The 106,688-nt window shown below is 41.7% G+C and overlaps 3 protein-coding genes and 1 long non-coding RNA gene across 8 annotated transcripts; 2 read left to right on the top strand and 2 right to left on the bottom strand.

The window, feature by feature from the left end:
• Positions 1-14,404: 14,404 nt before the first annotated feature.
• Positions 14,405-52,901, top strand: LOC106542179 (uncharacterized). Of its 3 annotated transcripts, XR_015696460.1 has the most exons (6): positions 14,405-14,540; positions 16,790-16,912; positions 44,960-45,051; positions 46,173-46,308; positions 49,006-49,125; positions 52,043-52,901. XR_015696460.1 is itself a non-coding variant. In XM_014057833.2 (2 exons), exon 2 carries the CDS (start codon positions 17,012-17,014, stop codon positions 17,657-17,659), a length of 648 nt encoding a protein of 215 aa, XP_013913308.1. In that variant the 5' UTR covers positions 14,405-14,540; positions 16,790-17,011; the 3' UTR covers positions 17,660-19,661. The 3 variants fall into 3 exon arrangements, 1 of the variants encoding a protein (XP_013913308.1); XR_001313033.2 differs by lacking the exons at positions 44,960-45,051; positions 46,173-46,308; positions 49,006-49,125; positions 52,043-52,901 and adding an exon at positions 20,793-24,046 and having other exon boundaries at positions 16,790-17,834; XM_014057833.2 differs by lacking the exons at positions 44,960-45,051; positions 46,173-46,308; positions 49,006-49,125; positions 52,043-52,901 and having other exon boundaries at positions 16,790-19,661.
• LOC106542181 (uncharacterized) lies at positions 29,405-32,641 on the top strand. Of its 3 annotated transcripts, none has more exons than XM_087713700.1 (4): positions 29,405-29,741; positions 30,362-30,489; positions 31,073-31,925; positions 32,471-32,641. In XM_087713700.1, exons 2-4 carry the CDS (start codon positions 30,387-30,389, stop codon positions 32,547-32,549), a joined length of 1,035 nt encoding a protein of 344 aa, XP_087569826.1. In that variant the 5' UTR covers positions 29,405-29,741; positions 30,362-30,386; the 3' UTR covers positions 32,550-32,641. The 3 variants fall into 3 exon arrangements, with proteins under 3 accessions (XP_087569826.1, XP_087569825.1, XP_013913310.2); XM_087713699.1 differs by having other exon boundaries at positions 29,407-29,693; XM_014057835.2 differs by having other exon boundaries at positions 29,407-29,693; positions 31,073-32,641.
• An 11,468-nt stretch (positions 52,902-64,369) lies between the features above and the next one.
• LOC148046042 (uncharacterized) lies at positions 64,370-73,271 on the bottom strand. Its single transcript, XR_015696459.1, has 2 exons — positions 69,742-73,271; positions 64,370-65,093 (listed from the first exon to the last, which is right to left on the bottom strand). It is a non-coding gene; the product is annotated as an uncharacterized LOC148046042 (long non-coding RNA).
• A 7-nt stretch (positions 73,272-73,278) lies between these two features.
• On the bottom strand, positions 73,279-90,277 carry ZBTB45 (zinc finger and BTB domain containing 45). Its single transcript, XM_014054620.2, has 4 exons — positions 90,196-90,277; positions 88,594-88,696; positions 85,797-87,436; positions 73,279-82,336 (listed from the first exon to the last, which is right to left on the bottom strand). The coding sequence occupies exons 3-4, from the start codon at positions 87,319-87,321 to the stop codon at positions 81,774-81,776; spliced, it is 2,088 nt and encodes a 695-aa protein (XP_013910095.1). The 5' UTR covers positions 87,322-87,436; positions 88,594-88,696; positions 90,196-90,277; the 3' UTR covers positions 73,279-81,773.
• Between the last annotated feature and the right edge of the window lie 16,411 nt (positions 90,278-106,688).

Genomic DNA, 106,688 nt, shown 5'->3' with positions numbered 1-106,688 from the left:
AAATTTGGACCATCTCAGCATCCTTGGAGAAAAGATAGGGGGAGTAGGACGATCACCAGATAGAATCCCCAATAGAGGTTTGTGATCCGTCACCAGGAGGAAGTGGCGGCCGTATAGGTAGTCATGAAAACGTTTAACCCCTGCTACAGCTGCCAATGCCTCCTTATCAACCTGACTAATTACGTTCAGTAGGCGATAAGGTTTGGGAAAAATAAGCAATAGGGGCTTCCTGACCAGAAGGTAGTACATGAGCCAGAACAGCCACAATCCCATAGTGGGAAGCATCGCACGTTAGTGTCAATGGAAAATCAGCATGGCATTGTACTAGGACAGCTGAGGAAGTGAGGAGACCCTTAACGATCTCGAACACTTCAGCTTCCCTTGGCCCCACTGCCAAGCAGCTGAGTTATCTAGGAGCCTATGCAAGGGCTCTGCTACAGACGCTTTGTACTGCATAGAAATTCAGCAGACCTAAAAAAGCCTGCAAGTCAGCCTTTGACTGGGGCGTTGGAGCCTGATGGATGGCATCAACTTTGCTAGGCATGGGATGGATCCCCTTATCTTTGATCAGAAATCCCAAAAATTTGACAGAGGGAACTCCCAGGTGGCATTTACTACACTTAGGCCTAAGACCTGCTGCTCTAAACCATAATAGAACATTCCACACTTTAACAACGAGATCCGCCCTGTTAGTGGCCCCAATTAACACATCGTCAAAATACGGAACCACCCCGTCCAGACCATGGAGCATTCGCTCCATGAGACTTTGAAATAATCCTGGAGCCACAGAAACTCCAAATTAAAGCCAGTTGCAACAAAAAGCCCCCTTATGAGTAACAATAATTTGGGCATCAGCAGAAATCTGATCCACAGGCAATTGCTGACAAGCCTGGACCAGCCATGTCTAATTTGGCAAAAATACACCCATGCCCCAGTGAGTGCAATAAGTGTTGCACTACCGGAACAGGATATGGGTGCGAATTCAGCGCCTTACTAATGGTTGATTTATAGTCATCACGTATCCGAATAGACCTATCAGCCTTAATAGGGGTAACAATGGGGGTTTCCCATCACGAATAATCAACGGGTTCAAGGATTCCTTGCACTACTAATTTGTCGAGCTCAGCCTCGACCTTGGCTTTCAGAGCAAAAAGAATCTTTTGGGGCTTTAACCTTATTGGGGAACATTAGCATCCAGATTCAAAGAAATAAAGGTGCCCTTGTAGTTACCCAAAGTATTGTCAAATACATCAGCAAATTCAATTGTTAAGTTCTCAAAGTCCTTTGAACTTGAAATAGAGTTCATGCCATCAATGGACAGTCCAAGAGGCAGGAACTAGTTGAGACCAAGCAATATAGCCAGCGGTTTGGCTACTACAACAAGGGGCAGCTTGGTTTTAACAGACTTGTATTCGATGAGGACCGATGCCTAAACTAAGACGGGAATCAAGTTCCCTTGATAGTCCCACAGGCGACAGGTACAGCCTTGGAGCTGATCTCTGGTAATTGAAGACAGTAATTGTTGCGATGAATGCCAGGATATAATTGACTTGGTGCGGCCGGTGTCAATCTCCATTCGGCAAGGTCTCCCCTCAAAACGAACAGTAATGAAGAATCTGGAGGTTTTTTGATCTTGTTCGGATGCTGACTGGACGTTCCACTCATCAATGTCTTGTTCCACAGTCAAAGCAGAACAGTGAGGATTAAAAGTGTTGATGCTTGGCTAGTCTTTTGCCAGGATCCCGGTCCCCTTGATGAACTTGATCTGTCAAGTTTGTGTGGCAAACAGCAGCTATGTGGTCAAGGCAGCCACAACGCCTGCAAACCATCTGTTTAAAATGGCAGGTAGAATGGAGGTGTTTACCTCCACAGCTCAGGCAGTCCTGAGGTAAATTTTTGATTGTATATGGCCAATTTGCTCACAATCATCCAAGTCATCATAGTCCTGGCCAACTTGGTAGATGACTGAGGAAGAATTGAATTGAAGACTAGCGCCATTAAATCTTGTGTGAATTTGAGCGGTAGACTTCTCAGCAAGCTCCGTGACTCTAGTCTCATCCACAGCGGCTTGTAACGTCAACTCTGGTTTAGCCAAGAGCTGGCGCTGCAATCTAATATCCCTAACCCCGCACACAAATTGCTCTAACAGGGCGTCGTCTAGCTCTTTGAAATTGTAAGGAATTGCCTCTTGGCGAAGGGTAGCCATGTATTGGCAGACAGATTCATCTTCTCGCTGCGTACGTTGCCTAAAAGCATGCCTGCGAGCCACTTTAGAAGGTGCGGGGGAGTAATAGTGCTTTAATTTAGTTATTAGCACATCCCATGGAATGGTATTCACAGGCATGGGAACTGATAATGCCCTGGCCATACTGAACATTTCAGGTCCACAGGCACTGAGGAAAATCCTCTCTTCCTATCTTCTGTCACCTCAGCAAAATCGTGGGCCAATAAAAAAACATTTGAACCTTTCCGTTGATGGTAAGATGAATTGATGTAAGTACATCAGTAAGTACTGATGTAAGAATTGATGCTTGACCTCGTATTTCTCTCGGAGCAGTGGATGTGTGATCTTGGTCTGAGGGGTAGTGAGACCATACCCCTGTCGTGGTCAGACCACTGCCTACTGAGGCTTGACTTCCGGAGGCCAAACCCCCACCGTAGGGAGGAGGAACCGACCAGGTGGTTCCGCCCCAGGCGACTGATGGACCCTATGAGGTTCCAGACGGAGCTTGGGGTTATTCCTGATACCCTCGCCCACAGTTCGGCGGAGACTCTGGCTGCTGCCTGGCACTCGGCGGCATCGGAGTCTCTCGACCGGATTGCGCCACTACGGCCCCTCCGGGTCAGCGGATCCCGGAGACCCCCTTGGTTCACCGAGGAACTCCAGGAGATGAAGCGCCGGAGGAGATGCCTAGAGCACCGATGGAGGTCCGATAAGTCCGAATCGAACCGAGCAATGGTAACCACCTGCACCAAGGAATACACCAGGGCACTTAGGGCAGCGAAAAGATCTCATATAGCCACCTTGGTTGCGTCCGCTGAGTCCCGCCCAGCCGCCCTGTTTAAGATAACCCGCTCCCTATTAAGTAAAAGGGAAGCGGGGGAACCCTTGCAGGGCAGAGCTGAGGATTATGCCCAATTCTTAGCGGACAAAATTGCTCGGTTTCGGTCGGACTTGGACTCCATCCCCGCAGTTCCAGCCGAGGCACAAGAGGATCAGGTGGAACATCTCTGGGTTGAGTTTCAGGATGTTACCCCCGGGGATGTGGACAAGGCCATGAGGGCTGTAAGTGCCTCCACCTGCGTACTGGATCCGTGTCCCTCATGGCTGGTCACTAACAGTAGTGAGGTGACACGAGGCTGGATCCAGGCGGTTGTGACCGCCTCTCTTCGGGAGGGGAACTTCCCCGCCGCACTGAAAGCGGCGGTGGTGAGACCCCTCCTAAAGAAGCCATCCTTGGATCCAGCTATTCTTAATAACTATCGCCCAGTCTCCAACCTTCCCTTCCTCGGGAAGGTTGTTGAGAAGGTGGTGGCCTTTCAGCTCCAACGGTCCTTGGAGGAAGCAAACTATCTTGACCCCTTCCAGTCAGGCTTCAGACCCGGTTACAGCACAGAAACCGCTTTGGTCGCATTGACCGATGATCTCTGGAGAGCCAGAGATGGAGGATTCTCCTCCATCCTGGTTCTCCTTGACCTCTCAGCGGCTTTCGATACCATCGACCATGGTATCCTTCTGCGACGACTGCGGGAGGTGGGAGTGGGAGGCACCGTGCTGCGGTGGTTCTCTTCCTACCTCTTGGACAGGTCGCAGTTGGTGTTAGTGGGGGGGCAGAGATCGTCCCCTAGGCCCCTAACATATGGGGTGCCTCAGGGCTCGGTCTTATCCCCCCTACTATTCAATATCTACATGAAACCGCTGGGAGAGATCATCCGCAGGCACGGGATCAGATACCATCAATATGCGGACGATACTCAATTGTATCTGTCCGCCCCGTGCCAACTCAATGAAGCGGCAGACGTGATGAACCGAGGCCTGGAGGCTGTTATGGACTGGATGAGGGCTAACAAGCTTGTGCTCAACCCAGAAAAGACCGAGTGGCTGTTGTGTTTCCCTCCCAAAGATTCCACCAATATTCCATCTCTCAGGCTGGGGGGTCAAATTCTATACCCCTCAGAGAGGGTTCGCAACTTGGGAGTCCTCCTAGATCCACAGCTATCGTTTGACCATCACTTGACGGCTGTGGCTAGGGGGGCATTCGCCCAGGTTCGCCTGGTGCGCCAGTTGCGACCCTACCTGAATCGGGAGGCACTCACAACAGTCACTCGGGCCCTTGTGACCTCTAGGCTGGAATACTGCAATGTGCTCTACATGGGGCTGCCCTTGAAGAGCATCCGGCGTCTTCAGCTGGTACAGAACGCGGCCGCGCGAGTGATTGTGGGTGCACCGCGGTTCACCCACATTACACCTATCCTCCGCGAGCTGCGCTGGCTACCTGTCGATTTCCGGATGCGCTTCAAGGTGCTATTAGTCACCCATAAAGCCCTGCATGGTAGTGGATCTGGATACTTGAGAGACCGCCTTCTGCCAATTACCTCCCTGAGACCAATTAGATCACACAGATTGGGCCTCCTCCGTATTCCATCGGCCAGCCAGTGTCGGCTGGCAACCACAAGGAGGAGGGCCTTCTCAGTAGTAGCCCCGACCCTTTGGAACGAACTCCCCGTGGAGATTCGTACCCTCACCACCGTCCAGGCCTTCCGCACAGCCTTGAAGAACTGGCTAGCCCGTCAGGCCTGGGGATAAAGATAGTTGCCCCTCCCGAATGATGAATGCATGTTGCCTATTGTTTTTATTATATGTGTCAATGTTACTGTTTGCATTTCCCCTTCCCTGATTTTATGTGAGCCGCCCTGAGTCCCCTCAGGGAAAAGGGCGGCCTACAAATTTCAATAAAATCACTAAAAAAAAAAAAAATAATCACTTAATAATACAACATGATATTGACTATGTAATAGTATACATGTGATTATATGTTATGAAAATGGAAAATAAAAACTTTCTATGAATATGGAAGCATAAATACTATCAACATAGATTGGAGTTTGCTCACAAGCGGAAATACACCAATGAGAGGAAGAGTGGAAAACAAGAGAGAAGAAAGATGGGAAGAGAGGGATAGGAGAGAGGATAAGGGGGGAAGATGAGGAGGATAAGGAGGAGTGAAATGTAGAGAGAGGAGAAGGAGAAAGGAAGGGGAAGTAGCCTAGGAAAGGATGATGGAGGGAAGAAAGGAGGTAGGAGAGAGGTAGAAGAAAGAGGTGTATGGAGAGCAGAAGAGCTAGTAATGGGTTTTTATCTTTCTGGGCATTGATGACAAGAGGAACTGATGTAATTACTACTTAATACAATAGGATATTGGCTATGTAATAGTATACATGTGATTGTATGTTATGAAAATGGAAAATAAAAAAGTATATTTGAAAAAAACAACATTTGAACCTTTCCAAAAAAGCGTCCCATGACTCCTTATGAGCGGAGAAAGGAGCGAAACTGGGAATAGCAGACATTTCTTAATCAAGAGCTAATTTTTTAGACAGAATACGAGAACGTGGAGACTTCCCTACTCCTCGTCGCCAGTATTATATACTCAACGTAATGTGAATAGACTGAGGCAATCTTTTCTGGAAAAACACTCTTTATTGACTAACTACAACAATCTAATACGAACAGAACAGAGAACTCCAGTTTGACAGCTATTTATAGTGCGGTTGTCAAACCGGCAACCAATCAGACAACACTAGCTCCTGCTGACTACGCCCACATGAATCAGCCAATCCTGGCACCCACTGGTGCTGATTGACACTGCGTGGTCGCCATGGTTTGGACATAACAATATAAATTAATATTTCCTGTTTAGTCTTCATAGTTACGAATGACAGCCAGCAACAGCCAGGCCGCGCCTGATTGGTTCTGGTGCGGCATGGCTGAGCACGGGCTGTCAAATGCTTGGCTATTGGCCTCCCTGCTTGACAGCTCCATATAAATAGCTGTCAAGCAGAGGGAAGGTCCCTGTCTACCGCTAACTTGTCTGTTGTTCAGTTCTGTTAATAAACTGCTGTTGACTTATCTTAGGCGCCTCCTGCCTCATTCCTTCAGGGAACTTATCACTGGTGACCAGCTAGTGGGATCTACAGGCCCTGAGCAACAGCCTAAACAGAGACAGACAAGTCAATTATTTTGGCTCTCCGTGCTGCCGAGAGATCTAATTGCATCAAACTATGGCTGCTATTCCCTCGTTCGCTCCATTTGGGACCGCCGGTGAGTCATGGGCCAGGTTCCTGGAGTGCTTCGAGTGCTTCTTAATAGCCAACAACAGACAGGGGTACTTGCAAGCACGGAAGTGTAGTTTTTTTCTAAGTGCCTGCAGTCCCGAAATGTTTGGGACAGCCCATTCTTTTGCAGCTCCAAGACCTATCTGTGAATTGAGTTGGGACGAGCTAATGGCTGGACTTAAAAATCATTGTGCCCCAACTCCCTCTAAAATAACGCGCCACTACGCCTTCTGCCAGTGCGTGCAGAAGGAAACTGAATCAGTCAGTCAGTTCCTGCAATCCCTCAGGGTTGCCACCATCCAATGTGAGTTTCTTGACTTGGAAGACAACTTGGTCGAACAATTCGTTTGCGGCGTGAGGGACATTCGCCTCAAGCAGCGGCTGCTCACTAAGGCAGACATCACCCTGCCCCACGTAGTTGACGAGGCTAGGGCGGCGGAGCTGTCAGAGCAGTCGACCGTCAAGATGGCCAGATTCATGCCTCCGCCTCCGCTGCCTTCTCCGCGAGCCTGCCTGATCGACGAGCTAGCCCCGCTGCCTGACCGAGACAACGAAGACCAAGTCAACCGCCTGAGAGCCATTCCTCGGTGGCAACCGCTATCTCAAGTATGAGACGCTGCGGCAGCCGCTGCCTGCCTTGGTTGCAAAGGCAACCATGCCCGGGTGTCCTGCCCATTCAAAGTGTCAGTGTGCTGCTGCTGCAACAAAAAGGGGCACCTGGCGCAAGTCTGCCGGGCCACCCTGCCACTTCCTCCGCAGGCTGAGCCACCTCTACCTTCCTACGGCCCACCTGCCCAACCGAGAAGCCAGCAACCCTGCTGTCAGCAGCGCCGCCACGACGACTGCTTCACCATCGAGAAAGACCTCCCTGCTACCCCTGCAAAGTCAGTCAGCCAGGCAACCACCAGCTCGAAGATTACAGTGACTGTCTGCATTGAGGGGTCGCCGTGCCTGATGGAGGTGGACTTGGGTCCTCCCGGTCCCTGCTCTCTTGGGCCACCTTCAACCGCCTCTTCCCCGGCATCCCCAAGTCGTAGCTGTCACCTCCAGACACTGTGCAAAGAGACTACCAGGAGACTCAAATTCTGACCCTGGGCTGCTGCTGAGTGTGGGTGGACTATGGGGTATGCTTAGCCTCCACACCAACTTTTTTCAGAACAATTCCCTTGGCATGAGAAGCTCCCCCAAAAGGATTGAGTTTCAAAGCAGTAGCCAAATGGGCCTTCTTATATTGCTTGTCATGCCACTTCTGTTCACAACGGTGACTGCGCAGCTTCCTGGCCGTACGATGTCCACCACACTTGCCCATCATGTTGTCCTCGGATCCAGAGGAGGAGTTGTCCTGGCCACCCAGGGGAACTGCAACACGCCGGTAGTAGCGCCTTACCATCTGGCCAGCAATGGCTGGGCGGAGAGGGCGGTCCGATCGGCCAAGGAGACTTTGGGCCAAATGGACCGTGGCGACTGGTGGGCACGGGTGGATACTTACCTTATGGCCCAGCACTCCACTCCTTGCCCCCTCACGTGGAAAAGCGCCGCAGAGCTGTTGATGGGCCGGCGCCTGTGGACTACCTTGGATAGATTGCACCCACTCTATTCAGGGACACAGCCTGGCAACCTGGGGCCCCTTCCCATTCCTTCGGGGTGGGTGATTTAGTGTGGGCCAGGAACTATACAGGGGAGCCTCGGTGGGTGCCTGCCACCGTCACCAAAATAACTGGCCCCTGTTCCTACAGGGTCCATCTATCCGATGGCAGCAAGTGGAGGTACCATGTGGACCAACTGAGGCGCCATCACCCTCCAGAAGCCTCAACTCCATCCGACATGCAGAAGCCAGCTGCTGTCGCCTTGCAGCCAACCCCGGGCCCGCCACAGTTGCATTCCGATGCTCCGCTGATGGCCTTCCCCGAGTCAGGCCTTCCCTACCCAGTTGCCATGTCCCAGCAACCCATTGCACCATTTCAAGCCATTCCCGCAATACCTAGTTCCTCCCAGTTAGGCCTTCCACCGTCAGGCCTCACCAACCCCCTTGCTACCTACCAGCCAGTTCATATTTCCTGCCTGTTCTGGCCATGCCCCCTCCGCCTGGCCTACCTTTTCCAGGGATTTTGCCGCCTGGACTAGGCCTCGGTGATGTCACCCGGAGCTCCACTCCTTCCAGGGAGCTACTATAGGGACGTCTTACCTCTCCAGCACCGCCTCTCGAACTGAGCCATTCTGGCCATGTCCACCGTCCGTCCACCTACTTACACGAGTACGCCTGCGCCACGTCCAGTGCATGTGCCCTCGCTGGGGGGAAAAAGGTGTTTAGTCCTCATAATTACGAATGACAGCCAACAACAGCCAGGCCGTGCCTGATTGGCTCTGGCATGGCATGGCTGAGCGTGGGCTGTCAGACGCGCAGATATTGGCCTCCCTTCTTGACAGCTCTGTATAAATAGCTGTCAAGCAGGGGGGAGGTCCCTGTCTACCGCTAACTTGTCTGTTGTTCAGTTCTGTTAATAAACTGCTGTTGACTTACCTCAGGCGCTTCTGTTAAATCCCCTGGAAGGATGAGGCAGGAGGCATCTGAGGTAAGTTAACAGAACCTTTTATTAACAGAGCAGTAACAAGCCAGAACAGCAGTAGACAGGGACCTCCTCCCTGCTTGACAGCTATTTATACGGAGCTTCAAGCAGGGAGGCCAATAGCCGTGCATTTGACAGCCCGTGCTCAGCCATGGCGCGCCGGAGCCTATCAGGCGCGTCTGGCTGTTGCCGGGCTGTCATTCGTAAGAGCGAGGACTAAACAGCTTCCTGCCTCATTCCTTCAGGAACTTATCATTTCCCAATCTTACTCTTGGAAATCTGATTAACCTAGTCATTCAGCATGTCTGAAAGAGCATACAGGTAGTCCTTGACTTACAATTCATTTAGTGACTGGTACTGGAAAATTGACTTATGATCATTTTTTTATATAACTGCTGCAACATCCCCATGGTTACATTAACGCAGGACATAAAGCGAGATTTTGTCTGAGTGAACATGAAACGGGGTCAGACTAGAGGATCTCCTGGGGGACCATTTATCCCTTCTATCTTGTTATATTTTTACTGTTGAAATAAAACAGGAAGTTTGAACTCAGGAAACTTGAATGTTAAACCACAACATCTGTGTAGATCAGGTCAGTTGGAGGTCTCGCTTGGGAGTCAAACGTTATAGCTTAACCACATGTCAGAATGAAACTGGTGTTTCCTGCATGCCAACTGCAGCCTAGACATGAAAGGGCAGCACAATATAATCTAGCCAATAGAAATGTTTTAAGATATTTCTGTGTTAGCTGTTCTGAGGAAGTTATAAGAACACACTTCTCCATAAAAACCTCGGTCAAACTTCAAATGTGGGTTTACACTGTCTGAGCCATTTGGCCAAATAAAGCTATTTCTTGATCTCAGTCCAAATCTCTTGATTTTCTGCAACAACATAATCAAAACTCAGACACTTAGCAACTATCTCATATTTATGACAGTTAGTGCCCTAGGATCATGTGATCACTTTGTCACCTGACATGCAGTGAATGGGGAAGGCAGATTTACTTAACAACCATGCTATTAACTTAATAACTGCAGTGATTCACTTAATAATTGTGGCAAAAAAAGTCATAAAATGGGGCAAAACTCATTTTAAAATGTCTAACTTTGCAAATAAATTTTGTGATTGTAACTGCATTCTGTTCTCTGTTTCTGGACAGCAACATAATTTCTCCCAGCAGGAAAAAAAAAAAGCAATTTAAATTACTTATTAATGTTGTTACACCAGAATGTCTCTTATGTATGGGACTGCATTTTAAGGGCACAAGACATAACCCATATACATATACGTACATATATACATACACATGCATATATAGGGTGACCAGACGTCCCGTATCTGGCGGGACAGGCACGACTTTTCATCATTTTCCCGCGTCCCACCCGGTTCTCAAAAAAACCCGCTTTATTTTGGCGTTCACTGGCTCCCCCGCCCATCATCAGCTGCCGCTAGCTCGCTCATTTCGTTCCCCCATCTATTCTATCTACACTAAAAATCTAAGCCAGCCCAGCCTGCCGCTCACTGATTCGCCTGGACTCCAGCCAATCAGTGAGCTGGCTGGGATGGAAAACTTTAAGCACGCACGTGGCGTACTTAAAATTTTCCATCCCAGCCAGCTCACTGATTGGCTGGAGTCCGCTTAAGCACGCCGCGTGAGTCGCGACTCTCACGAGTCTCCATTTCATTTCGCCTTCGCCATTTGCTTTTGCTGCACTGCCCTGCTGAGTAACTCCGGCGGTGCCAGTGGGAATCGGGAGGCTTCGCCGCTTCGGATGGGCGGCGGTGGCCTTTAGCAAGGGAAGGCCTTCCCTTGTGAGCTACTCACGAGAGGAACTGGGGGTGGGGGACCGGGCAACCTGAGAGAGGGGAAGAAGATCGTCCCTCCCCGCAACTCCCCAGATTTTGGAAGCTGGGTGTGTGTGGAAGGCGGGGGTGCGGGGGGAGGAAGGAAAATGCAGACACTGGCAGCGGAGAAACATTGGCATTGCTCTAGCGAAAACCCAGTCGCCAGCTCTGTTTGCTACAGCAATGTTGTTTCTCCGCTGCTGGTGTCTGCATTTTCCTTCCTCCCCCCGCACCCCCGCCTTCCACACACACCCAGCTTCCAAAATCTGGGGAGTTGCGGGGAGGGACGGGAGGTCGTGGGAAGTGCCGTTTTTGAGCAAAGCGCTTGGCCACGCCCGTTAGCCACAGCCCCAGACAGAGGAGCGGAGCCTGAGCTTTCATCGCTGTCCCCGCCAGTCGCAGCGGGGTGCGCCGAGTGACTCGCGCTGCGATGCCGGTAACCCCTGCCGTCCCCTCCCGGTTCTGCCGCCTGGCCTAGTGCATAGCCTCCAGCTCCATCTCCCGGCTGCCCAGGTGATGCGAATTCCACATGTGGACGCGGAGACCGACTTCTCTAGGGAGGCCGCGGGCTGGCAGTAACCGCCGCGGGCTGGCTTCCCCCCCTGCCCCGCCTCCTCCACTAGCCTTTGTCCCTCCACAGTAGGGCAGCTGGGGGGAGGAGACGGCCCTCCTCTCCTTCTCCCCCTTTGCGGAGTTGGGCGGGCCGTCCTGAGAAGGACTACCACTTTCTGAACTGTCTGCATCAGATTTAAATCGATTTTACCATCTTCTGCTCCCAAGTCTCTCGGAAATGTAATTTTAAAATGGACGTGAGGAGCTCCCACTGCATGCTGGGAGATATAGTTCTGCAAACGTCAAAGTCTCTGGACGGACGTTTCCCGGCAGCCTTTTCGGTGCGCCCCATTCAAAACGGCGGCAGTTGGTTGAGTGCTCTTGTGCGGTAGCGGGCTAGTTTGCAGGTGTCTTGAGATTTCTCTGGCAGTTTTAGTATGGATTCAAACATTTACAAGTGCCTTCAGCCTGGCTTATCAATTAATATTGAGCGCAGCAATGATGAGTGCCGAGAGGAGAAAGGCGATTTGCTTCGGAGCGTCTTTTGCCTCCTTCCGTAGCCCTGGTGTTCTCTGGAGGCTCCACGAGAATAATGCTCAGTGCGTTATTATCGCTTTCCTGTAATGTAGAAGGATGGTGGCTGGGCTAAATTCCAGACTCTTTTCTCCTGTTCTTCGGGACAGAAGAGTTGTCAAAGAAGCAAGTTAAAGTCGGGCTATTCTGCCCCTTTGCCTAATGTTACTCGCTGGGACTAGCTAGCAGGGCTGAGCGTGTGCTGAGCAGTACCTTCATGTGGTCTCGCTCCTTGATGCTTTTTTAGAACAGGAATGGGGAACTGTAGCCCTTTTAGCAGACTTGTTTTGATGAGCATGGAGCGACTGACGGTAGTTTGTGCCGGCCGCGGACGCTCAAACTAGTGTCAGTCGCCCCCGTGTTCAGCAAAGCAAGCCCGCTGGCGGCGCCTGTGCTGTGGTGAGAAGCGAGATGCAGGTCCCCCCGCTGCCACCGCCGCCGCCTTCTTTACCTCCGCCTCTTCCAGAGCCCGGGGTGGCTGTCAGGGCGCTGACGGTGGAGCGGACGCGCCCAGTTTGTTACTGCTTCCAGGGATCGAGACGGACGAGGGAAGCGGCGGTGGCGGACGTCGGACGTTGGCAGCGACTGTAACGACCGCTTGGGTGAGGTGCGGAGGAAGAACAGAAGGTCCCTCCTGCCCGCGATGACGGCTCCAGCCATGGACGAGCAGGCTGGCCCCAACAACAACAACGCTCTGCTCTTGCTGCCACCTCCGGGTGGGAAGCAACCACGCCTGTGCGGCGCCTGTGCTGCGGTGGGAAGCGAGTCCGCAAGGCGTGGTTGCTTCCCACCCGGAGGTGGCGGCAAGAGCAGCGTGTTGTTGTTGTTGTTGAAGAAGACGCCGGGGCCAGCCTGCTCGTTCATGGCTGGAGCCGTAGTCGCGGGCGGGAGGGACCTTCCGTTCTTCCTCCGCACCTTGCCCGAGCGGTCGTTACAGTCACTGCCGACGTCCGCCACCGCCGCTTCCCTCGTCCGTCTCGATTGCTGGAAGCAGTAACAAACGGCACGTCCGCTCCGCCGTCAGCGCCCTGACAGCCACCCCAGCCGGCGGCTACCGGGCCTCACTGGAGTCAATTGCAAAACCACGTTCAGCGCTTTGAGGACTTGAGGCATCTTGGGAAATGCAGTTCCCTATCGGAAAGAATGGAGTAGCTGCGAATTTGTAACAACAACAGAAGATAATAACTTGGTGCTTCACAGGTTACGAAAATCTCAAGTTTGATTTGCTCACTGTTTTTTAAAAGTTAGATAAAGAAATTATGCTGTGAAAGCAACTAGAAAGCCCCCCCTCCCCTTCCTGTGTGCGAGAAAGGGAAGGAGAGGAAGGAAGGAGGGAGGGGGGAAGGAAAAGAAAAAGGGAGAGGGGGAGAAGATGGAAGGAAAAAAGATGGATGGAAGGAAAAAGAATGGAAGGAGAAGGAGGAAGATGGAAGAAGAAAGAAAAAGAAGAAGGGAGGGAGAAAAGAGGGAAGGAGGTAGGAAGAAAAGGGGAAGAGAGGGAAAGAGCAAAAAGACAAAGAGGATGAAGTTGATAGGCAAGAGGAAGGAGGAAGGAAGGAAAAAAGAAAAAGGGAGGGAGAAGAAAGAAGAAAAGATGGAACTAGAAAGGAAAGAAGGGAGGGAGGGAGGAAAGGGGAAGACAGGGAAAGAGCAGAAAGACAGAGAAGGTGAAGGTAGATAGGCAGAAGGAAGGAAGAAGGAAGAAATAGGAAAGGAGGGAAGGAGGGAGGAACAGAAGCGAAGAGGAAGAGAGAAATGGAAAGAGCAGAAAGACAGAGAAGGTAGATAGGCAAAAGAAATGAAGCTGAAAGAATGGAAGGAGGAAGGAAGAGAAAAGGAGGGAGTGAGTGAGGAAAGAAGAGAGGATGGAAGGAGAAAGGAAGGAAGAGAGGGAAAGAGCAGAAGACGGATAAGGTGAAGGTAGATAAGCAAGAGGAATGAAGGAAGAAGTGAGGTGTCTCGAGGAGGGGGAAAACATTTAGTGACTAAAGTTACAATGGCATTGAAAAAAGTGACTGATGACCATTTTTCACAGTTAGCGACCATTTTTCACACTTAGCGACCATTGCAGCATCCTCATGGTCACGTGATCAAAATTTTGTTTAGCAACAGATTCGTATTTATGCTGGTTTCAGTGTCCTGGGGTGACCTTTTGACAAAAAATAAAAATTTTAATCAAGCCCCCCCCCCCCCCTCAATGGTGTCCCTCTTTACCAATCTGAAAATCTGGTCACCTTATGCATATACACACACAAAAATAATTTCTTTAAGACACGTGTTCGGTTCTTATCTTAAGAAATTGATGTTTTCTCAAAATTAGAATGAGTTTTTTAAAAGTTAGATAAAGGAATAAGCAAATAGGTACTAGCCGCCATTCTTCATTGCGCATGCGCTTTCCAAATCTCTGTTTGTGGCTTCCTCAACGATTTGTAGAGGAAGTTGGCGCGTGGCTTTGTGGTCGGCAGGAAGAGGGTTAAAACCATCGAGCTGGATCTGTCAAGCAAAGCGGAGGCGGGGGACAGGATAGACTCGAGGGGTGCTTTCCTGTGCTTGAACCCGCCACTGCCTACACACACAGGCACGGGAGTGCCTCTTTCGTTCCCGGGCCTGCGGTTGGCGAAGGCGTGCAAAGCCCGCTTGGATCCCTGCAGGGAGAATGAATCGGTGAGATTCCGCGGACAGATCCAGCCGTGTAGAGACCGATTTATGGGGAGAAGGACGGGCAACCCGTAACTCATAAGAACATCCATTTATGGGGGGCGGGGGGAACGCCTGTAAGAAAGGCAGCTTCATCCATTCCACCCACCGCCTCCATTCACTCTTCATCTGTCTCCCAGAGTAGTTCGCAGCGGGGAGGATTTGCTGTGGAAAGTCCTGTCTATATTTCTTTCATGGCTTTTTCTTCTTTATTTTATCTATTTCTGAGACGGGAGCACGATTGATATTGAGCACGATCCATTACTGTACTTGTGTAGTACGATGGGCAGTGTTGGCTATTACCTGTTTCTTCTAGGTTGTAGCTATAACGCATACAAAAAAAATACAAATACTTTATTTCTTTTTAAGGATATCAGTGCTGTTCATAGAAATGTTTGATTTAATTCTTCCAATCTCTTTTCTCATTAGCCATTTAAAAATTAATTTATCTTGGGCCTTTATTTTATATATTTGCATATAAACTTATTAATTTTATAAATAATTCAAGGAGGAGGATACCCCCTCATCCTATTTTCCCCACAATAGCAACCCTGTGAGGTGGATTGGGATAAGACAGGGTGACTGCCTCAATGTCATTCAGCCAGCTTTCATGCCTAAAACAAGACTAAAATTAAGGGTTTCCCAGTTTCTGGTCTGGTGTCTTAACTACTAGATCAAACTTATTGACAAATGCCTCTGTTTGTTTATCTAACTCTTTATAGATTGAAGGAAAGCACTGAAGTCAGGTCAGGACTGTTTGTCTGTCTTAACAAATGCTGAATGCTCCAAGAGCAGAATGATGGAGTATGAATTATATAAATAATAACAGCATTAAATATTAATCTAATGGGGAACAATATTCTGGACGGTCAGACACACATTTTTCTATTTGAAAATTTTGAAATGCAAAAAAAAGTTGAACTTCTAATATCTCTAACAATGCAGTATCATGTCAGAATAAAAAAATATCTGTAGAGATATAACTATCAAACAAAATGGTGCCAAATGAATGGTAACAGTGCAATATTCCAGAGGCTAGAATTGCAGATACTTTAAGAGAACACAATTTTCAATATATTTTCAAAAGAAATCCAAAATATCTTTTTTTTAAAAAAGTACATTTGCTCCAACGCATAATTTAAAAAATTGCTTTTTTAAAATTTTGATTGAAACATTGTGGCAACATAACATATAGGGCAATATCAAAACTTCTTTGAAAGTGATTTCCTGATTTCCTCTACTTAAGTTGCAGAATTTAATTACAGTAAGTACATTTATAATTAATTTAGTATCAGAAAACATATTAATGCAATCAGCTGCTCCTATTAATTACATTTTTATATTCTCAGGCAACAAAGTTAATAAGTAGTTTTTCCCCTTTTTCCGTCCTAGGGAAAACTGCACAGAAACCCTATAGGTTTACTTAAAAAGAAAGCCCATCCAATCATTTAGAGGATTTTATTTTCAGATGGAGTAAAAGCCTATGTGGCATATCAGAATTACAACTTCAAACATCCATCATCATTGATCATGCTGCTGGAAGCACCTTTTTGGCAAAATTGGACCACAAGGACCTTACCCTTGCTGTCAGTCAAGCGAAGGACAGTAGCCTATAGAAATTATCAGGATCCAGAAGAGACTAGCATAGACAAATAAACAAACATATGATTTTTATGCAGCCATAGTTTGTTTATTTTGTGTATATTTAAATGATACAATGATTTTGAAACCTGTAATTTTGAAAGAAGAAAAGTGAGTTGAATGAAGGATGAACCACTTCAGAGTAATACAATTACATTTCACTAGCTTGGCTCCAGACTTAGTCATGCTTAGAATAAATTTATTAGACCCAAGAAAAGACCTCAGTCATGGATCCCACTGATTTTCAGCAAGCCCACTCTAGACACGGCTAAATCTGGATCCAATCAGTAAAAACAATCAGGGCCATTTATATTGATACCAATTATCATGTTTTAATTTAAAGAACTTTCATCCTCAAAAAGAGAATATTTTGAACAAATAGCATCAACATATTTTTAAAAATAAACTATCTAGATTGTGTATATGTGAATTACAGAGAAGATACGAATAAAATACATATTTTAAACTCCATATTACATTATTTCTTTTCCATCCAAATTACTTAGATCTTGGCAGGATTTGTGTCCCTTTTCTTTTTCTTTCTCTTTTTTTTGAAATTCTGTTTTTCTCCCCAGCAGGTTCTGAGGGCAAAGTTATATCCCAGGATATCAGAGATGTTTATCAAGATTTAGAAGAAAGCAAAAATCCAGAAATTTACAACTGCTAACTCAGTTCAGAGGTGGAAAGTGTCTTTTGAGGTAGAGCACTTTAGCCTCCTGCCAGAGGAGTTGGCCTGAAGAGTGTTAAGACAGGGTCTTCTTTTTCCTACCACCACCACTTTCGCAAGACTGGCAACCATGGGGGAAAAGTCACACACTTGCCCTTACTGTGGGAAAGGTTTCCGGCGAAACTCACACCTTACTCGCCATTTAGCTACCCACTCTGGACTGCAGCGCCCTTTAGGTGGGAAACGCCTGGGACAGCAAGTGCCAGAGGAAGACCGTCCCTTCAGCTGCAGCTACTGTGGGAAGACTTTTGCCCGCAGTGCCCACCTGGCCCGGCATCAGGAAACCCATTCTGGGGAACGACCCTACAAGTGTACCTACTGTGGCAAAGCCTTTGGCCGCAATTCCCACTTGACCCGCCACCACAGCACTCACACTGGAGAGCGCCCCTATGAATGTGGTGTCTGCGGTAAAGCTTTCACCCGTAGTGCTCATGTCACTCGCCACCAAGGAACTCACACTGGAGAACGTCCTTTCCGCTGCACACGTTGTGGCAAATGCTTCACCCGTAGTGCCCATCTCCAGCGCCATCAGGGCATCCACAGTGGGGACAAGCCCTTCTCGTGCAGAGACTGTGGAAAGGGGTTCACCCGTTATGCACACCTTGAGCGTCACCGTGCTACACATTCAGGAGAGAAACCCTTCAAATGCGCCAGCTGTGGTAAAGGGTTTGGGGCTGCCTCTCACCTTGTAAGACACCAGAAAACTCATAAAGTTTAATGGCTGGGTTTTGTGCCTGCTGCAATCCAAACAAGTATGAGAATTGGCCAGTATGAAGTACTTGGACTTACCCTTTAACTTTATATCTCTTTTCTCCATTCTAAAATCTACTTTTAGAAGGAAATGAGTTCAACACACTCAACAATATTTACACCTAGTCTGCAGACAAATTGAGGTACTTTGAGCTTTTGCCACTTCAGTTCAGCAGCACCCAAAGCAAAAACAATTTTAGATGGTAAAACAGCAAATTTTCCTATTTTTTTTCCTTTGAGGAAAAAAAACCCTCAAACCTGCCAGTCACTCATGGTTTTATGTGTGCTTTTACTCAGTTATATAAATAAATGCTGTATTTAATTCCACCTTTTCTGGTAAGAAAGATCCCAGACTTATGCATTTATGACTCCCTGGCAGGTATTTCAAAATCCTCGCCTTGTCCTCCAGCATTATCTACGTTGTGCAGTTATGATGTAAATGTGACAATCTGAATCAACAGAAGTATCTTTTTGGCAATTCCCTTGGAATGTAATTGGAGAAATTATTTCATCAGCTTTGGATTTTGAACCTATGGCCTGATCATATTGTTGTTAGAATTATGTGCCATGCTCACCTAAGAGACTAGCATTGGAATAGGGAGTTATTGTGCCTGCATCTTAAGCTCCTCAGTAGCCTGTAGCATCAGAAGGAAATGTTATTGAATCTGAAGCCAATTCTTAAGACTTGTCTATCTCTTCCATGCCTCTCAAGACTTTGAGGCTTGATTTACAATCATCTAACTACAAGTGGTGCCTGCAACATCCTATTGCAGCATAGTTTATTCAAAGACTACATAGCCATATCATCTTTCAGAGATAACGCAACTTATTTTTCCCTTCCTTTGAACTGTTTCATTTAATAGCATGTTGGAGCTCCTATGCATGCTCTGATATTGATTTTCTTTTTAATTTTATTCTTTTGAAGGGAGGAAGTTATTGCCTTTGGATTTTATTTCTAATTATTTTTCTCTGTTTTTGCAAATTTTGGTATTGTGACATGCAGGTAACTTCCCACTTATTTCTCAGTAGCCCCATTTGGGTTACATATCCATCATAAATGTACATGCGTTTACCAGAAATATTGATAGTTATTCATGTCCAGTACTAGATATTTTTTGTGGGAGAAACAAGGAATAGACCAAGACTTTTATCAAGTGAAACTGCAATGTGAAACTGCAAATATTTCAAGTCTTTTCCATTGGGAGTATATGAGTTCTTACATCTTGTCTTGCATCTCCCAATCCTTCAGCTTTAGTGAATTTGAACTATTTTTTTCTTTTTTTATAAATAATAATAGCTAGAAGAGTTATACTGATAAATTTTCTTACCTAACAACAGTGTGTTCTAGTGTAGATAAATAAATTAGACGCAAATTCAACAAATCGTTGAAAATTTTGCTTGAATTTTTTGTTTATTTAAATCTGTTCATATTTTTTAATGGAGAAAGAAGATTTTAAATAATTGCTGTCTCTATAGAAAGGGAACTGCAGAAAAAATGTATGGAGACAGCTGGAACCTTTAGCAGAAATTTAAAGTATAACTTTGAATGTCCTGCTGTTCTGAAGTGCATCAGAAAACCAGCCGAGGCAGCAGGTAATTTTTTTAGCTGGAATTCCAGATAAACTATGATTACCCAAACTTTTTCTGTTTTGATCCTTCTGAGGGAACTTGCTAAGTTATCACAGCAATCTGTTGCTGATTCTCGTCTGCATCCTGATCTGTGATTCTTTGTGGATGTGGGATTCCCAGAATGTTTAGAAGCTCTGATCATACAAGAACCTGATGATTTTCTTACATCAAGGATGCTTGTACAGAGTGCTCACCATGCCAATGATTTAAGTTATATATGACATTTGGACCTGGAAACAGCTATAGGCCACTTGGCTCTGTTGTATGGACTGGTAATAACATGGGCGGTTTGAAACCAGAGAAACTTAGCAGTAAGACTGCAGTTGTGCAGCAAAACTGTCAAAAAGAAATGGACAAATAATAGAAAGGAATAATTTTAAATAAGAACTAATCACAACTTGCAAAACATATATGATTTTACTTGAATGCCAAATAAGCAGGACTTTTAGCCTAAGTGAATTGTATTTGAAGGAGCCTTATACAATATATGGTCAACTATTCTGAATTCATTCTAGTTACCAGATGGAGGAACCATTTCCTGTTTATTCCAGCACTTCTTTGACAATTATCTTGATCCGGCATTTAAAAAAAACATTTTTTGAAAGAATATCAAGAATTAACTGTGATTGCCATTCCTCCATGCTCTTGCAAATCTCGTTATTTTCATCTTAAATTCCATATACACTGCCTGTAATACACCAGTTTTTTTTTCTTCCAGAATATGAAGGACAAGTGGCAGTACGTTTTCTTTGGCTTTCTATGATTTGAAAGCTGCATTAAATTGGACATTCATTTTTCTTTCTCTCAAGATGTTAGAATGCCGTAGAAATGTTGAACCCACAAACACTACTTTATTTGCATAGTATTCTGTGTTGTAAAAATGCGTGATTGTTGGCTGCTTTTTAGCATTTCAGGAGGCAGCACTTGCTGAACTATTCTTGAGATATTCTCCCTTAACTCCACCTAAGACATGGAAAGACTTTGGGGAACACCCCAAAGATGTTTTTTCAAGAGGCAACTGGACTTTCTTGTTTTTCTTTGAAGATGTTCTCATCCAAGAAGCTTCTTTAAATGTGGAGAATTTTATTTTATTTTTGCTAAAGTTGAGGCTGGTCAGTTGGGATTCAAATTATTATTTTTTGTTGATAGCTCCTATTAAGCTACTGTAATATGCCTGGATTTACATATTACAGTAAATCATTTTAGCTCTTTTGTTTATTTGGGGGAGATAAACATGTTGCATGAAGCCAACCATTGTGATTTGTAAACTATGGCTTATAGCGTAATATGTGCAAATCTTGTCAGGTATAGTTCAGTAAAGCATTGTTAAACAACCATGGTGTAATGGAGTCTGTGAGGGAAGCCATTGCCTCCCACTAAACATTGAGCTTATTAATGGAATAGAAAGTTACTTGCGTATAATTCAATGTGATCATAGGAAACTTTTATCCTCTTCCTTTTGTTTTTTCTAGAACTGCATAGAAGAATCCAAACCTCTATCTGTCAAAATGTGATTGTGTCCACTTTATGTTTTAGAACCTTATCATTAGCAGGGCAAGTTTGTCACAACTGTCTCAATTCCCATGGCTTTCGGTGGCCCTAAAATCCCCTTCCCAATCAGATATTCTTCAAATAGTGTTGGCTCATACTCATGTAATCCACCAGCTTGCAACGATTATACAGGCTGGAAGACTCAGCACACCTGGAGAGTATTTACTGAGAATAGCTGAATTGGAAGAACTTTTTAAAAGATCAGTTACTATCATTATTCCATTAAATCCTTTTCCTGATAATGCTTACCCATCTTCCATATTATGGATGCAGATTTCTGCTATTAAAAAAACTAGTTATTAATACTTTAGTCAGCATATTGATGGCACAGAAAAGATTTAACAACAATTTCATTACTACCAGTTATGTGAGGCAGTCAAGTGAGATATTATGCCACTACAATTTGTGATTTTGGTGCCAGCTTCTCCATTGACTCTGTTTATCAGAAGCTCCCTGTGAAGTGTGCAAATGGCGATCACATGACAGCAGATTGCGACGGTTGTAAATGCCAATTGGTAGCAAAGCACCTGGATCTCAATCATGTGACCATGGGGACATTGCAATGGCTATAAGTGCAAGGACTGGTCATAATGCTACTTTTTCATGCCATCATATAGCTAAACAGGAGTCATTAAATGAGATCGGTCTGTACTGTCATGCTATTCCTGAGCATAAATGAAAATGCACCTATAAGGAAGAAAACCAGTGCCACGCTCATCTCTTTGAAGTCAGAAAAAAGCCAAGTTGGAGAGTAAAAGAGCGCCAATGGGAAAAATGACTTTATAAAAAGAAGCAGCCTGTTCATTCCCTAGTCTGCCCTAAAAGATAGACTATCTGTCTTGGAAAAAAAATGTGATGAATTTTTGTTATACAATCAAGTTGTCTAATACCGAAAGGAGAAAGAGATAGGGATGTTTGAACTTGCCTGTTATTGTGGAGATGTTTGAAAAAAAGAAGACATGAAGACTATTGATCTGATGTTTTACTAATCTGTCTTCTTTAAACATTTTTCATGTGTATACTGTGTTTTTCCCGTTCATAGTAGTATAAATGCCATATTTTAGAGAAAACAAAATAGTATTTCAAATAAGGGGTACAGTCTAGAGAAAACAATCAGCCAAGGACCAACTGATGTCAATGGAAATTAAAAACACAGATAAGGAGGTTACAGGGGAGATATAAAAGAAAGGAGTGGGCTGAGTTGGTCATTTGGTGATTTCCTGCCTCCCCAAGATAAAAATAGAAAATGATTGAGGAATGTGGGTAGCAAAAGAAGGTTATAAAATATTTTCTCTTTTGAAATGAAAGAAATAGATGATTTATTTAGAGTGTAGTATGAATATTTTTATGTAAAAGAATACACAAAATTAGAACTTGATTATTCCTATGTACATAATAGACCAGGATAAGCAGCCTGATACTTTCAGATATTATTGGCAGAGGTTGATAGGAATTGATAGTTAAAACATCTGGAAAGTTCTTGTTACCCAAATGCATTTCTGTACTTTGAATGCTGTCATCTTTTTGATAGAAGTCAAGCCTTTTTAGTTAGGAATTGTGAATTGTTTGCTGATATGCAGGGTTTCGGTTTGCAAATAATCAGAAACAAATATTCTGCAATTGTTGATCTTTCGCATTGATTCTTCTGCATGTGAGTTAGGTATTTTGTACAAAAATAAGAAAAGGTTTCAAGACTGTTTTAATGTAAACTCTTGGGTTCCAGTAACTTCATGGAATTAGGCTTCTTGTCTCTGAATACATAACCTTAAAGTTTCTCAGTAACTTTCTTAAGCCAAGCAATACAATTTTCAGTTATAAATGATGTTTTGTGTGGGTATGGGTGTGTGTGTGTGTTAAAAAAAATACATGCATGGATTTCAGGTTTTCACAACATTTCCAATTTTTATCTTGAAAGAAACAACTTTTTTCCCCTTCAATTCTTCCAAACTTTTGGCAATATTACAAAATCCAGTTGTACATATGTCATTCTACACAATATTTATATTTACATAGCATACCAAGATTAGGTATTGGATTATAATCAATTTTCTGGATATGTGTAATATGCCATACTATGAAATAGCCCAATAAGCCTGGGCTTATCCAATACATTAATTTTTTTTAAAAAACCATTCAATGATTTGGTATAGCAGATTGCATTTAGTCTCAGGTTTATCTAATCAGTGACTGATCATAAGATAAATTATAAACCAAATGTGACATTCTAAAAAGCTCCTTATAGATTTTTTTAATAATGTATGACAGTGTTGTAAGACTCATTTTTAGGGTTACATGTTTTTTCCCCTTCTATAATTTTAAACAAGTGAGGTGAGTTTATGCTGCCTTCTAGCAAGATCTAAAAAAAGCAAAGATTAATTCCCACCAGATGGCCATCTGTATTGTATCTGTATCTCTGTATAATGGAGATGTGTTCTTCCCACTATCCTCATTATTTCAATTCTGTGCAGTAGCTCCAGTTAGTTATAGTTCGTGATAACGATTCCCAACTAGAATAGCCAACTACCGGTATATATTGCCAGACAAAATAATGCATCATCAAAAGAAAGACATGGACATAAATGATTAAAATCCAATACTGTAGGAATGCAATGGATTCTCAGTGAAATGAGAGGTGATGGGAAAAGCTGATATGCTTCATCCATTGCACTAAATCACATATAAACACTTTTCAGAGTGAGATGGACAACATATAAACTTAGTAAATTAAAAAAAATGTATCAAGCTTTTCACCCAACAGTTCCTCAAGCTTGAAAGCTGGCAGTAGAGATTCAAGGAGACGGATGTTTGATAAAACATTTTATTACAGACTCTAAAAAGGCAATAATGGAATAATCAGTAACTGCCAGCTGCATAGTACAAGTCATGTGTATTCCCAAAGTCCAAACCCTACATCCACTCTGAGGGTAGGTTTCATATCAACGGAAGGGATGGAATGAGTCTCTTCATTGATGTTCATCCACTGACTTTATGTTCCTGTCTGATGTTGGGGTCTTGACCTCTGATGTTGATGATTCTGGCCCTCACAATTTGCTTAGTTTTAGCTTAGTATATTCAATCAAATTTAGCTTGCAGATTCTGGTTTTTGTAGCTTGATATATCATGTAAAGCTCTAATTGTGATCTGTTCAATAAAATGTGGCTAAGCATACCATGTCTGAGTACAGTGTGTGACTGCAGTCATTGACCAAGTGACTTATGCCTACTCACGATGTTGTCTTGGGAAACAGCATCAGCATCAGCAGCCTACATGCTTAGATTTCTGTTCCTTCTGGGTGGTTGTGATTAACCTGGACTTCTGAATAGAGTTGAGGAGGAAATCTTGTTTACCAATGTTTCTGAACTTAAATTTCCAGTATTGTTCAACTCAATATAGTTTAAGATGCTGGCAGGATCAAGCTTCTGGCCTCCTACAGTGCAGAACTGCCCCTGTAGCTCCACTTTAATTAGATTGTCCATTCTAAAATAACTCTTCCATCTTTCCAATTTGAGATGGTGTTTTTTTTAAGCCATCAAGTTTTGTTACATTTTAATATTAGTGTAGTAACTGGTGTCTTTAAAATAAATATCTATATATATGTTAAGGTTATAGTAATCCATACTTCCTTTCCTGTATTCTTTTCTTTTTAGGAAAGGACAGGATACATAACATCCTCCTGGAAAACATCTATAGACTTGTTTATATGCGGGACCTCAATTAATTGATACCATGCTTGTCTGCTTTTTCTTAGACCTTTCCACTGAAATATTGTCACTTTCACATGAACATTCTGTAGCTTCTTAAAAACTTTAGTTATACCATAACTCAGATATTTAGGATGCAAATAGTTCCAAATGCAGACCTTGACATATAAAAAATGTCTCTGGTAACAGGTAACAATCAGGAATCTGCTTATATTACTAGGAACCCAATGAATGATTACTGTGATAAACAAAATGCATTCCATTAATGTTTTCCAGCATACCTGGTTGGATATATATGTAGCAGTAAGCCAGAATTTGATTTTATCTTCTTTTTTTTTTACAGAATGAACTGTATTTTGCAACTTATAGTTTATTGCTATATGTTGTATATATACCCAGCCATTTTGGCTTATTTAATTTATCATGATTTTAAAAAACTACAGGTTTGCAATGGCTGTACTTTCTATTTCAATAATACACACACACACACACACACACACACAAAATCAATACTTTTCATTGTTGTACAGCTTTAAAGCATTGCACATAATACTTTAGCATTTTCGAACCCAGTGCTTTCTTGATATATTGGAGTGTAATTCTCGCTATTTCCCAACCTGAGCTGTTTTGTCTGTTTTGACAAAGTTGAGAAACATTTAGACTTTTAACTGTCTTAACCCCAAACAGTTAAAAGTCTAAATGTTTCTCAACTTTGGCAAGTCTAAGATGTGTGGACTTCAACTTCCAGAATTCCCCTGCCAGCTGAAGTACAGTATACACATTTTAATGAGAGTTGAAACACTGATCTAAGACATTTAGAAGGTCAATGAAATTAGGCTGTGGTCTCCTCAAATAAGATGAAATAGTTGCCAAAAGATAATGTGTAGTCCAGACCATGTAACTCTTTTTTTGCTAGTAACTAGTGGCCATCTTTGCTGCAGTGAAGAGAGTTTAATCTTATGGGAAAATACAGGCACCTGCACTGCAGGAGAAGCAGTAGTCACAAGGCAAACACTAAAGACAAAACTGATCCCTTCTTCCTCTCTGGCTTGTGAAAATCTGCAGAGATGTATTTAAGGTCCATTCTATAAATGAAATGGAGAAGGATCATAGAATGGATTACATCAGGGATGTCAAGCTCGATTTCATTTGTGGGCCGCAACAGGGTTGGGTTTGACCTCGGGGGTGAGGCAGGCACAGGGGGCACAGTGTTACCCGTGTCAGGGGGTGCCCATGGTGATCGGAGCGCTCTGCCAATGAAAATGGGCTCCCCGGTTCCATTTTTGGTTGTGACGGCCTCCTGAAAACCTCTGCCAGCAAACATGGAACTCGGGAGGGCTGCCTGCAGTCCTCCCAAGCTCCATTTTTGCTGACAGAGGCACTATGGGCCAGTCCTTTGGTATTTTCAGGACAGCCCTGTGGGCCAGATCTAAGCACCCGGTGGGTCAGATTGGGCCCTGTGGGCCTTGAGTTTCACACCCCTGGATTACATCAATTCAAACTGGGTGGCACAATCCAGTTGTGAACATTCTATATTAAAAATAATCATGAACATACTGTATGCAAACCTTTATGCATTTTAAAAGCCCAGAAGGAAAGAATGCTTATCCATTTCTGCTAGATGTTTTTCTATTTGTGTGTATGTGCTTTTGAAACTGATAACACCATTTTCATTTTCTATCCATTCTGTCTTCTCCCTGACCCCATTATTGATATATACTGCTTTAGTGTAAATCAAATTTCATTCTGCAGGCATTGGTTGTGGTGGGTTGCAAATCCCATTCCAATCAGTACGGCTGGAATGGGGACAGCGGTGTCCTCATGGACACATGCAATGTGCACGTCTATGCGCGTAGCACGTGCATGCTTTTAAGCACCTCTGTGATGCTCCAGCTGCTCTGCAGAGCGTTGCACAGGCGCTGTATGTGCCATGCGGAAGCGCAGAAGCCTTTAAACATCAGTAAGGAGTTCAGGCGGCTTGGCGGGCCCTCCGGAGCACCATACCAGAACAGTATCCGGTGCTCCGGGCTGGCTCTGGTATGCCCGTACCGGGGCGTACCGCCTGCAACTCGCTACTGGTTGTGGACCAATATTCTGTTGTCTTTAGTTCTTTGTATATTCTTTCACATTACTGATTCATTTCCCATGGTAATTTTCTTAAACCATGATAGTCAGTAAGGAGCATATAACAGGAAAAACTAAAGCTCACTCTGCGACATTATAGCTTGGGACAACTTTTTGGGCTAGGAAGAAAAGTGTTGTTCATAATGTTTAATCTGAATGCACTCAGCTATGGTACATTTTGAATAATCTTGTTAATAAACCACTTGGCTTTTGTCATGATTGTTCTCATACTAAACATATTTTTCTGAAATATGATTAAGTTTTGATAGCATTGATTTTCAAGCAAGCCTGATTTAAGACTGGCTTTTTTTCAGTTGCAAGCTTATGATTTCATTATAGTATTTGTTCTGTCTGCAAATGAAGTTGTGTTATTTTTTTGACTAAGAAATAGTCATGGAAAATGTGTTTCATTTGACATAAGGTTGTAGCAATGGGGAATGATCATTGAGAGGCACATCTTCCCTCTTCTTAATTTGGAACCAACCTGGGAGTAGCTTCATTAGGCCAAAGTTTCCCAAGGTGGTATCAGTTCATTTAAAGCTGGAGAGCACCAAGCCTGGAAAGATACCCTCTGTGGCTTTCTTCCACATTATAAATTCATTTTGGGCTTCCTGAGGCTTGGTTGCAGTCTAGAGCAATGATGGCTAACCTTTTTGTCATTGCATGCCAAAAGCGCACGCACATGACAGTGCACATGTGCGTACCCACACCCATAATGCAATATGTGTGCGACACCCACTGCATCCCTATGCATGCATGCATGACCGCCCTCCCCCACACATATGCACCGCACCCCACCTCACCATTTTGAGCCTAGCAGCCCTCCCTGAAGCCTCCTAGGATCAAAAATGGTGGGGGGGAGGAAGCATTGCCTCCCTGCATTCCCCCCTGCACATGCGTGCCTGACCTCTTGCCTCCCTGCAACTGCAGACACCTGCATGCACCCCACCCCCACGCATGCGCAGCAAAGATCCTGAGAGCTGAGCTGGGGCGACGGTTCATGTGCCTGCAGAGAGAGCTCCATATGCCACCTGTGGCATACGTGCTATAGGTTCCCCATCACAGTCTAGAGGGTACATTTGTTTTGTTTGTATATTGTTTTGAGGTAGGATTAGACTTGGATTTATTTGGCAGACTGTTTGGATTGTTTGTATTTTCTCTTTGTTTGTAATAATGCCAAGGGATACAATTTGACAACAATTGAAAATGGTGTTGCAATATAGCAAAACTGATATCTGGTTTTCCCAATACTTTAGTTTTCCTGAAATTGCCTTTGGTATCTTTCCTATTATATTAATAATATATGTCTTTTCTCTGTATGAAATAAATAATTTTTAAAGGGGTTCTGAAATGTCTTTTTTTTAAAAACCTAATCCATCTGTGATGGCTGTGACTACTTTTACAGGAATTGGGGACATTTCTAGAATGACAATGAAATATAACACACAGTACTCCTCCTCATAGGTGGGTAAATAAGGAAGTAAAACATTTATATTCTAGAGCTGCTATCCAATTTCTTCAGATTTGGAGTCTTATGCATGGAGCTGGCATTCAAATAGATCCTGACTTGTATCCTAAAAATCTCAATTTTTATTTTTAAATTTATAGTATTTAATAAAAAAATTCCCACAGCCAAAGCTCTCTGGGCAATAAGCAGTTAAAACAATTGCAAATTGCAAATCCAATAAAATATATGAAATCACTACAACTAAAAAAGGACCCAAGGAATTATAATTAAAATTAATAGATTCATAATTGGTCTCATGGTAATAAAATATATTGAATATATTAAAGAATCCCAAACACAACGGAATAAGTGTTCAAGAGATGTTGCCATAGCAAGACTTCCTTGCTAATATTCCATGAAGAATATAGATTATTTTGTAATGGAATATGTCAGTAAAGACAGATCTTGGAAAGCAAAAGAAAACTGAAACATCAGAAAACCCACCTGCCCTTCTCATGTTAATTTTATTTCTCAGAGGAACAAACTGATGAAATAAGTGGAAATGGAATGTGATGTTGCTTGAATTTAATAAAAAGTGATGGTACAGTCATTGTATGGCCTTTTCTCTCTCAGCAACTAGACAATTTATCAAAGAAGTTGGCTAATGCATGCAAGCATATCTTACTCCTATCACATCCGCATTTTAATCAACTTTTGAAACTGCTTCCTGGAACCCCAAGAAAGTAATGCTTTTTGTTGGACTGACGCCACAGCCCTTAAAACTTGGTTAAAGTGTAGGGAATGAATAAATAGCCCAGCCCCAGTCGATTAACAGATGATTGATCGATCACATTCCACCTATGCAACAAATGACTAGATTGCCTCCTTAGCCTCCCCCTCCCCAAACCAACCTTTTTACATCTCGTTTCATTCAAAGTTTGAACAGGCACCGCGCTGTGCAAAATAAGGTTTATCTTTTGTGTGCGCGTGCGTGCGTGTGTGAGAAAGAAAGCAGCAACAATAGTGGCAAAGATTTTTCTTCAACCTTTTCCATGGGATTTCTCTCTCTCTCTCTCTCTCTCTCTCTCTCTCTCTGTTCTTTGGGGGGGGGGGATCCCAAGGCTGGGTGGAAGGCTTCCGGCCGGTTCCCCCCCCCCCCCCTTTTCTGGGCTTGTTCCGCGTGCAAGGCAGAGGCGATGCCGCTAGAGGGCTCTGGCCATTGTCAAAAGCGAGAAAGAGAGAGAGAGCGCGAAGCGGCTGTTCTTTTCTTTGGCTGCCACCACCGTTGCTGCTGCTGCTACTGCGGCGCCCGCTGCCGCTGACGATTTTGGGGGCTGAACTTCCCAGGTCAGAACCAGAGAGAGCGAGTCCTGTTGTTGCTGTTTCTTCTGCTTTCGTAGCAGCCGCCCGGAATCGACCCAGCCCGAGAGCCAGCAAGCCGCTGTACCAAATCGGGAAACGCGTAGTCTCGCCTTTATTTGTTCTTCATTTGATAAGCAAGATTCTCAAGTCGGCAGCTTGGGGAGTCAGAGTCGTCTAGATAACTCGAGGTGATTGGGAGTGGGCACTGGCCAAAGTCCAGCCAGGCAACTTCCTCGGTGAGAGGGAGGGAGGAGGGGGGGGGGAGGAAACCTATCATAAACGAGAGGAGGCAAAACGTGGCACTTTCTTCGGCGCCTCTTTCAAACAACAGTTGTGCCTCTCTTACCCCCCCCCCCCCCCATTACTTGTTGGTGTGAAAACCCGAGGGCTCCCTATAGACTCACAAACAAGAGACCTGGGTTAGGAGGGCAAAGCAGTAAGAGCAACAAAGCTTCCAGGACTGGAGAATGGCAGTTCTTAAGGATGGGTGCATGAGTAGGGAAATTCAGTTGGTGGAGTTTTCATCCTAACAGCTCTTCCTGGGCCAGGAAAAGCTTCACCTGTTGAATTTCCAGACGATCTTAACAGAGTGCTAGGAAGTACAGCAAGACAGGTAAGTAGGACTGTTGTAGGATTGGCACGGACTAAAATTCCCAATACCCCTGGTCATCAGTAATGCTGACTGGGGTTGATTGGCGTTGCAATCCAACAACTAGTGGAGGGCACTTTATAGAGCCGGCAAATCAAAGGCCAACTAGTGTGAAATCAGAATTGTTAGTACTGTGGCTGAAAGGCCCATCATTATAGGCCAACAGACTTAGTTTTGGCTTCTGAGCAGGGAAAATTATTCTTTCAGAGGCCAGAGCCTTCTGCAGAAGTGAATGATGTATTTTGCTGAGATACAGTGGGCCCTTCTGGACCCATGCCAGAGACCTGTCTACAGGGACATTGTGCAGGACAATTTTGGGACTCTTCTGTCACTAGGTAAGGACTTTTATTTTTCTTTCTTTTCTTTTTAAATTAATATATTGAGGCTAATTTGAACTGAGAATCCCAAAACAAATTAGCATACTTGCATTAGTTTTTGTTGCTTTCAGAAAAATGTTAAGCCTTTGAAAAACAGAATTATTCATCGAGTAGGACAGACTCTGTAACATGGAAAATTGCATTATACTATGTCCACAAATGTCTCTGAATATTTATATAATTTCATAGCTTCTGGATCATTTCAAACATTCTGGTAGAATTTAATAGAATTCTGTGAGTTAGCTACCAAATGTCAGGAACTGGCAAAAAGGGTTAGCACCTCCTGTTTGTGTAATCTTCTGTGTCACTGCTCAGATTTGGATATGCCGAGAAGGTGTCTAAGTGATACCATTAGCAGAGGGGAGAGGTATTTTTAAATAATCCTGATCCAGTTCTTCTACAGAGCCTGGGATGGGCAGTACAACTAAAAAATAAACCTGCAGCCTGGTAAAGTATCCACTACCTTCCTTAGAATAACACAGCATGAATGGCTGTTACTTCCCCACCACCACTGCTCGCTTCACTCTCTTTCTTTTGGCAGACGGAGGAACCATGAATACAAATTCACAGCCGGGCGGGCCTGAGGGTATGCAGAAGCAAGTCCAAGGGCGGCCTGAGGGCTCTGCCTATGGGGGACAACCTTCAGCTGGGCAGCCGAGTGAAGAGGCAGGGAAAGGATGGGTGAAGCCACCTCTTCTTCCTCCAGTGACAAAACACAATGCCACCATCCCACCCCATGGAATTCATATGGGGCCTGGTCCCAGCCTGTGCATCCAGTGTGGAGAGAGCCTTGCCCAGACTCAGCATAGCCTTGTCCAGACTCAGCATAGCCTTGTCCAGACTCCGCAGAGCCTTGGCCAGACCCAGCAGAGTCTTTCCCACACTCAGCAGAGCCTTGCCCAGCCTAAGAGATCTCGCCTCTCTTCTGATAAGCAATACCCCTGCTCCGATTGTGGGAAAAGCTTTGGCGTCAGCTCCCACCTTACGATTCATCGGAGAACTCACACTGGTGAAAAGCCCTACGAGTGCAATGACTGTGGAAAAAGTTTTAGCCAGAGCTCCACACTTGTTCTCCACCGCCGCATCCATACAGGAGAGAAGCCGTACAAGTGCACCGATTGTGGAAAGAGCTTTTCTGTTAGTTCCCATCTGGCCAAACACCAACGAATCCACACGGGAGAGAAACCGTATGAGTGCCAGGTGTGTGGGAAAAGGTTCAGCCAGAGCTCCACCCTCATTCTTCACCAGAGGATCCATACAGGGGAGAGGCCTTATAAATGTGATGAATGTGGCAAGACCTTCAGTGTCAGCTCACACCTCACCATCCACCAGAGAATCCACACAGGAGAGAAACCATTCCGTTGCATGGAATGCGGGAAGAGTTTCCGACAAAGGTCTGGTCTTAGCACTCATGAGAAAACTCACATGATGCTTGTGAGACCTTATAAGTGCCCACCTTAGAACGTTAGACCCATAAGCCTATCTGCAAGTATCACCAAAATTCAACACACACACACACACACAGACACACACACACTAACACTAACAGTTGGAAGGGACCTTGGAGGTCTTCTAGTCCAACCCCCTGCTTAGGCAGGAAACCCTACACCACTTCAGACAAATGGTTATCCAATATCTTCTTAAAAACTTCCAGTGTTGGAGCATTTACAACTTCTAGAGGCAAGTTGTTCCCCTGATTAATTGTTCTGTCAGGAAATTTCACCTTAGTTCTAGATTGCTTCTCTCCTTGATTAATTTCCACCCATTACTTCTTGTCCTGCCCTCAGGTGCTTTGGAGAATAGTTAGTCTTCCTCTTCTTTGTGGCAACCCCTGAAATATAGCAACACTAGATATACCCAATTCCAGTAACCATTCTTTATATGTTTTAGCCTCCAATCCCCTAATCATCTTTGTTGCTCTTCTCTGCACTCTTTCTAGAATCTCAACATCTTTTTTACATCGTGGTGACCAAAACTGGATGCAGTATTCCAAGTGTGGCCTTACCAAGGCATTATAAAGTGGTATTAACACTTCTCATGATCTTAACACAGAAAGAGAGTTTAAAAAAATCAATACAGAGAAGCAAATTGACCACATAATTTCGCACTGGGAAGGCAGACTTCAGAAACTCAATTTAGATTTTTATAATTATAATCGGAAGAAGTCTTATACAAATGTGCATATTTTGCCTTAACTTTGCCTTTGCTTTGTGATAGACACACTGCTGGATAGTGTGGAATTTTGATATGACACTTGAACAAGTGAAAAGTAAAGCTGTCAACTGAATAAAGATCCAGAATTTATGTCTAAGAACAAGGATGAATCAGGCCTGCTTGGAAGATATATTACTGGATTAAATCCCTGCTCTCTGATATGCCTCTACAAGTCCAGCTTCCCAGCAGGGATGGTTGATCTTTTCCCTGATACATTCTGCTCCAGGAAGAGACTGTGGTTGGAGAAATAATCTTACTGAAAATTATGGGAAGTTTAGGGAAATTGTGTTGCGAGGATGCTGCCCACAATAAAGTTACAGAGTTACCAGTATGTATCTTCAAAAAAGCACCTCAATTTCCACAATATTGAATATTGAATTTACCAAGTAGAACTACCACCAGTTTATCATTTCTGAGTTCATACTACTCTTTCCAATGTTAGTTTTTTGGAGAATGTCTGAAACGTGATTACACATCCTGATACACCAAACAGACAGTTTTGGTAACATTGTGAAATCAACCTCTCATCATTTGTTCTCCTTTCTTGGACAATGGCTAAATAATTCTTAAAGATTCACAAAGTATTTTAAAAGTGAAAGAACACAAAAAAGAGCGAGAAATGTGAATATCATCAACTCCTGATCTCTTCACATCAGTGCTCTGCTATTTTGTAAACAGTTCCTTTAACCTAGATGTTTCCCATTTCTAATATCATTTTTAAATGGCTGTTACTGTAATTGTTAGCTATTTTCTGTGTTGTATGACTGTGAGCCTCATTTGGGCCTGTGGTGTTAATTAGGAAGTGGGATAGCAATTTAATCAGTCATAATTAATAACTTCTTTCTGAAATGTTTGAAGGAGATACCATCTCCCCGGTTCACTGCCCCCCCCCCCAAAGATACATTTCCTCTGTATTTTAATTTAAAAGAGAAGAAAAGGATGTAGGTTAAAACCTACAGAGCAAGACATTTCCTGAGATCTGGTCTGTCCTTTTGAAAAACCCAGAACTACAGGATATCAAAGCAGTACCTCCTGTGCTTATTCTGTGCTTATTATTATTTATCTTCAGTTTTTTGCTTTAGCTAAGTGGCATTATGAATAGAAAGAATATTGAACATGCCTACATTTGTTTAGGGTTAAATGGGATCTCTGAATCTGTCTGCAAAGCCTGTCTCTTAACTGCATGAACCACATATAAATAATCTTTTCTCAATATCATGCAGACAAAATTATTTCTTCCACGTGTCTCCAAAACAGTGATAGCTGGAAATTACAGCAATCAAAATTCAATATATGTGGAGATCATCTGTTTACATAAGTGCTACTATCAGAACTAGCAAAACTAAAGAATTAAAGAAAGTCCATTCTTGCTTTTTTTTGTGTGTGATAACCTATTGTACCAGCTTTATCAGCCATTTGTATTTCTTCATCAATAAATCTCGCTACAGTCTGACCCTGTGTATAACTTCACTAAAAAAAATAAACTTCAAAGAATTGCATGAAAGCATTTTGTAGGCTTATTTTTAAATGATTGCCGGCAGAAGTATTGCTTTTAAAAAAAATAAGATTTGTATCTGGATTTTCTAGCCAAAGCAGTTAGCAATTGAATATAACAAATAGACCCAACTGAAAAGAGCCAGTAAAAATAGAATATGATTGTAAACATAATTACAGTACTGCATTTAGTTTGATTCCTCATCTGAAACAAAATATTTAGAACAAATAATTAAAAAATGCCTTCTCAAGAAGTTCTCTTTAATGGCAAAACATTGCACTGATTATTCTGTGAGCGATATTTCATAAAGCAGCTCATAACTTAGAGATATTCTTGCTTTTTTGTAGCCATCTAGTAAATCTGGATTTTTGCACATAAGACACAATTGAGATGAGAGCTATAATTGCTGTTTTTCGTTACTTAAAAGTTTTTCCTCCTTGTAATGAAGGAAACAAATCTTGGTATATATTGAATATAACTTCTTATATCTCTTCATAGAATAAAACCCACTCTAATAATGTGGCATGTAGTTTTAATAATTTGTGTGTTGGAACAGCTCCTTTTTCTAATAAATATAATGTGGGTGGGGAGATAAGAACATATGATTGTGTCACTTTAAACTCCCCAAAAGATTAAAAAAAAAATACATGCCTTTTACATTTTTTAATTATAACACAATCACCTTCAGTCATTAAAGGTAAGAGTTGGTCGAAAGTTTAATCCAAACCTTTAGGAATTCACAAAATAACCTCTCCCAATGAAAGTAGAAACATTGTTATTAATTCTAATACAAACAGTAGTTAATATGACCTATTCCAAAGTAATTGTGCATAGGAATACTGGGTGGGGGAGGGGTATTCAACCTGGATGGTTGAGGAATTCTGGGAATTGAAGTCCACAAGTCTTAAAGTGGCCCAGGTTGGATACTTCTGCTGTAGGAGAACAAACTAATCATTGTCAAAGTTCTTGGTTAAGGTGCACCAAATACACACACACACACACACACACATTTTTTTCTCCCTCTTTGGAATAACTTGTTTTTTAAAAAACAGACAAGTTCTCATGTTATCCGTTTTCATGTTATCAGTTGACCATGTCAATTTCCACAATAGTCTGCAGCCCGTGTCCAGGATCTCAGTTTGGGAAATGATAAAATATTTATTACTTGTTGATCTCAGCTTAATTACCAAATTAACCCAAAAGGAAGACTACTCTGAATTTAAGATTACCCATCTCCCTAAAATATAAATTTGCCAGAAAAACAGTGTGTCCCTATCACTGCATTTTCAATGCATCTATGGTGACATTTCATTTTTAAAGGTAAATTATTGCATAAAGATAAAATTTTTGATTCAGATGAATACAAAACTGCAGATAGTTTGTAATTTTCTTTCCCCATGGATGTGGCATTATTACAAATACTATTTTCCTCCCTTTAAAAATAGCACGATGTTCTTTTTGAATTTAATATTGTCTACTCACACAAGTTTCCTGATGAAATTCATGGGTTACATGGGTCATGTAAAAAATTTCAAGCAATAGCAAAAACAAAACCACCACCACCCCCCAAAAAACCCAACAATTTTCAGGAAAAGAAAGGCCAGGAAAGAATAACAGAAAGACAGCTGGTACCATGACTTTTCTGGGAGATCTCATGATGCTCCAAATATTAATTCTACAGCATAGATTAAAAACAATGTTAAACGTCAGGAGGTGGTGAGTTCAATGCTAGGTAGAGGCAGATGTAGGGTCTCCTTCTTGGGCAGAGGGTTGGACTAGATGATCTGCAATGTCCCTTCCAACTCTGTTAATCTGATAACCAAAATTCAAAAACTGTTTTGGCTGAAAGAATGTGAAAGATCTATTTCAACAATATCAGCCAAACAAACAGGAATACTTTAAAGAAAAAGCTGGAGGAGAAAGAATTACCTAAGTTCCATTGAACAAAAAAAGGTAAAATTTCTACGTAGTTTTACATTATATTGTAAAAATTAGAAAGCTATTTTAGTAGCTATAGAAATTGAGCTGTAAAACAATCTAATTTTCTAAGAAATTTTCATTCCTGTTTCTTTGTAGTGCCATGGCCCTAGGTGAAATTCTATAGAAATTAATGTAAATCACATTTTATTTATTGCCAAGTTACACAGAGCCACAATATATCAGATTATAAATAAGTAAAAGTGACTGACTTTTGAAAAAAGACTGGCAATATGCAATTCCTATTTGAAACTTTATTTGAAAGTTTGATAAAATGATAATGATTGTGGAAAATGTTTAGATATATCTAACCATATACTAATCAGACTCACAAAAGGAATGTAATTTGAAAGCAGATGATTTGCCAAAAAGAAATAAGGAATCTACAGGCCTAATGCTTGCAGACTTAGAACTAATTTGAGTTGATTTGACCCCTCTTTGAAGTTCAAGCCTACATTCCTTCACAACATCAAAAATCTGACTGAGTAGACAGGGGATAAATTGCTTTTCTCTATGAAAATTAAAGGAGATTAAGGGATGGATTTATCACATTAAACTGCAAAATAATTTCATCTGGAATTTTGAGGGACCAATTTTGGAAATTGGACCTATTATATTTAACCAGAGAACAATTGATAAGAAATGATATTAAGAAATAAATGTGGATATTTGATCCAGAATGAATCATGTTATCTTCTGGGATGATTTGGGATATATAAATTGCTGCAGTAATTTTTCTACAAATTGAATACAATAACATTTTGTTAACAGATATTTTGAGATTCTAATGTTACAGCTATGTGTTTGTATAACTATGCTAGTATTTCAGAATGCTTAATATTAGTAAAGTATTAGTAAAAACAGATTTTAAGTTCAAATGTTTTATTTGCTTAGCTATTTTCTTAAACAATGTCTTCATCTTGTACTGTGATTGAATGATCTCCTTGGAGGTAAGATTAGGATTTCTTCATCAGTAAGTATCCCAAATAGTCTTCAATGAATGGATTGCTAGGTTCATACAAATATGGCCCACTAGCTGGATACCCGTGCTTTGCAACAAAACTACATGATTGGGCAATGCAGGAGAAATCCGGTTCAATCCGTTGGCTCAGTGGTGGTTGGTGATTAAAACACATAAGGGAATATCACTCCACCTGACTTGTGTCCAGAAACAGTTCTACAGGTGGAAGGTGCAGAAATTTTGGTGAGGTACCAAAGTTTAGTACTGTAAGGAGCCCCAGACCGCTCCTGAGTGAAGGAATGGGATGGCTGCCAGTTTGAACTGAGGTAACAGAATGTGAGACAACTGGCAGTTGGAACAGAGTTCTTTTCAGGTGGGGAGGGGGAGTAGAATTCCTTAGCATCAGGGTGTGTCAATTACTGCATTAAAATATTAATGATCTGATGGTCATTTCAAAAAATCCTTTCTTAGCTACACCTAGAAGCCAAGAGGAACATACATGCCAAATTTCAGGTTTGTCGGCTTTACGGTTCTGAAGATTTTGTGATGAGTGAGTGGTACTTGGCTTGTAGGTAGGGAGGTAGGTAAGATAGATAGGTAGGTAGGTAGGTAGGTAGGCAGGCAGGCAGGCAGGCAGGCAGACAGACAGACAGACAGACAGACAGACAGAATAACAGAGTTGGAAGGGACCATGTAGGTCTTCTAGTCTTACCCCCTACTCAAGCAGGAAACCCTATAACATGACTGTCAAACTCCTGGCCCAGGGGCTAGATGCGTCACACACTAGCCATGCCTATGCCCAGTTTAGCAAGGGGAAGGAAAGTCCAAATACATCACATGACGATGTGACAACGTAAGTTTGACACCCTTGCCCTATAAAATTTCAGACAAATGATTGTCCAACCTCTTCTTAAAAACCTCTAGATTAATTTAGAATTTCAGATTATTTAATGGTCACATATTTGTTTTTTAAAAGTGTAGCTGAGTATATTTCTGATTCCCAAGTATAATCTAGTGAAGATACCATTTGGGGAAAGATGTATTAGCTGCAATAAAGTATCTAAAATAAAATCAGTATTCTACACATGGAGTGGCTGAATCAATATAATTAAGAGAACTACAAGCTGGCCAACAACACCTTAACTTATTCCGCAAGCCAGCCAGAATAGTTAATGATTTGTTGTGTCATATAAGTTTAGACCATTGGATTAAATGAAAAACTATTTGTGAGATTGTGCTAGCAGTTCTTTGAACAAATTAAGAGTTTTTATTCAAGAAGACTAACGGTGGCTCAGTGGCTAAGACACTGAGCTTGTCAATCAGAAAGGTAGGCAGTGGAGAGGAGGAGCTAATGTCATGACGAGATGGTTGTGTGGTCTCAATGCTCTGAGACCACAGCCAACACTTTTGCCACTGGGTGGTCCAAACGGGCCTAACCCGTCCCAAAGAGACGGTGAACAGGAAGAATATGTTTTGCTGATCTCGGGGATATCGCAAAATCCTCGAAAGAAGCAAGAGAAGTTCTTCAAGTCAGTGACAAAAATCCAGCCAAGGCTGACAAAGTTGGGGCAGCTTCAAAACGGGAGGATACGGAAAGAGAAAGTGTTTCCAACTGGTGAGGATTTTTTATTGTTTTAAAAAAGAGACTGTCTATAAAAACTCGAAAACCAATTTGAATTAAAGAATAGAAGAATCAAGCAGTGGAATTGAATCAAATGGTTTTGGACAGTGGTTATCTTACTTTTTAAATGTTATTTACATGGATCGAAAATATACAAACCTTTTGAAATGGATGGATGAAGTTTTCTACTACTTTCTCTTTATGACTCTCTGTAATTTACAGACTAAAGTTTTCCTCTTTTATTGCTGTGGATATTTTTCTAATTCATTTAAAGGTTGGACCTCTTTTTCTAATTTGATATACAACAAAGATACAAAAAGAAACTCTTTAACAGTGTTTCTGCTCCGGAGGCTGGGAGGTATTGTTGATCAGAGTTTTGTGTATTCAAAATGGAATGTTTTTTCTTTCTTTCATGGATTGCTTTGACTTGGCGCCACAAGGCTTTAATGTTTAGTTACAGACTGATAAGAGCGCACAGATGTCCCTTGAAGTATGTTTTCGACCAGAGAGAAGTCAGAGCAGCGTTCTTTGTGAATCTATGCTTTAATTTTGTTGATCTTTCAAGCTAGAGTATTGTGTCAGAATGACACAATCCCAAGGAAAAATAGAGGTCTTGACTTTGCAAAATATATTTTCAGAACTACAGAAATTATCAAATATAGTAGAGAAAAAACTGGAATACCTAGAATACATAACAAGAAAATAAGATGAAAAAATTGAAAATGTTCATCAAATGGAAACAGGGTGATTGAAACTCAAAAAACCCGAAGTGGAAAATGAATATAAAGAGACTAAACCTGCTGATATCTATGGTAATTGGTTTGTTCCTGAAAATGAAAGGAATGGAATACAGAAAGAGGAATTAAATGGATAGGAAATCTATTTCAAAGGTCAAGATATAGAAGAAGATAAAATTAAAGAACCTATGGATTTAAAGAAAGAAATTCCACTAGCAAAAGTTTTGATAACACTGCTGACAATCAAAGACAAACTGAATAAGGAAACAGAAAGAGGGCATATGAGAGATCTTATAAGCAAGGAGTTGCTAAGAGAAGTCCATACAAAGCTAATCAAGAAGATGACTAGAGGATTGGTACCACAAATGGCAGAAGATATGAGATTGTTTTGTTATTGGAAAGATACAGGTTGATATAACTTAAAGCTAGTTAAACTTAGTGAAATTTAGTGATAATAGATATAGTTAAAGAAATAATTGATAATGATAATAATGTATACAATGTGTAGTGTTATGATAAGTAATAATTGGATATGAATATTGAATGGTACCCATGAAAGGAAGATTAGAAATCCTTTTGGATTATATACAAAGGTTAATAAAAAAGAACTAAGTTAGATATAGCTAAGTTTTGATTACTAGGGGGAAAATGTTATGATACAGGATATAGTCAAATAAAGGAGGGATAATGATTTCAACATTATATATATATATATATATATATATATATATATATATATATATGTATGTATGTATGTATGTATGTATGTATGTATGTATGTATGTATATATATATATATATATATATATATATATATATGTATATATATATATATATATATATATATATATATGTATATGTATATGTATATATATATATATATATATGTATATATATATATATATATATATATATATATATATATATATATATATATATATATATATATATATATATATATATATATATATATATATATATATATATATATATATATATATATGGATACAATATAAGGAAACTGGATGAAAATTGCAAACAGTGATCTGGAAAGGAGGATTAGAAAAGTTTATTACTAAATATTATGGATGTTTAGCTAGAATGGGACATAAGCATTCAGTGTTATTGGAGGATTTTAGAAATATTAAATGAAATGCCAGTATGTGGTTATGTATTAAATCTTGGTATATTTTATGATGAAGGACGTTTAAACAATTATAGTCAAATAAAAATAGAGGTATAAGGGTAACGTATAAATATCAGAGTTAAAATACTATGGCAGAAGATATAAGATTGTTTTGTTATTGGAGAGATACAGGTTGATGGATGGAAGAATATAACTTAAAACTAGTTAAACTTAGTGAAATTTAGTGATAATAGATATGATTAAATAAATTAATGATAATCATGTATACAATGTGTAGTGTTATGATAAGTAATAATTGGATATGAATATTGAATGGTACCCATGAAAGGAAGATTAGAAATCCTTTTGGATTTTATACAAAGATTAATAAAAAAAGAATTAAGTTAGATTCAGTTAAGTTTTGATTATTAGGGGGAAATCTGTTATGATACAGGATATACTCAAATAAAGGAGGGATAATGATGACAACCTATATATATATATATGTATGGATACAATATAAGGAAACTAGATGAAAATTGCCAACAGTGATTTGGAAAGGAGGATTAGAAAAGTTTGTTATTAAATATTATGGATGTTTAGCTAGAATAGAACATAAGGATTCAGTGTTATTGGAGGATTTTAGAAATATTAAATGAAATGCCAGTAGGTGGTTATGTATTAAATCTTGGTATATTTTATGATGGATGTTTAAATAATTATAGTCAAATAAAAATGGAGGTATAAGGGTAACATGTATAAATATTTGAGTTAAAATACTTGAATTAATATGAATTATGCTTGATGACTGTGGAAGAGATGCATGAAAACCTTTTGTAACCAACTGATACACTTTCTACAGTATGTAAAGAAGGAAGATTTTATGTGTTGTGTTTATTTTGAAAATAAAAATAAATTCTATTTAAAAAGAAAAGAAAAGAAAGGTGGACAGTTTGGCAGTTCAAATCCCTAGTGCCGCACACTTGTCCCAGTTTCTACCAACCGAGCAGTTCGAAAGCATGTAAAAAATGGAAGTAGAAAAATAGGAACCACTTTGGTGGGAAGGTAACAGTGTTCCGTGCGCCTTTGGCATTTAGTCATGCCAGCCACATGACCACGGAGACATCTTCGGACAGCGCTGGCTCCTCAGCTTTAAAACGGAGATGAGCACTGTCCCTTAGAGTTGGGAACGTCCAGCATATGTATATATGCAAGGGGAACCTTTACCTTTTATTCAAAAAGCAAATGAACAAGCTCAAATTATCCTATTTTGGATACATTATGGCATGACCAGCTCCCTTAAGAAAGTCTTAAGGCTTGGGCAGAGGGAAGAAAAGAGGATGACCAGAAGAGAAAGGATGTACTTGGTTACAATTGGGGGAGGGTGAGAGAGAGAGACTTTGGAAGCCATCACCCTGGAGAGGTAGAGTTGACTGTTAGCAACAATATGACATTTAACAGTCAGAATAGCTATGAGTGTATGTGTGTATCGATATATTAAAGGTGAAGTTTAGAACTTTAATTTTTCAAATGTAACTTGCAGCTTTTTCTATAAAATCATTATTACCTCCGAGTAAATACAAAACGTCCGGGGAAGCGAAAGCAAACTTTATTGTATCTATGGAGATACTAAAACCGCATAGGTCAAGAAACAAATCTGCCATTTGCTTAGGAAATTTATCTTTTAAAAATTCAAGTTTTTTTTAAAATGCTCCCTTTTGCTCTAATGCTTTGGAAATGGGCACACGGGTCGGCGACGCCTTGCAAGGGAAACCACGTCAGTAAATGAATAGAATCCGTTCGCTCGACTGTTCCCAATTTTACAGCTTGAGAAAGGCGACTTGTTCTCTAGTTTCCTGGAAATATATTTATGGAGAGCAGCAAGGGTTAAAACCATGGATCAATTCAGGTTAGCTAGAGCGGTTAGCTTCTTCCGATTCTGGGCTAGAAATGATTCAATTCCTGTCGTTTCTTCTTGCAGTCCCGCCCTAAATAATTTCCAACGCAGATTCTGAGCGTCGCGAAATCCGACCTCTCCTTGTGTATGGAGTTGGGAGGTCTCAAAAGCAAGCCATCTTTGAGCGGAGAAATGAGGTCAGAAGCTGAGCGTTTGGAGGAGTGGCCAGGTGTAAAATAGCAAAGAGGGACGGGAAAGCTTTCCCATCTTGTGCATGGAAGTATACTAGTGCGATACGCTCTGCGCACTCAAGGATGGATAGAAAAATGTTAAGAACAGAGGATGCAGGGCCATCGGATCTATTATAACGGAAAAAAATCACCCTGCATTGAGGACGCTTTAATGCGGGATTTCTCAACTTCAAAAAGTTCAACGCCAACGCTGGTTTGGGGAATTTGGGGGATTCGCTTCATGAGGTCAACACATCATAAAGTTTTTAAAGTCGAGAAACCTTGCTTTAATACAAGAAACTCTTTATCACTCCATCACACCCCAGAAACTTTTGCCATTCATCAGCTACAGTATTTCACTTAAAAATACCAGATCTGTTTTCAGAGCCTTTAAGTCGTGGCCAGGAAATCAAGCTTTTTTTTTTTTTAATAATGTTGAGTGAGTGCAAGAATGTATTTTATCCCATCATTACAAATTTATTGTATTTATTTATTTATAATTGAATTTATATTGCCGCCTATTCACCCTTGGTGACTCAAGATGGCTTACAAAGTATAAAACCCCATTTAAAACAGTAGAATAATAAAAAGACTCCAATAAATTAATATAATAAAATCACCTACCACCCCACAACAGCAGATCACATGAGCCATTTAATGGGCTCCTTCCTGCTCTGGGTTCCCCAGGCCCACTGGCAGAACCAGGTCTTCAATGCCTCCTGAAAGAGAATTAGAGTGGGGGCTATTCTAATCTCTGGGAATGATGTTCCAGAGAGGGAGCCGCCACAGAGAAGGCCCTTCTTCTGGGTCCCAACAGATGTATCTCCCTGGGGGATGGGATCCCCAGCATTCCCTGGCTCCCCACTCTAATGGGTCAGGTAGATGTGACAGGCAAGAGATGGCCCCTCAGATCACCTGGTCCCAAGCCATGAAGGGCTTTAAAGGTGACAACCAGCACCTTGAATTGCACCCAGAAGCAATTTGGCAGCCAATGCAGCTCCTACAGGAGAAGTGATACATGTGCACACCAGGGTCTGCACAAAACCATGTGACCCGCCGCATTTTGCACCAACAGGAACTTCCAGATGCTCTTCAAGGGCAGCCCCATGTATTGAAGGTAAATTGAAGTCCCTTCTCTCAAAGGAAATTAAGGCACAGCTTTGAAGGCAAAGATGAGGCCCAGGGCAGGTTTATGTCCAAATCCTATGACTATCACTAAGTGTTGTATCTTATGATTTATCTATTTTTATGATAACTGATCATGACTTATCACTTACAGCTTTTATATACACTGAGAGTTTATGCACCAAAGACAAGCTCCTTGTGTGTCTAATTTCATTTGGCCAACAAAGAATTATATTCTATTCAGATATCCTCTGGTTAATCTATTAAATGCCACAGCTGTTGGGAACTGCATCATCATGTTCATCCCAGATTGGGACCAGATAAGTTTCTGGATGCAAAGATGTACTGTATGCAACTTCCCTAATGAGGTGGTAGCTTTCCATCAGTTGAGCAGCCAGGAGCCTAAGTTGTTTTGGGGAATACAGGGCTAAATTAAGTACAAGTATTCCTTGACCTACAGCAATTTGGTTAGTGATTATTCAAAGATACAATAGCACTGAAAAAGTGACTTGTGACTATTTTTCACACATGACAATTGGAGCATTCCCATGGTCAACTGACTCATATTTATGATGGTTTCAGTGTTCCAGAGTCATATGATCACCTTTTGCTACCTTCTGACAAGCAAAATCAGTAGGGAAGCCAGATTCACTTTACAACTGTGTTACTAAACAACTGAAGCAGTTCACTTAACAACTGTGGGGAGAAAGGTTATAAAATGGGAGAAACTTACTTAACAACTGTCTAAGAAAATGCTTTAAAAGGTTTACTTCTGATTCCATTTTGGTAAAGTTCAGGGAATGATATGAAACCTTCCGGTCTTGTGGTGCTTTCATCTTGACCCATTTGTGAAACTTTATGTGAGATACTTCATCCATCCTAGCCCTTCAGTGATTTCTTGACACTAATATTTTCTTTTAAAGGTAATCCACAAAGGTTTTTTTTTAAAATGAAATATCCATGAAGTATCCAAATTATAAATCCATTTGTAGGTAACACTTCATCTGTAAATATGTAACTCATCCTTATTCATACCTTCATTTAGGTCCAGCCTTTGATGCCACTGGAAATGCACAGTCTCTGCATGATGGAAGGATATCATGCAGGATGGATATTATGCAACCCTCCTTTTCTTTGGTAAGGTAATTTGAATTCTAAGTTTTTGAACTTGGGAAATATTAAGTGCTATTTTGAGTGATTCTTAATCCATATTGGTTTGGAAGCTTGGCTGTAGTGGAATGTGTTAAAAGGAAATATCTTTAAAAGAAAGACATAACTAAAGCAATCAACTATTTCTGGATTTTCTCCCCTATGTATTCCTCTGGAGAGATAATGTATCTCTGGACAATTTCCTCACCCTCCTTTTATTTAGCTATTTTTGCTTTAAGATCTCCATAAAGTTTTGAAATGACTTTGTTTCATCCTCACAACAGTGGTTGTTAACTGATAATGATCAATTGATGTGCTATGTTGACTAGTTAAAGAAGGAATTATTGCATTACCATTGTCTTTGTCATGTATGTCAAAGGTTCTCAGATGGTATAGCATTGTGACCCCTCTAAAATAATAAATGGTTTTGTGTGGCAAACTCTCTCCACCCCAGCAATTAAAAAAATACTTAATTTCAGACTGCATTCTGATAGATCTGCCTGGACAAGCCACAGTTGTATATTGAGGCAGTGATCCAGAACTAAATATGCCAGCCAGTACATCTAATCTGGATTATTATCCGAATTTATTCTCTGGACATTTAGAGGCTTTTTACCTTCTTTCTGGGATGTGTTATAGCCTGCTGCTGAGTCTGGTCTAGGCAGTTTAAGGGTTGAATCTCTTCTACTTCTTGGACGAAGGTGATACCTGCTCAGGATGCCTGGAATGGGTGCACAGGCTCTGTGGCTAGGAATCAGCATAGTCATCCTCGCCATTTTTAGGCACAAAATGTCCTCAAAACGGCCAAAAAAGGCATGTGCCAGCTGGTCTTCGGATTTCCAGCACTCCGGCATGTGCATGTGCACTCGGTGCCAAAAACGTTTGCCATCACTGTCCTATGGAATGTACAGTTTGGGAACCACTGCAATAAAGGATGATTTTTTTAAAATAAATGGGAAGAGGTAATTGGCTAGAATTACAGAGAGGGTGAGTGGATGGCGGCTGCATGTGTCTGATTTAGTAAGCTACTGGCAACAGACTTTGGTATACATCTAATTTTTATAATTTGAAATTATGATTAATGGGCTTTCCATTCAATCTTATGCCAGGTTTCCAATTTGGATAGCATAGAGAACCAAACCAAACCATTGTCTGCCTTAATAGTGGGTTTCGTGAGTTTTTTAAGCTGGCGGGAATGATTGAACTTTTGAGAATGGGTCACAATGCGCTCAGAAGTTGGCAGATGTGAGTAAATTACCCATTTAGACAAAAGACAAAATAGTAACATTATTTTCTGACAGTCTTCTCCTGGAATATTTCTGCTATTCTCCTCCTAAGACATTTTCAACCCCATTGCCAACTAAAACTTTTGTTTATAGTTTCATAGCATTCATAAGGTGACCAGATTTTCAGATTGGTAAAGAGGGACACCTTTGACCGGGAAGGGGGGGGGGGTGGCTTGATTAAAAATTTTATACGGCGCAACAAAAATTTTCATATAACGCAAAAATAGTATTGTATTGTAATTTTTTTAAATTTCAACATAATTTAATTTCAACATAAATTGTAACAATTGCCAAACATCAAAATTTTGATTGCGTGACCATGAGGATGCTGCAACGGTTGCTAAGTGTGAAAATGGTCGCTAAGTGTGAAAAATGGTCATCAGTCACTTTTTTCAATGCCATTGTAACTTTGGTCACTAAGCCCATTATACCACCTTTCTTGCCACAGTTCTTAAGTGAATAACTGCAGCTGATAAGTTAGTAACATAAGTGAATCTGGTTTCCCCATTTGACTTTGTCAAAAGGCAATTAAAATGATCCCAGGACACTGAAACTATCATAAATACAAATCTGTTGCCAAACATCAAAATTTTGATCGCGTGACCATGAGGATGCTGCAACGGTCGCTAAGTGTGAAAATGGTTGCTAAGTGTGAAAAATGGTCATCAGTTACTTTTTTCAATGCCATTGTAACTTTGGTCACTAAGCCCATTATACCACCTTTCTTGCCACAGTTCTTAAGTGAATAACTGTAGCTGGTATTTTGTGTTTTGGATAGAATCTTTTTTTAAACAGCCTAAGACAATTTAAAAAAAGAATCCACATAGAATAAATTGAAGTAAAATATTTCAAACTATTCTTTCTATGCACAACATATTTCAAAGTATTGTGCATAGAATTTTTAAAAATGGCTTTACTTCAATTTATTTTGGATAGAATCTTTTTTTAAATAGTCTAAGACAATTTAAAAAAAGAATCCACATAGAATAAATTTTAAAAAATCCTATGCACAATAAATAAAATATTATTTTAAAATACATTAAAAAAAATAAAAGAAAAAAACCCAGCTCACTTACCAGCAGGCACAAGTGAGCACTCCAAGTCAATCCAGAATGATGTAGATGTTAATACAAAGAACTGAGCAAATTAAAATTGTGGAAATTAGTCAGGGAAATATTTTTCAAAGAAACTTTGCCACCATTTCTTCCACATGAGCCGACCTCCAACCTCCGTGCCCCTCCCCTCCGGAAAATCCAGGAAGTAACACTCGCTGCTTCTCTAGCCAAGTATTTCCTGCAGCTCTATGGTACTTGGTCATTTTTTCTTATAAAATGAGGTAAAAGGGGCGGGGGGGGGTCTGTTTTCTTGCTTTAATGTTTTAATATCTTCAATGAAAGTACTGAGACAGAGAGAGGGATTAGACAGGGTGTCTTTTGTCTTGCCCCGGTTAGGATTTTTAAGCAAATCCACTGGGCTTTCAACATGAAGCCAGAAAATCGGGACTTTTTAAAAATGCCCCAGGACACGGGACAAATTGTTAGAAATCGTGACTGTCCCACTGAAATCGGGACGTCTGGTCACCTTAAGCATTCACCCCCCCTCCAAAAAAACCCCTATCACTTGGATCTCTATGGGGCCCAGAATTGACACGCATTTTGTACTATTTAATTCAGAAGTGTCAAAATCAAGGCCCGGGGCCCGGATCTGGTTCGCAGGGTGCTTAGATCTGGCCCGCAGGGCTGCCCTGGAAACATAGAAGGACTGGCCCACAATGCCTCTGCCAGTGAAAACGGAGCTCAGGAGGGCTGCATGCGGTCCACCCAAACTGTTTTCGCTGGTAGAGGTTGCAGGAGGCTGTCACAGCCGAAAACGGATCTTGTGAACCCATTTTTCCTGGCAGAGTGCTCATGCCTCCACAGGCACCCCCAACACAAGTGACCACACCCACCCTGGCCATGCTCCCCTCCCCAGCCCCCCCCTAAGATCAAACACAACCCTGATGCAGCCCTCAATGAAATCGAGTTTGACACCCCTGAATTAAATTAATTAAACATATATATTTTTTTAAAAAAAAGAAAAATAGCTGGAGATAAGCTGCAGATATCATCAGGCACATCAGTGTTCACAACAATCATATTGCAGGTTCTCTATGTAAACTGATGATATTTTTCAAGTCCAAAGTACTTTACCACTTCTTGGCAAACAGAACTGTTTTGGTGCCAGCTATTAACGTTGCAAATATGCCACTCTCCCTTTGTCAATAGTCTTCCTTAGTTGTCAGTTACAATGTCTAAAGTTCTACCACCTTTTGGGTACAAGCCGCCATGCACATAATACCAACTATAGCTAGTGGTTTGTTCTTGCTTGAGATAAATTCACTGAAATGCAATACTGTAGCATCTTATTCGTAGCATCTTATTCATGAGTAATAGAAATTGCACTGATTGTGACTAAGCATGATCCAGTCCACTGAATCAGAACATATTTTGAAGGTTAACCCTGTGACTGCATTTATACATTGACCTCGCTATTTAAATAAATCACTATTGTTGGATTTATACACATGGTTAAGCCAAATCTTTTCTGATCTGTGATCTCTTTCCCCTGCCCGGCTCCACTGGTCATTCAAGAAGATAATATTTTTTTTGTTTTTCAGTTCCACCAGTTTGTGAACCAGTGGTTGAGATAATCTGGAAATCGATTCTACATCTGACAGATACTCCAGTTGAGAAAAATATCATTATCTCAGTAATTGGATTAGTAGAAGCTTAATTTGGTGAGTGATTTAATTCATTTTCTTGGTCTGCGCAATGCTGAGAGTCAAACTAACCAAATGACTCTGTCTGCTAGATCAGGTCTGCATTAGAAAGCCCATTCTGTTCAAGCTTATCATATAGGTTATTCTTAATTACCATTCAGCAAGCATTTGAAGTTACAGCAGCGTTAAATGAATAGCACTTATGCCCAATAGCTGAAATTATGGCCCTTGCAACACCTCCACAGCAGAGGTGGGCCGCGCCTGGTTCAGATGAACTGGTAGTGGTATTTTGGCCCAGTGACGTGCAGTCAGGGGAGGCAGAGCCTCACCACTGTCATCATGAAAAGAAAAAAAATGTAAAAGGAAAAAGGCAAGAGCTGAGGTCAGGCTGAGCTAGTTGCTGCCAGAGTTACCATGGATGACTCTGCTTAACTGTTTAAAGAAGCCTCTAGAAAAGCACCCTCTACAGGAGAAGGCAGGAGACGTGCCTCATCTAGTCTGACTTTAGGCGTTTTATGATCACTCGAGCAGAGTTAAGCAAGGGCTAAAAGCCGAAAAATTCCTGACACAGATGAGGCACGTCGTTCTCCTGCCTCCTCCTGTAGAGGGCACTTTTTAGAGGCTTTTTAAAACAGTTAAGCACTAAGCAGAGTCATCCATGATGACTCTGGCAGCAACTAGCTTAGCCTGACCGCAACTCTTGCCTTTTTCATTTTACGTTTTTTTTTTTCTTTTCATGATGGCAGGCAAGAGCAGAGTTAAAATCCTCTCTGAAACAGCTGGAAAAAGTACGTATGGGTCAGAGAGAGGGGGAGGAATTCAAACTTCATCCTCCTGGTGCAGGGCTTTGGGCAAAGGCTGGAGGGAACTTCTCTCCCTCCCCAAGTGTAGTTTGATTGCAGGCAGAGCCACATTGTCTTTTCAAACCTGTAATCAGTGAAGCTGGGCTGGATCCTTCCGGGGCTGGGGGAAAGTGTGTATGCTCCAGTATGGTTCTTTGACTGGCTTCCTGCCTCCTCCTGTGGTCTCCCTGCCGCCCTCCAATCCAACTTCGTGTGTGTGTGTGTGCGTGTGTGCGTGTTTGAGAGGGGGGAGGGAGGAGGGGAAGGGAGAAGAAAAAGAAAAAGGAAGAAGGAAACTTATTTCACAAAGGAGAAAAACAAATGCTGTCATTTTAAATCGGAACTGAGCATGGCTGGCTGTGGAATTCTGGGAGTTGAAGTCCACAAGTCTAAAAAAATTTATGTCAGTGCCTCACCAGCCATAAACCTCACCGCACGTCACTGTTTTGGCCTGGGTCGCAGAACCAGCAGTGACCCAGGCTGGCCACGCCCCTGAACCAGTTTCCCAGTCACCGTTGGTGGCATGTTGTTTAGTAGTGTGCGCGTGTGCACAGTTCATTGTAAATTTTTCTGCACATGCGTGAAGAACTGGGAGCAACTCACCTCTGCTCCACAGTCAATGATCAAAATTTGGTCACCTCGAATCCCACCACACTTGCAACTGCAGGGGCACTTCAACTCACCCCTGCTACTTATTTCCCCCTGATCTCTGTACTATTGGCTCCAGTGTACAGTTGTATTCTTTGACAGCAGGGGCAGTGCAGTAGAGGTCTGAGACTGCTAAAATCCCTTGTCACGTGATAGCAAACCTATGTGCCTGAAGTGGCACATTGAGCCATGTTGCCTGGCACATGCAGCATCGCCCGTTCCTCTTCCGGGTTTTTGGCCCCCATGCTCACGCAATGATCACCTGACTTTCGTGCGTGCGACAGTGCCCGAAACTGGAAGAGCTAGTATTCCGTTTTCCAGCATGGGCATGCGTACCAGCAAGTTGATCGTCACACATGTATGCATGCCAGTTACTGGAAGACTAGCTGGCCACTGCGCATACGCTCATTTGAAACCAGAAATTCATTTTCCCGGCTCATGCATGCCCCCTGGGCAGCTCCTCTTCTGGGTTGGGTCCCAGACGAGCGTGTGTGCGGGCTCCCTTTTCAGCACTTGGTGCAAAAAGGTTTGCCATCCCTGCCCTAGCCTCTACTTTAACACCAGTACCAGTACCACCACTGAGGCCAAGTCATACCAATATGCAAGGTGTCCATAAAGATAGCAATGGGAGGAGAGATGGAGAGGTGTGGGGAGTTCAAAAGGAGGCAGTTTCCTTCTTGCTGAGGGCTGGGAAGGGTTATCCGTGAATGCTTTGGTTCAGGTTGGATCCTTACTTAATGGCTGTTGGCTTTGATTAACAATGGTAATTGATTTCTGTCACTAAGTGATATGGTTATGTAATGTCACACTTTACAGCTACATTGTTTAGCAATGAAAATTGTGGTCCTAATTACTGTTGTTTATCAAGGACTATCTATATTATCTATATTATAGACTATCTGTATTATAGCAAAAGCTGCTCTAAAACCAGTTATGCATATGTACAAATCCAGAACGTAAGTGGCTATTTGCAGGCTATGTTTTCATCTAACATTAGCACTAAGTGAATTTATCTGCCTTTGCTTTCATAAGATTCCTTTTGTTTTACTGTTACTTTTGTAACTTCAGATACCTCAAGTTGGCACACTACGCTGAGTCATGTTTAAGTTTGTTTTGGGTGTAGTGCTGTCTGTAAATCAGGCCAGTTTAGTAACCATGGTTTGTGAATTAATATTATATAGGCCACAAGGTCTGTGCAGTAAATTATGGTTAAAAGTAGGAATATGCAACACTTTTCAAGTCTAATGATTCTGATTGGAAGTGACCTCTTTCACTTATAATTTGAGCTAGTTCTATCACTCTGAAAATATTTCAGCATCTCTGAAATGATCAACTCAACTGCTTCCTACTCAGAAAAAGGATGTTTTGAAATCAAATTTAAATGTTTGCAACTCTCTAGTTAAAATGTTTGGTGCAGTCTCTGAACCACTGTCTTGTTGTAACAGATGCCAGGAGAAAATGTGAGCTACAAGTCTTCTTTGTCAGAATGATGTTAACAAGAGCAGAACTTGAGCAGATGGTGGCCGAGGGACCTCTTCTGAAACTGGAGCACGAGAGTGGGAGCTGGCAACTTCACACTGGTACTTCCTGCCAAACTGAGCCCTGTCTCCTCAAGCAAGGGCCAGCAACTATACAAGTGCATGGAGTGTGGGAAGGGCTTTGGCCAGAGTTCACACTTGATGCACCACCTGGGGACACACTCAGGAGAGAAACCTTACCAGTGTACAGATTGCCCCAAGGCCTTCACACAGTTGTCAAACCTGCAGCAGCATCAGTGAATGCACACAGTGGAACGTCCCTGTGCCTGTGATTTCTGCGGCAAATGCTTCTCCTGGAATTCCAACCTGGCTCAACACTGGTGCCTCCATATGGGCCAAAAGCTTTATGCTTGCATACACAGTGCGGCAAACATTTGTGTCAGACTGCTCAGCTTCTGGAGCACTTAGCACTTGCTCCCAGTATTGGAAATGCTTCGGCTGCAGCTCTCACCTGATCCACCACCAGCGCCTCCCACAATGATCAGCAGCATTCTGTTGGCATCCATTGCGGCAAACGGTTCTGTAACAGCAGTCCGCTCCTGACGCATTAGAGCAGCCGTATGCCAGAAACGCTTCAGCCGCAGCTGTCACTTAGCCTACCGCCGGTGCCTCCACGCTGCCATTATGGAAAGACAGAGAGGAGGAGAGTTGAAGGGCTCCTCTTTCCACTTGCCCCACTCTATTCCCTGCAAGTAGGCTTTACCAATTAGTGGAAAAACCTGGTCAAATTGGGGAAGATGCTTTGTAAGCATTTCCCTTTTATTCCTTAATCACTGGAACTGTGGAACCTGCAGGCAATTTCTAGTTAACCATAAGCTTTACAAGCTTTACCTTGCTTGTTGGATAACAAGCCACCCCCAGGAAGAATAAATTCAGTAGTCCGTTTTTCCCTTTCCAGTTCTGTTTCCTGATGCAAACTATTGCCTGCAAGTAATAGCCCAGGGGGAAAAACTTTCTAGAGGTGGCTGAGCAGCCAGATTATTTGAGTGCTTGCACAGGTTTCCGTACTTTGCAGCTGGCAGCTTTGGAGCCCTGGGAGCAGGTCCTGAGTTAGTGAGGCAGCTAACCCATATTTGTTAAGACACAAGTTGAAAAAAGGGAGAATTCTGATATTACAATGCTTCAGGGAATCTAAAGAACAACCTACTCTGTTAGCAAGCTGAGCCTGTTTGTTGTACAGGGTGGAAGGAGATATACAAATGCACAGAAAGGGGTGAACTATGACATTTGTTAAACTCTGAAAAAGCTGCAGGAGGAAAAATGCCATTGTTGTTGCAAATCCTATAGTGTGGTCTCTGGGCCAAGGTCCTCTTATGTTACATAGGCTAGAGCAGTGATGGCAAACCTTTTCAGCACCAAATGCCCAAAGGGGAGTGCTTCGCATGCATGCGGTGCGCGTGTGCACGTACTTGTCTAGGATGCAACCTGGAAGAGAAGCTTCCCAGGGGGCAAGCGTACACCGGAAAACGGTGCGTGCACGCACCCCAGCCAGCAAATCATCTGGTTACTGCTGTGCATGCGCACATGCCACTCAGCTGGCCAGCACGCATGCACGTGCTGGAAAACAGAAGACCAGCTGTTCCAGTTTCCGGCACTGCTGCGCTCACATAGGTCAACTGATCATCGCAAGCGCATGAGTGCCTGAACATAGAAAAGGAATGGGTGCTGCCACCCATGCCAGGCAATGTGGATCCATGTGCCACTTTGGACACGGATACCATAGGTTTGCCATCATGGGGCTAGAGAGTTGGCAGAGATAGTGGTTTCCATAGTTGTGGTCAAGGCCCTGGGGAAAAAATGAGCACTGGTATGCTTGGAGGAAATACCCAGACAAGCATGGATCTTCTCTGTAAGGCTGGTATTTCCTGTTGACAAAGGACATAACTTGAGATATTTTTGAACATCAACCAGCCATAACACAGTTTTAAACAGTAAGTAAAAGGTACTTAAGATGAAAACAATATGGAATCCTTTTTGACTTTTGATCAAATGTTCTGCATACAGGAGATCTGTAGGGCAGCAACCTGGTCCTCATTGTTCCCATTCATCAGACATTATAAGCTGGATGCATTCGCCTCGGCTGAGGCGGCCTTTAGCAAAAAGGTACTCCAGAAAGTGCATACAAACCTGGGGGTCAGGACCAGAATACGGTTCATCCTTAGGACAAGCCGGCTTTGGTATGTGGATTCTCACATCAACACATCGGAGAAAAGGTGTTTGTCTTACCTGACACGCTCCTCAATGAGTTGACATGATAATCCAACCCCACTCCAGCTACCGTCTGGTCCTGAGTCCAGGGGTGGGACGGGACAACAAGAATAAGGAGTATGAGAAATCATCTGCTACGTTTTCATTAAACTGGGAGTTAGCCAGGAGAGGTGTGATAGAAAAAAGGTTAATAGATTCAGTCTCTAAAAGGAAGAAGGCGGAGTCAAACTCCCAAAACTTTAACCTTAGGCTGTCTACTGTTCACCTCGCCTCTTTCCTAAGAGGTCTGTAAGGGGAATGCATAAGCACACAACCGTGCCTTCCATCCCTGTCCTAATATTCCCTTATATTCGTATTCATTTCATGGATTCATAATCATGTCTATACTTACAGTATATCTGTTATCTAATTCATGTTTGACAAAATAAATAAATATTAAAAGGTAAAAAAAAATATACTGATATAGGCAGCCATGGAGCGGCTGCCTGCTGAAGCAACAATTCTTCCAGTGTGTAGATATGCAGTTGGACCGAATGGGTTTGCTTTGTTCTTGTATAAATCATCCCCAAGTAAAGGAGGATGGGCTGAAAAATGGGAGGAGAGGGTGGGATTATTTTTCACTAGGGCTTCTTTTTGGGGTGGGCTTATATTAGGTTCAACCCCCCAAAAAAGGCTAGGGCTTATTTTCTGGGTAGGTTGTATTTTGGGGGAAACAATATTATTATACAGTAGTATAAGTCAAAAGAGCAATATACATCTGATGTTTGATGATTTTTTAATATTGTTTTAATTATTTGTGATGTTCCATTGGCCGGGGATAATAAGCACTGCAAGCTTAACATTCCTTTGCAGAACTAATATTATTTACAGTTTTCATGTCTGACAAATATACCCTATTTTTCGGAGTATAAGATGCACTGGAGTATAAGACACAACTTAATTTTGGGGGAGCAAAACAAGAAAAAAAAATTCTGCCTCTGCCTACCAGCATCTATCAGTATTAATCTGGCTAGCATCCTTATAACCAACAGCGGGTGGAATATCCCCAGTCAGCTGTTCCAGGCTGCAGGGATTGCCACACATCATCGCCGCCTCTGTGCCTTGCATTTTTGGGTGGTTCCAGGCGGCAGGGATCCTAACTTCCACTTGGATTTTGATAACAAACTTTTCATCCATTTAAAACAAACACTGTCAGAAGGCAGCGGATCAGAACCAAAGGCGTTCCAGGCGATGGAGATCATGGCAAATGCCTTACACCTCCTTTGCAGTGCCTGCTTCGCCAAACGAGTCCCAACCCCCCGCGCTTCCCACGGCCATTTCGGGAAGCAGCAAAGGTGTAGGTGCTGGGAAGCCCGTCAATGTGTTTATGAGATGGTTGTGTCCAGAAGGACTAAAGTGCTGTGTCTCTATCGGGCTTGCTGCAAGAAATCCAGGCTTTCAATGCCTATGGTTATAGGTAGGAAGATGGGGCATCTTGGGAATGGAGCCCTCGGTGCCAAATACCTCTTCTGCCCCCATGAAAATCATACCCCACTCCACCCCAGCCCTCCAGTTAAATGCACATAGGATGATAGGGTTTGTTTTAAATGGATAGCAATAGCAATAGCAGTAGACTTATATACCGCTTCATAGGGCTTTCAGCCCTCTCTAAGCGGTTTACAGAGAGTCAGCATATTGCCCCCAACAATCTGGGTCCTCATTTTACCCACCTCGGAAGGATGGAAGGCTGAGTCAACCCTGAGCCGGTGAGATTTGAACCGCTGAACTGCTGATCTAGCAGTAGCCTGCAGTGCTGCATTTAACCACTGCGCCACCTTGGCTCTTTGATAAAAACCTTATCAAAATCCAAGTGGAAGTGAGGATTCCTGCCTCCTGGAACCACTCGAAAATGCGACGTGTGGATCGGGTGGGTGGGGTCACATTCGGAGTATAAGATACACCCACATTTTCACTCTCTTTTGGAGTAAAAAGATGCGTCTTATACTCCAAAAAATATTGTTTTGGCTAAAAACATTGGAGCTCCCCCAGAGTTGCTGCCAATGTGGTAGTTTTAAATCTAAGAGAAAAACATAATAATAATAGTAATGTATGACATGCTTAATTGGATTGATGGTGGAATGGTGGCGATGATGATGGTTAACGTGGGAACACAAAAGGAGTGAACTTTTAAGACATCTTTAATAATTACCATTACAAATCACAGTATCCCATATTTACGCCTTTTAATATATTTATATTCTAATATAAATTAGAACAAAATGTGCAGTTTGGTAAGCAGAAGGAAAATGAGACTATAACAATAAAGATTTGGACATCAGGGGCAAAGATTTTAGAAGTTAGCTTTGACTGCTGGGGGGTCAAATAATTGCATCACAATTGCAGGGTATCTCTAGTGCAGGCAAACTATCTCAGCATCATATCCTAACTTTTGCTTTTTTATGGCTTTGATAATTTCCCTTGCTTTCCCAGGCAACTTATCACTTCGTCATTTCTGATTTTGTCAACCCAACATAATATGTAACAGCTGTATAGAATTTGGAAAATGCTTTGAGACTGAAATTGTAAAATATGTAATTTAACCACTAGAGGGCACTGGGAATTGGCGTGTATAAACAAACTGCATTTGGAAGGAGAAAATAAACAGTCAAGGCCCTTGTGTTTTAAACTTTGTAACTTTAAAATGTGTGGACTTCAACTCCCAGAAGCCAGCATACCAGCAGAGGAATTCTGGATGTTGAAATCCACTCATCTTGAAGTTGCCAAGTTTGAAAAACAATGGTCAAAACTAAAGCTAGATGGTCCTTAGTTACTACTTACCGTATTTTTCGGAGTATAAGACGCACCTTTCCCCTCCAAAAAAGATGTGAAAATCTGAGTGCATCTTATACACTGAATACAACATTTGTGGCCTCCCTAAACCCCACCCCGCGCATCTAGTTTTTCGCAAAATGGATGCGCAGGGGGTTTGGGAGGCATGCAAAGTGCTCCTGGGGACTGGGGAGGGCAAAAATGAGCGAAAAATTGGCCCGTTTCTCACAAAAAATGGGGCTATTTTTGCCCTCCCAAGCCCCCAGGAGCACTCTGGAGGCCTTCCAAATTCTCTGCAGACCCTGTTTTTTGCACACACACAAAAGGTCCATTTTAATAAAAAATGGGCTGTTTTTTGCTCGGTTTTTGCCCTTCCCAGCCCCCGGGAGCACTCTACACTCTACAGGCCCCCCGCACCCTCTGCATGGCCCCCTTTTTTTTTGCAAAAAGAGGCCCATTTCTCACCTCCCAACCCCCCCCCCTTGCATTTTTGCCCTCCCCTGCCTCCAGGAGCACTTTGCAGGCCTCTCAAAGTCTCTGCACACCCCTTTTTCACAAAAATGGGTGTGCAGAGGATTTGGGAGGCCTGCAGAGTGCTCCTGGGGGCAGGGGAGGGCAAATTTTTTTTTTTCCAATTTATCTCTTTGAAATCTTGATATGTCTTATACTCCAATGTGACTTATAGTCCGAAAAATGGTAAGTACTGATGAGTCCACAGTGGAATAAACCCTGTTCACCTGCTCTACACATAGTGTGCCTCAATCTTTCTCTATCCTACTATATGAAACACTGCTTGTCATGGACCTCATACCTTACCCAATGAAAAGAGTAGCAAATTAAGAGTTCATCAAATCTGGAATACAAGGAGACTAGTGGGTGAGCAGATGCTTCTTGAAAGCTCCTTAAGAAGGTAGAAAACTTTTATCTGTTCCTAAAATTACAGCACAGGTATATGCACTGTCATACCCCCTGTGAACACCAAAGATGCATTTACCTGTTTAATATTCATTGACAAATCCTCCATGAATTTGTTAAAACACAGCAAAAAATAAGTTTACTACATCTGTTCTGCAAAATGAAGACAGCCAGTAGATGGCAGCAAAATTGTAGAACATTGTTCATACATTTGCCCAAAGTACAGTAATCCTCAATTTATGACCAATCACTTAGCAATCATTCAAGATTATGACAACTGCTCCCCCTGTGGTCATATGATTGCATTTTGAGTGATTAGCAAACTACACACTTTTACAACCCTTTGCAGCATTCCATGACTGCCATGTGTACTTCTGCTCCTCTAGTTACAATTTTTTTTTTGCTGGAAATTGACATTTATTCCTGGTTTTCACCCAAAAACTGCCGATTGTGGACAATGGATTTGATTAACCACAGAACTCACTAAAACCATAATGTTTACCATGTGACTGTTGTATCCGCTTAATGACTGCCACAAAAATAATCATAAAATTGGATGTGGTCATATGGTTACTTAATGACCAGAACACCTTACAACTGCAATTCTTGTTTCAATTATGGATGCATATCAAGGACTATCTGTATTTGTTGTCTCAGTGATTGCCTCCTAGGTCTAGAAGCTTTAGTAGTCCTAGAAATGGCTTTTCACTAAATATAATCTCATCAATTGTAGGAAATGAAATATCAGGATGTGCTCAGCTCAGAGTGTACATATGTAACTAGAGATAAGATGCATTCATTCCCATTCCTATTCTTTAGAAGTTAACTTCTAAAGAAAGTATGGAGATTCTTAGTCATCTAGGTCATGGTTGTCCCAAAGGTGGTTTTTCAGTAGGCAACTGGACTTTCTTGTTTTTTTCTTTGAAGACGTTTTGCTTTTCATCCAAGAAGCTTCTTCAGCTCTGCTTGGAAGGTTGAAATGGAAGGATTTATATTCCTTACAGACAGCTGGTCATTTGCATTCTTTTAGAAAAATCATTGAGACCACTTGGAGGTTTATCTGTGTCCTCAGGATCACTGAAGTAGCATCACTACCAGATGGATTCATAACTGGCTGACCAATCGCACTCAATGTTTAATTGTTAATGGAACTGCATCTACATGGAGGGAATTATGCTGTGGGGTACACCAAGGCTATGTTTTAGGCCCAGTACTCTTCAACACTTCAACCACAATTTGGATAAGGGGATAGATGGAGAACTTATCAAATTTGCAATTGACACTAAGCTGGCAGGAATAGCCAACACTCCAGAAGATAGGCTTAAGATACAGACGGATCTTGCCAGACTTGTACATTGGATGCTATCTAACAAAAAGAAATTCAATGGGGAAAAAAGTAAGGTTCTACATTTAGGCAAGAAAAATCAAATGCAGAGATATAGATGGTACCTGGCTCAACAATAGTAATTGTGAGAGAGATCTAGCAGACAATCACTTAAATATGAGCCATCAATGGGCTGCAGCTGCCAAACAAGCCAACACAGTTCTAGACTGCATTAACAGAGGGATAGAATCAAGATCACGTGAAGTGTGAATACCACTTTATAATTACTTAATAAGGCCACACTTGGAATATCACATCTAATTTTGGGCACCATGATGTAAAAAAGATGTTGAGACTCTAGAAAGAGTGCTGAGAACAACAAAGATGATTAGGGGACTAGAGGCAAAAACATGTTAAAGAATGGCAGCTGGAATTGGGCATATCTAGTTTAATGAAAATAAGGACTAAGGTTGACATAATAACAGTGTTCTAATATCTCAGGGGTTGCCTACACATTTTGAATGCCCCAACACTGAAAACATTTTAGAAGAGATTGAACAACCATTTGTCTGAAATGGTATAGAGTTTCCTGCCTGAGCAGGGGGTTGGATTAGAAGCTCTTCAAGGTCCCTTCCAAGCTATTCCATTCCATTCTATTTCTCTTCTCCTTTCCTTTTCCTTTCCTTTCCATTTCACAAGTAGTCCTCAACCTATGACCACAATTGAGCCCAAAACTTCCATTGCTAAGCAAGGAAGTTGTAAAGTAAGTTTTGTCCCATTTTATGATCTTTTTTATCACAGTTGTTAAGTGAATCACTGCTGTTTCTAAATGAATCATGCAGTGATTCATCTTTAAATGAATCTAGCTTCCCCATTGGTTTTGCTTGATGGAAGCCAATGTAGGGGTTCAAATAGTGACCACATGGCCCCAGGACAGAGCAACTGTCACAAATACATGGTAGAATTTTAATCACATCACCATGGGAATACTGCAATGGTCATAAGTGTAAAAACTGATCATAAATCACTTTTTCAGTGTCATTGTAATTTTGAATAGTCATTAGATGAATGTTATTTCCCCCCTCAAATATGCAATATTTGTCTTCATTAGGCAGCTATCCCTGGTTTTGATCATTATCTATTGATTTGCTTCCTGTTTGGCTTAAAGCATACATTAAAAATCCTGTGAGATTTCAGATGGACATAAGAAGTAAGGTATGGTTGCGAGTTTATTTTCTGGTTTTAGTGGCACGATCCTACATATATACATTTCTACTCAAAATTCCCACAGAATTCAATGGAGCTATCAAGTATCAAATGTCAGCTTAAAACTGTCTCTAGTATCTTTTGGCGATGCTTAGCTGATCTCAAAATGCTAAACCGGGTCAAAACAGATTAATATTTGGGTGGGACATTATCAAGAAACCCAAGAAGTGTAGCCTAAGCTGAAAAATTGAAAACTTATTTAAGGAGTCAGTGACAAATACTTTTGTAGAATTTCCCTTTTTTCCAAATAATTTTAATGAAGACTATAATTACAATAATAAAAACTGATACAAACTAAAAGAAAGATTGCAAAATAGAAAGGAGTAAGAGATGGAAAGGAAAAAAAATAGGAATGACATAAAAATAGAAAGAAAAATAAGAACATAATAAAGAAAAAAGAGAAATATATAAATAAATTACTTCCAACCTTCATCACAACAATTATAAACAATTTTATTAACTTATCGTGTTTTCTTAAAATGTAACAAAGGATCTTTTCTTCCCAAATCCCATCTTTTTCTGTAAACAAATCCATAAAGCACCATCAGTTCAGTCCTGGTGTCAGCCAAAGGCTATTAAAAGTTACCAGAAATAAAAACATATCTATGTTAAGCTTGAGCAAATAAACCAACTTTATATTCCTTTTACTTCTTAAATCTTAACCTTTAGTTCAAATAATGTCATAGAATTTGATTTCATTTCTTCTTTGTCCTCTCTAATAAGATTCTTCAAAGCTTTAATGTCTCTTTTGTAAAAACCAATATAAAAAATGCTCAGGTTGCTCTCATGGTTTATTCTTTGCATGTTCTTTTTAATTATTAAAACATCAGTCAGTTTCTTTCATATGTCCAATGTATCATTTTTTCCATTTCATTCATGTAGCATGTCATTTTAAGTCCATTTTCAATTCAGTCTTTGTCTTATCAGATAAAACTTGTTATTCTTTGATAACATCTTTTAGAGACAGTCTAATGATAGAGACATATATCATTGCTGATATTAATAACAACTTTTTTTGCATTTAAATTTGTGTTAGTTTATAAGAATATAAAATAGAAAAGATAAAACTAATGAGAAATTAGGGGAGGAGAAAAGAGAAAAGGAGAAAGTATGAGGTAGAAGGGGAAAGGGGTGGAAGGCATTGATTTCTGACTCTTTAGCACAGTAGAAGATAATATTACACCGTCAGCTTTTTACTTTTACACAGTAATATATACTAGCCATTTCTATAACAACAAGCATATCTAATAAGCAAAACCAAAACCAGTTTCATTTTTCCGATCACAAGCACAAAATTGAGAAGCAGTTTCCAAATAGAAACAATTATGTTCATTTCTTTCAATAAAGAAATGAAATAAACTATCTCTATTTTTTCTTACTGTGGGAAATAATATATATTTCTGTTTACACTTATTAATCCTTATAGATTATTATCATTGACACTAACAGAATTTACTACACTCTTACAGATTCTTTAACTAAAATCAATAAATTCTAATACACCTTTTTTTGCCCCTATTAACATTCATATTTTTGAATTCACTTTCAATAATATTTTACAAGCATTAGAAATTACTCTAGCATCTTATATGAACAAAAGCATTTTCAAACTCATGAACACAAAACTACATTAGAGTTTTCTTTCTTTAATTAAATATATCAAACTGGAAAAATCCATCCTAACTCTGATTAACTCATTAAATTGTTGAATCGCTCTATCTCTAGTGCATTAATAGACAGTGCAGTGTCTCTAGTGCAGTAATAGACAGATCCATTTGGGGGATCCAAAGGGGTTTCCAGCAAGTGTAGGGGAATGCAAATGGTTTTCTAGCTTGGACCAAGGCAAATGGGGGGAGAAACAAACCCCAGAGAGGAAACTCAACATGAACACTTCCTCCCTCCCTCCCTCTCTCTTTCTCCCTTCCTTTCCTCCAATTGGTTGGTGGCCAACTGTCTCCTGAGCCCAAATGCCCAGGGTAGCAATAGCAATAGCAGTTAGACTTATATACCGCTTCATAGGGCTTTCAGCCCTCTCTAAGTGGTTTACAGAGTCAGCATATTGCCCCCAACAATCCGGATCCTCATTTTACCCACCTCAGAAGGATGGAAGGCTGAGTCAACCTTGAGCCGGTGAGATTTGAACAGCTGAACTGCTGAATTGCAGTCAGCTGAAGTAGCCTGCAGTGCTGCACTCTAACCACTGCGCCACCTCGGCTGAGCAGTATTTCGCCGAATGGCCCTTGACAAAAGTTGTGGGGCTGAAGAGGCTGTGGCCCATTTGCCCATTTGAACAGCTAGGGTCATTTCAACAGAGCAGAAATGTTAGGGGTTAATGGCTGTGGGCGGAACCCTGGAAACACATAAGGGGTGGCGAAGGGTATGAGACAAACAGTCCTAGACCACCTCACAAAGAAATTGAGATTTATGGGGGGAATGACTCAGTGGTGGGTTTCAAATTTTCTTAGAACCTATTATGTAGGTGTGGCCTGTTTTGTGGGAGTGGCCAACTTGGAAAATTTGGTGAAACTCACTTAATAACGTCTCGCTTAGCAACCAAAATTTTGGGCTCAATTGTGGTCATAAGTACTCTTTCTTTTTCATTTTTTTCTTTCTTTCTTTCATCTCTTTCTCCCCCTTTCATTTTTTCTTTCTTTTTTGTTCCTTCCTTTCTTTCTCTCTCTCTCTCTATGTCTATCTGTTTCTCTATCTCTCTGTCTCTGTGTGTCTGTTCGTCTCTCTCTGATTTCCTCCCTCCCTCCCTCCCTCCCTCCCTCTCTGTCTCTCTCTCTCTCTCTCTCTCTCTCACACACACACACTTTGGTCATTTTGTTGAGTGTTCCAATCACATTTGAAACACTCAACAACTGGCCTGCATTTATGTTTTTTTGCAGCATTCTGCAGTCATAGGACCAAACTCCTTGCCTCCTGTTCCTTCTTCGGCTGCTGCACAAGCCCACGTGGCAAGCGCTACCCTCTTCTCTCTGACAGCCACCTCATTTCCAATGGAGGGGGTGGGGAATCCATGCATTTTCCTCCCTCTGCATTGATTTCCCATCCCCTATTGGTAATGAGGCAGCTGTTGGCGGAACAAGCCTGGTGCAGACAGGCAGGGCAAGTGAGCGGTGACTGGGGAGGTAGCGGGAGCGAACAAGGGGCAGGCAATGGGAGGGATGTTCCAGTATGTGGCATCTGGAAAATGAGTACCGGAAGGCACACTAAATTTGACCAACAGGTACACACGTACCAGTGCGTACCCCCTGAAACCAACTCCTGGAATGACCAGTGTGTGTGTCTCTCTGTGTGTGTGTGACTAAGTCTTTTTGTGTCCTTAAGGTAATTGCAACTATTAAATGTCTCTGATCCCTAGAGATATGGATTTTAAATTATTAGAAAAGAGTTAAAAGCATTGAAAAGAAAGAAAATGACTTTACTCAGTTTGGTCTGGCCACCTTGTACTTTTAAGAAAAGCCCAAGTTTATGAGGAAACATTTTAAGTTCATTTACAAGAAAAATTTTCATTCTTGCATTTATTGTATATTTAAATGATTTCATCTGTCCATCCCTTTTTTGAAGCATGTGAATCCAGGTTTTTCCCCAATCTGTTCTGCCTCCATATTGTTGAAACCGCATTTTCTGTTTAATAACTGTAGCATTGATGTTTTTCTTTTCAAACTCTGCCCGCAAGCCATCTACCCACCCCTACTCTATTTCCCCATCTCTTATTCCCCTACAATGCCTTTCCTCACCCACAAATGGGGGAGGGGACCCTGTTGTCATGTCTTTCAGCTCTGCGCAGATGACTCTGCAGCTTGTGAAAGCAGAACACATGGATCCAAATGAATTCTTCAGAGGAAATCTTGCATTCATTGAACCAGGAATTGTGTTGGATCCAGTCCTCCACTTAAAAGCCGTCACAGCAACCAGAGTGAAGCAGACCTTCCTAAGCCTAACTGGTTAGCCTTAACACCAAGCATTCCATCTGGCAGACATGAAAGAAAGGACCCTGAGATGGACAAGTAAAGACCGAAAGATTCTTTTCAATCCCCAGAGGAAAGCTGGAAAGACTGTGGGGGAGAGTGGAAATTAATTGTAAAGTTTTCTTTCTGTACTTCATTCATAATTGTAACTGATCAGTTAAATGGATTCTTGGAGTGATTTTATTCAGGAGTGGTTGTCACAGCAAGTTCTGAACACCTTGGACTTCTATCTGGTGGTAGGGAAATTTGTCCAGCATTTTTATATTGCCTGCATTGTCAAAGTAGCTGCATACACATGTACACACAGATCCCCATTCAGAATTAGACTGAGATTATTCACTTACCTCCCCACAAAGTTTCTCCTAGGTTGATTTTTGCTTGTGGCATTAAAGCACCCATTCCTCTCCTAGAAGAATGAAATAGCCTGGGAAATATTACAAAGGCAGAATATTATATTTCCCTGGATGAGAAATGGAGAATCATGTTTTAGGCAGGAAACAGACTCACTCTTAATAGCCCCTCCACCTTTGTCAATGGGCCATTAAGGCCCGAGTCAATCTATTCTACATAACAAAGATCTATCCACTTCAGGCAGAGCCATTTCATTGCCCTTCATTGCACCACCCACCAAGTTTCAATCAAAATCAATAAATTCTAATACACCTTTTTTTGCCCCTATTAACATTCATATTTTCGAATTCACTTTCAATAATATTTTACAAGCATTAGAAATTACTCTAGCATCTTATATGAACAAGCATTTTCAAACTCATGAACACAAAACTACATTAGAGTTTTCTTTCTTTAATTAAATATATCAAACTGGAAAAATCCATCCTAACTCTGATTAACTCATTAAATTGTTGAATCGCTCTATCTCTAGTGCATTAATAGACAGTGCAGTGTCTCTAGTGCAGTAATAGACAGATCCATTTGGGTGATCCAAAGGGGTTTCCAGCAAGTGTAGGGGAATGCAAATGATTTTCTAGCTTGGACCAAGGCAAATGGGGGGAGAAACAAACCCCAGAGAGGAAACTCAACATGAACACTTCCTCCCTCCCTCCCTCCCTCCCTCTCTCTTTCTCCCTTCCTTTCCTCCAATTGGTTGGTGGCCAACTGTCTCCTGAGCCCAAATGCCCAGGGTAGCAATAGCAATAGCAGTTAGACTTATATACCGCTTCATAGGGCTTTCAGCCCTCTCTAAGTGGTTTACAGAGTCAGCATATTGCCCCCAACAATCCGGATCCTCATTTTACCCACCTCAGAAGGATGGAAGGCTGAGTCAACCTTGAGCCAGTGAGATTTGAACAGCCGAACTGCTGAATTGCAGTCAGCTGAAGTAGCCTGCAGTGCTGCACTCTAACCACTGCACCACCTCGGCTGAGCAGTATTTCGCTGAATGGCCCTTGACAAAAGTTGTGGGGCTGAAGAGGCTGTGGCCCATTTGCCCATTTGAACAGCTAGGGTCATTTCAACAGAGCAGAAATGGTAGGGGTTAATGGCTGTGGGCGGAACCCTGGGAACACATAAGGGGTGGCGAAGGGTATGAGACAAACAGTCCTAGACCACCTCACAAAGAACTAGTACAATTACATCCTGTATGGATTCAGAGATAAAGCCTAAAAGGTTAAGAACAACAAGCTAATTCAGAGTACAGAGAGTTTACCATGGGAAAATAGAACATAATGTTTTGCAAAGCAATGCCTTCTCACAAAAGCTATAGCTTTTGACAAAAGCTATAGCTGTTTTTCCTCAAGCACAATATTGAGCTCCATGCACCCCCACTAAAGTTCTTACGGCAGACTTGCTTAGCCCCCCTAAGCAGGATAAGGAAGAGGAAAAAGAGCAAAGAGCCAGGGAAACAGTTAAAGAACCTGCTAAAAAGTGGCAGTCCTCTCAGAAAAACAGTCCTTCCCCAGACAAGGCAATGAATGAGAGGGGGATGTATTAATAAAGAAGTTTCACTGGAAGCCAGTAAAACATCTTCCCTCTAATTTCAACAATCACATCGCTTATTACAAACACAACAGATTGCTCTTTGAATCCATATGAACAGTCTTAATTATGGATGTTGGAATACCAAGAGTGCTATATTAAATTCCCTAAGCCAGCTTCTTTATTGTCAGGGGTCTGACTGATCTCCGTGCTGTGGAGTGGAATTCCTCTTTTTCTGTGGATTTCCTTGATTTTAAGCAGACCTTTGGTTCAATATCCAAGGATACCCTCTGGGAGAAATTAAAATGCACCACTATAGATAAATGCCTCCTTTTTCTCATACAAAAATTGTATTCTACCTTGAAAGTGAGGTGTAATCCTTAAGGGACTTTAATTGGCCCAGTAAGGGTACAAAAAAGGGGTAGGGCAGGGTTGCATCATGTCCCTGTCTCTTTTTAACTTCTGTATCAACCCCCTAATCAATCTCTTACAGAACCCTGATCTGTATCCTCCTAACCTAGCATAACAAAAAATTCCAATTCTCCTATATACCGATGCTGCTGCTATTATTTCACAAACTCCTGTAGGACTGAAGAGAGAAATTAGGGCAACACCTGACTATTGCAGGCAGAACAAGTTGGTCCTTAACTTCGATAAATCAAAAAATTTCGTTTTTGCTAAGAGACCTAGCCAATACTCTTGGAAAATAGAAGAACGTAGTTTAGAACAGGTTAGAACATTTAGATACCTTGGGGTGATTTTCCGCTCACAAAGAACATGGAAGGCGCACCTGGATCATACATTACAAACAGCCAATAGGTCCTCAAATGCAATTAAACATTTCTTTTACACAGGCGGAGGTCAGTTAGTACCTGCTGCCTTAAAACTTTTTGAGGCCAAAACATCGAGGCAAATTCTATATGGGAAACAAACAAGAATCCTTGCAAAGAAAAACTTGCTAGAAACCATACAAACTTAATTCCTGTGAGCGATCATAGCTGCACCCAAATGAACTCCAAATGCCCAATTAAGAATTGAGACAGGTATGCCTCAAATTCAGGTAAGAGCCTGGAAGATGATGATCATTCATTGGCTTAAAATGCATTTCTTTCTAGAGAGACTGTCCTCACTAGTGTTGACTGACAACTTCCCTTCCCCTGGAAACAGGTGATAGATCACAAACTGGGTTCTTATGGGCTCCCACCGGGATTCTTAATGTCCTTAGGTCAGTGATGGCAAACCTTTTTTGGCTCCTATGCTAAAAGTGGGGGGAGCACGGGGGGATTGTGCATGGGCATGCCATATCCATACTATGCACGTGACCCCCCTCCCGTGACAGCGCACATGCATGCCCACCCAGCAACTACCTATCCCCACTTTTGGCACAGTTTTTTCACCCTCCCCAGGCTCCAGAGACTTTCTAAGAACCTAGGGAGGGCGAAAACAGCCTCCCCCGCTCCCCCCCAGATGCCCTCCGGAGGCCTCAGGAGCTTGCCTGAAGGCTCTGGATGGCGAAAAACGGACTTAGAGACAAACTGGAAGTTTGGGGATTGTAACTTCTGATTTGTCTGTAGTGGCGATTTTCGCCCTCCACAGTCTTCAGGGAAGCCTCCTGAAGGCCCCTGAAGGCTCCGGGGGAGGGGGGAGAGAAAAATGGCCCTACGGGCAAACCGAAAGTCAGTTCCCGGATTTTCGGTTTGCCTGTAGGGCCGGTTTTTCGAAGGAGACAAAATGGTCTCAAAAGAAGGCCGAAGTCAGCTGGCCAGTGTGCACATGTGCACTGGCCAGCTGACAGGGCAGCACTTTGCATGCAAGATATCTAAATGATCTGATCTTCCCAAAACAAAGAATAGCTTTCTTCAGAGCCAGATTTAACATTCTCCCCCTCAGCACTCTTCCAGGGCAGGTATAAGAGAACACCAACAGCAGAACATGTATGTATATGTGGCAAAGGAAAAGTTGAAGATACCTCATGTTTTATTGTACATGAGTTATACAGAGTTTATAGGTCAGCATATATTCTCCCCTTATTAGAGAGATTGCCAGGAAGGGCAGACAATTTTTATGTAGGCTTTCTCCTCTAGGACTCAAACCCATCTACCACGCATGCAGTGGCCAACTCCTGGAATGACCAGTGTGTGTGTCTCTGTGTGTGTGTGTGACTAAGTCTTTTTGTGTCCTTAAGGTAATTGCAACTATTAAATGTCTCTGATCCCTAGAGATATGGATTTTAAATTATTAGAAAAGAGTTAAAAGCATTGAAAAGAAAGAAAATGACTTTACTCAGTTTGGTCTGGCCACCTTGTACTTTTAAGAAAAGCCCAAGTTTATGAGGAAACATTTTAAGTTCATTTACAAGAAAAATTTTCATTCTTGCATTTATTGTATATTTAAATGATTTCATCTGTCCATCCCTTTTTTGAAGCATGTGAATCCAGGTTTTTCCCCAATCTGTTCTGCCTCCATATTGTTGAAACCGCATTTTCTGTTTAATAACTGTAGCATTGATGTTTTTCTTTTCAAACTCTGCCCGCAAGCCATCTACCCACCCCTACTCTATTTCCCCATCTCTTATTCCCCTACAATGCCTTTCCTCACCCACAAATGGGGGAGGGGACCCTGTTGTCATGTCTTTCAGCTCTGCGCAGATGACTCTGCAGCTTGTGAAAGCAGAACACATGGATCCAAATGAATTCTTCAGAGGAAATCTTGCATTCATTGAACCAGGAATTGTGTTGGATCCAGTCCTCCACTTAAAAGCCGTCACAGCAACCAGAGTGAAGCAGACCTTCCTAAGCCTAACTGGTTAGCCTTAACACCAAGCATTCCATCTGGCAGACATGAAAGAAAGGACCCTGAGATGGACAAGTAAAGACCGAAAGATTCTTTTCAATCCCCAGAGGAAAGCTGGAAAGACTGTGGGGGAGAGTGGAAATTAATTGTAAAGTTTTCTTTCTGTACTTCATTCATAATTGTAACTGATCAGTTAAATGGATTCTTGGAGTGATTTTATTCAGGAGTGGTTGTCACAGCAAGTTCTGAACACCTTGGACTTCTATCTGGTGGTAGGGAAATTTGTCCAGCATTTTTATATTGCCTGCATTGTCAAAGTAGCTGCATACACATGTACACACAGATCCCCATTCAGAATTAGACTGAGATTATTCACTTACCTCCCCACAAAGTTTCTCCTAGGTTGATTTTTGCTTGTGGCATTAAAGCACCCATTCCTCTCCTAGAAGAATGAAATAGCCTGGGAAATATTACAAAGGCAGAATATTATATTTCCCTGGATGAGAAATGGAGAAACATGTTTTAGGCAGGAAACAGACTCACTCTTAATAGCCCCTCCACCTTTGTCAATGGGCCATTAAGGCCCGAGTCAATCTATTCTACATAACAAAGATCTATCCACTTCAGGCAGAGCCATTTCATTACCCTTCATTGCACCACCCACCAAGTTTCAATCAAACTTAGCACACAGACAACCTACAAAGCTAACTATGACCTCTGACAGCAATCAATCAGGATACTCTTCCTGTGCCCCAGGGCATAAAACCCAGTGATTTTCAGCATCTCTGCCCCCTTTTTTTCAAAATCTTTAAGGCATGTGATCCCCTTTTCACCAAAGAGCTCCAAGACATGTGATCCTGTCCACCATTAAACCATCTTTCCAAACAACCTCCATGTTTCCAATGTCTTTTTCCCCACTTGGAACTGAACCTAAATGGACATTTGTTCCAACACTATCTTTCCTCCCCCAAAATAGATAAAATTATTCCTCAACTAAATGTCATAAGGCCATTTTCCATGCTTCTTCAAGTTTCTTTAAAAAGAAAAACCCACTTGCTACTTATCTGCTCAGAGAGCTCTCTGATATTGTACAGGTTTGAGCGTCAGGAAGATGTATGAAGTTGACTCTGCTATTTCTAAGTCCATGTTTCTCTGAATCTTTTTCACAGATGTTGTTTCTGACTCCATATTTATTGCTTTGAAAACAAGTTCCTTCTGTGGGCTTAAAATATTTACAGTCAGCTTCTTAAAAAATGTTTTCCACAGTCTTTATGAGTTCATCAAACCTTTTAGAAAAAAATCCAGCTAAAAATTGCATGTTTGCTAGACAGTTTCTTCCCTCTCCGCTCCCCATGTGTCAGTCTCCTCCTCCTCTCTGTAATCTGATATGTCAGTGATGGCAGACCTTTTTGGCACCGAGTGCCCAAACCAGAATGTGCATACATATGCATGCCGGCCAGCTGGTCTTGTGGTCATTTTCTGGCCATTTTGGGGCTGTTTTTGGCCCAGAAAACAGCCTGTTTTGGGGGGCTTTTGGGGGGATGTTTTTCAGCTTTTTTCCAGTGCTCTGGCACCCACAAAGATCAGCCAAGCAACCAGAAGAGCAACTGGCAATGGTGTGTGTGCCACAGAGAGGGCCTCTCCATGCCACTTCTGGCACACGTGCCATAGGTTCGCCTTCATGGTGATATGTTGTTGCTCAGTGGAGTAGATAAGAGCAGAGAATACACAAAAAGAACAAAGGAGATATTTTCTGACTATTTTGATCCAAATACCTTTTGCAGGTTAATAAAATGCAGATTCTCTGCAGTGAATAGTCAATAATATATAATTCAAATATAAACACTTTCACCATTCAGAAACACATGTCCTGCTGCTTCCATACAGAAAAGCAGAAGTTGTTGAAGTCAGCCAAATAATCAAAGAGAGAGGGGCAGAAAAAAACAGATAAAATCTAGCAGGGGGTTGAAATAAAACAGCACTCATCCAGTCAATTAACATTTAAGGATAAAGAACAAAAGTAAAAGTTTAAAAGGGGAAATTAAAAGTCCTCAGCATGTTTACAAAAACATTCTATCTGTAGGAAGTGATGTAAAAAGATTATTAACTTTCCAGTGCTTCCACAAGAAGCAGCAATCTTCAAAATTCCCATTCCTGGGTGGGTCCATAGCCATCCAAAAGTCATCTTGGATCATTCCTAAATGCTTCCATTCAAATCCAGGGGGCAAGATTACCAAAGAATCAGTTCTGGCAGCAAATGCAGCTGATTGTAAGAAGAAAAAAAAGTCCCTAACCCTTCAGCAACTATCTCGAGGAACAGTCCCAAACTTGTCCTCTTGAGAGTTGTATATTTTCTTGGAACTCAGTTGCACTGGGAGGGTTTAAATTAAAAGATACTCCACGCTTCCTTATTTTAACTTGCCTCCAGCAACCCTCTTCATTGTTGTTTAGCCATAAAGAAACCTCAAAAATGGCACAAGTCTTCAAAAAGGAGTAACAGGCTGTGACAAAAAAAAGATTCTCTTTTAGCAAATAAAGGTAATAATCCCATAAAATGGTTAAAAAAATGAAAGGCACAACTTATTGTCTATTTGAAAAATAAATTCCAAAATGACTGCTTTTTCAGCCACAATGTAATTGCAGCTCCACCCGCCAACTGAATGATTCAATAGCTGCTCTGAAACACAACTCCCAAGGCTTCCTGCAGAATATACAGATCTTGGGGGTGATTCTAGGACTTTCCAGTAATCCTACAGGATTATATAAACTAAAGGAATGCCTTCTGTTAATAAATGGAAAAAGCCACATTCCAGAGAAACAAGCTTTCCAGGGCTTGTTATCAGTCAGCCATCTCAATAGGAAGCCCATTATTAATTTCTGATCCCTTGTTTGAAAGTATCCTTCAGTATAACCTCTAACTGAATTTAGCTTTCGTTGTTTGTTTTGACCTAGTAGACTAATTAAAAAATAGGTTGCCTATTTAACAGCGGTATTTGAGCCACCTTGGAGCTCCAAAGATGCTCTTCACAGCAGAGGTGGTCTCAAGTTGAGCAGAAGACACACCAGTGCACAGATCCTCACTAGTGTGCTTCCTTGGGCCTGGCTTTCTCTGTGCCACTGCTGGGCATTGCAAGGCAAGCAGGACAGAAGCTCGAGCTGGCAAGGAAGAACATGACAGCTGCAGCTTTCTAGCTGTGATGTTGGCTGGCGGGAAGGCATTGCCTTCGCCCTATCCTATTCCAGCTCCTTTCAGGTTATGGCTCTTCCATGGTGGGGCGGAGGACATTGCAGGGATTATGAGGTACCCCACATGCTCACCAAAGGTGTGATTGATAAGCAAGAGGGTGGCAGTGGTGGGGGCACACTAGTGTCCTCCACAGACAATGGTGTAGGAATCTTGGTGTAGAGAGGGGGGAGAAGAGAAAGGGGAAAGAGACAGAAAGGAATGTATGTGTGTGAGAGAGAGAGAGGCGGGGGGGAGAGGGAAGGGCCAAAAAGAAAAGAGGAAAGTTGAAATCAAACCTTTTCAACTCTGGCAATAGGCTGGACTGGCATTCTGCCCATTGAGGGATGACTCGCTGCCTGGCCACAGGGTGCAGCAGCCTCTCACTCTCTCGTGTTTGGTGAGTTATCCTCTGTAGCTAATTGTCCTGTACAGGATAGTTGCCAGGGAGATTTGTCTTGCGGGGAAGCACCTGCACAAGGCACTGGGAGATATGGGGTGGGGGAAGAATCAACAGTGAAGGGACACCCACACAGTGGGCTGGGAGCCATGGTAGGTCAGATGAGTTGAATTAGCTACATACATTTAGTTTCATCCTAATCACTACCTAATTACATTTGTGGCCACCTTCAGTTTCATCTTTCACAAGAAGATATTGACATTTGATCTGATCCCGAAATTTCAGCCTCAGGAAGACTAGCTGTCTATTTTTCAGTCCTCTATTAGTTACTTTCTGGACTACAATAGTATTGGTTTCATAGATACTTTTATACCAGAATGTAAAAGAAAGACATCTAAGCAAATATGAGTTGCAAATGAAGGTAAACATTTGTACCAAATCAAAGTATGTATCCAAACTGGAAGCTGTAGATTGTTTATGACAGCACTGGTTTCTCATCCGAAGGGTACATCAGAATCATAGTAAACGGTAAAACTGGGAGAAATAAGAATTTTGCAGACTTAACTAAAATTCTCAGGATTGGGCCATATATAGCATGCAAGGGTCATCTCTGAACTGTGAAAAGTTTCCCCCTTATACTTAGCAAAAGTTTAACAAAAGGTGAAGGACCTCCTGTTCTTTAAAACATTGTCTTCCCCAGTCAGGTAACTAAGCAAGTAGAATTCAGCTGACATATTCAAAGATAGCTATGGTTCTCCCCCTTTGTCTTCTTTGTTTGACCAGGGTTCAAAAAAGTCAACATCTCAATGCATATCTCAAAAAAGGGGAGGGCTTTGATTGCATGGCTATGACTCCCACCTTCCTTTTTGACCCCCTTTCTAACATTCCTATTTGACTTCAAAGGAGGAAGGACTGTAGATAGATTCTCCCTGCTCCCCTGAGACTTTCTTTCTCTGTAGAAAAGCCTTATCTGCTAAGTTTTCCCAGGCTTGATTCTACAAGTTGAATTTGAGTGCTTGGTTGACAGATGGTTGTTATTTTCTCCATTTTCTACCATACTCCGCCCCACTTTTAGTGAATGGTTGGCATGTCTCCAAGCCTTCCACTAGGTTTTGATATCTGTTTATCAGATAGAATTGTCTGGATCAGTTCCATAAAGAAAAAACAGAAAACCAGAAACTCGATGCTGTTTCCCTGACTAGTGTTGAATTACATTTCTGAATGGCTGTAGCATAAGGTATCAGTGAGTGAATCTCATATTAGCATTTCTCATCTTTCCAGTCAAACTAATGTTTAGCTATGATTACAGTTTTCACTGTTCCACAGCTAAACCTTGAGACGTTCCATTATTCACTTTGCAGCTTAAATTTCCTTTCTTTGGTGCTAGGAAAAAGAGGTTTTGAAAAAGTAAATAACTGAATGCTTCCCACCTTCAAATTCTTGCATTAGGACTGCCCCCAATTCAATATTAAGTGCAGCAACATATAAAAACAAATAAAAGATTGAAGTTTGGCCCACTTAACACAAGGTGATTAACAACAACAACAAAAAAAAATTCCAATTCTTGAAAGCCTTTTTGGCTTTCAGAATCCAAGGAACCTTGCTAGGTTTGCTTTGTGAGTTAAATATGTGATTGATTTTGTTTTTGTGGAACAAAAAAGTATAGAAGTATACACAGGCCAAAATACCTGGGAAGTTCTAGGGACCACCTTGGTTGTTGAAGATTATATCTATTTGAATGCAGGTACCTCCTCTTTTAATTTAATTTGACTGGTCATGTTGCCAAAATAAGTGGTCAGAATTACCCAGTTGGCAGAATTAATAGATAAAACAACTTCTTTGACTAGAAATAAGATTCTTTCATTACAGCAAATGTTTTTAACAAAAAGCAACGTAAATTGTATCACAGTCCAAATAGGTTTCATAATATGTACTTTTGTCCCTGCCTGGTTGGATTTTATCCATTATTCTTTAGGTGGTTACAGGAGTGCCATGATAATAAAGAGACTGAAATGTTGGAAAGGCTTTTTTTCTCTAATCAGATAACTCAACTCCAATCTTATTTGCCAGAACCCTTTGGTTAACTAGACAGATAATTGGGGCCATTTAACAGACCTTATAAAACTTCTACTCTGGAAACAGGGCGACTGTCACTATGATAGTTCAATGACACCTAAAAAAAATCTTACGGTACCCTTTGCACCTTTTTCAATGTGTGTAGCTCTTTCTGGACTAAGTGAGATGTTGATCTAGATTTTGCATTACCAATGCCTGCTCTGTGTTCCACCAGGCACAAGTCTGGCTTGGTTTCCTCTAAAAACACTTCTGAGGTGGCTTTGTGTTTTAGAATGATCCTAGGACTTTTGTCTTGAAAACTTTTTTTTTTAAATGTAACATAAGAATATATGGTCTGGTTCAAATCACCAGCATGTATGCTAAAAGAAGTTCAATTACCATATTATTTTTTGGAGTATGAGACACACTTTTTTCCCCTCAAAAAAGAGGCTGAAAATCTGGGTGATTCTTATACACTGAATACAGCATTTTTTTGCCTCTTGAAACCCCACCCCCTTCACCAAAATGGCTCTGCATAGCCTTTAGGGGGCTTTCAGAGTACTCCTGGGGCTGGAGAAGGCAGAAATGAGAAAAAAAATGGGCCATTGGATATGAGAGATAGCTAACTGCAGTTTTATGGCTCTTGGTTCTACCAGCCTCCCTAAGGATAGTCCCAAAAGGGAAATGATCATGCAGAGAATTGTGGATGGTGAGCACTAATTGCCACCACTTGTTTGGGGATTAATTAAAAAAAGCCTCCAGATATTTCTTAGTCTGGAGTGTAAATAAGCTCTAAGGGAGGACTTTTCGTACATGCTTCCCCTTTTACTCAAGTAGCAGTTGACTAATTAACTAAACTTGGATGCTATTAAAAAGTTAACAACTTCTGTTGACAGCATCACATACACCAGGTGCATCCCTGGAGACCCCAGAGGCAATTGGCCTTCAAGACTTGGACAGTTGCCATTGTGGCTCCTCCTCTTTATAATTAATAAAGCTTTCAAAGCAAAATCATTATGCATTGCTGAGGCATGAAAACATGAGTTGATGCCTACTGGCATTCCTTTGTGAATGGGAGCCCCACATGCTCTTCCTGAAAGACCTGATGGGATGGGCTGATATAACTGGGGAGAGACAATTGCTTAAGTAACTAAGTGCTCATGCCAGGTAAGATCATTCTGAACATTACCAACACTTTTAATTGAACCAAAAAGCAAATTGCTAACTAACATAGCTTGTAAAGCTATATGCACTAATATAGCTTGTAGAGCTATATGCACTGATATAGATAAGCACATAAATGCCCATGACCCACATTTTGTACTAGCTAAATATTCCAAATGATCTTCACATAAAGCACATTCCAGTAATCCATGAAAGAGGTGATCAGGCATGAGTGATTGAGCTAGAACCGTATAATCCAGAATGGGCACAATTGGCACACAAGCTTAAGCCACTAATGCCATCTGCTCATCAAGCAGGAGTCATTAGTTCAGAAGGACTCCCCCATATCATGCACTGGGTATAACCGGGGCAGTGCTCCTTTACCCAGAAAGCTGCTGAATCTTGCCAGAGTGGAGCTGAAGCCTTTGTTCTCCATCCAGATATCAACAGACTCCAGGAAATGAGACAGGACATCAACACATCACTTACTTTACCAAGAGATGGAAATATACAGCAGGATATCATCAGCATACTGATGATACTATATCCCATAGCTATAGATGACCGCATCCAGAAATTAAATAGGAGTAGAAGAAATACAGAACTCTATGGCAACCCACAATGTAGGGGTCAAGGGCAAGATCTCTTAAGTAACTCAAGGCAGCAAATATACATAATTCTCCTTCCTTCTATTTTGCCCACAACTACCTGTGAAGTGGGTGGGTTGAGCTGAGAGGGTGACTGGTCCCAAAACACCCAGCCCACTTTCATGACTTAAAAGTCCCCTGGTTTTTAGGCCAGCATCTCAATCCATACACACCAAACTGTCTCTCTAATGTCCCAAAGGTTTAGAAACCCTGCTCCATGCATTCATTCAACTACCTTTTAAAGCCATCTGAGCAACTGGTCATCTCTATTGTAACATGCCACTAAAATCCATAAGCACACACAGGATGGGGTTGGCTTTCATCCAGGATTTGAAATGGATCAGAGGTTATATGATGATGGTAAATCACAATTGGAAACTATATGTTTTACCTATACTGACTGCAACTACCGTTCTGTGCGATATATGAAATGAAACCATGTAGCTTATTTGTACTTTTATGGGTTTGTCTATAGGACATGTGCCAAAAACCAGAATGGCAAAGCCCAGGGAGCTATAAGTAAATACATAAGAAGTTGGTTAAAAAAAATCTCATGATTATGTTGCTTCCTGTTTTGTCAACAAAGTAGATATATAACAAGCTATGGTTAGTGGAATGTATGAAGCAAGACATTTTTAATGGACTTGGCTGATGGTTGAAAGATCTTGGATTGCAAAGTAGGGGATGGATGGTCTGCAAAATAATATTTTCTGTATCCAGTAACATTTTATTATAGACATACTGCCTGACATATAAATCTTCTGGTAATGGAGCAGTTACTCAAATGTGTTTGTTTTATTTTACTATTATAATTATCTAAACAAAATCAAGATGCCTCCATTTGTTGAGTATGAAGCTAAGGGCACATTCTTCTCTGCCTGCTCAATCCATTGCTTCTATAACTAGCACTGAATCTGAATTTCTTTAAAAAAAAACACCCACCAACCTCTCCCTGTGAGGAAAGAATGGCAAGCAGACGGTGATATGACTGGCAGAACCCAATCTGTTCATTTGGAAAAAAACAGATTGCATTTTTCCACCTGCATGGCAGGAGTGATTCCCTAAAAAGAAGCTCTCTGACTCTGTCAAGTAAGCGAGTTTTGATTCCAGAGGCATGCAAACATAAAACACTACTTAATGTCAATTAACATATAAGATGTTTGTGATATGCCCAATATCACTGAATTGCCAGCAACACAAGCTGAGGTATATTGAGATCTGCAGTTTAAAATATATATAGTTAGAAAACTTCTATTACTGATGTAGTCCAAATACTATATCTTATCACCGCCTTCCAGGATCTCAGGTCCCCAACCTCTGCTCTTTGATAGCCCAATAAGTGGATTCTTTTTTCATGCTTTTCCATGCTGTAGAGATACTCCTCAACTTACCATCACAATTGAGCCCAAAATTTTTGTGGCTAAGCAAGAGAGTTATTAAAATAGTTTTGTCCCGTGTAATAACCTCTCTTGCCACAGTTGTTAAGTGAATCACTGCAGCTGTTAAGTTGGTAATGCAGTTAGTAAATGAATTTGGCTTTCTCATTTGACTTTGTCAGTAGATCACAAAAGACAATCATGTGAATCACTGTGAATGTCATAAAAAGATGCCAGTAAACAAATGTCCTTATTTTGATCACATGAATATGGGAATGCTACAAGAGTCAAGTGTGAAAAAGATCGTGTCACTTTTTCAATGCTGTTGTAACGTTAATGGTCGTTATATGAATAATTGTAAATTGAAAACAACTAGCATGTGACCTCAAAAAAAGCCACTGTTTTAAGACTCCATCTACAGCAATTTCTTCACAGTCTTACTACGCTAAAATTCAGACAGATTCACACATTGCTTTATCCTAGATAGAAAAAGAAAACAAAATAGAAAGGTGTCACTTTCTCAACAAAATAAAACCAAACTGTCTTCAAAATACAAGTCAATAATACATTAACTGCAAACAGAGAATATTGTGCTTCAAATAGAACAGAATATCTGTAGGTCAGGATTGAACTGAAAGGGTCCTTGGTGCTCTCTTAGCTTGACTGTTTTCTTGCCCATCTGTAAGAAAACCAAGCTCAAAGAGGATCAAGGACCCCACAATATTGTGCTTATTTGTTGCTGCAGTCATATCTATGAACTGCCTCGTTGGAACAAGGCAAGTGTTCATGAAGTGTCCCATATGTAGCCAGATATTTCTGGGAGATTATATCCCACTCCAGCACCTGTTATTCAAGTGATATATTGTCATGTATTTAAAGATTCAGCCACCATTTCCCAGTATTAAGCTATTACATTGCCTTAGAGTAGGTCAGCCTATTAGTCCAACAAAATTAATGTGGGAAGGAGAAGCCGAAGTCGCAACGACATGACGTGCGATCTCAATGCTATGAGATAGCTGTTGATACTTTTGCCCCTGGGTGGTCCAAACGGACCTAAACCATCCCGCAGAGACGGTGAACAGGAAGAATACATTTTGCTGATCACAGGCACATCGCAAAGTCTCTGACCCAAGAGAAGCTCTTCAAGCCAGTGATAAAAAATCCAGCCAAATGGCTGATGAAGTCAGGGCGGCTCCAAAATGGAAGGATATGGAAAGAGAAAGTGTTTTCAGCTGGTGAGGAATTTTTACTGTTTTAAAAGTGACTGCCTATAAAAAAAACAATTTAAATTGGAGAACAGAAGAAATAAGCAGCGGAATTAAATTTGGACTGGTTTTGAACAGTGGGTTATCCTACCTTTTAAATGCTATCTTTATTGATGGAATTTATGCAAGCCTTTTAAAATGAACAGATTAAGTTTCCTTCTTCTATTTTTTTTTTTTTTTTGACTATTCTCTGTAATCTATGGACTAAAATTCTCCTCTTTCATTACCGTGGGTGTTTTTCTAACTCATTTAAGAATTGGATCTTTTTTTAAACTTGAAATACAAATAGATACAAAAAGAAACAAAGAAATTGTAACATTGTAACACTGCTACTCAGAGGCTAGAGGTTTGTGTACTGGAAACAAAATACTTTTTTCACTGATTATCCTGGCTTGGCACTTCAAGGACTCAAAGTTTGTTTATAGAGAGTGATAAGAAGAAGAAGAAGACAAGCACACAGATGTTCCTTTGAAGTAGATTTTTAACCAGAGAAAGCTGAAATGTTATTGCGATGCTTAATTCTGTTAAAATCTTCTAAGCTAGAGCAGCAGTGTTTGTCAGCTGGAAATCATGGTGCAATTTCAACACCAGAAAGAAGTTTTAAGTCTGCAAAAGATATTCTCAGAAATACAGAAATTATCAAATACAAGTGAAAGGATAGGGAAGTTGGATTACTTAGTGTATCTAACAACAAAATATGATGAAGTTGAAGATGTTCATCAAATGGAAAAAGTAGCAGTTAAAATCCAAAAAATCAAAGAGGAAAATGAATATAAAGAAATTAAAATTGTTGATACTTACGGTGATTGGTTTGTTTCTGAAAATGGAAAGAGTGGAATACTGAAAGAGGAATTAAATGGAGGGAAAACCTACCCCAGATGGGAAGATACAGAAGAGGGAAAAATAAAAGAATTTATGGATTTAAAGGGAGAAATCTTATTAGCAATAGTTTTGATAACACCACCAACAAGGATAAACTGATTAAGGAAATAGAAGAAGGGCATCGAAATTACATGAGAGATTTTATAAGCAAAGAGTTGCTAAGAGGAGTCCATACAAAGTTGATTAAGGAGATGATTAGAGGACTGACACCACAAATGGCAGAAGATATGACATTGTTTTGTTACTGGAAAGATACACGTTGATAGATGGAAGAATATAATTTAAAACTAGCTAAACTTAGCGAAATTTAGTGATAATAGAAATAGTTAAATAAATTGATAATGATAATAATGTATACAATGTGTAGTATTATGATAAGTAATAACTGGATATGAATATTGAATGGTACCCATGATAGGAAGATTAGAAACCCTTTTGGATTGTATATAAAGGTTAATAATAAATAAAAAGAATTAAGTTAGATTTAGTTAAGTCTTGATTACTAGAGGGAAAATGATATGATGCAGGATATAGTCAAATAAAGGAGGGATAATGATAATAATGTATATATATGTACGGGTAAAACATAAGGAAATGGGATGTAAATTGTAAACAGTGATTTGGAAAGGATAGAAAACTTCGTTATTAAATATTATGGATGTTTAGCTAGAATAGGACATAAGGATTTAGTGTCATTGGAGGATTTTAGAAAATAGTAAATGAAATGCCAGTATGTGGTTATGTATTAAATCTTGGTATATTTTATGATGAAGGATGTTTAAACAATTATAGTCAAATGAAAATGGAGGTATGATGACGGTAACATGTATAAATATCTGAGTTAAAATACTTGAGTTAATATGAATTATGCTTGATGACTGTGGAAGAGATGCACAAAAGTTTTTGTAACCAATTGATACACTTTCTACAGTATGTAAAAAAGAGAAGATTTTATGTGTTGTGTTTGTTTTGAAAATAAAAAAAAACTTTTAAAAAAAGATTAATGTGATTCACTCTTTCTGGAGCATCCTGTTTTGGATTCCAGTCATAGGGCATTCCCAGTCCTGCTGACACATCATTTAACTGATAAAATCAAGGATTCAACTTATGACTCCTAGCATGCAAAGCAAATGCTGTACCATTGCACTACAGGCAGACTAGAGAGAGCCATTGGACACACTCTCCATCTCTGCCCTTCTACAGCAGACTGCATGGTCTGCCTGTAGTGGCACTATCCCTTGTAGAATCTACAGTGGTAGCCTCGAAGACTTTGCCTTTCTAGTTTGCAAGATACCACAGCAGATATTTTTCCAGATTAAAGGACTCAAAGTAAGCCTTGATGCCACCTATCTCCATAAGCCTCAAGGGTTGGATCAAGCAGCAAAAAAGACCCAGATGTCCTAGACAGTATGAGGCTGCATGGAGGTTTCTGAAGTAGGATCTCCTTTCCAGGCTGTAACTGAGTTTTCCCCAGTAGCTTCTCCCTTCCAGGTTACCAGACGACTTTCTGCCTGGCTCGGATCTCCTGTCTTCCAACCACTGATGGTGCTCTCAGCAGTCGGCTCCCCTGCTTTCCAGGCCACAGGAGCAGGAATGATGCTTGCCTCGGCAGCAGGAGCAACCGTGGTGGCAACATTTGCTTTTTCCTTCCAGTCAGCTGGCGAGGAGGATGTGACAAGAGCCCCGGGAGCATCTGATGGGCCCCCTTTCCAGGCAGTGTGAGTGGTCATGTGACGCTCCAGCAGAGTACGGTGAGAGAAGTATTTGTTGCAGATGCAGCACTGGAAGCGTTCAGGGCGGTGGGTGCGCATGTGCACATTGAGGGAGCTCTTCTGGGTGAAGCGCTTGCAGCAGATGGAGCACTGGAAGGCACGCACGCCAGTGTGGGTCACCATGTGCTTGAGCAGATAGTCTCGCAGTGAGAAGGAACGCCAGCAAATGCTGCACTGATGGGGCTTCTCACCTAGAAAAGGAACAGCACAGAAGGTCAGTTGAGGGCCAAATTTTCATTTCTTAACAAAAAAAAGTTGCTCTCCAATGGAGGAGGGAGGGGAGAAACCAACTGGCACCCCAACTGTAATGATCCCAAAGCATCCCCAGATTATGGGGGGAGGCCTGTTAAACTTTTGTTTGCTTTGTCACATCTATTTTTTTTAACTTATGTCCCAGTGCAAAAGAAACACAAAAAAGACAGATTTGTTCTTTCCAAGAATTCCATTGAAATTACTGCATTACTCTTGGGAACTCAGAAAAACAAAGATTCTCCTCATAGCTATAAAGAGCTGCTTTGTCTGTTTTGCAAAGCAGAGATCCTTTCACTAAATAGAGTAACAAAGCAGGCATTGTAATTATCTCTAAGACAATGACTCACAATGTATACTGTACAGTATACAGGTTGTTCCTCTACCTATCATAATTCTGGAAGGCCCAGAATCTTGGATGTTGAATGAAGTAGTTATTAAGTGAAATGCCACATGACCACTTTGGTCAACTACTGCAATCCAGACTCTCCCAGTTGTAGTCATTAAACAGCCATTTGTGTTTTAAGTGGAGTGCTAAGAAGAGAGCTTGAGTCTCCTGGGCGCTGTGAGCTGGGAAGAGGGTTTGGGCCTCCCATCTCAGCTGGGAGGCTTGGAGAGAATGATCACAAATGTGATGGAAATTGCTAGTGTTTTTGCCATATTTGAGGTCCATTCTTCTAGCATGTCAGAGAATTTATCCTCCCTGTATGGGGGAGAAAATACAACCATGCATAAAATCCTTTGGTGCACTGGGGGAACAGATCACTGTAAAACGGCATGATGTTTTATAATGGCTAGAAATGTTTCCCCATTCTAAGGTTGTTGTGACTGCAAACGATCATTAAACAACTGGTCATTACATTGAGGACTACCTGTATTGCCATCAGGTAACTTGGCTGTTAAATAGGTACTAAATGGACAAATTTTCTTGGCAAGTGGTTGCCATTGCTTGCTTCCTAGGGCTGAGAGAGACTGGTTCAGGGACACCCATGTCTAATAGGGTTCCTCATTCTTCACCTATTAGATCAAATGGCCCTCTTTGTTTGAACCAACCATAGTGGCTTATCTTAAAATCAAAACTAAATCCATCAACAGTAGTCACCAAAAGTTTGCCTAAAGTTAGTTAAAAATTAAATTAAATTACTACATTTAGCTAAAGTGGTAAAAAGGAGAAAATCAATTTAGGAAAGGGTTTTTAGCCAAACATTGTGTTTTATTTGGGACACATTCACTTTTTGTTTTAACTGTACCCATTTCCCTTTTGCCCCATCCCTATGTGCTTTGTTAATATGTTCCACAAAACCATGTCTGATGGCTCTCAATTTATGGAATTTCTACACAAAATAACTAGTATTGTTCATTTGGTTCCCTGCGACCCAAGCATTTAAATCCCCAGTACCAGTTTTCCAGCAGGATGTCAGTGGAGGAGGAAAATTCAAAGCACTGGCAGGAAAAGACATTGCAGCAATTGCAAGAAACCAGATTTTTCTCACCCTGAAGCTTCTTGCATTTCCTCCTTTCACTCAACCTTTTTCCTTAAAACGTTTATTATCAAAACAGCCAATCCTGTCTTTCCATGATCATTTGTATTTCAACAGTAAGAAAAAGATTTGAGTCAGGTGTGACTTGGTTAATTTTAGTTTCTCATTTTTATTTCCTAACTTTCATCCATCTGCACATTATTATAGGCAGTCCTCAACTTACGACCACAATTGAACTCAAAATTTCTATTGCTAAGCAATGTAATTGAGTTTTGAACAATTGTTAAGTAAGTAACAGGGACATTAAGTGAATCTAACTTCACCATTGACTTTTGTTGTCAGGTTGTAGGTCACATGACTCCAGGACATTGCAACCATTATAAATATATGCCAGTTGCCAAGTGCACAAATGTTGATCATGCAACAAGGATGCAACAATAATTGTAACTGTGAAAAATGGTCACTGAGTCATTTCTTTCAGTGCCGTTATAACTTTGAATGGTCAGTAAAAGAATGGATCTAAGTCAAGGACTACCATATTTTTTGGAGTATAAGACGCACCAAGATTTTGAAGAGACAAATTAAAAAAAGTTTTTACACTCTGCAGATCTCTCAAAAATGGCCAGTTTTTTGCAAAAATGGATAGCGGCTTATAGGCGGCTTTAGATGCACTTCTGGGGGGGGGGGGGAATGGCTCATTATTTGCTCATTTTTGCCCTCCCCAGCCCGCAGGAGCATCCTAGAAGCCTCCTAAAGGCCATTTTTGCAAAGGGGCGGGGTTTTGGGAGGCCAAAAATGCTGTATTCAGTGTATATAAAATGCACCCAGATTTTCAGCCTCTTTTTTGAAGGAAAAAGGTGTGTCTTATGCTCCGAAAAATACGGTACTTGTATTGGTATGAGCGTTTGGTTTTTTATAGTTATAGTTTATTGGTCTTGTATGCTGCCCACTCCCGAAGGACTCCGGGCGGCTTACAATAAAAAGGGGAAGGGGATAAATAGACAAAACAACAATTTAAAATACACAACATTCAGTTACCGTGGGGCTGGATACTTCAACAGCCCCCCGGCCTGCCAGAGCAGCCAGGACTTAGTGGCTTTGCAGAAGGCTAGGAGAGTAGTAGGGGTCCGGATCTCCACGGGGAGCTCGTTCCAGAGGGCTGGAGCTGCAACAGAGAAGGCTCTCCCCCCGGGGAGTCACCAGCCGACATTGGCTGGCAGATGGGATCCAGAGAAGGCCTAGTCTGTGCGATCTGATCGGTCTTTGGGAGGTAATTGGCAGGAGGCGGTCTCTCAGGTACCCAGGTCCGATGCCATGTAGGGCTTTATAAGTAACGACTAGCACCTTGAAGTGAGTCCGGAGACTAATGGGTAGCCAGTGCAGCTCGCGGAGGATAGGTGTAACGTGGGTGTACCTGGGTGCACCCACAATCGCTCGCGTGGCTGCGTTCTGGACTAGCTGAAGTCTTCGAACACTCTTCAAGGGCAGCCCCATGTAGAGCGCGTTACAGTAATGTAATTAAAACATCTGTGGCCCTATTTGTATTTTTGTGTGCATTTTTCCTAGCTGCGCTTATAACTTTTATTGGAAATCAGCAGGAAATGTTCTTTCTTTCTAGTGCAATGTTTCTCATCCTGAGTAACATTAAGATTTGTGGATTTTAATTCTCAGAAATCTCCAGCCAGCATATGCCTGCTGGTGAATTCTGGGAATTAAAGTCCACAAAAATTAGCTATCCAGGTTGAGAACCATTGCTCTAGTCTGATCTCAGCTCCTTGTGTCTGCCTCCATTTACTATTCTCTCAAAATAGTAGGAAAAAAGTGACCTTGTTCAACCACCAAACAGTGATATTTTCTGAGGCTCAGCCTTGTTCTTTCCCAGCAATGACAACCCACCTCCCTGGTTTACTGATTTCATTACCAGAGTGGATGAACATATGTTTGGTGTAGTTCTTCCGAGAGCTGAACGTTTTCTGGCAGTGGCTACATTGATAGGAAGGTTCCAAGCAGCGGGACGTTCCTGGCTGTTGGCTCTGCTGCTCTCCACCATGAAGAGCACTGGTAACCATTGTGTTGGGGCTGAGCTGGACCATATTGCTGGCACCTGAGTCCTGCTGTTGCTGCTGCTGTTGCTGCTGAATGCTGTAGAAGGTCTGGGCTACTCCACCAGGCTGGGGCAGGTGGAACTGGAAGATGCTGGTATTACTGGTGACGGTGCTGGTATTAGTGACTTCTGCCTTGAGCTCCCGCTGGATGCCTAGGGAGGAGACAAAGGTCAAGGCCTCAGGCCCACCACCGCTGCTTCGGGGTGGAAACCCAGAGGTGGAGCCACTTAGGTCTTGCTTGAATTCTCCTGTTAAGTTCCTCAGATTGGAAGCCTCTACGTTGCAATCAGGATGGAATTTATCTCTATCTCGAGAGGTGGAAACTGTAGCCTCTTCCCCACTTTCTTCTCCCTGCCAGGATGGGATGAAGGACTCGGAAAAGACATCCTGGTTTCCAAAGAAATCCTGACCTTCCGGGGTGGCATAATCCAAGTGAAGGCTCTCCTTCCGGTCGGGTCCACTGCTAACCCCAGAGTCCTTTGCCTGATCACTGAAGTCAGCAGCAAAGGGGCCACTCCCACTGCATTCAGCAAAGCAGCTCAGTTTGGCCTCTCTTTCTGCCTCCGACCCCTCTGGGCCTTCCCCACTGCCTTCCTCTTCGTCTTTGATGATCACTGGCATTGTCTCAGACAGCTGAAGCCTCACTGGCTGGCGCTGCTTGCGACTATGGCAACTGGGGGCAGATTCAGTGGAGTGCAGGTAGGAACCTCCTGCATCTCCTTCACTTATGGACCCCTCGCAGGCAGCTGTCCTAGCTTCTCTGTGCTGGGAGGACAGCAAGTCTCGCAATTTATAACGCACCTCTGAGGCACAAAGCAGCTTTGGGGGTTCAAGGTGGGCAGCGTCAAGGTCACCTGGTCGTGAGAGGCTGCCAATGACCTCTTTGGGTTGTTGCTCCTGGGGCTTGCCGGGCAGAACTCTGGGAAGAGATAAGGGTACCGCTGGAGCAACAGTGGGGGGTTTCGGGCTGCGATTCTGAGAGATGATCTGGGTGCATTCGTCAATGACAGTCTTGATTTGCAAGATGGAAGCAGCGGTGAGGATCTGCAGAGCTTCAGACTGGGCTACGACCAGAGAGCCACTATACATAAACTCCACCAGCTGACGCACTACCTGACTGGGGACCACAGGGGGTACCTCAATCTCTGAATAGCCCAACAACAGTTTATCATGGAAAAAGGGGCTGCCAGCAGCCAGCACACACCGGTGAGCTCGCAGGGTGGCCTCCTGGATGTGCACTGTCACATCACAGAAATGACCACCTAGACGTTGCCCATTCAGGGTCTCCAGAAGAGACTTGCTGAAGTTCTGTAAATGAATGTAATGGACAGCTTCGGCCATTCTGTCTTGTATCCCACACTGGAATCTTTACAGCTCCAGAGCCTTCAAAATATACTCTGCATCATAAATAAGGATGCCAGGGAAGAGAATCTCTAATAGAAACCCTGCAACAACACTGGAGAGAAAGAAATGGTTAGAGATGCCTCAGAAACTAACATTAATTCGGCAATCATAAATCAAGGATAGGATGATAGCAATAGCATTTAGATTTATATACCACTTCACAATGCTTTACAGTCCTATATAAATGGTTTATAGAGCCAGCATCTTGTCCCCAACAATCTTCATTTTACCAACCTTGGACAATCAGAAAAGGGACAGTATAGACTGCAGTTGGATAGTGAGTGGGCAAGAGGTTCATAAGGGATCATTCCTGTTTCACACACTGTAAAAGAGTCAAGGATGTGAAGAGGGAATTGTGTTAATATAGATTTACATTAAAATAGAATTAGCTTAGTTTGTGTTATCCATGTGGTAAGGCTGACATGGTAAAACAGGATCTTGTTCTGTAATTATGGGCACAGCTTAATGCCTGAGGCATTTTATCTGATCTTGAAAAGCTAAGCAATTAATATTTGGATGGCAGAAAAGTCCAGAATTATAGACTGGAATGAGAGATCGAAACAACATTCCAGAAGAACACAATATCAAGCAGCATTTGTATTTCTGCTTAGGCAAATGCATGAAGCCACCAGTCATTATTTCACTCAAAAAAGACTTTATTAACAGAGATAAATAGCTCATTGGCTTGTTGGTCACACATCCCTCACTGAGATTCTACATGCGGGAATTTCCAATTTTTTTTTGGCGGGGGGAGGAATTGATTATTCAGTCTGCAATGCAAAGAGGAAGTCCCAGCTTCCAACTTTAGCATCTCTAAATAAAAGAGACCAGGCAAGGAATAATGATAACGTTGCCCAGACAGTCAAAAAATTCAAATTTGCTTTTTCCAATTCTAGTTTTGCTTTGATGGGAATTTGCTAGGTTGTTCTCTCATCAATGAGGCTTTGCAGAGAGAAAAGACAGAAAGGCATCAGACCTTGCCATAACCTTGAATATCAAGTGTGGTAGAAGGTTGTTTTCTTTTTTTGAAAACCTACTATTTCATTTTGTATGCAAATTTAATAAACACCCTATCATATGTAAATCTATACCCCAAAATGCACACAACAATAAAAATCTAAGAAGTTTGCATTCATGTACTGCAAGTATGGATGAAAAGTAGGGCAAATACTGCAAAATAGTTACAGTAAATAAATAATAAGTACAAACCTTCCTTCTCAAGCTTGCTATCTCCAGATGTATGAAGACAATGCAACTATAAGAAAACCTAGCAGTTGTATTTCCAACACATATTGAGGACATCCAGGCAAAACTGCAACATATAAAATCACAGTTTGTTTAAAAACACAGGCAACAAGACAATTATAGATAGAATTGTTACACAAATGTGAGAGAGTTAACTGAAATCTTATTGAGGTAAAACATTAACCTAACTAGAGGGGCTATTATGAGGTGATTTCAAGTCCAGTTAAAAATAGAGATGTCTTAAAAGTTAACCCCAGAAAAAAAATTGTGGGTAACTACAGTGAAATGAAGAATACTTTCCCGCCTACTTAAAAAGAAACTGATACTCTGCCTAATCTTGTCTATAGAAAAAAAGAGAGACAGTCTGCCAGGAAAGTCACCAGGAATAACTCTGAAATGCTGGGTCTAATTAAAGTCCTGACTTACTTTTTTTATGCACAGAAAGTTTCTATCTCTGGAAGCTGTGTTTGGGCCTTACTATCCTGCTTCAGCATATGTGTGTGTGTGTGTGTGTGCGCGCGCGCGCGCCAAGGGTGGGTTCCTGCTAGTTCTAACCTCTTCTAGAGAATAAGTTCCACAAATCTACCTTGCCGTTTAGAACTGGTTCCAGCTCTATTCCCCCACCCATCCGTACCATGCTTGCCCCGCCTGCGGCACCCACTAATTGGGTGGCTCACCAATCACCCCACCCGCCTCTAAGAGTCCTATCTAAACCTTAAAGTCTTAAAGCTGTCAGGTTTGAACACCCCTGGGTTTTTTTTTCTAAAGGGTTAGTGGTGTAAGGGTTTTGTAACTTGACAGCTATTAAGACTTGCGTGCTTCAAATGCCAGAGTTTCTGAGCCAACATTTTGGTTGCTAAGCAAGAGCGTTGTTAAGTGAGTTTCACCAAATTTTACAAGTTGGCCATACCCACCCACATGACTGCCAAGCCACTCAGTCACATGGCCGGCAAGCCACTCCCACAAAGCAGGCCACACCTACAGAAGAGGTTCTACAAAAATTTGAAACCCACCACTGGTGTGTGTGTGTGTGTGTGTGTGTGTGTGTGTGTGTGTGTGCGCATGTGTGGGCGCATGGGCGCGCACACACACACACTCAAATAAAAAATTGACACTGGCACAAAATGGTCCTGAATCTCAATGGGAGGAGTTATTGGATTTCCAGCTTTGGTTAGTGACACAGTGGCTAAGACGCTGAGCTTGTTGATCAGAAAGGTCGGCGGTTCAAACCCCTAGTTGGCAAGGGGTTGGACTAGATGACCTCCAAAGTCCCTCCCAACTCAGTTACTGTTAAAATATGCTCTTCGCTGACTGAGAGCTAAGCGCTTTTTTCTCATGGTTGCACGAGCTCCGAGTCTGAGCTCTGCCTCCGCATCCGCCTCAGGTCTCCAACCACAACCTCTGAAGCTCTGCCGCGCCTATGTCAAGGGAAGCCAGCCGTCCGGGGTCCCGATCCCTCAGTACCTGTACCTGGGAACAGAACCGGCATGGGCTTTGGGAATAAAGAGGCGTGGCGACGACCCAGTGGGCGGGGCTTATGCTGGAGGTGGAGCCCCGCACACCTACCTTCCCGGTCTGCAGCGCGGACCATCCACTCCAACAGGCTTTCTACGGCGATCTCCTTCCGCGCACTGTACGTCGCCGCCTTCCTGGCACTTCCGCACCGTGCCGTGCTAGCGGGGCGCGTATCCGTAGAGACAAAAAAGTGTAGAGTAGACTCCCTAATTTGAGAGTCTTTATTGTTGACTACAATTCCCAGCATCCATCGGTACACAACAGTTGGGATCTATGGCCGAAGAGAAAGGGAAGATAAAGCAGGCACCGCCTTAAGGCGGGGCTGCATAAAGCGCAGATTCCGCTTTTCTTTGTCAAGAAGGTCAGGAAAATGCAGGTAACGCAGCAGGCGCTTCCTTTTTCGCAAACGAGTATAAGCCATTCCAGAAACTTTTGCCGCAATAATTCTTAATCGGAGGGAAATGTTAGCCCACACTGGCTTTGAAGGTACCTGCCTATGCTAGTCTTCTGGAATTTACCGCCCTCCAAATATATCGACTACTATTGCAATGATGAACTTGCCCCTGTTATTGGTGGGAATTGTAAATTAAAACCTGTGACGGGCATAATTTTATGGAAGGGTGCGAAAATAGACCGACCCTCTAGATGGGATTTCTTTTCCTGTCTCCGAGTTTGCTCAATTTTATCTCAAACTACAAACAGAATTGGGGGGGGGGGGTAATTAAAATTATTTAAATAACTTCCCCAAAAGCAGAGAGAGAGAGAAAACCGTTCCTTTCTTGAAACTATAAGAAACTCCTCTCCCTTCCCCAGATTAAAATATTCTTTAATCTTAATATTAAGAGAGGCAGGATTATTTCCCCAAAGGAAAAATGGAGAAACATCCTATTAAAGGCAGAAAGCAGCCCCAGTATTTTCTAATAGCATCAAGCAGAAGGCTCAAGTCTTTAGTGATGGATACTTTGTATCTATTAAGAAAGACTCTGATAATCTATCCGTAAACAAAATGCCCTGAACCACAGCTCTCTCTTAATCTGGGATTAAGAATTTGGGATTAATCTCATGGGATTAAGAATTTACATTTCCCCACCCAAATTCTAAAGACAGGACATGATCTACAGGACATAATAGGATTAACCCATTGAAATAGTAAAAGAAACAGGGCTCGCTACATTGTGCAACCCCCCTGGAGCATCTCAATCACAAAAACCCAGAAACCTATAAAGACCCATTCTCTCATTCAGCCATTTTGTCTGCCATCCCAGAAATATTGCTGCTATCACTGAAGTTTCTGAAAACCAAATAAACCTTTCCTTTCAGTCAGTCTCCATTTTAATTCCAGCGCAATTCTCCCGTCTTGGAATGTAAGCGAACTTTTCTTCCCATAAAACAAATCTGTAAAGAAGGGGAAACCTATATTTTTTTTTTCAAGCTACCAGATCAACTAAATAGAAAAATCCCAACATTGTGTGCTCCCACATTAAATTGTGGAAAACTTAAGACCCAAGCATTGATATCTACCATAGTTATTTGAACCGATAGTATAGCTTGGTAATCAGGCCAAGAATTTATTTATTTATTTATTTATAAATACAGCCTTAGTCTGATTTCCAAGATACACTGTCGACCCAAATTCTTTTTATATGTTCAAACAGCAACCCTATCAAATAATTTAGATTGAGAAAAAGGGGAAAGCTATGTCAATCACCCCAGCGTTATCTTTTGGGCAGATAGCTGGCTATTTATTGGAAACTGGTGTGGAGAAGCCAATGTCACACAGCATCAAGAAAAAAGAAAATTTTTATTTCCCTACAGAAATCTGAGTTTCATGCCCAAGGAGCACCCAAGAAGTCAGACACAATTATTTTTATACAATTCATTGCAGGAAACAAAAGTAAGAGAATTACTGATCGGTTTACATTTTTCACACAAAATAAAAGGTGGAAGCTGTCCCTTGGTAGTGAGGGTGGGAAAAGAGGACTGGGGGAATAGTTTGCTGCCCAATAATATCTGATTAAAATTTCAGATTTCAGGTTTCAGTCTTGTTTCATACAGGCAGCTTTAAATTTCTTTCCAAGTATCCAGAATTTTGATACTACAAGATACAATTTTATACCAAAAGGAAAACTATTTCAAACAAAAGGAAAATAAAACATTGGGAGGGAGGAAGAATAATTCTTTTAAATATTTTAAATGTTTTAAATATAAGAAAGAGAAACAAGAGATACAATATATTCCAAATTAAATAATACATTACGATGTACCCCTTTAAGAACAAGGGAACTGGCAATTGGCACTATATATTTTTTGTTGTGTGTGCATATATGTGTATTTCTCAGAGAGATTTTTATTAATGCTATTCAGGTCAAATATCAGTGGTCTGGGGGACAGTTCTAAAGAAGTGGTTGAAGTATTAGACTACATTAACCTGAGTCCTAGTTCTGCCTTAGGCATGAAGCCAGTTGCCCGACCTTTGGCCAATCACTCCCTCTTACACAGACAAATCACCTTTGAAAAATGGATGGATAAGGTTAGTCAATTGTCCGGAGGGGGGTAGGGGAAGGCACACAGTAAAAAAAAAATCATTGCAATTGAGTTTTAGGCACAAACATTTTCATAGTTCCCATCTCTTGATATTTTATGGGAATTTTTTATCCTGGCAAATAGTCCCAAAGAAAATAATACTTTGGGGGGGGGGGAAATTGGAGTGCTGTGCATCTGATTTAAAGTTTTAAAAACTATTCCCATCTTTAAAAAAAATAATGTAAGCTATCTCTAGCTCTTATGGAGTCTATCTCTGTTGCCAAGATACTTGGAAACTGCAAAATATTTCAGCCTGGTAAAGGTAGGCTTTTTTGTTTTGTTTTACCATACTGAATGTAAGATTTATTTATTTATTTATCACATTTATATCGCTGCTCACCTCACAAAAAGCAATCCTTTTGACATACAACAGTCTATAAAACATTAATTGTGTAAAACCAAAATATTAAAAATGAAAAGCACTATAAAAATGTAAAGTATATAAACCGCATGAGAAAGTAGAAAGAGATCAATCACAAAGGAACCATTTAAGAATGTTTCTGGTTTCTTGGGACCCCCCAGGCCTGGTGACACAACCAGACCTTAAGGGATTTCCAAAATAATAACAGGGTTGGGGCTAACCTGACTTTGGGAGAAGAATGTTACATAGGGAACCCCTACATTGTGGGACTCTCCAAAATGTCTGTCCCTGAGAGATAGTACAGATCTAATGGAGCAGGTTCATGTACCCTGATCCCATGCCATGAAAGACTTGATTGGATCCAGAAATTGTTGGAAAAATAACCAGATCCTCCATTACCAAATGAGGAATATTGGTTTCTAAGTTAAATAACTGCTAAATAACAACAAAACACAGCAAAATCTCAGAAAAAAACCACAAGAATATTAAAATATAAGTAGGTTAATATGGATAAACAAATACATACAGCGTTCAACTTGCTTTGTTTTTATAGGAGATATGGGCATAATACTACTTTGCCATACTTGGCAGTTAAAGCGAACCTTTCATTAAGTCAAAGTTGACTCTTGTATTTTTATTGGCTTGAAGAAGTCTGTTGTAATGCCAAACATTGCATGCTTAATCCTCATTTTGAGAAATCATGTTATATTGCTTAATCTTAATCTTGTCTCATCCCCAAGAACTAACAAGAGGCAACTTTAGGGTTCTTATCTGTGCATGACCTTATGGTTTAAAGAGAGTCAAATGCTGTGATAAAAAAAAAAGAAATAACAGGTGTTTCAGAATCAAGAACTACCATTGCCAGATTACTTCAGACATGTTTACCTAATCCTCTTGAAAGCAAGAGGAAAGAAGAGTCACTTAGTTTTCTGTTATGTTCCATAAGTATATTATCCTAGAGCAGGGCTGTCAAACTCCCGGCCTATGGGCTGGATGCATCATGCGCTGGCCACACCCAGTTTAGTGAAGGGAAAAAAAGGTTCCAATATGTGATGATACCATGATGATTCAGTTTGATAACCCTGGCCCTACAGGTTAATTATAGGTTAATTAAAACAGCAGGTGATTCATAGATCCTATTGCCCACATGGTAAGTAAAGAGATGGTGCCAAAAGGTTTCTGATCAAAAACATGTGCAGGTTTTTCAAGTACTGAAGAAAATATCAAAATGCATGTATGAATAAAACAAGATACAACAATTAAGATGGATAAAGGCCATTGGTGTTGGCTCTTCCAATTCTGAGATGAGCAATTCAGATCCAAATCAGGAAAGAGTGATTTCACTTTTGAAAAGTTTTATCTTGATTATCAACAATTGTGCAAGCATAATAAATCTGTTTCAATACTTATCTGAATAAGATTAAAGGGGAATATAAATCAATGCACATGTTCGAATAATTTTACAGTCCACTTGGCTCATTTCCAAAGCTCCTTGCTATTGTAAGGAGAACATGTTACCCTTTTTCAATACTAGAGCAAACATCTTCAGGTCATAAAATAGTGTGGAGGAAAACTGATTTGTATCAAAGAAAGAAGTGCATTGCCATTGTAAGGCTTTTACAAGTCTACACTAATCTGGTTAGCCTTCACCCATCTAATATTAACTTGAGGTTAGCTATTTACTGTAGCTATTTGCCCTTCAAAATAGACAAGGTCAGAAAGAGACCCTGGAAGAATTCCAAGAATGCTACTTTCATGTTCTTAGGTGCAATAGAGAATTTTGAAACCTGCCTAATTTTCTGTCTGTTCCATCTTACAGTAAAAAAGGATCCAGGCATGGTTATCTTGAGTTGTCTCAATCTCAGTCTCTCAATCAATTGTGTAATTGTTTCTCCATGATCCTCCTAAATGGCTCTTTCATATATTTCTCATGGTCCAAAATACTTTACAATCCCACATACAAATGTATACTTTGCCCAAAATAGAGTCATAGCAGGGTCAAACATCTTCTGATGCTTTCAACCCACCAGGATCTTTTCTTCCCTCTGACATGCCATCATCTGGTTGCATTACTGGTGAGAACACCAGAAATACCTCCATGAGAAGAAGTGGGATTTCTTCTTTGCATGATAAATCATTAGAAGCTGGGTTCATTTAAGGAAGCTATATAGTGGAAAATTCAGAACAGGCCAGACAAAGTCCTTAGCACACCAACTGTTTTGGAACCTTGAAATATTACACTGGTGGCCATCTATTTTGTTGACTTTAAAATGGAATTAATCAAATGCAGAGAGGTTAAGACTTGATGAGAGCTATCATGGGGGCTAGAAAACCCACATTTAAAATCATAGGCTCCATCAGCCTCTAATATAGCAAAAACAAAGCAAAATTAACAAATTACCAATTATTTAAAAAAACATGCCCTAAGAATCAGGGGTTTTTTTTAGGCCTCACCACCAGAAGCAGCATATGTTCTATGCATTACTTCCAATTTTTATTTTCGGTTGAAAGACCACCTTTCCACACTCCATCTTCCTGAAGGCGTTGGAAAGCAGTTTTCAAAGTGCTCTGGGGTGAGGTCATTCTGGAAGGTCAATAGGACAGTTTTGCTTTCTCTGAATTGATTTATGGAGAATCATTTACTAGTAATAAGATTGATGTTCTTGATTTTAGAGGCAACCCTGCCTGGACTTTTTCAAGCAGAATCTCTTCTAGTTTTTTCTCCTCAGGTCTACTACTGACCCATCCAATAACAGGAAGCATTCAAAGGGGACACTTCTCTTCTGAGCAATCAATTCAGAAAAAGAATATCACCATGAACAATGAATTTGGTGAATGTTATCATTCTGAAACTATCATCCAAATGCATGAACAGGATAGACCTTTGAGTAGTACAGAATTTTAAACTATTTTCTGGGAAATAAGTAATTCGCTTCCACTATTTTTCCAAAAAGTCTTGCTGTAGTTATCAATCTACTTTTCTCCTCTCTCTTCTACCACCTTTCTCCTTTTTGGACCTGATGTCCAAACTGCTTCTCAGTTTCTCTCCCCCCCCACAGTGAACTTTCAGCTCTTTATAACATATTGACTCAGAAACATATAGAAGAGCCCAATTTTGGTTAGAAATGCAAATATATTTGATATGCATTCTCCATTATATGCCTGCTTACTCTCGTGTAATCCCTTTCTCTTCAAGGAATGTAAATGATGATATCCATTTGACTCTTGGCAGTTTTATGGCTCAGATCTTTCCACATCATCTGATCTTGCACTACTTCTTTGAGTTTTTCTTTGCTGAGGTTGGTGTCCGTTTTGATGGTGTCCAGCCACTGTGTTCTTTGGCAGCCTGATTTCCTTTTACTGCTAGGTTTTCCAAACATTATTGCTTTCCAGTCCTTATTTGTTAGTCAACTTTCCTATCCAATCATGAATGTAAATATTTACAATAATTCTCTTCTTGCTAATTATCCCATTGCTGGATGGAGCATTTCAAAGGGCAGGAGATGGGGACAGCTCTACAAGCACGTTCATCATGAGTTCAGTTCTATAAACCTTCTTTACTGTTTGTATTCACCTGGTTGTCTGGAATTGCATCTTTCTGATGCTATAAAGCAAAGAAACCTGAAGTAAAATCATAAGCACTGTTGTGGTCACATGATTTCCACATAATAATCATTTTACTTAACAACCAATTATCAGAACCAATGTAAACAAAGACTAATATTAATATATCTTTTCCCTCTATTTTCAACAATCTAAATTATCTAAATATTACCATGTTAATAATTTTAATTAATAATGTACCCATTTCATTGTTTTGCAAAATGAATCAAGATTCATAACAAAATAATAAAAAGAAAAAAGAGCATGTCTTACAGGAAAAAAATCCTCTCTTCCTACAATCTCTAGCCGAGGTGGCGCAGTGGTTAGAGTGCAGTACTGCAGGCCACTTCAGCTGACTGTTATCTGCAGTTCGGGGGTTCAAATCTCACCGGCTCAAGGTTGACTCAGCCTTCCATCCTTTCGAGGTGGGTGAAATGAGGACCCAGACTGTGGGGGCAATATGCCGACTCTGTAAACCGCTTAGAGAGGGCTGAAAACCCTATGAAGCGGTATATAAGTCTAACTGCTATTGCTATTGCTACCTCTATTTAGCTACCAATACATTTTAAAAGAAGCAGACATTATGATCTCTGGAACTTTTAAAATATATTGCTCACTGAGCTTTCGTTAGCCACGGCTAACATCATCAGAGACTAAAAGCCATTAAAGCGATACCTGCCTTTATATAATGTTAATCAATTTGGCCATTGCGCCCATGATAGGCCCATCCACCTGCCTCCCACCTGTGATTAGCTTTGTCGTTTTTACATCAGGCATTTTAATCAATGCTCCTATTCCTTCCTCCTTATTGAACACAGCTTGGGCTGTTCCTCCCCAGAGGAGGATATGGGTGTGTGTGTGCCTGTGTATCTGTGTGTGTGAGATGGCTTAGTGGTTAAAGACACTAAACGTGACAGCTGGAGAGCTGACATTCTGCGTTCGAGATACATAAAGATATATAATATGTATATTTTGTGTGTGTGTGTGTGTGTGTGTGTGTGTGTGTGTGTGTATATATATATATATAGCAATAGCAATAGCAGTTAGACTTATATACCGCTTCATAGGGCTTTCAGCCCTCTCTAAGCGGTTTACAGAGTCAGCATATTGCCCCCACAGTCTGGGTCCTCATTTCACCCATTTCGGAAGGATGGAAGGCTGAGTCAACCTTGAGCCGGTGAGGTTTGAACCGCTGAACTGCAGATAACAGTCAGCTGAAGTGGCCTGCAGTCCTGCACCCTAACCACTGCACCACCTCGGCTCTATATGTGTATCTGCACGTTTGTGTGTAATCTGTCTGTCTGTCTGTCTGTCTGTCTGTCTGTCTGTCTGTCTGTCTGTCTGTCTGTCTGTCTATCTATCTATCTATCTATCTATCTATCTATCTATCTATCTATCTATCTATCTATCTATCTATCTATCGTGTTTCCCCCCAAAATAAGACCTCCCTAGATAATAAGCTCAATCAGGCTTTTGAGCACATGTGCTAAAACACCATTTGTCGGCTGTGACCAGGGGGGCTTTTGCCCAGGTTCACCTGGTGCATCAGTTGTGACCCTATCTGGACCGGGAGGCACTTCGAATGGTCACTCATGCCCTCGTCACCTCAAGGCTCGATTAATGCAACACACTCTACATGGGGCTGCCCTTGAAGAGTGTTCGGAGACTACAGTTGGTCGAGAATGCAGCTGCACGAGCGATATCGGGTGTACCTCGCTACACCCATGTTATACCTATCCTCCGCGAGCTGCACTGGCTCCCTATTGGTCTCCGGACATGCTACAAGGTGCTAGTCATTACCTTTAAAGCCCTACATGGCCTTGGACCTGGATATCTGCGAGACCGCCTCCTGCTACATACCTCCCAATGGCCGATAAGAACTCACAGACTGGGCTTCCTCCGGGTGCCGTCGACTGGACAATGCCGGCTGGCGGCCCCTCGGGGGAGAGCCTTCTCTATAGCTGCTCCACCCTGTGGAACAATCTACCCGCAGAGATCCGGACCCTTCCCACTCTTGCGGTCTTCCAAAAAGCCACCAAAACCTGGCTGTTTCGGCAGGCCTGGGGCTGTTGACCCATGAATGAAGTCCAGCCCCCAGATAAGTTGAGTGTATGGTGTGTTCCTTTTAAATTGTTCTCGTCTTTCCCCTATTTTTTATTTTATTTTTATCTTGTATTTGTAAGCCGCCCGGAGTCCTACGGGATTGGGCGGCATATAAGATTATTAAATTACGAATTACGAATTATAAGTCCTCTCTGAAAAATATTGCAACACAACAGGAGCCATGAGGTGACTACGGTTGCTGCCTCCTGAACCTCAAATAAAATAAGACCACCCCAAAAATAAGGCCAAGCACTTATTTTGGGGGTCAAAAGAAAATAAGATCCTGTCTTATTTTTGGGGAAACACAATATGATATCTATCTATCTATCTATCTATCTATCTATCTATCTATCTATCTATCTATCTATCTATCTATCTATCTCCATCCATCCATTCATTCATTCATCCTATCTATCTATATCTGTTGTAAACCTCTAGAATTACTTAGGTGAGATGTATAGTTTAGAAATTTAATAAATAAACAGTGTGGGAAAGACTTTGTGCTTTTGGTATTAATACTTGGATAAACAATAAAGTACATTCTTGAATATAGCATCTTACCCCAGTCAGTGCAGAGAGATAAGCACCACTTAACCTCCAGGGTGTAAATGTACTCCCTACACTACAAGCTTCAACTAGTTGAGTAGGAGACACCCAAATCATTCAAATATGTGTATATCCTAAAGGTAACTCCTAAATTGTGTAGTTAAACTATGTTTTAACCAGAGAATTAATATCTATTTGGAAATTCTATATATCTTTTGTTTAGGGTATTTCCTTTATTAGAAAATGCCTCAGTGATGACTGTGTAATAAAATTTTGTTCCACTTTTGACTGATCTGGAAAAAACCCAAACATATTCATCAGATAACAAATACTGTCTTTGTACTGAGCCATTTTAATGGACTCTGGCTTCTCTAGGAGAAACATCCATAGGAGAGAAAACATATGTATGTATAGATTTATATTTGACTCATAGAATATATGATCAGCTTCTGAGTGCCACACTGTATGGACTTTGTTACACTTGCAACATGGTTTTTTGAGATTTCACTGATTAACTAACATGGATTTTCTTGTATTTTAATTAGCCTTATTTCTCTTTTTCTTTCAAAAGTATTTCAAATGTATTCCTTTCAAATAATTTGCCATAAGCATTCATCTTCAAGAAGAATGTAAAAAAGTTATTTTCTTTTAGTGTTTGATACATTGTAAATAAAATACATTTGCTTTATTTCCTTGAACAAAACAATTATTTGACCCCAGTATTGGGAAAAGCACTGTCAGTGTATGCTCATTCTGATGTTTTTCTCTTGTAAATGTTTCTTTTACTTTTATTCAGAAAACAATGCTCTTTTTATTCAGAATACAATGCGATTTTCAATTCTTATGCTGACGTATTATTGGATTTTCCTAATCTAATCAGCACTTTTAAATATATTTTTTGCCCAAACTATAAAAAGAAGTGTTAGTTATATTCCACGTTCTTTATCTTGTAAAAGGGAATCCTTCCAGTATACCAAGGCATGAACCTAGAACGACATTTCACCATAATCTATATAATGAAAGTAAAAGTATATGCCGTCCTAGTGACTGACAGTATATTTCTGGCATCACTTTGACAACATTGAAGTAATATAAAGTCTGTACCCATTGCTGTTTAATTTGACATGATGGAATAGCTTATAATTGTATTTAATGAATTTATAGGCCGCCCAATCCCAGAGGACTCCGGGCAGCTATAATATGCTCCTTGGAAAGGAAATTTCACAATTATATATTGGGTGCTGTTAATCTTTCCTGGACTCAGGGGTATTGCACTTGATCATCCGTGTTCTTGACATTTCATCAGTTGCAATCTACATGGGGCTGCTTTTGAATGTTATCCAGAAGCTTAAACTGGAGTAATAGGCAGCCATTTGAATTGTGATGTCAGCATCTAGATTTGTCTATGTAACTTTGATACTCCAAGAGTTGCACTGCCTGCCTGTTGGCTTCTTGGTGAAATTTAAGGGTCTGGTTTTTACTCTTATAGCTTTGCATGACTCAGGGCCTGATTATCTCCAAGATCACTTCCCCCTGGAATGAATCTGCCCCTGGAATGTAAGATCTGAAGAGCAGTCCCGCTACATAAATTTCATCTTCAAGGACACCATAGTTTGGTTTTCTCAGTAGTGTCACTCCTTCTGTGGAATATTTTGTCCCCGTGTACATTGATCACCAGTTCCCTAATGAGCTTCCATAGAGAAATGAAAAACTGCTTTAGGAGACAGTACGCAGGGAATTTTAAATTTGGAGTCTGTTCCCATGTGCTGTGCTGTTATACTTTAGACATTGTTTGTTTGTTGTTTTTCTAAATCTTTCTTCCTTATGCCACTTAGTACATTTTGGGATGGTGTGTAGTTTGTAGTTTGTAGTTTTATTAGAATTTGTAGGCCGCCCTTTTCCCTGAGGGGACTCAGGGCGGCTCACATAAAACTAGGAAAGGGGGGGATACAGACAACAAAATAGAGACATATACTAAAAATAGTAGGCAACATCCATACAACATTCGGGAGGGGCAACTATCCTTATCCCCAGGCCTGACGGGCGAGCCAGTTCTTCAGGGCTGTGCGGAAGGCTTGGACGGTGGAGAGGGTACGAATCTCCACAGGGAGCTCGTTCCAAAGGGCCGGGGCTACTGCTGAGAAGGCCCTCCTCCTTGTGGTTGCCAGCCGACACTGGCTGGCCGATGGGATACGGAGGAGGCCTAATCTATGTGATCTTATTGGTCGCAGGGATGTAATTGGCAGAAGGCGGTCTCTCAAGTATCCAGATCCACTGCCATGTAGGGCTTTATGGGTGATTAATAGCACCTTGAAGCGCATCCGGAGATTGACAGGTAGCCAGCGCAGCTCGCGGAGGATAGGTGTTATGCGGGTGAATCGAGGTACACCCGCAATCACTCGCGCGGCTGCGTTCTGCACTAGCTGAAGTCGCCGGATGCTCTTCAAGGGCAGCCCCATGTAGAGCACATTGCAGTATTCCAGCCTGGAGATCACTAGGGCCCGAGTGACTGTTGTGAGCGCCTCCCGATTCAGGTAGGGTCGCAACTGGCGCACCAGGCAAACCTGGGCGAATGCCCCCCTGGTCACAGCCGTTAGGTGGTGGTCAAATGACAGCTGCGGATCCAGGAGGACTCCCAAGTTGCGAACCCTCTCTGAGGGGTATACAATTTGACCCCCCAGCCTGAGTGATGGTATACTAGTCAGATCTTTGGGAGGAAAACACAACAGCCACTCGGTCTTTTCTGGGTTGAGCACAAGCTTGTTAGCCCTCATCCAGCCCATAACGGCCTCAAGACCCCGGCTCATCACATCTACCGCTTCATTGAGTTGGCACGGGGCGGACAGATACAATTGAGTATCGTCCGCATATTGATGGTATCTAATCCCGTGCCTGCGGATGATCTCTCCCAGCGGTTTCATGTAGATGTTGAATAGTAGGGGGGATAAGACCGAACCCTGAGGCACCCCATAATTTAGGGGCCTAGGGGACGATCTCTGCCCCCCCACTAACACCGACTGCGACCTGTCCGAGAGGTAGGAGGAGAACCACCGTAGCACGGTGCCTCCCACTCCCACCTCCCGCAGTCGACGCAGAAGGATACCATGGTCGACGGTATCGAAAGCCGCTGAGAGGTCAAGGAGGACCAGGATGGAGGAATGTCCTTCATCTCTGGCTCTCCAGAGATCATCCATCAATGCGACCAAAGCGGTTTCTGTGCTGTAGCCGGGTCTGAAGCCTGACTGGAAGGGGTCTAGGTAGTCTGCTTCCTCCAAGGACCGTTGGAGCTGGAAGGCCACCACCTTCTCAACAACCTTCCCCAGGAAGGGAAGGTTGGAGACAGGGCGATAACTATTAAGGACAGCTGGATCCAAAGATGGTTTCTTTAGGAGGGGTCTCACCACCGCCGCTTTCAGTGCGGTGGGGAAGTTCCCCTCCCGAAGGGAGGCGGTCACAACCGCCTGGATCCAGCCTCGTGTCACCTCACTGCAGTTCGTGACTAGCCATGAGGGACACGGATCCAGAACACAGGTGGAGGCACTTACAGCTCTCATGGCCTTGTCCACATCCCCGGGGGTAACATCCTGAAACTCAACCCAGAGTTGTTCTACTTGATCCCCCTGTGTCTCGGCTGGAGCTGCGGGGATGGAGTCCAAGTCCGACCGAAACCGAGCAATTTTGTCCGCGAGGAATTGGGCATACTCTTCAGCTCTGCCCTGCAAGGGTTCCCCCGTCTCCCTTTTGTTCAATAGGGAGCGGGTTATCCTAAACAGGGCGGCTGGACGGGACTCAGCGGATGCAACCAGGGTGGCTATATGTGATCTTTTTGCTGCCCTAAGTGCCCTGGTGTATTCCCTGGTGCAGGTGGTTACCATTGCTCGGTTCGATTCGGACTTATCGGACCTCCAACGGTGCTCTAGGCATCTCCTCCGGCGCTTCATCTCCCGGAGTTCCTCGGTAAACCAAGGAGGTCTCCGGGATCCGCTGCCTCGGAGGAGCCGCAGTGGCGCAATCCGGTCGAGGGCCTCCGACGCTGCCGAGTGCCACGCAGCAGCCAGAGTCTCGACCGGACTGTGGGCGAGAGTGTCAGGAATAACCCCAAGCTCTGTCTGGAACCTTAACGGCTCCATAAGGCGCCTGGGGCGGAACCACCTGGTCGGTTCCTCCTCCCTACAGTGGGGGTTTGGCCTCCGGAAGTCGAGCCTCAGTAGGCAGTGGTCTGACCACGACAGGGGTATGATGTCACTCCCCCTCAGACCAAGATCACAAATCCACTGCTCCGAGAGAAATACAAGGTCAAGCATGTGTCCCGCTGAATGGGTTGGGCCTCGAATTACTTGGGTCAAGCCCATGGCTGTCATGGAAGCCATGAACTCCTGCGCCCCATCAGAGCTTTCACCGAGCGACGGCAAATTAAAGTCCCCCAGGACCATCAACCTAGGGAACTCAATTGCCAGCTCGGCTACCGACTCGAGGAGCGAGGGGAGGGCTGCTGCAACGCTGTTGGGAGGCAGGTACGTTAGCAGCAGACCCACTTGACCCTTGAGGTCCAACTTTAACAGCAATGACTCACACCCGACAATCTCCGGAGCAGGGACCCTACGAGGAACTAACGACTCCCGGATAACGGCGGCCACACCCCCACCCCTTCCCTGGGCTCTTGGCTGATGTAGCACCTGAAATCCTTCTGGGCACAGCTCTACAAGGGGGACTCCTCCCTCTGGGCCCAGCCAGGTCTCAGTAATACATGCCAGGTCTGCCCTCTCGTCTAAAATTAAGTCCCGGACGAGAGGAGCTTTATGGACAACAGACCTGGCATTTAGCGACAACAGCCTGAGACCAGGGTCCTGACTACTCACGCCATCTGGTCTTGGAGTGGGACTCCTAGGGCCGGAAGGAGGGATCTCTGCAATATAGCGAACCCTCCTTCCCCGGTAATGGCCTGCCCTAAAGTCCCCGCCGTATCTGTGATACGTGTGTGTGATAGAAATGTCCCCAGTGAATAACTAAAAAAACATTTTAACCTTTTAAAAGGGTTTAAAATTATAGCATAAATATTTTAGCAATAAAGGACTGTAAGACAAATGCACATAGTCCTCAACTTACAGCCATTTATTTAGTGATCATTCAAAGTTATAAAATCTCTGAAAAAAATCCCTAGATCACATCTTTCAATGATCCTGGAGTACTGGGAAGCTATCCGATGACTGGAAAAGGGCTGATGTGTTTCCTATCTTAAAAAAAGAAAAAAGTGGATCCAGGTGTAGGAAGTTATCACCCAGCCCTCTCCCAGAAAAATGAAATATCCTAGGAAACATTGAAAAGGTAGAATATTTATCTGGATGTGAAAAGGAAGAAACATGTTTTAAAAGACAGAATAGCTCCCTGTAGCTTCCTGCCCATCCCCACTTTGTCAATGGGCCATTAAGAAGACCATGCTAGTCCACTTTACATAATAAAGAGTTCTCCCCTTCAGCTCCAGGGGGTGGGATTAAGGCATGATAATATTGACCCTTTACCCAACTCCCCACATGGCATCTGAGAACTCAACCAAACCTGGATTCAAAACTCAGCCTAGAGAGTTGCCCCTGCATGGCTCCATGGGAGTCTGACAACCAATCAGAACACAAGCTCAAGATCAAAGGCCAGAGAGGGCATAAAACCAGGGACTCAGCTTCTCTTCCTGGCTTCCCTTCTTTTTTTCCACCAACATTGAAGCATGTGATCACCTTTTCTGTTCAGGACTCAAGTCATGTGGTCATGTCTACCAATAAACCATCTTTCCAAGCAGCCTCTATGTCTCCAGTGCTTTTTCCCCACTTGGAGCCAAACCCAGAAGGACATTTCAGTGATCCTGGATACTGGGAAACTATCCGATGACTGGAAAAGGGCTAATGTGTTTCCTATCTTCAAAAAAGAAAAAAGTGGATCCAGGAAACTACAGACTTAGCCTGACATTAATACTTATGAAGATTCTGAAAACATAATCAAGTAACGAATCTGCAAACACTGGGAGGCAACTAATGTCATAACCGGAAGTCATCATGGGTTTGTGAGAAACAGATCATCCCAGATAAATCTTATTGCATTCTTTGGCAATGTGCCAAATTAGTGAACTAGTGAAATGCTGTCCATATAATTTACTTTGACTTTAATAAAGCATTTGGTAAAGTAGACCACAACCTACTACTTTATAAGATAGAAAAATGTGGGTTAAACAGTATCCAACACAGATGAATTCGTAATTAGCTGACCAACTGCACTCAATATATAATCCTTATTGGCACTATGTCTACATGGGAGGAAGTATGCAGTGGGCTACCCCAAGTCTCAGGCCTAGTACTTTTCAATATCTTTATCAATGATTTAGACCATGGGATAGTAAGGGAACCCATCACATTTGCAGATGACACCAAGCTGGCAGAAATAACCAACACTCCAGAAGATACAGAAGAATCTTGAGAGACTTGAACACTGGGCCCCATATAACAAAATGAAACTCAATGGTGAAAAAAGCAGGGTTCTACATTTAGACAGGAAAAACCAATGCACAGGTATAGAATAGGTAGCACCTAGCTCAATAGTAGTAACTGAGAAGGATCTTTGTCCCAATAGACAATCAATTAAATATGAGCCAGCAGTGTGCTGCAGCTGCCAAAAAGCTAGCACAGTCCTAGGCTGCCTTAACAGAGAGGTACAATGAAGATTACATGAAGTGCAAGTAGTCCTTGATTTACAACAGTTCACTTAGTGACCATTTGAAGTTACAACAGCACTGAAAAAAGTGACATTTTTTAAATAATAACTATTGCAACATCCCCATGATCATATGATTTACATTTGGATGCTTAACAAATAACTCACATTTATGGTGGTTGCATCTGGGGTCATCTGATCACCTTTTGCAACCTTCTGGCGAAGAAGTCAACGGGGAAGCCAGATTCATTTAACAATTATGTTACTAACTTAATAACTGCAGTGATTCACTTAACAAATGTGGAAAGAAAAATTGTACCCACTTAACAAATCCATTTAACAAATCAGTCACTTAGCAACATCAATTTTGGACTCAACTGTGGTTGTAAGTTAAGGATTACCGGTATGAGTACCACTTTATAATGCCTTGATAAGACCACACTTCAAATATTGCATCCAGTTTTGATTTGTCTGAAATGGTAATGAAAGGTCGTAAAATTGGGTACAGCTTACTTAACCACCTTGCTTATCAATGGAAATTCTGTTCCAAGCGTATACTACCTGTACTTTACCTTAAAGATCACATGTGTTTTGCAAAATATATTGTTTGAATAGCTTTGAAAAATAACAGAGAGCAAAACCAGTTGGAATC

The sequence above is a fragment of the Thamnophis sirtalis genome, unplaced genomic scaffold (assembly GCF_051295495.1).
Source record: "Thamnophis sirtalis isolate CommonGarterSnake01/CBP01778 unplaced genomic scaffold, rThaSir2_p1.2 scaffold_4, whole genome shotgun sequence".
NCBI lineage: Eukaryota > Metazoa > Chordata > Lepidosauria > Squamata > Natricidae > Thamnophis > Thamnophis sirtalis.
Note: the sequence above shows the minus strand (reverse complement) of the source record. Positions and strands in the feature narration are given on the sequence as shown.

Coding starts and splice junctions, on each gene's coding strand:
- LOC106542179 (XM_014057833.2), top strand. CDS start 17,012: ATGGGGGAAAAGTCACACACTTGCCCTTACTGTGGGAAAGGTTTCCGG.
- ZBTB45 (XM_014054620.2), bottom strand. CDS start 87,321: ATGGCCGAAGCTGTCCATTACATTCATTTACAGAACTTCAGCAAGTCT. Junction 82,337..85,796: donor ACATATGTTCATCCACTCTG/GTAATGAAATCA, acceptor TTCCTTTTCTAG/GTGAGAAGCCCCATCAGTGC.
- LOC106542181 (XM_087713700.1), top strand. CDS start 30,387: ATGATGTATTTTGCTGAGATACAGTGGGCCCTTCTGGACCCATGCCAG. Junction 30,490..31,072: donor TGGGACTCTTCTGTCACTAG/GTAAGGACTTTT, acceptor TTCTTTTGGCAG/ACGGAGGAACCATGAATACA. Junction 31,926..32,470: donor GGGAAGAGTTTCCGACAAAG/GTCTGGTCTTAG, acceptor CACTCTTTCTAG/AATCTCAACATCTTTTTTAC.